This window comes from Monodelphis domestica, chromosome 7 (genome assembly GCF_027887165.1).
Source record: "Monodelphis domestica isolate mMonDom1 chromosome 7, mMonDom1.pri, whole genome shotgun sequence".
Taxonomy (NCBI): Eukaryota; Metazoa; Chordata; class Mammalia; order Didelphimorphia; family Didelphidae; genus Monodelphis; species Monodelphis domestica.
This window is the reverse complement of record NC_077233.1, coordinates 146,622,551-146,744,446: the sequence shown is the minus strand read 5'-3', so window position 1 is coordinate 146,744,446 and position 121,896 is coordinate 146,622,551. Positions and strand designations below refer to the sequence as shown.

The 121,896-nt window shown below is 38.7% G+C and overlaps 1 protein-coding gene across 1 annotated transcript; it reads right to left on the bottom strand.

Moving 5' to 3' along the window:
- Window positions 1–2,642: 2,642 nt before the first annotated feature.
- LOC100618936 (serine protease 27-like) lies at window positions 2,643–51,848 on the bottom strand. Its single transcript, XM_056806285.1, has 6 exons — window positions 51,697–51,848; window positions 50,175–50,338; window positions 14,523–14,685; window positions 10,787–11,064; window positions 3,180–3,346; window positions 2,643–2,912 (listed from the first exon to the last, which is right to left on the bottom strand). Exons 1-6 carry the CDS (start codon window positions 51,846–51,848, stop codon window positions 2,643–2,645), a joined length of 1,194 nt encoding a protein of 397 aa, XP_056662263.1.
- Between the last annotated feature and the right edge of the window lie 70,048 nt (window positions 51,849–121,896).

The following is a 121,896-nucleotide window of genomic DNA, read 5'->3' as shown; positions in this document are numbered from 1 at the left end:
CCTGTCTCTAATTTTGATTCTCTATCCACCAAGCTGACCTACCTACCCCCTCCCCTGGATTATTTTCACATGAACAGCTAGGTCTAGGTACATTTCCCTCATTTGTAATTATAAAAATTATTATTTTTTTTAACTCAAGTGTACTTTTAACTCAAGTTACATTTATCCCTATTTTAATATAATTCTTATCAATTTTGGACAATCATTCTAACTAATTGCTATCACTTTAAATCTTGACTTTGCTCTCTTTCCCAGCTTTAAACCACGTACAAGTTTAATGAGATAAAAATATTGGGTAGGACAAGGTGAAGGTGGTCCTTGAGATACTCTGTTAGAAATGTTCATCAGAATATATATCACACCATTAGGGATTATTCTTATTACCTTGTATTGTCATTTAGCCTAGATTTCTCCATTGAGGTCACAGAACTTCCAGGCAGCTAGGTGGGACAGTGGATAAAGTGCTAGATCTGGAGTCAGGAAGACCTGAGTTCAAATCTGGTATCAGACTAGCTCTGTGACTTTGCACAAGTCACTTAACCTTTGGGCCTCTGTTGCCTCATCTGTAAAATGAACTAGAGAAAGAAATGGCAAACTGTTCCAGTATCCTTGTCAAGACAATCCCAAATGGGATCGTGAAGAGTTGAATACTACTGTAAAAGAACAAAGGCCACAGGACGAGTAGAGCTAAACTTTGACTCTGACTCTCAAGATTTTTAACAGCAAAGATTGTGTGACAGGGAGGCAGATGGAGACCCTGCCACCAACTAGGGCTCAGCAGCATTCCCACTTTATGCTAGAAAGGTCTCAATCCTGACCTATGGCAGTGATAGTTTGGCTTTTCAGCTCCCAACTGCTCCTAAGCAGTGATTGGTTGGGTAGGATGGTGAGTGATGGACCAGAATGCTTTTGGGATGCCGAAGTTTGTTACCTATGGCCTCAGGAACCAGGGTGTTATAAAATTAAAAGAAAACAAACAAACACCAGAAAGGACTTTACTTCAGGTCTAGAGAAGGATCATTTTAATTTCTGGAAACAGGGAAAGATCTCAGAAGTAAAGCAAACTATCGCGGGCAATAAACTGCCTATGTAAACAGAATGAAAAAAAAAATCAGTAGGAAATGAATGCCTTAATGTCTTATACCTAAATGGCTTCAATCATTGCCAAGGGAAATGACCTTTAGGCATATTTTTTGGAAAGATAGCAGGGCCTTTGTTTTTAAAGAGTTCCAGCCTTCCTCAAATACAGTTTAAGCAAGTCCAGCCAATTCATTTACTAGGAATGCGCTGCAGTTTAAAAAGTCCTTAATACAGAAAAGAGATATAAAGACTGCCAAGATGCCTATATGCTGTGCATTAAGGCAAAATTGAATTGAGTAGAGAATCAGAAAGTACATACTACATGGTCAGACTTTTATGGATCATTTTATGATGCAGAAATATGATCCTGGACTTTGAAGACTTAGAAGATATTTAATTTTAATTAAAAAAAAACCTTACCTTCCATCTTAGAATCAATACTGTGTAATGGTTCCAATGCAGAAGAGTAGTAAGGGCTAGGCAATGGGGGTCAAATGACTTGTCCAGGGTCACACAGCTAGAAAGCATCTGAGTCCAGATTTGAACCCATGATCCTCCATTCTTGGTCTGGGTCTTAATCAACTGAAGATGTTTTAAATTGGGGAGATCCTGGGCTGGGCGTCAGTGGCACTGAACACAAATGGTATAGGATGCCAGAGAAAGGGGAAATCATGTAATCTGGAATCATCAGGGCTGTCTGGCTTCACAGAGAAGGTTTTTGAAGGTTAGGTAAGATTGGGATTGAAGGATGGTAGGAGACATATGTCTGTGTGTGTGTGTGGGGGGGGGCACAAGGCACAACAGGAGAAAAAAAGTCAAGGCAAGGCAAGAATGAGCTTGGTATTGTAAGGAAAACAAGAAAGAGACCAACCTAGGCGATTTAGAAGTCACTTAAGACAACAGCCCACCCAGTGGAGTCTCTATAAGGTAGCTCATTTCATCGCTGGACAGCTCTGAACATCAGGAAGTTCTACCCTGTTCTGAGGCAATGTCTGTTGCCTTGTATCTTCCATTGGTTGATCCCAGTTCTTCATGAGGGGCCAAGTATAGTAAATGTAATTCATCTTCCAAATGATATTCCTTTGGATATTTGATAATAGGGGTCATGTCTCCCAACTCCACCTCAAACTTGATAAGGCTAAGCATTCCATTTGGTTCTGTTCCCTCACCATCTCAGTCACCATCCTCTGGACCCTCTCCAGTTTATTAGTAATTCTAAAGTACAGTGCTCACAATTGAACACATTCCTCCAGATGTCATCTGATAAGGGCAAAAGACATTGGGATGAGCATTTCTCATTTTGTGGACACTGTGTTTCTACCAATGCAGTGCAAGATCATATAGCTTTCTTGGCCACCACATCATCCTTGTTAATGCAGCCATCTCTCCTCACCTTAATTAAGTCTTTTTTCCACATTAAAAACAACCACAACAACTGTATTTTAGGTTTATTTTCTCAACCTGTCTGGAAGAGAGAATATATGATGGTAAATCTTGGGAGAGAAGGTTGAGAAATAGGTCTAGGAGCAGGTAAGGAGACAGATGGAAGGCTGACCACACTTTTAGCACATCTCCAAGTCAAAGGAGGCTCTCCCCAATAAAAGTAGAATTGGTAGCAGCAATATAGGGAGGAACAGCCTGGTGGGTCCAGGAGCAGCCGCATCAATGATCCCAGCTTCTGGAACTATGTTTAGGATCCAATTTTTGTGGGCAATGACGTTGGTGTAGACTCCAGGCCTATAGCGTCGGGCACAACCTTCTCCCCAGCTTACAAGTCCAGCTTGGAACCAGACGTCATTGATATTGCAAACCAGTGGTCCTCCAGAGTCACCCTGGAAAGGTTAAAGGAATGGTTAATAGGGATCATGGGAAAGCCTGGAAAGGGAAGTGTTCAGCAGAGGAGCTGGGGCTTTTCAGGGCTGGCTTGGGATCCCAGGGAGGGAGAGTGAAATGCTGAATGGGTGTGGGAGAGATGCTGGGTTAGACAGGCTATTTGCAGTAGAGTAGAAGGTGTGGATAACAGACAACAGAGAGGGGACATCCTGGAATATCGGGGATGGGAGAGGATGCCTGGAAGCAGTCTGGGTGAACCATCTTACCAGGCAGGAGTCCTTTTGGCCCTCAGGGAAGCCAGCACAAATCATAGAAGATGAGATGATGGTCTTAGAGGGAGAGATATTTGATTCCTTGTGGTAGTAGTAATCACAGGTCTGGGGGCTAATGAGAGGCACCTCTAATTCTTGCAGGGTGAAAGGTGGAGGGAGCGCTGTGCAGATGAGAGGAAGACAAGGTTATAGATGGCTCAAGAGATGGTTGAATCTGAGATGGGGGAGAAAATAACTAAGTAAAAATAATCTTGTGCTCGCACTTTGATAGAATGGCTTCGAATTCTGACTGCTATTTAATGCTTCTGTGATCCTGACAGATTATTTGTCTTGCTAAGACTCAGTTTCCTCATCTGTAAAATAAGAGGGTTGGACCAGATGACGTAGGGGTTTCTTTTAGCTCTAAATCCAGATCCCATGATCTAGGACTCTTCTCATAATAATCTTTTTTTTTTTTAATTGGGTAGTATAACTTTTCCCCTTATTTTTAAAATGAGAAAACTGAGACTCATAAAGGAGAAATTACTTACCCCAGATCATACAGGGGAATAGTTGGAAGTTGTGATTTTTAGCCCTGAATCCAGAGCTCTTGCTATTATACTACACTTATTAGTTAATTACCCTCTTATTTTTCTATATGAGAAGCTTGCAGTCATCCATAAACTTTCTGCTTGGCTTTGCAGTGTGTTTTTCTCTAGGCAGCTAAGATGATAAAGTGGATAGAGAGCTGCTGGGCTTGAAAATTCTGCCTCAGACATTTACTTAGCTGTATGACCCTAGGCAAGGCACTTAACCTCTTAACCAGAGTTTCCTTATCTGTGAAATGGAGATGATAATATTTGTAAGGCACCTAGCACAGTGGTGGCACATAGTAGGTGCTTAATAAATACTTATATGTCCCCTCCCCACCTTCCTATTTTTCAAGTATTTTTGAGAATGGCAGGAGATGATATCTGTAATATGATTTGTGTACCTTAAAGTGCTATGTAAATGCTAGTTATGATTGTTTTTGCCCTAATCCTTTATTAGAAATATATTTAAAATTTCAGGAATCATAATAACCTATTTCCATTTTCATCACACTTGTAATATAAAACTCAATAATAACTGAGGAACAGTTTGGCTAAAAGTGATTTGTCTAGTTAGCAAAAAAGTAATGGTTGATAGGCTTCTCAGTTAGTCCAAAGACCCCATGTACAAAGTCAAGCAAATTATTATACTAAAAAAAACTAATCAAATATCCAAAATTAATTAATTATAACAAAATGATTAACCAGGATACAATTTAGGGTACAAAATTAAGTCTAAGAGGGGCTTTCCAAGGTAGAAGGAGGAAGGATTAGGTTTCAGTTTAGTTGATAGGAGGATGAATAAGTTTTGGGGTCTTCTATTTTTAAAATGAAAAGATGCTTAATTGTAAGGACCTGTACAAATGGAACAATCAATGATTTATATAGCCTGGTTTCTCATGACTGAATAACAGAAAAATAACAAAATGGTGGAGAGTATATGTGGCAGCAGAGTTTGTGCTCTGAAATTAAAATCTGATTGGTTCTTTTGATTTTTGCACTAGATTATCTGCATTTTATACATGATCTTTATTTTCTCTTAACATCTTCCTCTATCTACAGTCTCAATTATCCAGGGGCAAGGGATTAGTGGTGTGTAGTATATTATTCCCATTCTCCCCCAACATCTTCTTCCTAATTTTCCTATTTTTTTGATGGTGCTACCATCTTTCCAGTCACCCAGATTCCCAATTTATCATTTTTGATTCCTCAATTACTTTTTCTCCCTTTATTTACCCAATTAGTTGCCAAATCTTTTCCATTTTATATCCTCAATATCTCTCATATCCACCCCCTTGTTTCCACTCAAAGGACCCAGGCTTTATCACCCATTGCCTGAATTATTGCAAAAGTCTTCTAATTGGTTTCCCTATTTCAGGTCTAGCTCTTGGCCAGGAATTCAGTCCATTTATATAGGACTGGGCAAAATCTTTCTAGAGATTTAACAAGTCTATCAAAGGGTAATCTGAAAAAGAAGGGAGAGTATAAAAACCTACATATCCATCAAGCTAGACACCATGGGAGTAGCTACAACATAGAACAGGAAGTGAAATGCCCAGAGGCTCACAGGAGTTTGCAAAGTCCAAAAAAAGAAGAAGAAATTCCATGATCTCAGAGGTCTGTGTTCACGTGCAGAAAATATGGGTAACAACTAGGGTGAACCAATGATCCTAATTAAAGGACACAAAAAATATTAAAGTCTTTAAATGAGTACAGTTCATATAGTGAGGGTGAGTCTGGGTGGTGATATAAGGGGCAATAAATGGAATCTTTTGGTGCCTAGTAGTCATGATGAATGCCAAGAGGAACATCAGGACCACAACCTCAAAGATGATATCAGCAACATCCCCATACAGCTGCTAAAGTGACATTCCTAAAGCATAGATCTGACTCTTTAATTTCTTTATTTGAGAAATGTCTGTGATTTCCTAGAAAATACAATTCCTCCTTCTCCCTCTCTGATTTTGTCTTTCACTCATGCCTAGAACCCTTTTCCTGCTTATCTTCTTACCTTGATTTGACATTTAAAGGCTTTCATAATTTGGCTCCAACCTATCATTTTAAAATTGGACTTTTTTTTTTTTTAGATCACACTCATTTCCTTCTATAGCCCTTTCCCTTCCTGGACACTGAACTTACCTTGTAACAAAGATTAAAAAGGAAATGAAGAAAAGCAGTTTAGCAAAACCAACAAATGTATCTAACACATCTGACTTTGGGGGTGAAGTATACTATTTTTATAGCCAGTCTCCCACCTTTTCAATAAAGGGAGATGCATTTTCTTAGTTATTCTCAAAGTTCAAGCTTATTCATTAAGGTTTGTTTTTTGCCTTTTTGTTTACATTTCTGTAGTCATGAAACATATTGTTTTCCTGTTTCCATTTCACTGCAACAGTTCACACAAATCTTCCTAGGTTTCTTCGCTTTCTTCATGAACATTAGTAATTTTTTTACAGCTTGATTACAGTCATGTACAATAAAAAGAAGGGAGTGGATATGAGAGAGATTGAAGAGGTAAAATGGAAAGACCTGGCAACTGATTGAGTAATCAGAGTGGGGAAGGGAAAGTGAAGAATCAAAGATGATATATTGTGAACCTGGATCTCTGGGAAGATGGTGGTGCCATCAACAGAAATAGGAAAGTAAGGAAAAGGAGAGTGTTGAGGAAGATGGGAATAATAATCTACCTACCACCTATTCCTTATCCCACCCTAATTAACACTATAAAGAAGAAGATAAAAGTATGTTTTATGGTACATAAATGGTCCACAGAACACATAAATGATACCATTCCTCAGTCTTTGGACCCCTACTTTATTTTTATTTTTCATATCTTATTACCACAGAAAGAGATGTTATGAATGTTTCAGTATATTTGGGATCCTTCTCTCTTTGGGCTCCTTAATATATGGCTATTAGTGGAACCCTTGGTTCAAAAGCTATGGATGTTTTGGCCAATTTTTTCATATTGATTTCAAATTACTTTCCAGAATAGACCAACCTATCTTTTTACCAGTTACATATGATAACCAATTTCCATACAAGTTTTCCTAAATTATAGGATTGAAATCATCTTCCTCCCTCTCTTATCCTTCCCCTCCCTGTGTGAGTAGGCAATTTGATCTGTCAACTTATCTTTTAGACTGATTTCATTTTTATGTGTGGTAGATATTCTTGAATGAGGGATATATTCCAGTTATAGTGGCCTACTTACTGTCACTCTGTGCATGACAGTCCTCCTTCTACCTCTATGATTTTGTCTTTCACTCATGCCTAGAACCCTTTCCCTACTTATCCTCTTACCTTGAGCTCCATTCAAGGCTCAGCTCAAGTGACACATTCTCCAGAAAGCTCCCTAATCCTGATTTTTCTAGTTAATACTTTCATTGACTCCACCTCCCACCCTCCAGCCCCCAGTCCATTTAGTTTACACATTTACTTATCAGTGTACACCCTGAAGGCACCAACTATTTCACATGTTTGTTTTGGCATCTCCAGTGTCTACTATAGTATCTGATGCTAGGAAATATCTAATACTTTATTTAAATGAATGGAACCCCAATTACACTGGAAAGGGGGATAATGTGAGCCATCTTAAAAAGTAGGCCAGATGGGGATGCAGATTCTGAATGAACATCCTAGTGCAAATACCAACAATATGGAAATGGATTCTGGTCAAGGACACATGAAATTGCACGTCAGCTATGGGACGGGTGGGGGGAGGGGAGGGAGGAATAGAAAATGATTTTTGTAACCAGGGAATAATGTTCGAAATTGACCAAATTAAAAAAATTAAAAAAAAAAAGTAGGCCAGAGCCTGATTGTGAATGCCATGTAGGGGCACTCATATTTTATCCTAGGGATGACCTGAAGTTCCTTGAGCAGGGGAGTGGAATGGTCAGAACTGCACTTTAGGAATATCAAATTGGCAGCTGTGTAGAGAGTAGATTAGAGATGGGAGAGACTGGAGTTGGAAGACATTTAGGAAACTACTGTAGTGGTCCAGGCAAGACATGATGGGAGCCAGAACTAAGATGATTGTAAAGAAAAGGGGAAGGATACAGGAGATATCATGGAGACAGAATCTATAAGATTTAGCAATTCATTTTATATGAAGGTTAGGGAGAGCGAAAAGTCAAGAAGGAGTTCAAAACTTAGTGTACTGGAGGACCTGGGGTGTCCTTAATGGAAATAGGGGTGTTGGGAGGCTGTGAGGTGTGAGGAGTATTGGAAAAGAGAAGGGAAAGGCTAGAAAGAATGAATTCCATCATGGGACATCCAGGTGATGTCCATCAGATAGCTGGAAATGTTGGACTGGAACTCAGGAAAGAGATAAGGGTTGCATGTGGAGATTTGAAAGTTATCTAGTTGATAGTTAAACTCACTGCATCTAATGAGTTTACCAAGAAAGAGAATATAGAGAGTAGTTAGCCAGTTAATAAACATTTACTAAGTGCCTGCTATGTGCCAGGCACTATTCTAAGCCCTGGGGATACAAAGAAAAACAAAAATCAGTCCCTGACCTTACAGAAGGGAGACCTTCCCAATAGTCTAACAGGAAAAGTAGAGAATTGGACCTAGGATAGAAAATTGGGTGGTACCCATGGATAGGGATCACTATATGGAGTATTCTGCAAAGCAGACTGGGAAGGATTAGCAGATAAAAAGAGAACCAAGAGAAAGCAATGTCACATAAACTCATGGGGGAGAGAATATCCTGAAAGAGAAAGTGGCAAATGATGTCAAACATTGCAGAGAGATCAAGAAGAATGAAGTCTGAGAAGAGGCCATTGGATTTAACAGTGAAGAAGGAGATCACTGGAGAAAATAATTTCAATCAAGCAGTTTCCTATTGGGCTCCAAAGCCAGATTGAAAAGGGTCATGAAGTGAGTAAGAGGTAAGAATGTGAAGATCAGGAACATTGATAGTTTATTTTAGGACTTAAAGGGAGAATATAGCCAAGGGGATAGTAGGGTCAAATGAAGGTCAATTATTTTTTATTAATAGAGGAGGATCTAGGTATGTTTGAAGGCAACAAAGAAGGAAGCGGTAGATAAGGAGAGGTCATTAATTTAGGGAAAGAGAGAGCGACTGATTAAGGGCAGAAAGCTCCCAGAGATGGGTGGGATCAAGTACTCAGAAGAGATGACAAAGAGAGGGTCTTCATCCTTCAACTCTGCAGCATGGTGCCCTATATGGGCTGTCACTGCTCTCTGGTTTTAGTCCTAGCTCTGCCACTAGCCAACATTTGATTTTGGATGATCTTCCCCCTACCCACCCCCCTTTTTGCCTTTGTTTTCTCACCTGTAAAATGAGGAAGTTGGACCATATAATCTCTAAAATATCTTTCACCTTCGACATGCTAAGATTTAAAGTTCTTTGACTTTAAAAAACTTCCTTTTAAGTTCCTGTTGAACTCTAGAACACACTTGAGTAAATAAAAATAACTTTAACATAACTTTGTAGAATGACAGGACTTATGACCTTAGAGACCAGAGATGTCAAAATCACAAGCAGCCAGCAAAACTCCCTAAATATTACCTGAACCAGATTAAAATGTACTTAGAAAATGTTTCACAAAACAAATATACAATACAACATAGATAATGTTAATTTGTAGTGTTCCAAGTTGATATTTTATAGGGATCTGTTAAACTCTGAGTTTCATACCACTGAGGTAATCTAATTTGAGTTAGCAAGTAAGAAAGATTTCCCACAGATTGTCCTAAATGTGAATGGTCCTTTTTTTGTAGCCATTTACTTAGCAGAAGCAGCTTTAGCTGGCTTCTTATGACTTTTTGTACTTTCAGTGTGGGAACATCTCTTTTTGAGATGATAGGAATACTATGTTCCTATTTTCTTATTTTTTCTTTGGAAAGGCAATGCAGTACAGTGAGAAGAACCTTGGATCTCAGAGTTAGCAGTTTGGGGCTCTAATCTTGACTCTGGTATTTATTAGTTATGTGATTCTGGGTGAGTCACTTCTTTTCTCTGACCTTTGATTTTCTCCTGTAGGTATAGTAACTCTTATATGACTTACCTCATGGAGTTGCTCAGAGGAAAGTCCTCTGTAATCCTACATGACTATAAGGTGAAACTTTAGTGGTGTATTATTTTAAAATTTGTATATTCTCCTCTCCCCCATAAATAAACTCTTCAAAATGAACTTGAAATCTGAAGGACGTGGGGACTGGAATAAGAAACAAAAGAGGAAACTTTGATGTTCAACTGCTCTGACTCTTTTGTATCACCTTTTGAGGTTTTCTTGGCAGACATCCTGGAGTAGTGTGCCATTTCCTTCTCTGGCTCATTTTACAGATGAGGGCAATGAGGCCAACAAGATTAAGTGACTTGCCCAGGGTCATCCAACTAGTAAGTTCTTGAGACTAGATTGAACTTAGAAAGGGGAATCTCCTGACTCCTGGCCCAGAGTTCTATCCTCTTTGCCACTTAGCTTAAAAGAAGAAACTATGGAGTAGAATTAGGCAGCAGAAATAGTATCAGTTGCAGTAGGGAACAATGAATTAGGGATTGGACATAGCAGAACCAAGCAGATTTAGGCTCAAGGAAATTAAGGAGGCTATGTACTTCAAGTTCAACAATGATTTAAGACTTTAAAAGCAGTGAAAGTGACTTTTTTTTTTTAAACCCTTACCTTTTGTCTTGGAAAGGCAGAAGAGTGGTAAGGGCTAGGCAATGGGGATCAAGTGACTTGCCCAGGGTCACACAGCTAAGAAATGTCTGAGGCCAGATTTGAATCTAGGACCTCTTGTCTCTAGGCCTGAATCTCAATCCACTGAGCTATCCAGTTGCCCCTGAAAAGTGACTTCTTGAGGTTGACAAAGATCTCCTGGAACAGTTTTAAGAAGGACCTGGATTTCCCTGGAAGTTGCCTTTGGGCCCGAGGTTTAAGGTCCAGGGCTCTATCTTTTACCTGGGAAAAAAACTGCAGTGTTGCCTGAAAGACTGTATGCTAGGGAAAATAGAAAAATTATTTTTATACAGACCCATCTCCCATGGCCCATGCTTACGTTGATATTCCCCAATCTGTCCCCAGCCAGTCACCCAGCATAGATTCCCTTCGACTATTTGGTCTTCAATTGCTGGAAGGCAGATGGGGATCACGAAGTTATTGAAGTTGACTGGTGACTTCATTCGAACCAAAGCAATGTCCCCAGGACCAAATCTTTCTTGATAGCTGGGGTGTGGGATTAACTGGAGCACTGTTTGAATCTGCACATCATCATTGAAGTTCGGGTTGGATGAGAGTGAGCCCACTACTACCGTGTAATCTGAGGGAACCATGGAGCTAGGGGAAGAAAAAAGGGAAAGAAGGAATAGTTTTGGAGACTAGAGAGAGATAGAGAGAGAAAATGTGTGTGTGTGCATGCGTGCGTGTGTGTGTGTGTGTGTGTGTGTGTGTGTGTGTGTGTGTGTGTGGTGGAGTCAGTGTGGGGAAGCATCACAGGGAAACAATTCTGGAAAAACATTGAAGGCTTAGATCTTAAGTGAATTTCTCAGGACTGGACTGAAGACATAGTCAATGTAGGCTAGTTCTAAGATAGGAAATGGAAGAGTAGAACCTTGGATCAACCTGGAAGCTTTTTCATGTGGATAAGAATTTCTCAAGAGAACAAAACTAGAAAGCATCTTAGCCATATTTGAACCCAGGTCCTCCCAACTCTTGGCTTGTGCTCTTTAGCTGCCTATATGTAAGTATTATTTTTTGTCATCATTTTCCAAATGAGTAAACTGGAAAGTTGAATGATTTGTTCATTGTCATAAAACTAATCAGTGCTTGACTTATGATTTTAATATATATAGGTCCTGCTGACATCATCAGTCACTAAACATTTATGAAACACCCCACTATGTGCCAGTCACTGGGCCAAGAGCTGGAAATACAAAGAATGGTAAAAGACAGCCCCTCCTCTCAAGGAACTCCCAACCTACTGAGAGAGACAACACGGGAACTACTATATAAAAGCAAAGTCTTATACAAGGTAATTTGGAGATAACTGACAAAAGGAAGACAGTAGCATTAAGGGAGACCCTTAAAGCAAGCTACCTCAGAAATATTGATGAGAGCTAGGAATAAGGAGTCTGAAAAGCAGCAATAATATAGACATGCTTAATTTTTTAAAGCTAGATAACTATAGGAGAAAAAAAATGTACACACAGTTAGAAGGGTACCACTCTACCTCCCCCCCCAAACAACATGGAAACGAGGAATGAATCTGCCATGTGAGAGGGCTGATGGGATAATTGCATAGCTTAGTTTAAAAAAAAGGTCCAGAAATTGTGGCCACTGGCCTTTCTTTTAGCCAGGTGAGTATACATCTGGATTAGTCAGAGGAGGGAACCAGTTGCTAGAATTACTTTCCTCTAGGAATTTTCTTTAGGCTGATCTCTGTTTCTGCAAGTACTCTCTCTATCCTCATCTCTGCTTTTCAGAGTCTTTCTTTTCTTTAAGATGTAAGCCAAGGTTGGGAATTTTCTGGAGCCAGCTCTGACCAGCTCATGAGAATCAGCAACTGTTACCAATTGGGCTTATTTTATTTTAAAAAACTCATACCTGCTGTCTTAGAATTGATACTAAGTATTGGTTCTAAGGCAGAAGAATGGCAAGGGTCAGGCAATGGGGGTTAAGTGACTTGCCCAGGATCACATAGCTAGGAAGTATCTGAAATCTGATTTGTAAATATATTTTATTTTATCAATTACATACAATAATACATTTCCACATTAGTTTTCCAAAGTTATGTGATCCAAATTGTTTCCCTTCCTCCTATCCTTTCCTCCTTCTTGGCGCTGGCAAGGAATTTGATCTGGGTTATACATATATTATCATGAAAATGTATTTCCATATTGCTCATTTTAGTAAGAAAATAATCTTATAAAACCAAAACACCAAAATAAAAACCCAAATAAACTAACGTGAAAAATCATATGTTTGATCTGCATCTGACTCCAATAGTTCTTTCTCTGGAGGTGGATTGCATTCTTTATCATAAGTCTGAGGTCAGATTTGCACAAAGGACCTCTCATCTGCAGGCCTGACTCTATCTGAACTACCCCTGAACATTGATTATTATTATTATTATTTTTTAAACCCTTACCTTCCATCTTGGAGTCAATACTGTGTATTGGCTCCAAGGCAGAAGAGTGGTAAGGGCTAGGCAATGGGTGTCAAGTGACTTGCCCAGGGTCACACAGCTAGGAAGTGGCTGAGGCCAGATTTGAACCTAGGGCCTCCCGTCTCTAGGCCTGGCTCTCAATCCACTGAGCCACCCAGCTGCCCCCCATTGATTAATTTTTAAGCTGATTATCTAAACTTAAGAAACTATTGATATGCAGAATAAAATTCTGTAAAAAAAAAAAAGTGCCTATACAGCCTTCCTCTCCCTCCCTACCCCCAGCCCAGTTAACTGTTTACCACCAACCCTGGTATTGCTCTATAGAAACTGTTGAGTTCAGCAGAAGTTCAGTAAATGACTCTCAGGGAATGAAGTCATCACTAGATTGGAGGTGTGGTGAGAATTTTCAGGCCAGTCAGTCAATAAACATTTATTTAGGTCCTGCTATGTTCCATGCACTTTGCGAAGCACTGAGGATATAGAGAATTAGATCAAAGCTAGTCTCTGCATCCAAGGAGCTCATGATGTAATAGGGGAGACAACACACAAACAGGTATGGACTGATAAGATTTAGGCAGAACAAACTAAGATAATCAACAGAAGGCACTAATAATAAGGGAGACTGGAAAGGGCCTCCTGAAGCCTTTTCCAATAGGGTTTTAGCCGGGACTTGAAAGAAGCCAGGGAAGCCAGCAGGGGAGGAGAGAAAAGAAAGCGTTGTAGCATGGGAGACAGCCAGTGAAAATATCCTGGGTCAAAGAGATGGAGTGCCTTGTCCAAGGAACAGCAAGGAAGCCTATGTCATTAGACTTTAGGGTAAATGGGGTGTGGATGGAGGTGGTATGAGATGCAAGAGGCTTGGAAAAGTGGGAGGCGGAAGGTTATGAAGGATCTTGAACACCAAACAAAGGATTTTATATCTGATCTTGGAGGTGCCAGGGAGCCACTATAGGCTCCCTCGTATAGGAATGACAGAGTATAGGTATATATAGGAGTATAGGAATAACAGAATCCGACTGATGCTTTGGAAAAATTAATTTGACAACTGAGTGAAAGATAGATTGGAGTAGGGAGAGACTGGAGACTTGTGACAGAGAAGGAAGCTTGCTAGGATTGGGAAGGAGGAGAAAGGGGAGCTGTTGAGGAAGTCCTGCTTAAAAGTTGGGAAAGAGGATCATAGAGGGATAAGAGAGAGGTAACCAAGTTACCGGATCAGATTGGTATCCTTCTTTCTTCCAAACTAGAGCCTTTCTGAAGCAGTAGAGGGGGAGAAAATGGGAAGAAGGAAGCAAGAGTAGCATTTGTGGTAGCTATAGCAACCAGGGGTCCCCAGAGACTGGGAAAGCTTCCTTACAGCCTCACACTTAAAGGGCTCTAGATCATGGAGAGCCCCATTATAAAGAGTGCTGCTGACCTGTTAGGATATATTTCAGTATTTTTGGCGCATCCATACATAAGCCTGCGTGGATATTAAACCTATCTTGCTTACAAAGCAGTGCATCGTAACGTCCTAAGCCTAGGATTGCTCTCATTTTGTAGATGGGAAGAAGTAGCTAAGACCCTCTTTATCTTAGTTCTCAAGACCATTCTTAGGGCAGCCCTCCTTCTTCAGTCCAGGACGGATACTCACTAGTCCAAACAGTGGGCAGCTGTTAGCACCCAACTTGGAGAAATGAGTGAGCCACCACATACGTGCATTCCATTTTCGCGAAGACTGATTTGCCATGGCCACTGCCCTGCCTGGGCATCCTGCCCGGAGACAATTCGGCTGCTGCTCTGGGGGCGCCCACACACTGTAGAGAGAGAATAAACAGGACTGTCAAATCTCACTGGCTTCAGCTCTTCCTCTTTGAGCACTTAGGTAGCCTCCCATCAGTCCTGGATTCTGACATCTCACCCCCTGTTCCACTTTCAGAATCTGGGTATTCAGCATTTTCTTTCCTCCCTCCCCATCCCCTTCATTTCATCTCCTCCTCTCCCCGGACTTCCCATCAGGTAAGTATCCCACCTGATGTCATGTTTATCTCTTTGGCATTTCTTAAAGAGAAAGTAGAGGTGAAGTTGAAGTAGCTGCTCTCTGTGGCCTGGTCACTCAGTACCCCCAGCAAGGGGAGCAGCAGAAGGAAAGCTTGATTGAATGCATCCATTTTCCTTTCTTTGGTGTTACTACTTGATGTTAAGGTCAGAATCCCTTTTCTATTGTGCTCCCAGGGAAAGAAATTAGAAAATGACATCCATTATTTACTTTACTTTTTATTGGGTCCTCAGGGTAGAGATAAATAGAGGGTGGATACTTTCCCTGTCTTGACTCCCATAAAACTTAGGTCAGGGCTATATGGGTGCTCAATGCTTGTTGAGGAAAGAAATAATAGATATTTTTAACTTAAGTTTCTTCCAGTTATTTAAAAAAGTCTTCTTTTTGGTAACTACCACCAAAAACATTGAAATACGTAAAGGTAACAGGGTTTTGAGTCAACACTTCCTCTCTCCCAATATCATCAACCTTCTCTCTATTTACTATTGGCTTATTTTTCCTCACTTATTCTTATTCCAGGTTCTAAGGCTATCGAGGTGTTGTGCTTTGATATTCCTCATTAATTCTAATGTTGCAGCATTTCTTTTTTTTATTAAAATTTTTTTTTAATCCCTTACCTTCCATCTTGGAATCAATACTGTATATTGGTTCCAAGGCAGAAGAGTGGTAAGGGCTAGGCAATGGGGGTCAAGTGACTTGCCCAGGGTCACACAGCTAGGAAGCATCTGAGGTCAGATTTGAACCTAGGACCTCCTGTCTCTAGGCCTGGTTCTCAATCCACTGAGCTATCCAGCTGCCCCCAGCATTTCTTATTAAATAGTTAGTTCACTTTGAACCCCCATTCCAGTTTATTACATATTTACTAAACTGAAGAAACTTCCTTTTCTCTTCCTTTTCCCAGTTGCTCATTTCTCTGACTCTGTCTCTGTCTCTCAGTTTTTCTCTTACATTTCCCCCGACATTTCAAAATCTCCTAAACATGAAGGTTACTGGTTATATGCTTTTTTAAAAAAACCCTTAGCTTCCGTCATAGAATCAATATTATGTTGGTTCCAAGGCAGAAGAGTGGTAAGGGCTAGGCAATGGGGGTTAAGTGACTTGCCCAGGGTCATACAGCTGGGAAGTGTCTGAGGCCACATTTGAACCCAGGACCTCCGTCTCTAGGCCTGGATCTCAATCCACTGAGCCACCCAGCTGTCTCCTGGTTATATGCTTTAAAAAAATAGTATAACAATTAGTAAAATAAAGGCATAAGAAATTATTATAATGGATAAGCTATGAGAAAGATCACAGCCAGAGACACCCCTAACATTTATTATTATTGCTGACTTCATTCCATTCCGCATCTAACATCTCTCAAGAATACTTTTCATGAAGTTTCTTTACAAGATAGTATTTAAAATGGTTCTTAGTTTTTTCTCATAGCCTCATTGAAGACATCAGTGGTAACTCTACAGAATAACATTCAACTGTTATTTCTCAAGATTCCTTTGCCTCCTAAAGAAAGGTACATCCATAGACTGTGGGAGAGGTTAGTAAGCTGGAGTTTAATAAAGACAAACTGAGAGTGTTTAATAGCAGACACTGTTGGTTCAGAGGGCCAGAACTGCAGGATCCACTTTGGGCTGTGATCCTGTCCTGATTATTCCTTTGTGGGCTTTACATCAGGTTAGAAACTGGAACGGAAACTTGCTGCACTCCTGGGATGTAAGCCATAACACTGCTCCTTGCTTCTGAACCTACCCCCTTGGGTATACTGCCTAGGACCTGAGACTGCTAGGGGATGGCAGTGGGGAAGTGGGTACAGGTTCCCTTGTCTGTGTACCCTGGATCTATGACCTAGAACTGGGGAGTGATCAACAAACCTTCAAGTTAACACTTGCCCCTTCACAATGCCATCCTGGTATAGGTCTGGAACACAGCTTCTCCTTGAGTGCTCCCTATGCCTGTAATGATAAATGATATTAAATGATATTTGTCTCACCATCTCTTCCTGAAATGCTTTACTGATATTTATTGTTTAATTATTTTTCTGTTGTGTCTGGCTCTTTATGACCCCTTTTGTGATTTTCTTGGCAAAGATACTGGAGTGGTTTGCCAGATTTGAGGCCAGATTTGAATTCAGGTCCAAGATTGACACTCAATCCACTCTACCACCTAGCTGGAGTAAGGACATCCTTACTTCATCCCTATTCAACTTGCAAAATTATTGTATTGCTTTCTCTTTCCCCCATATACACCTTTGTATGCCTTGAAATTGTAACAAGCCAATGTGAACCAACATGTTCAAATGGGGCATCATATAGTGCATAGAATACTGGACCTGAAGTCAGGAAGACTCATCTTTGTGAATTGAAATCTGGCCTCAGACACTTACTAGCTATGTGACCAAGGGAAAGTCACTTAACTCTGTTTGCTTCAATTCTTCATCTGAAAATATGAGCTGGAGAAGAAAATGGTTAACTACTCTAGCATCTATGCCAAGAAAACCCCAAATAGAGTCATGAAGAGCTAGACATGACTGAAAAATGACTGAATGACAATAGAAAACAGATGCTCATCTCCCAAATGTAGTAAATGTCTACATCATATTTGTTTGGAATATTGACTCCCATGTGTGATCATACAGGTAAAAATCCAGTTTTAAATGAACACAGAATGCAACATTTGGGTCAACCGTCAGTTGATATTCTTTTCAGGGATACTTCCACGGGCTAGCTAATCTTTTACAGAGTATAATATTCCTTCTGGTCACTAGAGGGAACTCAAGACCTTAAGAAACTACAAGTGAAGCTCCAGGGACATTGGCACAGGGCCTTTGCCCTCTGCCTCAGAGGTGTTTTAAACCCTTTGCCATGGCCTAGGAGATAGAATATAAAATCATTCATATATAATATTTCATACATTTGTTAATAATGGTTTGTATTTTCCCTTATTTCCCAGTAAGATTCATAGATTCTTCCCAACTTTATGAGATCCAAAGGGAAACACACTCTTATAGATTCAAACACATTTACTGCATAAAATTGGAATTTATAAGGTATAGTATTATGAGTCAGAGTGGAGAGAAACTTGTTCCTCCTAGGGGGCCTTGAACTTCAAACTCCGTTCTCAACTCACTTTTCCCAAAGGCACAGCTGGCTCTTGAGGATATTTGTCTAGGAGAGTTACTGGATATATTTTACCTTTCAACTCTTAAACACTGCAGTTATAAAGTAGGAATTTAATAGAATCTTGACATGGGGTATAGACAATGCTTCTAGTTCTGACTCCAGAAAAGGCAACATTTCCTTCCTGGTCAATTGTTAGGCAACCTGGAGGATCCCAGCAGGTGACTTCAAAGGTCTTAGACATAATAGTAAACTATTTCCTCTCTTGCCCCCCCTCTTCTCTGTGACTTGTACTTCCATGAATTTTATCCCCCAATTCTGCTATTTATCTTGTGTTTCAGATAAGTTTTCCTCTCTCTCTCTCTCTCTCTCTCTCTCTCTCTCTCTCTCTCTCTCTCTCTCTCTCTCTCTCTCTCCTTTTCTCCTTTTCTCTCTCTCCTTTCTCTTTCTTTCTTTCTTTCTTTCTCTTTCTTTCTTTCTTTCTTTCTTTCTTTCTTTCTTTCTTTCTTTCTTTCTTTCTTTCTTTCTTTCTTTCTTTTCTTTCTTTCTTTCTTTCTTTCTTTCTTTCTTTCTTTCTTTCTTTCTTTCTTTCTTTCTTTCTTTCCTTCCTTCCTTCCTTCCTTCCTTCCTTCCTTCCTTCCTTCCTTCCTTCCTTCCTTCCTTCCTTCTGTCTTTCTTTCTTTCTTTCTTTCTTTCTTTCTTTCTTTCTTTCTTTCTTTCTTTCTTTCTTTCTTTCTTTCTTTCTTTCTTTCTTTCTTTCTTTCTTTCTTTCTTTCTTTCTTTCTTTCTTTCTTTCTTTCTTTCTTTCTTTCTTTCTTTCTTTCTTTCTTTCTTTCCTTCCTTCCTTCCTTCCTTCCTTCCTTCCTTCCTTCCTTCCTTCCTTCCTTCCTTCCTTCCTTCCTTCCTTCCTTCCTTCCTTCTTTCTGGCTGTCTTTCTTTCTGGCTGTCTTTCTTTCTTTCTTTCTTTCTTTCTTTCTTTCTTTCTTTCTTTCTTTCTTTCTTTCTTTCTTTCTTTCTTTCTTTCTTTCTTTCTTCTTTCTTTCTCTTTCTTTCTTTCTTTCTTTCTTTCTTTCTTTCTTTCTTTCTTTCTTTCTTTCTTTCTTTCTTTCTTTCTTTCTTTCTTTCTTTCTGTCTCTTTCTCTCCCTCTCTCTCATAGAGGTTATATTAAGTGCTTTCATGGAATACATATTTCCTTATTCCCCATGTCATGACAACAGACACATATCATACATATAATAAAAAAAAAACCTCATGAAGGAAATAAAATGAAAGATGGAGTACTTTGATCTTCAATTAGCTTTCAATAATTCCTTCTTTGACTGTATAGCATTTAAAAAAAATCCTTACCTTCCATCTTGGAAAACACAATACTGTGTATTGGCTCCAAGGCAGAAGAGTGGTAAGGGCTAGGCAATGGGGCTTAAGTGACTTGCCCAGGGTCACACAGCTAAGAAATGTCTGAGGCTAGATTTGAACCTAGGACCTCCTGTCTCTAGGCCAGAATCTCAATCCACTGAGCTATCCAGTTGCCGCCCCCCCCCCCCCCCCCCCGTGGGTAGCATTTTTTTATTCCCTTGAAGTTATCTCGAAACTTTCTTTTACTGATAATAGTTTAGTCCTTTACAGTTGATTATTGTACAATATTTCTATAACTGTACATACTGTTCTCCTGATTCTGTTCACTGCATCAGTATAAGTTTTTCCAGGTTTTTCTTAACTTATTCTGTTCATTCTTTCTTATGGTGCAATGGAATTTCATTACAACAATATACTACAGCTTGTTCAGCTATTCCCCAATTGATGGATACCCCCTCAGTTTCCAATTTTTTGCTATTACAAAAAGAGTTGTTAAGTTATCCTTTTCCTCTTTATTTCTGATCCTTTGGGATACAGACCAAGTAGTGGTATTGCTGGGTCAAAGGATCAGATAGGTCTTTCTTACATTTACCCAGGGCTTCTGACTAGTTCTAGGTTGCCACAACCTCTCTAGCAGTTCAGAGATTCTGATTCACTGTTACTTGAGAGAGAGGAGAGGCAAAGATTCTCTTATCCTCTTAGATAGGGACAACGTGACCTCTTCCTAGTTCATTGTTTCTGTAATCTGTTTCTCTCCTGAATGCCACTCTTCTGGGGTTACCTGGCATGGTGTTCTGACATGAAACAAGTATAATTCTTTGGTTTTAAATATTCAGATCAGTGGGATAACAAACAACCTTTTATTCATTCCCTTTACATGATCAGTTTGGAGAAATTCACTCTGATCCCCTGCATTTTTGGTTCCCATCTGCTGTCATTTGAGTGGAAACCACAGGAGGATGGGAAGGAAAATGGAAGCTTGCCAATGCAGGGATTACACTAAAAATCTCCCCTTAGATACCTGAGAGCTTGATGTGCTGATATTAGAGAGCAAGGAAAAAAGAAGAAGCACCTTTGGTTTACCTCCACTATCTAAAAGGTTGCAGAAGTTAGGAGAAATTGTGGAAGTGAGATTGCTTGGATCAGTCACAGTCGGACACAAACACTTATTCAGCACCTGTCATGTGCTAGGCGTTGTACTATGCATTAGGGATAAAAAGAAGAGCAAAACTAGTCCCTAATCTTGAGGTTGTCGCAGTCTGATGGGAAACACAACAGGCAAACAAGATGATATATATAATAAGTTGGAGATCATTAATGGAGGGGAGTTACTAGTATTGGAAAAGGTTTCTTGAAGAAGGTGAGATTTTACCTGGCACTTGAAGGAAGCCAGGGAAGCCAGGCAGCACAGAAGAGGAATAAGAATAATCAGGGAATGAGGAGTACTGCCAGTGAAAACACTTAGAGTCAGAAAATGGAATATCTTGTATAAGGAACAGCAAGGAGGCTGGAGTCACTGGTCTGTAGAATGAACAGGGTTGGAATTGAGAGATTAAGGTATACCAGAAAAAGGGGCAGCAAGGTGGCTCAGTGGATAGAGAGCCAGACCTAGAGACAGGAGGCCCTGAGTTCAAATCCAGCTGTAGACCCTTCCTAGCTATGTGACCTGGACAAGTCATTTAACCCCCATTGCCTATTCCTTACTGCTCTTCTGCCTTGGAACCAAAACACTGTATCGATTCTAAGACAGAAGGTAAGGGTTAAAAAAACAGAAAGCTAGAAAAGTAAGAGGAGTATAGATTATGAGGGGCTTTGAATGCCAAGCAGGATTTTATATTTGATTCTGAAAGCAGTAGGAGCCCTGGAGTTACTGAGTGTGTGTGTGTGTGTGTGTGTGTGTGTGTGTGTGTGTGTGTGTGCGCGTGAGACATTGTCAAGTCTCTGCTTTTGCTGAGTCGAAGATGGATTGGAGAGTGAGAAGGCAGACTTGAGGCAGGGAGACTGTACAGTACTAGTCCAAGTGTGAGGTGATGAGTATATGCCCTAGGGTGGTAGAAATGTCAGAAGAGAGAAGGGGACATATATGAATGACATTATGAAGGAAAAATTGTCAGTATGTGGCACCATATTGGATATAGAGGATGAGAGAAATTGAAGAGTCAAGAATGCCATCTAGATTGCTAATTTGGGTGACTGGGAGAATAGTGGGACAACTGACAATAATGGGAAATTCAGAAATGTACTGTTTAATAGCAGTGCCATGAAGCTGGAGGACCATCTCCATCTGGTAATTGTTAAATTTGTTCACAGGATCATAGTTTTATGGGAAAGGACTACAGAGGCCATCCCAGTCCAGTATCTTCATTTTACATATGAAGAAACTGAGGCCTCAATAGGTTAAGTGACTTAATTTGCTTAAGGTCACACAGGGGGCAGAGCCAGGATTAGAACCTGGACCCTTTAACCTCAAAGCCAAGATGCTTTCCATTGTACCAGTGGAAAAAACCTCTAGATTTAGAGTTAGAAAATTTGGATTAGAATCCTTCTTCTGATTGATACTCAGAATTTGTATGACTTTGGCCAAGCCATTTGAATCCTATGGTTTTCTGTTCCCTAATCTATAAAATGAAGAGGCTAAATTAGATAATTTCTGGGATTCTTGCCACCTCTAAAGTTTTATAATTCTAAGGTCCCTTTTAGCAATATATCTAGGATCCTATGATCCCTATGTCCTGTGGGTCCAGGATCTGTGGTACCACAGTCCTCACCTGTGAAGTTCCCCCCTTTGTCTTCCTTAACTGTTTTTTTTTTCTGATTCCCAGGATCAGTTTTAAGAGGGACAGAGAGCTAGGGGGATGGGATGTTGGGACTCTATGGACTGGAGCCAGTGGGCATGGGAAAGGAGGAGGAAGGGATCTCTCCAGAAACACATCCATAGCAATGAGCTCCGCTTCTTCATCCAGTCAGAAAGACTTATAATAAGTCTGACTTATTCTTCTAGGCACAGCCTCTTCCTAGGTAGCTCCATTGTCCAGTTCCTTTATTTATTTATGTAAGCCACAACTGCTACTGCCACTCTGTGGTAAGATGGAAAAATGACTAAAGGTGTGCTAGAGTTAACCACTGAAAATTAAAATTTTCAGTGTAAAAAAAAAAAACCTGAGCAAACAATAAATCACAAATACTACAAATCAAGATGTGACTGTTTTTTATTGACTATTTAAGGAAGGGAAGCTAGGTGGTAAAGTGCAGGCCTTGGAGTCAGGAAAATTCATATTCCTGAGTTTAAATCTGACCTCAGACATATTTAGCTGTGTGACCCTGAGCAAGTCACTTAACTCTATTTGCTTTAATTTCCCCATCAGTAAAATGAGCTGGAGGAGAAAAATGGCAAACCACTCTAGTATTTTTGCCAAGAAAATTCCAAATGGGGTCATGAAGAGTTGAACACAACTGAAACAAATGATCAACAACAATAATACTTAAGGAGGTGATGGAAAAAGTATTAATAATGCAGATTAAACTTAAAAGTGTGTCATGCATACTGATTTTTTCCTCCCAGAGAGATGGTTGTTAGATATTTATTATCACATCAATAAGGATGACCATCTCAACTCTTTCCCCTCTAAGAAATTTGGAGCTGCCCATTTGGTCTCCTAACCACAGGAAATCTTAATATGGGGACCATGACAGCCAGGTTAGAAACCCCAGTGGGGCAAAGGGAACCAAGACTATTTGAAGGAACTTCCACATCATACTAAACACTGAATTGGTTATATAGTCTCAGGTTATAGGGTTAAATTTATAACTTGAAATTCCTAGCCTGATACCCATAGAACAAGAGACCTCAAAGCTGGAAGGAGCCCCAGGGGTAATCTAGCCCAACTTCAATTTCCCAGTCTCCCCATGACTCTTGTCTCCAATATCTTTAATAGATATATTCTTCCTGAATATGTTCAATGACAGAGAAGTCACTGCTTTGTTGAGGTGACTGATTCTGTTGTTGGGAAATTCTAATGATTAAAACATATGTTCTTGTATTGAACTGAAATCTGCCTCCTTGAAACTTTTACCAGTTAGTTCAAGTTCTCCCCTTAGGAGAGAATTCAATTTAGAGTCAGAGGAGCTCAGTTTATACACTAGACCAATAGCATACTGGTTACATGACCTTGGGCAAATCATTTACCTTCTCTGATTTACATTTTCATCTGTAAAATGAGAAGGTTGATCTCAGGAATATGCTGGTAAATATTTCTCTGAGAAGAAATGTATGCATGACATAAAACAAGAAACTAATTCCTGATTTGTAGCATTTACCAATTTCTGAGATGTAAATGCTGATACTAAAAATTTAATAATTGATTCCTTTGTGTAGTTTGAGCTAGCTCCAGAACCCCCCTGTTTGTACTAGGGTAATCTCTCAAGTCCCTTCCATTTCCAAATCCTTTGATGTCTTTCATTTGAAGGAATTTAAAGACAGGACTCATGTCTTTTGTCAAGTCTTCCCTTAACCAGGCTAAATTCCGTAACTGTTCTTTATATCACGTGCTTTTAAGACTTATTTCTCTCTTGGTTGTGTTCCTTTGACCTCATTGACCCAACTCTATTCTGTTTTCTTTATTTCTATTTCACACCTGGCTAAACTCTTCTGGACTTTGCCATTGATCACTTGAATTCTGGAACTCACAGCTCATCTATACCCTCTATCCCTGGGACCACTACCTCAGATTGGAAAGGGTAGAAGTGGAGAGCTCCCTCTATTATTTATTTCTTCATGTTACTTACTAATTACTTACTACTTTCTCTTCATTTCTACCTCTTCTCTTTCCCCTCTTCATCTTCCTTTTGTGTGTTGTCTTCCCCCATTAGATTGCAAGTTCCTTTAGAACAGGGTTTGTCTTTATTTTTCATTTTCCTTAAAACTTTTTTATTTTCCCAATTACATGTAGTAACAATTTTACAACATACCTTCTCTGAAATTATAAGATCCAAAAAGTCTCCCTCCTTTCCTTTTCTCCCCTCTCCCAGAGATAGTAAACAATTTAATCTGCGTTATCCATGTATTATCATGCAGAACATATTTTCATATTGGTCATTGTTGTAAGAGGATACTCATATAAAACCAAAACCCCCGAATAAAAACACAAATATACTAAAGTGAAAAACATTATGCTTTGACCTGCTTTCTGACTCCAACAATTCTTTCTGTGGAGCTGGATGGCATTCTTTGTCACAAGTCCTTCATGTAAGAATATAAATTTTAGAGTTACGACTAAATATGAGAATTCTAAAGTAATATTGTGGTCACCAATTTAAAGATATTATAACAAGTAAAAAATAACTTTTAGTAGCTTTATTTACAAAGAAGTGGACAGAGTGAAAATGGAAAAAGGTAGCTAAAGAGAGAGGTTTTAACAAGCATACTAGCCCTTCGCTGTTGAAGTGAGAAGGCTCCACCCAACACAGCCTCCTCCAAAAGCCAAAGCAGGGATCTCTGGAACAAATCTTTCCAGAATCCAGGAAAGGAAGGTCAGCTATTTACCCACCCAAGACGAACTCCAAAGGAGAAAACCAAAGGCCAAGTCCCAAGGTGAAGCCCTCCAACACCAAAGTCAAAAGAAGATCCAGGAGCAGTCCTCCAAGAAGCAACAAAGAGCCAAAGTCCCAGGTAGAAGGTCCCCTCAACAGGAAGTTCAGGACTTTTAATAGTCCTTTTTCCACATCACTTCCTGTCCCTTTCTCTACTTTACGGAAACCAATTGCAGTCCTTCAATTTGCCTAGCACTGCCCAGGGTCAGGGAAGTGGCCTCTGGAGTTGTCACACACTTTAGTAAGTAACTTGTGAACTCTTTTACTTAGTATTAAGTAGGGGTGTTTAAGTTTTTGACTGATTAATTTAAAAATTGCTGATTGATAGACAAAAAAAGTTTGATTCGCTCTTCATATTCAGAATTGTCTTGCATCACTGTATTGCTGAGAAAATTTAAGTCTTTCACAGTTGATCATTCCACAATATTATTGTTACTGTGTATAATGTTAGAATAGGCTCTGCTTATTTCACTCTGTATCAGTTAATGTAGGTCTTTCCAGCTTTTTCTGAAATCATCCTACTGTGACAAGGAAATCACTTTAAAAGACTGATATATATTAATTTAAGGTCGCCAAGGAATTCAGCTATGTAATTCCTAAATGAAAACTCAAGTCAGCCGTCAACCTTTTATAGAGTTTAATTACAAACAGGATGAAGAAAGGTATTAGAGATAGAGAGAGAGAGAGGGAGAGAGAAAGGGGAGAGAAGGGAATAGGGCTTAAATACCCCTTCTGTTTAGGCTGGGCCAAAAGGCCCAAGCCCTTAGATAGCTAGGGCAAAGAAAGGAGATCAGTCCCTATCACTCACGTGACCAAAATGGAGAAACAGTCTCAGGGGCCTCCACCTCCAGCTTCCTTCAGAGCCGACTCTCAAAGCACCACCTCTCCAACCAACCCCCCAGTCCTCAGACCCCTCTATCTTTAAGGAAACCATCCAAGTTCCCTCCCCTCAGTTCTCACATCTACCAATTACTGTCCATGTCTTCCCTGTGCCAATGGTGGCTCTAGCTTAACCCAGGACCGCCCAGAGGTCTGTGGCTTTGCACATGTCTGTTGAAGGTCATATTCTCAATAATTAAATCTTGATCCTTTGTTGCAGCCCTTCCTAAATCCTGTTAGGACTGAGTGGGGGTGGAAATTGTATTTTCCCAGACCTGGTTCTGTCATTCCAAGTATCTCTATTGTATCAATTCTAAAATCAATCATGACTCAAAGAAATTCCTGTTCTATGCTTAAGCATAGGTCAAAGCCCTTTCCATTGTTCAGCAAAAGGTTTCTGTCCTAAAGTAATCTTAAGAAGGGAGGAGGAGGAACCTCCCATGCCAAGGGGTTCACATTCCAATAGAGTTCCCACTATCAATAGGAAATTTTTCAAGTATGAAATTTCCCAATGGTGAAATTTCCAACATTTATAAGTCTAAGAAATTTTAAGGTTTACACTACTCAGTATTTCTTATAGCATAATAGTATTCCATCACCATCATATACCACAATTTGTTTAGCCATTCTCTAATTGATAGGTATTCTCTCAATTTCCAATTCTTTGCCACCACAAAAAAGAGCTTCTATAAATATTTTTGGTACAAGTAGGTCCTTCCCCCCTTCTTGCCTTTAAAAAAAATCTCTTTGGGATACAGACCTAGTAGTAGTATTACTGTATCAAAGGGTATGCACAGTTTTATAGTTCTTTGGGCATAGTTCCAAATTGCCCTCCAGAATGGTTGATCAGTTCACAACTCTACCAGCAGTGCATTAGTATCACAATTTTTCCACATTCCTCCAACATTTATCACCTTTCCTTTACTGCCATATTGACTAATCTGATAGGTGTGAGGTGGTACCTTGGAGTTGTTTTAATTCACGTTTCTCTCATTAAGAGTGATTTAGCACATTTTTTCATATGATTATTGCTAGCTTAGATTTCTTCATCTGAAAACTGTTTATTCATATCCTTTGACCATTTGTCTATTGGGGAATAACTTGTGTTCTTATAAATTTGACTCAATTCTCAAGATATTTGAGAAATAAAGCCTTTATCAGAGAAATTTGCTGTAAAATCCTCTCTCCCCTATTTGTTTTATCCCTCCTAATCTTGGTTACATTGGTTTATTTTTGTTTGTTTAAAAAATCCCAACTTAACTTTAAAACAAAAACTTTGGTTTAAAACAAAAACTTTTTTTTTTAAAACCTTACCTTCCATCTTAGAGTCAATACTGTGTATTGGCTCCAAGGCAGAAGAGTGGTAAGGGCTAGGCAATGGGGATCAAGTGACTTGCCCAGGGTCACACAGCTGGGAAGTGTCTGAGGCCGGATTTGAACCTAGGACCTCCTGTCTCTAGGCCTGACTCTCAATCCACTGAGCTACCCAGCTACCCCCTAAAACAAAAACTTTTAAATTTAATATTATCAAAATTATTCATTTTATATCTTGTAATGTTCTCCATCTCTTGTTTGATCATAAATTCTTCCCTCATCCATAGATCTGTCAGGTAAATTATTTCATGCTCCCCTAATTTATTTATGGTATTACCCTTTGTGTCTAAATCATATACTCACTTTGACTTTATCTTGATATAGGATGTAAGATATTATTTTATACCTAGTTTCTGTCATAGTTTCCTCGTTTTCCCAGCAGTTTTTTTCAGATAGTGAGTTCTTATCCCCCAAAGCTAGAATGTCTGGATTTATCAAACACTAGATTGCTGAGGTCATTTATCCCAATCTATTTTGTAACATACCAGGCATGGAAGTATGGTTGATGTATTAAATACTTGGTCAGATCAGTTAATGATCAATGTATAGACAGTTCTAAGGGCAGAAGAATCCCTGGGCCTAAGCCACAAAGGCTTAGCCCTCACCTTGTCAAGCCTCATTCCTCTGAAAAGCACATGTCAGGTGAATCCCCACCTCCTCTGATCTTGTCATTGCCTATGCAACCAATGTGAATCAACTGTGCTTTGCTACCTATTCATTGATCACCTCTCTATCCACAATAAAGTCTGGGGTGAGGCACGCAGTTCTCTCTCTTGTTTCTGGCAACCTTGAAGCTCTCCCTGCTATCTCTCTCTTTATCTTTCCTAGCACCACTCTTGGCCACGTGCTTGTGCATTCTATCTCGGAATTCTTACTTCCACGTGTTCTATTATTTCTCACATTTTCCTTTAATTATTTTTCTAAGGAAAATGTTATCAGGGACCAGTGCTGCTCCCCATTTGTCTGTGTCTTGTGTCTCTTTATTTATCACCCATTTTCTCAGACTCCTTGCTCCTTCTCGAGCCCAAACCCACTAAGCAAAACTTTTATGTAACAGCCGCTGGTTGGACTGTTATATATTTCATTGATCCACCATTCTATTTCTTAGCCAGTACCATATTGTTTCGATGATTACTGTTTTATAGTACAGTTTGGATCTAGTACTGCTAGGCCCCCATCATTCACATTTTTTTTCATGAATTTCCTTGATATTTTTGATCTTTTGTCCTTCCAGATGATTTTTTCCCCCTAGTTCTATAAAATAGTTGTTTGTTTGTTTGATTGGCATGGCCTGGAATAAATAAATTATTTTATGTAGAATAATCATTTTTATTATATTAGCTCAGCCTACCATGAGCAATTAATGTTTTTCCAATTGTTTAGCTCTAACTTTATTTGTGTGAAAAGTGTTTTGTAAAGGTGTTCATAACATTCCTGTGTTTGTCTTGGCAAATAGATTCCCAAGTATTTTATATTGTCTAGAGTGATTTTAAATGGAATTTTTCTATCTTTTGCTACTGGACTTTGTGAGTAATATCCTCATCCTTTTTTGCATCTGTCTTGTGCAAAGTCAGCTATGGAGGATTTCAGCTTGGAACAGTGATAATTCCTCAAGTCTCAGATTATGGGATCTGTCATTTTCTTCTATTCTATGGGAATGATCCTTAGTGAGGGAAAAAATAAACAAACAAGTCTAAAACCATCTCTCTCAACATTTTCTTACTTAATCCTTTGAGGATAAAAAAAAACAAACCTATCTGGAAAGTAACTTTGAGTCACTTAGTGCTTAAGGTAGTGGTGTCATTAGTCCCTGGTAATTTTCTAGTTGACTTTATTAATGGATCCATTATTTTTCTTGTGTGATTCTGATATCCAGAGTAAAGTCATTTGAGTGACCAATGTAGACCCTACAGTGAACTGCATTCATTGTTTATGGGCATGGAAGAAATGATCTTCAACTGTAGATTTTTCTTTTAATTCTTTAAGACATTTTTATTGCTATAAAAATAAGATCAGAACAGTTGTTGGTTGACTTACAGAATTACCTCTCTCAGGCAAATAGGCTTTGATTACAAGCAATTTCTTACTGATACTTGCTGGGGGCCATCAGTCTACGACACCTTGACAGAGTCACGCACGGTAGCCGGGGAGACCACAGAGTGGTCCTTGGCAAGATGTGACTGCCCACTCTATCCCCCTTGCATGACCTCTTTCATCAATGCCCCTTACCTATGAATTGACATGATTATTATTCCCCCTAGTCTCAAAAGAAATAATGCAAGAGCAAAACACCCAATCCCAAAAACCCAATCCCAAAAAGACTATCATGGGTTAACTTTTACTTAGGTACATAATTCCCAGCAAAACTGCAGCTACAGGCCAAGCCAAATACTTTCCCACATACAGAAGTCTATTCTCATGAAGTCAGCACACAAATCAATCATAGAGGCCCAAGCGATAAGTACAAGTACATCAAGCTTCAGTATGCCTCAGTGACTTGATCTCACAAATCAGTAACTCCCTAAAAGCCACCAGTCTAAATTTGAATTGTGTTCCCAGACCCCCACAGCCTCCATGATATGATTGTTGAATTGCCTTCTAAGAACTGCTGATTAATTATTCCATTTTATTAAAAGCAATATGTAATTTTCCTTGATTATTTGTAAGCTCAAAACTTCTCACAGGGTAATGAGAAAATTAAGCCACCTGTGACAAAAATCATTTATCTTGTGTGCAACCTTTATTCTGTCTGTAATCACAATACAAGAATATAGAATGTTAATCAAGTGATTTGGGAATCCCAGACATTGGGAAAGTGGAGCAGCTGTCAGATGCAAAGCAATCCCATGGCTGTTATGATTAAGCTGTCTTCCATTTGTTATTTTTGTTGACTGATTGTTCGCCACCAGTCAGGATACCCTAGAGTCTTGGGCAAGGGTGGACTTTGCCCGTGACAGATACTGATATAAAAAAGTAAAATAAAGGCACTGAAGATGGATCATAAGCTGTTCCAAAGAGCAAGAAAAAAAATTCTATCCAAAGAGATAGAGACAGAGAATGCAGTTCTCAGATATGTTTTTTTATTTAAATTTATTTATTTATTTGGAATATTTTTCCATTTTCCACATGATTTATATTCTTTCCCTCCCTATTTCCTTCCCCCCTCCTAGAGCTGACAAGCAATTACACTGGGTTTATATATGTATCATTGTTCAAAACCTATTTCTATGTTATTCATATTTGCAATAGAATGATCTTTTAACATTGAAACCCCAATCATATGCCCATCAAACCACGTGATCAATCCTATGCTTTTCTTCTGTGTTTCTACTCCCACAGTTCTTTCTCTAGATGTGCATAACGTTCAAATATAGTTTTGAAGCATCTTATAATGTTACATTTCACAGCGATGAGAATGCCCTTAAGTGATGATAAAAATGTTTTATGAAAGGCTTGGTAAGAAGTTTGACTTTATGGGAGGCTCAGTATATACTTCTTCGAATGATATTGTGTTGATATTGATGGTCCATGCCTGTAACCTCTGCTACTCAGACTGGTGGATCTCTTGAGCTTTGTATGGAGTTCTGAGATGCAATGGGTCAAGCCAATAGTTAGGCCCTATCCCAAACCCCTACCACATATAGACTACGCCAGTTTTTCCTTTCAAGGTCTTGAAATAGTTCTTAATTCCCTTAGAAAACTCTAGAATGGTGTGTCAGTGGAATTTTCTGGGACTATGTATAAAAAGACCCAAGCATGAAGAATCAGACATTATTTGACCATCATGGCAGTTAAGTGACAGAATAATGAAAAGAGACTAATATATAGAATAATAATTGGAGAACTAGGCCTCAAATCAGAAATACTTGAATTTAAACTTAGATTGATCATCAGATGAAAAGCAGAGAATCCATCACTTTATCTAAATTTGCTAGGAAGGAAGGAGAGAATAAATAAACTTTTTTTTTAAACATAATTTTATTTTGTCATTTCCAAACATTATTAATTGGAAACAAAGATCATTTTCTTTTCCTCCCCCCTTCCCCCCCCCACCTCTCCCATAGCCGACACACAATTCCACTGGGTATCACATGTGTCCTTGATTCGAACACATTTCCATGTTGTTGGTATTTGCATTAGAGTGTTCATTTAGAGTCTCTCCTCAGTCATATCCCCTCCACCCCTGTAGTCAAGCAGTTGCTTTTCATCGGTGTTTTTACTCCCACAGTTTGTCCTCTGCTTGTGGATAGTGTTTTTTAGATTCCTGCAGATTGTTCAGGGACATTGCATTGACACTAATGGAGAAGTCCATGACCTTCGATTGTACCACAGTGTATAAGTTTCTGTGTACAATGATTTCCTGGTTCTGCTCCTTTCGCTCTGCATCACTTCCTGGAGGTTGTTCCAGTCCCCATGGAATTCTTCCTTTGAGCACAATAGTATTCCATCACTAACATATGCCACAATTTGTTCAGCCATTTCCCAATTGAAGGGCATCCCCTCATTTTCCAATTTTTGGCCACCACAAAGAGTGCAGCTATGAATATTCTTGTACAAGTCTTTTTCCTTATTATCTCTTTGGCGTACAAACCCAGCAGTGCTATGGCTGGGTAAAAAGGCAGACAGTCTTTTATCGCCCTTTGGGCATAGTTCCAAATTGCCCTCCAGAATGGTTGGATCAATTCACAACTCCACCAACAATGAATTAATGTCCCTACTTTGCCGCATCCCCTCCAGCATTCATTACTTTCCATAGCTGTCATGTTAGCCAATCTGCTTGGTGTGAGGTGATACCTCAGAGTTGTTTTGATTTGCATCTCTCTGATTATAAGAGATGTAGAGCACTTTTTCTAAACAAACTTTTATTAGCTGTTTGACTCTGGGCAAGTCACTAACCTCTGTTTACCTCCAGGGTTGTTATAAGTAAAGAGCTTAGCATAGTGCTTAAGCAATAATTATCTCTCGCTCACATTTATTATTATTATTTTTATCATTAATATATCACAAGTAACATAGAGAGCAAGAAGCTATATCTAACTGAATCAATACTGCACTCCTGTGAATGTCTTTTCCCTGCTTTAAATACTTTCCCCTTGCTAAGGCTAAATTATGCCTTTAAAAAAAAAAAAAAACTATTCCATTAAGCTCCCTTCTGTAAGGTCAAGGACTGACTTTTGTTTTTCTTTGTATCCCCAGGGCTTAGAATAGTGCCTGGCACATAGTAGGCACTTAGTAAATGTTTATTAACTGGCTGACTACTCTCTATGCTCTTTCTTGGTAAACTCATTAGATGCAGTGAGTTTAACTATCATTGCCACCTAGATAACTTTCAAATTTCCACATGCAACCCATATCTCTTTCCTGAGTTCCAGTTCAGCATTTCTAGCTACTTGGATGTCCCATGGAATTCATTCTTTCTCTCTAGCCTTTCCCTTCTCTTTTCCAATACTCCTCACACCTCACAGCCTCCCAACACCCCTATTTCCATTAAGGACACCCCAGGTCCTCCAGTACACTAAGTTTTCAATTTTGCACTCCTTCTTGACTTTTCGCTCTCCCTAACCTCCATATAAAATGAATTGCTAAATCTTGTAGATTCTGTCTCCATGATATCTCCTGTATCCTTCCCTTTTTCTTTACAATCATCTTAGTTCTGGCTCCCATCATGTCTTGCCCGGACCACTACAGTAGCTTCCTAAATGTCTTCCAACTCCAGTCTCTCCCATCTCTAATCTACTCTCTACACAGCTGCCAATTTGATATTCCTAAAGTGCAGTTCTGACCATTCCACTCCCCTGCTCAAGGAACTTCAGGTCATCCCTAGGATAAAATATGAGTGCCCCTACATGGCATTCACAATCAGGCTCTGGCCTACTTTTTAAGATGGCTCACATTATTCCCCTTTCCAGTGTAATTGGGATTCCATTCATTTAAATAAAATATTAAATGTTTCCTAGCATCAGATTCTATATTAGACACTGGAGATGCCAAAACAAACATGTGTAATAGTTGGTGCCTTCAGGGTGTACACTGATAAGTAAATGTGTAAACTAAATGGACTGGGGGCTGGAGGGTGGGAGGTGGAGTCAATGAAAGTATTAACTAGAAAAATCAGGATTAGGGAGCTTTCTGGAGAATGTGTCACTTGAGCTGAGCCTTGAATGGAGCTCAAGGTAAGAAGATAAGCAGGGAAAGGGTTCTAGGCATGAGTGAAAGACAAAATCATAGAGGTAGAAGGAGGACTATCATGCACAGAGGATAGTAAATAGGCCACTATAACTGGAGTATATCCCTCATTCAAGAATATCTACCACACATAAAAATAAAATCAGTCTAAAAGATAGGTTGACAGATCAAATTGTCTACTCACACAGGGAGGGGAAGGATAAGAGAGAGAAGAAGATGATTTCAATCCTATAATTTAGGAAAACTTGTATGGAAATTGGTTATCATATGTAACTGGTAAAAAGATAGGTTGGACTATTCTGGAAAGTAAATTGAAATCAAGATGAAAAAATTGGCCAAAATATCCATAGCTTTTGAACTAAGGGTTCCACTAATAGCTATATATTAACAATCACAACTTCCAACTCTTCCCCTGTATGATCTTGGGTAAGTAAATTCTCCTTTATGAGTCTCAGTTTCCTCATTTTAAAAATAAGGACAAAAACTTATATTACCCAACTCAAAAAATACACAGTATTGATTCAAAGATAGAAGGTAAGGGTGTTGGAAAGGAAAGGGAAGGGAAGGAATTCAGGGGACCAGGGGATCCCAAAAAAGCAGAGATTACAATAAGGTTATCAGATAAAATAAAAATCAAACCTTTGAAGCATAAAAAAATAAACAAGGAATCTACATTATGTTGAAAGGAACCATAGACAACAAGCCAACATCAATATTAAATTTATATGTTCCAAATGCCTTAGCATCTAAATTCATAAAATAAACATGAACTGAACTACAAGAAGACAGATAGTAACACGATAATAGCAGTGTCTCAACCTAACAAAGATAAACAGAAGAGAAAATATGGAACTGAACAAATTGCTGGAGATCCTAGAGCTAAAAAAAGCTTCTGGCATCTTCTAAATGAGCCTACTAAAGAATATACATGTTTCTCAGCACCATGTGCAACTTCTATAAAAATTGACCATGTATTAAGGCCCAGAAATACACCAAACAAATGTAAAAAGGCAAAAATTTTGAATATATCCATTGCATCATTATCAGTTCAGAGACCACAAACAAAAGGCACATACCCAAATGGAGACAATTAAATTCTAAATAATAAGTAGGACAATGAACAAATCACAGAAGCAGTTAATAATTATGTGAAAGAAAATGATGATGATGAAATAACATATTAAAATTTCTGGCATGTAGCTAAAGCAATCCTTGGGGAAATTTTTTCCTAGAAACATGTTAATGAAGTAGAAAAAAAGAGATTTATGAACTGAATGTGAATTTTTTTAAATTATCAAGTCAGCAAAAATCAAACCTAAAAGTAGCATAAAAGAGAAGATATAAATTGAAGGAGAAATAAACTGAAACCAAAAAGATTATAGAAATGAGTAAAATTAAAAGCTAGATCTCTGACAAGATCAATAAGATTGATAAACATTTAGCCAATCTGATTATAAAGAAGAAAGTAAAATCAATGAAATAGCAAAAAAAATTTGCTGAGGCTTTTGGTGGTTTTTTAGCTCAAAATGCATCCATGCTATTCATTTTTATTACCTGCTAGCAATAGGCTAGGTACCAGAGATGTTAAAAAAAAAATCAAAACAGCCTCTAAGTAGCTTATAGACTAGTAGAGTAATATAACATGTACATATCAATGTACATGATGATGTGAGACAGAGAGTAAGTTCCAGACCTGAACTTTAAAAGGATTCTACAAGGTAAAAATGAAGGGAGAATTCATTCCAGATCTGGGAATCAGCCTATGCAAAAGGATAGACATGGCAGAATGGCTATGAACTCCAATTGCCTAGACCTTGCCACTCTTCTGTAATAGAATTGATGCTAAAATAGAAGTTAAGGATTAAAAAAAAATAAAAACAAAACATTGTCTTTCTGTGCTAATGCACATCAAGAAGGGGAGAAAAATAAACATTTAGACAATTTCTACTATGTTCTAGGCACTGTGCTAAGCTCTTTACAAATTTTCATTTAATCTCACAATAACTCTTCAAAGTAAGTGCTAATAAATATTATCTCCATTTTACAGTTGAGGAAATCAAGGCAAACAGAGGAATGAATGACTTGCCCAGGGCCACATAGCTAATAAGCATTTGAGGCAGGATTTAAACTGGGGTCTTACCTAGCTACCCAAAAGAGGGAGGACAGAAAAGTGGGAGCATCACACTATTTGAGGATCAGCCAAAGTAGCTAAGGGCAGCTAGGTGACCTAAAGAGTGATGTCAGCCTGAAGTCATGAAGATTTCTATTCTTGACTTCAAATCTTGCCTTAGACACTTACTAGCTGCAAGACCCTGGATGAATCGCTTAATCCTGTTTGCCTCAATTTCCACATGTGAAAAATGAGCTGGAGAAGATAGCAAACTGTATAGTTGAAAATCTGTTACCCTAAAAAAGAACTAAATTTCCCGGGAGCCCACTGACTTCCTGTCATGTACTTCCTTTAGACAGGGGATAAATATTGAGTGGGTGGTCCTACTTGCTCTCTTGGGCATGCAGCAAGTGTAGGGATGGTGGTGAGTGGGGATTTTGAAATGGCTAATCAGCCATGGACACATGGTCTTTATTTTGTATCCTCTTTATTCTTTGATTTCTTTTTTTTTATTTAAACATTATTTTATTTGTTCGTTTTCTTACATTATTCATTGGAAACAAAGATCGTTTCCCCCCCCCCCCCCCCCCCCCCCCCCCCCCCCGCCTTTCCCTCTCCCATAGCCTACGCATGATTCCACTGGTTATCACATGTGTTCTTGACTAGAACCCATTTCCCTGTTGTTGGAATTTGCATTATAGTGTTCATTTAGAGTCTCTCCTCAGTCTTATCTCCTCCAACCCTGTAGTCAAGCAGTTGTTTTTCATCGGTGTTTTTACTCCCACAGTTTATCCTCTGCTTGTGGGTAGTATTTTTTTTTAGATCCCTGCAGATTGTTCAGGGAAATTGCATTGATACTAATGGAGAAGTCCATCACCTTTGATTGTACCACAATGTATCAGTCTCTGTGTATAATGTTTTCCTGGTTCTGCTCCTTTCGCTCTGCATCACTTCGTGGAGGTTGTTCCTATTCTTTGATTTCTAATGATCATTAATAAATCTCCTTAAAATATATAATTTTCATTATTGGGGTTTAATTTTAATTTTTACAAAACCACTCTAGTGTCTTTGCCAAAAAATCCCCCCTAAACAAACAAACAAAACCCCAATGGTATTAGGAAGAATTGGACAAGACTGAAAAATGACTAAAAAAGTAGCTGAAGATATTTAGCCTGGAAGAAAGAAGAATCAGTCAAGGATATGACAACAGTCTTAGAATAGCTGAAAGTCTGTTACATGGAAGAGACCTCAAGCAAACCTCTAGAGCTGTCTAGAAGTGGAATTGGGTGCCTTGGGAAACTATACCTTCCCTGTCCCTGGGGAACTTCATGCTGATGCTTTGTGATCACTGGTTGGGGAAATTAAGGGGAGTCATTCAATGAAGCACCTAACATTTATGAAGTATCTAACTATTATCAGGCACTATTTTGGAGAGATGAATACAAAAATGGGACAACCACTGCCCTGACCTCAACAAGTTACCATTATCTACTAAGGGGATACAACATGTTCCTAGATAGCATAAGGGAGAGAAAGACAGACAGATAGACAGACAGACAGAGGGAAAGAGAGAGAGAGACAGGAACAAAAGGGACAGAGAAAGATTAAAGAAATACATAGTGATAAGAATGGGACCTGAAAACTTTAGATAAGGAATCTGAGGCAGAGAGCAATTAAGTGACTTCTCCAGCATCACATAGTTAATAAATGATAAGGCAGGAGATGAACTCAGGCACTTGATTCCAAATAAGACTTGGATTAAATGTCTTTTGAGATCTCTTCCAATTCTGATCTGTAATCAGGCAGGAATCTGCATTCCTACCTGGCAATCTTCCTGTCTCTGTCTCTTGTCTGTCTCTGTCTCTTTCTCTCTGTCTGTCTGTCTCTTCCTCTCTGTCTCTGTCTCTCTCTTTCTCTGCCCTGTCTCTGTCTCTCTCCTCTATCTTACTCTGCTCTGTCTCTGTCTCTCTCTTTCTTTGTCTCTCTCTCTTTCTCTATCTGTCTCTGTCTCTCCCGCTCCCTTTCTCTCTCATTCTCTCTCCCTCTCTCTCTGTCTTTCTTTCTCTCCCTTTCCCTTTCTTTCTTCCTCCCTCTCCTTCTCTTTCTCTGTCTCCTCTGTCTCTCTCTGTCTCTGTCTATCTCTGTCTCTCTCTATGTCTCTGTCTCTCTGTCTCTCTCTCTCTCTCTCTCTCTGTCTCTCTCTGTCTCCCTCTCTCCCGATCTTTCCCTCTCTCTCAAAAGGGGGAAAGGAGTCCCAGTCAACTGTGGATGCTATCCTTGGTTAAAAAAAGAGTTCTCCTTGGAATGAAAAATGCTTCTGTTGGCTTATTCCTCAGGACATAGGTTAGGAAAATGTTCTCACTTCCTTCTTCCACATCCTTAGCTTGGAGTGAGAGTGGAACTTGAAGCAAACTTGGAATAGGGTTGAGAATTGTGTCTGAGAAGTTGGGCTCCGATATCTCTGGTCCTTGAAGGTCTTTCCCCCATAATAGGTGGGTCTGATTCAGGCCCTACTCCTGTGATGGTGAACCTATGACACGTGTGTCAGCACTGACACTCGTAGCCATTTTTGATGACATGTGGCTGCATGTGGCTGCTTACAGAGAAATATGGAACCACATGCAGAGAAGGATGTTTCATTCTTGGCTCTGGCCGGGTGCAGTAACTGGGGATAAAACATTTGCTATAGTGTAGTATAGACCCTCTGTGCCTGAGGTCTGTAAGCCAAAACAACAGAACTCCGGCACAAAGTGTCTAGTTCTGGGACTTCCAGTTAGGCCTTTAGGGCATCTTTGATTTTACTTCCGGTTGGCGTTGCAGGGAGCAGTAGAATGCCACGGAGGGCACATCTCTGGGGGCCTTGTGATCACCATTACCAGCAACCACATAACCATAGCAACCCTCATTCAATCTACTGTTCTGGGGTGTTGTGGATTTCTAATTGACCATCATTACTGAGATAAGTGAAGGGGAGGCTGGGAGAGGCACGGGGCCTGTGCTATGGGTGCCATTTCTCACCATTAGAAATAGAGGCAGCCATCTTAATTTACATAAGGAATGCCATTTTGCAGCATAGTGCAGACTCCATTTCACCACTATTACTGTCATGCATCCTTATTAACCCCTATTTCAGCTTATTAACCCTGCCCTTTCCTAAAAGACAGTTACATGTGCTATCTTGTGATCAGTTAGGCTAGTTAACCCCTAATTGCCTGCAGGGCTAACAGGCTATTTATAATTCTATCTTCTGTCACTGCCCCCTGGTGGAGAACCCCCCAAATAAAAAAAAACCCAATGTTAAGTAAAGGAAGTGGTACTAGCAGTAGCCAATCCTTTCAAGAGACATGGGCCAAGATGTATGACATTATAGAAAAAAAATGGCAGATCATTTTGCATTCCATGTATTGAAATTGTAGTAAGCAGAACGTGGGATATAAATAGATATTTTGAAAATAATCATTCCCAACTCTTGAAAAAAGTTAGGATGAAAGAATGGAATACATTTCCAGGCAGCTACACCTTTATAAGAGCCAATCTAATTCCATCCTTAAATTTGTAAAAAGCTCTACAAACATCTGCAAGTTTGAGCATTGCTCACTCCATAACTCAGCATGGAAATGCCCTCAGTAAGAGAGAATTTATTAAAGAAACTCTCCTAAGATGTGCACCAGTTCTATTTCATGATATGCAGAATAAAGATGCAATTATTAAGAGAATATCTGAGTTACCACTCAGTAGAAATACCATAAAAGACCAAATAATGAGAATGAACACAAATGTACAACATCAATTAAAGAGAGACATAAGTAATTATAAATATTTTTCAATCTCTCTTGATGAAACTATTGATGTCACATCACATGCTCAGTTAACCATTATTGGTTGGTATTCTGATAGTCTCACAATGAAAGTAACAAAGTATTTTGAGAAGTCCAGTGTAGCTATACAAAATGAAATGGAACCCTTGCATATAAAGTACCAGCATGTTTTAGACTTGTTACTTGACTAGGTTAGTGATAGATTTAATCAATTTAAAAGCCTAGAACAGATCATGAAAATAATTGAGTAACTTGATGTAGTAGTCTACAGTAGTTTAGAATAAATGGTTTCCAATGGATGCAAATTGATAATTTGGAGATGCAATTTGCAGAATATCAAGACAGCATCTGGGCTCAGGTGTTTGCCCTCTACGTACTTTTGTGAGACCTTATTCTCAGTCTTAATCAAAACCAACAAAAGAAACACTTTGACAGATAAAGTTAGTAGCACTTGCTTGGACTTGAATTGTACAAAATACCAACCTTCAATTGAAGATTTAGCCAATGAAATTCAGCAACAAAAAAGTCACTAATAGGCAGGTTAATTAAAGAATTCCCCTCCCCGCCACTTATCTTAGTTCACAGCATCCCACACAAGTTAAATAATATTAAGACTAACAAAAGAAACCAACTGACAGACAAACAAATTCACTAAGCAGGTAAGTTAAAGAATTAGTTTTTGGGGGGCAGCTGGGTAGCTCAGTGGATTGAGAGCCAGGCCTAGAGATGGGAGGACCTAAATTAAAATCTGGCCTCAGACACTTCCCAGCTGTGTGACCCTGGGCAAGTCACTTGACCCCATTGCCTAGACCTTACCAATCTTCTGCCTTGGAGCCAATACACAGTATTGACTCCAAGACGGAAGGTAAGGGTTTAAAAAAATAATTTTTGGTTTATTAAGTATGGTTATATATTACAATTATACATTTTTGTTATTTAAACTATAAATATTGGAAATTATGTTGTTTTTTTTTTCTCGAAGTGACACAAACACCTGAGTTATGCTTGTTTTTTTGGCGAATTTTGACACACCAAGCTCAAAAGGTTTGCCCATCACTGCCCTACTCATTAGTTTGGGCTGAGATATTCATAGAATATTCTTTAGCCAGGTTTACTTAGCCATAGCAGGAAAAGGCTATATTGTATGTATACAAGAGCATTTAGCATAGCTCTTCTCAGCTTCATACAAAAACATATCTAGGTTCTAACTCCATAGATGACCAGGATGCAACACAAGGGCAAAAAGGGCACTGAGAAGCTGTCATTAAGGGAGGCACAGCTTGTGCCTTAGCTTCCTGGGACAAATAAGACCCAGAAACAGCTTTGTCACCTTTCAAGAGAAAAACTAGTCTAACCTGTGTGGGAAACCTGATACAACAGACTCATAATCTTACATTATAATTGTGTAACTCAAGAACAGGCAGTTATTTCACAGAAATGGAATATAAAGGAAGATGTACTGATCATGTGAACAATATCAGCAATCCATAGCCTCAAGGATTAAGGCTGCAGCTCACAGAGATCTGAATAATTGCAATAGATTAGAACAGGAGAACAGGAGGAGTATCAGGAGCCCTTTTATCAGTTGAGACTCCCTCTGCCCCACCAGTTTAACAGATGAGATTCCAGAACATAAATGGGCAGGGGGAGTTGCAGACAGAATGAGTTATTAAAGCTTTGTCTCATTCAGACTTGGAATGGCAGCATTCGCACTTCCTAAAGGATGGGAGACCTTGACAGACTCATTTTCTGAGCGCCCTAGCTGCAGATTATAAAGGATGCAAAACTGGAAGTGGGCCATTCAGGGGCTACACAGGAAATATAAAGAACTATTTACAATGTTTGTTGCTCCTTTAGAAGATATGAAGTTCGGACCTCTCATCACCTGGGCAAAAGTCTCCCTTATTGTGGGATTAGGGGTAGGGGGGGAATGTTGGCAAACTTCCCCAACTATCAACCGTGATGGTCATGTAGCAATAAGCTTTAGGTAGTACTAGATGTCTTTTTCTACTGTATGGTGGCTCAGTTATGGTTGTAAAATGCTCTTTTGCATAGCTTCAACTATTTTTAATCTCATAACAAAAGGAGCCCTTGGGGGAGGAAAGGTTGAGTCCTTAAGGATCACACCTTCTTTTCTTGGTCTCTGTCACTTCTCTGACTCTCTGTCTCTTTGTCTCTGTCTCTTTCTCTGTCTCTGTCTCTCTCACTTTCACAGAGAAATATTAACTGTCAAGATATACCAAAAATAAAGGTTAAAGGCAACTAGGTGACTCAGTGGATTGAGAGCCAAGTCTAGAGATGGGAAGTCCTGGGTTCAAATTTGACCTCAGACACTTCCTAGCTGTGTGACCCTGGACAAGTCACTTGAATTCCATTGCCTTGCTGTTACCATTCTTTTGTCTTGGAACCAATTCACAGCACTGATTCTAAGATGGAAAGTAAGGGCTTAAAAAAATAAAAGTTATAATTATTTACATTTACAATTGCCCCTAACACTTGGAGATAGTCTCCCCATATCATTTCAGTCCTAGAGAAAATGGGCCCAGACTTAACATAATCTGCCTAGCATCTACTCTGCCCAGTTCACTTCCAAATAAGGTATAGCTGATGAATAAATGGATGGATGGATGAATGGATGAATGATTCTCAATGTCTGCTACCTACTGGACTGGATCAACTGGCAACTTTATTACTCATTATCTGGCTTCCAGTTGTCAACTAGAAATCTAGAAACCCCAAATTTGAAGCAACCTGAGATCTGAAGACCCCCAAGTTTGACCTTATAACATGAGAAGTTTCTCCCACAGGGAGATCCCAGACTCACAAGTTTCAGACTAACAATAGACCTTAAAGTACTTGGTGGTCTCCTTATGTGGAGCTAGCAGACTCAATCAGATGTTAAGTGCCCTTTTGTCCTGGCAGTTTCTCCCACTGACATTAAGTAGACAGACTTCACTGGGGAAGGAAATATGTCCATATTGGAACACAAGGATGGAAAGTTGGAAGGAGAACTTACTGGGGAGGGTCATGAATGCTGGGCTGGGGCATTTAGACTTTTATTCTATTATTTCACTGTTGTACTCTGATTCCCAGAACCTCAGACAAAACCATGTGAAAGATAGAAAAGCACTTCAGAGCTACAAAAGAAGACACCTGACTTTTTCTTGGATTTGGAGGAAGTCTACAGAGGAAGGTAACAAACATGGAAAAGTTACAGCTAAGTAAGGAATCCTAGAATAAAAAGATGAAGATGTGGCCAAGTAGGCACCACACAAGCAAAGGTGAGAAGGCCAAGAGTCATGGCTATCTGGGCCATTCCGTACTCCTTAGATATGACCATTTGAAATTTCTTTACAATTTTTTTCTGATACTCTTATTGGTGTTTCACAAATCACACAGTTATTAATTTAAAAAAATTTTCAAATTCTATGGATATGTCACTGGAGAAGATAGTAATAAGATTGGATGTTTCCAATAATAGGAAACTGGGGTTAGAATATATTTATGTTACATTTGATTGTGCCAGAGTGTATCCCTCTCTGTGTATAAGGTTCTCCTGGTTCTGCTCTTTTTATTCTGCATCAATTCCTGGAGGTAATTCCAGTTCACATGGAATTCCTCCAGTTCATTATTTCTTTTAGCACAATAATATTCCATTACCAACATGTACCACAATTTGTTCAGACATTCCCCAATTGGAGGGCATCCCCTCATTTTCCAATTTTTGCCATCACAAACAGCACAGCTATAAATATTTTTGTATAAGTCTTTTCCCTTATTATCTCTTTGAGGTACAAACCCAGCAGTGGTACGACTAGATCAAAGGGCAGGCAGTCTTTTAAAACCCTTTGGGCATAATTCAAAATTGTTTTCCAGAATTGTGGGATCAATTCATAGCTCCACCAGCAATGCATTAATATCCCAATTTTACCACATCCCCTCCAACATTTATTATTTTCTCTTACTGTCATATTGGCCAGTCTACTAGGTATGAGGTGATACCTCAGAGTTGTTTTAATTTGCATTTCTTAAAAACTTTCTTCTGATAAAGAGCTATAAACTTTGTCAAATTGTCTAAGAATTCCACATTACAAAAAAAGGGTTAAGAATTCTTGTTCTTGATCATATATCTAAATATTTGTTGAACTTGAGGGGCAGTTGAGATAGGGGTAGGTGCTAGCCCAAGAATTTTAGAAGTGGGGAAGGAGAGTAGGCTTCTCATAGGTTGTCAAAATGACATATGGTGTCCCAATCATATACTTCACCCCCAGAACTGGTTAATTATTCAATCATAATCCAATCTGATATTCATTATAAATAGAAGAAAACAGGAAAATGAGCCAGATATGGGGGCATCAAACTCCTCCAAAACTATTACAAGTATCCCTACACACTCTTTACCCACACCAACTATCACAGAATCTTGCCCATAGGAGAGAAGGCAGCTGGTGGCACAGTGGATAGAATGCTGGTGCTGGAGTTTGGAAGATCTGAATTAAAATCCAACCTCAGATTTTAATTTGCTATGTGACCTTGGGCAAGTTACTTAGTCTTTGTTTGAGGATAATAATAGCACCTACTTTCCAGGGTTGTTGTGAAGATCAAATAAGGTAGTATTTGTAAAGTGCTTACTGTGGAGGAGAGAGAGATACAATATATTGCAAAGACTGGAATTTACAAGGAAATCTCATACAAGAAGGAAATAGAACTTTGGCTGCCAATGGGGGAATGGGACTGGAATCTCAAGCGAAGAAAAGCAGGTGGACAGTTGGAAAAATATTCTTCTTGTCCTTCTGAACTGAGAGGGGAAGGAGCAATCTTGCTGATCTTATCCTGTTACAATCCCTCGTTGATCTGAAGACACCCAGATTAACCATCTTTCTTTATAAGTGGTGGATATAGACTTTTTCCCTTTGGGGAAGGCAAGAGACTATCCATCCTGAAGAATTTCCTTAAAAGCAGTATCTCTAACTCAGGAAATTACACCAAATAGACTCCACAGAGATCCTAAGGTCTTCTGGAACTTAGCTCCCTAGACCTGAGCCTCAAACCCTGAAGAAGCTTTAGATAGAAAATAGAATAGGGACTTCCTGTTTCCCTTTTCCCTAACCTACCATTCCAGACTTGTCAACTAATAAACAGTTCTTATAACTTAAAGAAGAACTAGACATCTTTTCTTCAATGTACTAAGGGGATCATAGATAACAATCATCCAAAGAAGAGAACAGAAACCAGAGATTGAAAGGAATTTCTCTTACCCTTCTCTTACCTCTGTCTCTGGACAGAGATCCAAATACACTTTCTCTGAGACAGCTCTGTCTGGGGGAGGAAGTGGTGCTTCTCTTTATCTGTTCCCTCCCTCTCAGAGACCTGTCAACCTTTGGTTCCTGATCCCCTGCTAGTACAGTTTGGCACCCCAGTTTAAAAAAGAATCCATCTTAGTCAACTGCAAGGGGGTGACAGTTGGAACCCCTGAACAAGGGTAGCCATTTTTTGGGTTCAATTGAAAAGATCAATAGAAGAAAAAGACAATATGTGACAGTTACAATTTTGGGCTTCTGTTATCATGATTTTGGGTATATATATTGGACTTACTGTCCAATATATATGTTTTGATGAAGCTCAAAGTGTGTAACGCAGTGGTTCTCAGCTCGCTCCTGTATGGTTGTGAGACATGGACACTGTACCGGAAGCACATGAAACAGCTGGAGCAATTCCACCAACGTTCTCTCCGGTCAATCATGAGGATCCGATGGCAGGACCAAATCACCAACCAGGAAGTCTTCGGCAGAGCCAACTCCACCAGCATCGAAGTCATGGTCCTCCAAACCCAGCTACGATGGTCTGGACACGTCATCTGCATGGGCCCACAGCGAATACCAAGACAGGTATTCTACGGTGAACTGTCAGCTGGACTCAGGAAACAAGGCCGACCAAAGAAAAGATTCAAGGATCAGCTAAAGTCAAACTTGAAGTGGGCTGGCATTACACCAAAGCAACTAGAACTCGCTGCCTCTGACAGAAGCAGCTGGCGAACCCCCATTAACCGTGCCGCCACCACCTTTGAAGATGAACGACGCCAACGTCTTGCCGCTGCGCATGAACGCCGACACCAGGCCAGAACCGCACCTCCCGTAACAACTGGCGTCCCAGGCCCCATGTGCCACCAACTCTGCGCCTCAGCCTTTGGACTCCAAAGCCACATGAGGGTACACCATAGAAGAACTGCACAAAGACAATAGTCATTCTCGGTCACCGAGAGACTACTACTACACCACTGTCTAATATATAACACTGTAACATCTGTAGTAATGGATATTATTGAGCTGATTTCAAACACTACCTCATTCATGACTATTCTACCTTTCAACAACTCAGTTATGTGGCAGACAGTAACCCAAATATATGTTATCCTCATGGCAGTTATTCAGACCTTGACTTATGCAAAGACTGTAATGAGAACGATCTTGCCAAAGAAGCCGGTTCAAGTCTTCCTAATTGATAACAAGCTGGAAGATTTAAACAGATTCCTATCCTAACAGATCTGCAATGTATATATATAAGAAGAATAAAGATAAGGATAGTGATGTGGGGACTTAGAACAGGAGCTAGCACATGGTAGGCATTATATAATTGGTAGCTATTATTATTATTATTGAATGTTTTAATAGAAATTGAATATTATTATTATAGAAGAGGACTCATAATGAGTTTCTTAAAAAAGCCACGAAGTTGCTATCATTGTTCCCATTTGCATTGGGTTTCATACTTTAAAAAGCATTTTTCTTGTAACTCTATGAAATAATTCAGTGTAAAGTTATTGTCCCCACTTAACAGATGAGGAAACTGAGGTGGGGTGAGGTGGTTAGAAAAACTTCATCATGGCCCAGTGAAAAGTTTATATATATCTATATCTATATTTACATTTATAACCTTTATTTTCTGCCTTAGAATCAATACTGTATATTGGTTCCAAGGCATAAGAGTGGTAAGGGCTAGGCAAGGGAGGTTAAGTGACTTGTCCAAGATCACATGGCTTGGAAGTGTCTGGGGTCAGATTTGTACCCAGTATTTCCATCTCTAGGCCTGACTTTCAATCCACTGATCCACCTAGTTGCTCCTTAGAAAGTTAATATCAAGCTGTACCCCTTTTTGGTTCCCAAAATAACCTTTTAATTTATTTTTTAATTTTTTAATAAACCCTTACTTTCTGTCTTAGAATCAATACTGTGTATTGGTTCCAAGGTAGAAGAGCAGTAATGACTAGGCAATGGGGGTTAAGTGACTTGCTCAGGGTCACACAGCTAGGAAGTGTCTGAGACCAGATTTGAATTAAGGAACTCCAGTTGGTAGCCTGGCTCTCAATCCACTGAGCTATCCAGTTGCCCCCCAAACTTTTAATTCTAAAGCAAGAAAATCTTAGGTCAGAATCTCTGAATTGTATTTCTGTGAGGTCATGCATGGAATCCTCTTGTCCTGATTGAGGTCTGAGTCCTTCAATCAGAGGAGTTTGGGAAAGGGACCCCATGAAGACCATAAACTGACAGAGTGGACAGGGTGTCACTCTCTTTTCCTGGAATTTAGTCTTGGTCTATTTCTGGGCTGGCTCAGCCTCCTCACAGAAGAGGTGACTGAAAGAACTGTCCAGGCACATGTGGCTTATACTTCTCTTTCTTTTTCTGGTTCACATTTTGTTATTGAATAAATAATTATGAAATTAAGAGAGACTCCAGAGAATTTTAATCACCGCAGTTTCACAGCTCTAGTAAGGGTCAGATTCAGGTTTCCTTACTCTATCCCCAGTGCTCTAATACCCAAAGTTTGGAAAGTGGATATTCGGAAAGTATCTAAGTGTTCCCTAGATTTGATCACAGACCTTCCTTGGCTTTGTGGTCCCATAGGAAGCAAACAAAGGAGTATCATTTCTTGATCTTCCTCAATTCCCTTTTCCTTAGTCAACATCCCCTCTTTCCCCTGTTTGGGGGAAAAAACTTCCATTGGAGTGAGAATCTCTATTGTTTCCACATCTGACCCCATGGGCCACCCCCTTCCCTCCTTAATTTCCAAGCAAGGAACTCAGTTCAACAAGGACAGCTTTTGCAGAAATTTTATTGGTTGATTAAATTACTAAATTCTCCTCTATCACAGACTTGACTCTTCTTTCCTCCCTTCGCTCTATGGCCAGCAGCTTCTCAAGGAGTCATCATCTGGGTCATAGGTACCCTCTCCCCACCCAAATTCCAGGTTTCCTGGTCCTGGCATAGGTAGCCTTAAAAACAAATGATGACTAAGACTTTAGATCTTTTCTTAGAAGGGGCAGATGGTTTGGTATACAGAGCTGTAGTTACAGGATGCTAAGCAAGGGAATTGTTAAATGTAAGGGCAGGCCCTGCTTACATAGTAGTATACAGAGTTGAGGTTTCTTCAGTAAAGAACTCTGATGAGTCACATTTGGAAGCCTCGGTTATGCTTGGAGGTTTGGTAGGCGAGGGTTGCCATTTAAGTCCTATGCCGGTTAGACATATGCCGGAATACTGACCATATATGCCACTGAGTATCATCCCTTCCTTAGGTGGGTAGGCATATCTCTCAGTGCCGATAGACTTCCCAAATATAAACTTCCTTTTCTTGTCGGTTTTAATCTCGAGACCCAGGAGGCACAACCGGTAACTAACTTTTATGCTTATTATGTTTTCATCTTCCCAGAGTTCCATTTCTTCACGATGGCCCACTTTGATTCCATGTCTGATGCTCCATTGATTATTTGTTTTTATCTCCATCCTGGAAGAGAAGGAAAATTTAAAAACTCTTTTGAAATCTAGAGTTATCTCCTCAAATTTTTGTCTCTAGATACCGTAACTAGAAAATTGATAATTAATAGCTTAATACATGGAGTGTGATTCTTAGAATTAAAAAAATGGAACAATGTGATTTATAATAAGAATTTAGTCCCAGACAAAAGTCAGTGTATATAACTGGACTAAGAATGTAGTTGCAGGAAAATATCTGAGTAATAGCTTAAAGTGTATGTATCATTAATCATAAGTAAGTTAATCATATATGTATCAATCTATTTGACAATAAATTCTGGGCAGGCTAGCTCAAAAAAGGGAGCAGAAAGTCACTCAGAAGTCTCAGGGCTACATTGGAGCCCTGAAGGAAGTCCTAGGGCTCCCCAGGGGCTCTGAATGAGCTCCAGAAATAGTTTTGGGGACCTCTTGGAGACTTCTTTCGGTTGGGGACAGGGGGAGGGTTGGGGACAGACAGGAAACTATAAAAAAACTATATAACTATTAAAAACTATAAAAAACCATAAAAGCTATAAAAATGTGTGTGTTTTGCAAAAGAGAACTCAGGTTTTGAACTGAGAGGAAATCTGCAGATCTCTGGCCCTCTGATTTTCTGTCACAATTAAGCCAGATCCTTACCCAGAAAGGTCTCCCAGTAATATATTTTTACAATGTGGAGTCACTTCCCCAAACTGGATGATAAATTAAGGGAGAGAAGTTAAGAGTGGCCTGTAGTTTCTGTTCTGGGTAATCTTCAGGAAAGGTGATTCTACTGCCTCCATTGCAGGTTGCATAGCCAGAAATTCTTTCATGATGTCCTATTTCTGTAGGGACATTTGTAAGATACTATAGTGGAAAGAATTTTTAATTTGGAGTGAGAAGAGACCATGGTTCAAACCCTAATTCTCACCCTCTGGGTCTCAGTTTATTTATCTGAAAAATAAGGGAAGCTACCTCAATGGACTTACTGTGAGAAGAACACTTTGCAAACTTAAAAGGACTAAATAAATGTGAAGTATAATTTTCCTGTCACCAGCTCAGATTCAAGACAAGTTTCTATATTTCCTCCCTCCCTCCTTCCCTCCCTTCCTTCCTCCTTTCCTTCCATTCCTCCTTTCTCCCCCCCCCCCCCCCCACTTACCTTCTGTCTCACAGAATCAGTACAAATATCTGTTCCAAGACAGAAGAACAATAAGGGACAAGCAAATGGGGTTAAGTGCCCTTGCACACAGCCAGGAAATGCCTGAGGCCACATTTGAACTCAAATCTTCCTGACTCCTTGCCTGTTGCTCCATCCACTGTGCTAACTAGCTACACACTCCAATAGATTCTCAATAAAGATTTACAGAAGGAAGGCAAAAGCAGAAAACTGCCAGAGAATGTCAGATTCTGAAGCTATGCTGTGGTTCTGTAATTGCTGCTAACCTATGAGTTTGTAGCCTGATGAGTCTCACTCTTGGAGTTTCTTTTGTTCTTTTTGAGACAGTTAAGCTGAGAAATGTGTCATTAGTGACTGATTATAAGGAGGAGAATAGGAGATGGGAGGTCTTGTGTTCCCAGCACAAATGAGTTGAGGGGAGAGGATAGACTATGTTGTGATGGAGGCTCGTGTTTGATTAAACTCTCTTTAAAAAAAAAAAAACAAAACCTTACCTTTTGTCTTAAAATCAATTGGTTCTAAAGCAGAATGAGCTAGGCAATGGGGGCTAAGTGACTTGCCCAGGGTCACACAGCTAGGAAGTGTCTGAGGCCAAATTTGAACCCAGGACCTCCCATATCTAGGCCTGAGAGTCACCTCACTAAACTCTTTCTGATTGTACTGTTGCCATTCTTGCTTCCCTTTGGACCCTCTCCCTGTTTTTCTTGGAGTTACCTGACCTGCTGATCATTTGCCCTTCTCTTATCTGCTGTTCTCCCTGCTAGGTATACAGGCTGTAGGACTTGTTCCCTTGCCTGTTCAGTGATTTTCTTGGTGGCCCTCTAATATCTACCCTGAATTTAGTCAGTCAGCTGTTCTGGGTATCCATCTTATCACCAGTTTCAAAAGCAGAACTTCCACATTCTCGGCACTCAACATCCTCGGGGAGTATAAAGAACATTAGATTTGGAGTCCAAAGATGCAGATGTAAGCCCTGGCTGGGATGTTTATCTGAGTAAGGAGTGACTCTTGAATACTTTCCCTGGATTCTCTTCTCATCTCTGAAATGGGGATGATAATCCATGCATTACTCTTCATAAACGGTAGATTATTACTCTATAAACCATAGATAATCATAGAAATGATTTTCTGGAGGACATCCTGTTATTCTTGTGAACATCTCTGACCTTCATGCCATATAAGCTGTTGCCAAGTCCTTCTGAGGCAACGAGACCAAATGGCGTAGAAGAAAGAGAAACTGATCTAAAGTCAGACCATTTGGGTTTAACGCTTGGTCCTTCAATTTACTAACTATATTTGGGCCAGTAACAACTTTTCTGAGATTATAGAAACTTCTTAGACTCCTCATCTATAAAATGATGGGAGGCAAAGTTGAATTAGTCTTTAATGTCCCTCCAATCTCTAAATCCTATGGTTTGCAAAATGAGAGGGCTGGACTGGATGATCTCAAAGGGCCTATCTCATTCATTCATTCATTCATTCATTCATTCATTCATTCCTTCCTTCCTTCTTGGCTTGGGGAAGAAGGGCAGGAAACAGAAAAGGAGAAGAGGGAAGATATGATTCTTGTAAATAAGGCAAAGAATAAGTGGCTATCTGTGTATGAATAGGGAGTCTGCCTAACCAGTTTAGCCAACTCCAGAAAGAGGAAGCGTGATTTCAGACACCCTAAGGGTATGGTCCCTAAGCTTGAGGCTCTCTAAAGCTTAGGCTACTGAGGGCCCTAGAAAATGGGGAGGGTGGTGTGCCTTCAAGTCTGCTACTCTCCATGCATGCACTCTTCCACCCAGGCAACCCTAATGTTAAAAACTTTCTCACATGTCACCTATGAGCAACCCCAAGTTTAGTTCTAGAGTTTGTGTCTTATGTCAGTATGTCCGTGTTGATTGGCAGAGGTTCTGTCTATGTGCAAAATCCAGCATAGAATTTTATTCAGTTAGGACCTTGGAATCATAGAATCTCAGAGTTCAAAGAGACCATAGAACATTGAATGTTTGAGCTGAGAGGGATCTTGGAACATAACATATTAGAACAGACTCCTAGAATATCAGAGTTAGAAGAAACCTTGGAAATTATCTAATACAATTCCGTCATTAGTCTGATGAGGAGACCAAAGTTTCGAGAGGTTGTGACTTCTTCAAGGTTTCATAAAACGTTAGTGGGACCTCTGAGGCTCCTATGACAGAGTTCTGGCCTCCTGACTCTCTGGGAAGTACTCATGGTCCTCACAAAGTTTGTTTACAGAAGTTGCTATTGTTGAGGGAAAGCTAAGGTGGACTAGGGACAAAGAGTGGAGGCTGGAGCAGAAGGTCTTTGTGGTGAAGAAACAAATTTTCAGCTGCTGGGCAAGCTTGATTGAGTGGAAGAGACCTGTGAATTCCATTGGTTCCACACTTACGATTTTAGAAGGCCAAGAGGTCCAACGTATACTGCCAAGCCTTCCACACGATCTTCAGGTTCCTTCCCTTGGAGTTCGAAAAACACGCCGCCACCATTGCCAACGATACCGTTAGAAATTGCTTCTAGAAAGGGCAGAAAGAAGAGACGCATTGCTGACATGTATGGAGTTTGGAGGATTAGGAGTTTGGAGATCAGAGAAAGCTCCAAATGATTGTTGCTATAACTCATCTGGGTGGGCCTGGGTGGGTCTTCTCTGACATCCAATTTCCTGATTCAAAAAATAAGGATGGGGGCAGCTGGGTAGCCCAGTGGCTTGAGAGTCAGACCTAGAGACAGGAGGTCCTAGGTTCAAATTTGGCTTCAGAGACTTCCCAGCTGGGTGACCCTGGGCAAGTCACTTAACCTCCATTATCTAGCCCTTACTGCTCTTCTGCCTTGGAGCCAATACACAGAATTGACTCCAAGACAGAAGGTAAGGGCTTAAAAAAATAAGGATAACTCTCTAGGCTTAAAGATCAAATTCTATTCAGTTAAATTTGTGAAATGCCTACTATGTGTGTGGTGCTTTTTTTAGGCAATGGAGATACAGGCAATAAAATAGTTCATGCCTTCAGTGAACTTAAATTCTCCTATTGGTAGGAGTAAGGCTGAAATGTAGAAATATACACTAAGCAGTAAATAGGAGAGAAAGAGTGGGAGAGAACTCTAACAATTAGGGTGATGGAGGTAACACCTGAGAGAGCCTTGAAGGAAGATAAAGATTCTAAGGGGCAGTGATGAGGAGGTACAGAATTCCAGGCAGAAGGAATGGTTTGCTTTGAAGGCACAAAGATAACAAAATAATGGTGATATAGAATCCCTTCTGGACTTCCTCTGTAGAAAACTCTTAAAGACTCAGTTCATTAGCAAAGGCTAACAATATTTCCCCTGCATCTGCTAAATCAGGAACTCACTCTCCCACAGATACACACAGAATCCATGAAGGAAGAGCAAGCATGAATAAAGATGAAGGATTTCTATAGGGAGCACAAGTGGCCAAGACAATTTCTAGCTCAGCAACTGAAGCAGGCTCTCTGATGAAAATTTTTAAAAATTTTTTTCAAACCCTCACCTTCCATCTTGGAGTCAATACTGTGTATTGGTTCCAAGGCAGAAGAGTGGTAAGGGCTAGGCAATGGGGGTCAAATGACTTGCCCAGGGTCACACAGCTAGGAAGTGTCTGAGGCCAGATTTGAACCTAGGACCTCCCATCTCTGGGTCTGATTCTCTGATGAAATTCTAAAGGAGTCAAGATGCTCACATTCTACACCTAACATATCACAAGATCTTAGATTTAGAGCTAGAAGAGAGATTAGACAATAATGATGACAACAAGAGTAATATTAATAGCTGGGGACACATGAGCGATAAGGTGGAGAACTAGACATTTTTGTTGCTCCTTGGAACCTCTCAAACCTCTTCAGAACAGAAATTATGCAACAGAAATGAAGCAACTTTAACTGTCTCTGTGGTCTAGGACCCCCCCAGAGTCCAAAAGAAAGTTAAAAAAGCCCATGTCTATAAATTGATGCTCACTTAGTGTGAGGTCACCCAGTATTCCTTCCTTACTCTCCATGCTACTAGCAGTGAGGCTACAACTAGTACATCCAAGGACTTGAAGGCTTACAACAAAGCCTGGTCCCACACTCCATATCCCCTCTGTCTTCCTAGTGCTGTGGAGTTCCTGGCTCCAGACTGCAGAAGTTTGTTGGGGCTCTCGTGGGCAGCTAGTCCTCCAGGAGCAAAACCCTGCTAGAGGGCACCACCTTGTAGGACCAGCACTGAAAAGCTCTGAACTACTGGTTCCACAGGTGCCAGTGCCAAGATGAAAGAACTGCCTGTGCCAGCCTGGAAAACTGAGAAACAGAGGGAGTAAGACAGTTAGGCGGCTATGCATTATCAATCCACCCCAGAGCTGGGGGGAAAACCCCATAACATCTACCTGGGGCAAGTTCTGATGATCTAAAAATCAACTGTGACTCACTCAGCATGGGGGGAAACTTTGAGATCCAGAACCCAAGGGAAACACCATCAAAGGAGACAGAGTTAGAAAGTGAATTGGGGAAAATGGGGGGGGGGATTACTGAAGATCTCAAGAAGAAAATTTAAAGTTTTTGAACACAAGCAAGTTAATCAACAGGGAAAAAGTTAAAAACAAAAGGAAATATGATCACCACCTCTAGTAACTGAGCCTGATGATGTAGAGGACCCTGTGGAATGTGAGGAAAATATGGATCATCAACATGTTCCTCTATTGTTCAAAAGAGAAATAAGAATTCTGAGAGCAGAATTTATGACCTGCATTGCAAAAATAATGAGAAGAATGGAAAATCTGGAAACTGCAATGTCAAGACTCATCAAAGAAGTTAAGAGAATACAATAGATTGACAATAAAAATATACAGAGGTGAAGGACAATGTAGAAGAGAAGCAAAAACTGATAACATTTGTTGGCTTCATTTTAGCTATTCCATTCCTGATTTTTCCAGAAGTTGAAACAAAAAACTCAGTTGAGTAAATTGACTCTGAGTCAGTCTTGCCTAGTTCTCTAGTTCTCAGAAATTGGAGGACTGAATTGGAAAGAGGACACTCAAATCTGAAGAACCAGAGATCCACTCCAGCCACCTTAGCCACTCTTCAAGACAGACGAAGATAATGAAATCAGATTTACTTCTCTCTCAAGGACTGAGTTAAAAAAATTTTTTTTAACCCTGAATCACTTGCAATCACTTCTCAATCACCCAAACACCTGGGATTAGGCTAATAAATCTTTCCCAAGCATCAGTGACTATTGCTATCCTGTCTTTTTCAATCTTAAATGAACTCACATAATCAGACTGTTGCTTTTCTCTGTTCACCCTAAAAAGTGTATATAGGACCTCAAGTTCTGCAGTTCAGTGTACATTCCCAGTAATTATATTAATGTTTGTCTTTATTGAGATGTGGTCATCACAGGATGGTCTCCCTGAATAGTGTCTTGGATCATTTGTCTCCCTTGCATAATGCCCTGATTAAGAGATCTGTTCTTATTCCAATAATAAATTTACACTTAAGTTTTCTAAAGTTATATGATTTGTGTTATCTCTCTCCCCTCTTCCCTCCCTGCTCCCAGAGTTGACAGACAATTTTACTGGGTTATACATGTATTATCACTCAAAACATTTCTATATTAATCATTTTTGTAAGCAAACAATCTTATACAACCAAAACCCCAAATCACATACCCAAATAAACAAGTGATAAATCATATATTATAATGATTTGCATTTCTACTCCAACAATTCTTTCTCTAGAGGTAGATAGCATTTTCCCCCCTAAGCCCCTCAGAATTGTCCTGGATCATTGTATTGCTGTTAGCAATACAACATTTCAGTTACTGTATATAATGTTCTCCTGGTTCTGCCTTTTTCACTCTGCATCTGTTCATGTAGGTCTTCCCAGCTCTTTCTGACATCATCCTGTCATCATTCCTCATAGCACAATAGTATTCCATCACCATCTTATACCACAATTTGTTCAGCCATTCCCCAACTGAGGGATACCCTTTTAGTCTCCAATTCTTTGCCACCACAAAAAGCATGGCTATAAATATTTTTGTACAAACAGGTTCTTTCCCAATTTTTTTATCTCTTTGGGATCCAGACCTAGTAGTGGTATCCAGTAGTGGATCAAAAGGTATACATTCCAAAAGATCTGTTCTAAAGCCTACTCTTATAGTTATGATTATTTTCCAAGGTGAAAGATTTTTAAAAATGCTTATTATGCAAGCAAAATATGGTGATTTCAAAGACAAGAAGCATAAAAACAACCTAAGGATCATAGGTTTCCCAGAAAACACAATAGGGCCCAAAAGCTCTCAATTCCATAATATCGGAAATAATACAAGGAAACCTCCCAGAGTGTTTGAACATAGAAAATGAAATACCAGTGGAAAGAATTCACAGATCATCTCCAGAAACTTCTAGGCTGCAGACTTTTCCTCACGGAGTGGTTAAATTTAACAATACAATTAAGAAATTGTATTGAAATTAAGAAATTAAGAAAGAGGCAAATTTCTATGAGTAATCTGGAAAAAGACTTTCTAAAAAAGGGAAGGGAATCTAAATCTATTCTACATCTGCCAGAAATGGGTGTAGGGTGGGAATGACATACTGTGTTCCAAAGAATAATGGAGCTCAGGAGGAAGCACAAGGTGACCTACCCTGGAAGCCTCAATTTATCCATGAATTAAAAATAATGAATGTTCAATAATAAAGGAGCATTTGAAACTTTTTTAAAGAAAGAAAACCAGAACTTCAAAGATTATTTGTCTTTTGAACTCCCCATATAACAGAAATGCAAGAGTGAATAAATGCTAGTAGGCAAGAACAGAGGCAGCAATGGAAGAATAGCAAAAAAACAAGCAAGAAACTTCTTTCTAAATGTATATAAAGAGACAAAAAGGTGTTAGAATTGAAGGTTGCAGAAGGTGTGAAGGCTTAAATTAGTGGAGGTAAGAGGGAAGAGGGGGATCTGGGCTATTCAGGATAGAACCAGGTAACAACATGACTGCAGGTGAATCAATGTTTTTTTGAGGGTCTATGTTACAACATGAGAGGCACATGAAAAGAGAGGAAGGAGAGCAAGAGGATAGAGATGAATTGTGATATGCCAGAGTCAAATCAAAGGCTAATAATGAGGGAAAGATGACCCCTGTGGTCTTAGAAAGAGAAGAGTCTACAGTGGAGTAGGTGAAAAGGAAAGAAGGATTGTTGAGGTGGGGGAGGAAGGAGACCTGATTTTGGTAATGGAAAGGGGTTCTATTGGTGGGTGCTTTCTATTGGTGAAGTGAGATGGTCTGTGAAGGGAAATGGGGGTTCTTGTGATGGCTATAGCCTGGGGGATGTTGTGCATGAAAAATGTACTCATCCTATCTTGAGAGAGAGGAAATTGGGACTCCTGGGAGCAACTGGCACCTGGAGGAGTGGAAGTGCATGGACTCAGGGAGGAGATTTTGGGGCAAATGGGGAAAAAAATTGACCAGGGAAGGCTTTAAATCAGAGGTGGGCTTCACAGTCAGAAATGTGATGGGTGAGGTGCCTTATCTGACATCTTTGATAATTGGTATTGCTCTGGAAGTGAGACAATGGAAAAGGGAATCTGTGGGACAAGTCCTACAAGATAGAGGCAAATTACCTAGAGAGGAGACCCTATGATGGATACTGTGGCATTTTTTTGTTGCATGAAGAACAGAGAGAAAGACCAGATAAGGAGCATGAACCAAAGAATGAGGGTTTGGGCTAGACAGAAATGAGCAGGAGAAGGAAATAGCTTACCACTTCAGTATCTTTGTCAAGAAACCCCAAAATGGGGTCACAAAGACTCAGACATGACGGAAAATGATTGAATAACAACAAAAATTTTAGAACATTGGTTTATGTAGTCAGAAATCATCTTAGATATTATTAAATTCCATTTCTTTATTTTCTAGATCAACAAAATAAAGCTTAGGGAGGGCAGCTACTTGCACATGGTAGAAATAAGAAGCGTTTGAATTGAACGGACTTTCTGAAAACCTAAGTCTTCCTGATTCATGGTCTAACAACATTTTCTCTATATTGTCCCAGGACTTTTAAAAAAAATTCATATCATCTCTTGATCTATCCTGTTCTTGGAATAGCTTTGATAAACTGTGATGTCCTATTCATGGCTTTCAGACTTATAGTAACAGCCAGTATTCATATAGTGCTTGAAGATGTGCAAATAATTTTTACAGATATTTTCTCAACTCATCCTCACAATAACCCAGGGAAGCAGGTGTTATTATTATCTCCATTTTACATATGAGGAAACTGAGGCCATTGGTGGTTAAGTGATCTGCCTAGGGTAACAGAGCAGTTAGTGTCAGAGGAAGGCTTTAGGTCTTACTGAATCCAAGTCCAATGTTCTACCCCCTACATCATAACACAGGCTTGCTTATGTTCGAGCAATGGTTCTCAAATTATGAGCCAAGGACAACTCTGTGAGGTGTGTGTGTGTGTGTGTGTGTGTGTGTGTGTGTGTGCCTGAAGAGTTATAGAAAAGGGTCAGAGTCTCACCAAGATTAATTGATCATTATGTGTGTCTCAAGTACAACTACTGTCATGAAGCATCTGAGATATTTTTTGATGTACAAAAAGTGTTTTTATACTAAAAAATATTCAATAAACTCTCTGAGCTCAGTTGCAACCCATTCCATTCAATGCCCTGGAATGAAATAGTTCCTCATACTCAAGGAGATCACAATCTAGCAGAAAGGTAAGAGACATGCCCACAAATAACTATAATACAAGTTGGAAAAGGATCCAAGGGCTCCAGATAAGCTCAACAAAGAGGAGAGGCTGGAGAGATTCAAGGAAGAAGAAACCAATACCATAGAATGTAAGCTCCTTGAGGGCTGGGATTGTTTCATTTTGGGGCCTAAAAGAGAGCTTTAGAATGTTTGCATTTTATTAGTGCACTTATTAAATGTTTGTTGAATTGAGCTGAAGTCTTGCTGGGGTATCAGTGAAGACAGTTGAGCTCGGTTTAGAGGGAAAGATTTTCAGCAGGTGGAAAGATGAGCATGGGACAAGTCTGTTTCAGGTATGGAATGTATCCTTAGTAAATGCATGGAGTCAAGAGTAGGCAGGATAAGATCAGCAATGGCTAGTAACTCAGGGTGGATAAGCCAAAATTTATAGAGGGGAGACTTTTCAAGGGTGGGAAAATCAACTGAAGCCAGACCATAATGCCTTGAACCCCAAACCCTGAATAGAGAGTTGATATGTTTTTCTGGTTAGCAATGGGTTGAACATTTTTGATTAGTTCAGGGACATGGTTCAAGCTGTGTATTAGCAGAGTTATTGTCCAAGGATATGTAGGATGGATTGGAAATGGTGAGAGAATAGTGTTAGGGAGATTAGTCTGGTAGCTATTGCCAACCAAAAGAGAAGTGATAAAGGGAGTAGTGGGGTGTGAAAGAAAGGGATGGATGTGAGAAACATTCCAGAACTCTAATAGATTGGTCTTGATAGCTGATCTGTTATTGAGAATGAAAGAGATGTGATGAATGAAAGAGAAAGTGATGACCTAGCTTTCTAGTGCATCTCCACTTCCAGACAGTCCTTCAAAGGATAGACCTGTTATGTTGCATGCATACAGAGAGATAGATTCCTGATTGGGTGAGAGATTTCTGAGGAAGAGGAAGAGAAAGAAGAGACTGATGGAGATAGAAGGGAAGATGGAAACTTTGAGAAGTGAACAGGTGACCCAAGAGCTATAGGCCTATGGGTAGGAGCTGGCACCTCAAGGGGTCCCTTAATTCCCCATGCCTGCTAAGAGTGAAATTTTGGGGTGAGATTTTTCTCTCCCCATTTGAACTGAGATTTCATCTCATTCTTGGGTCTCAGAGCCCTGTTTACTCTCATTTATTCTATCACTTAAACTAATCTGAATGGCTTTCCAGATTTCCATTTTACTTGTGTGTTTTGGAGAATGGTTGTTTGCTATCTATGATCACGTAAGAGGTGTTTGGTGTGAGGGGAGTGAAGCTGGCTGAGATGAAGCTATTACCTTCTTGGTCTGAGGTGAAACTACTTCCCACTATCCCCACCTTTCCTGATCAGGGAAAGCAGCTTTAATCTTGAAACCCAGCAAAAGAATTGTACCCCTAGAATACAAACATCCTATGTGTCATCAATAGAATTCTGATGCAATGCCCTTCTGGAAGATAGGAAAGCAAAGGAATGATTGCCCAGTATGACTGCTGTCTTACTTTCCTCAAAGATAGGATTCTAAGTTTCCCTGAGGTCTAGGAAGAGTAGAGCATTTTAGATTTATCTGGAAATACCTCTTATGGTCAGGTCAAGTCTTATGTTACATAATCCACATAATCATACCACCATCTTAGGTGATTAGGACTTTAAAGCTTGGGATTTCTTCTTTTGAAGTTCAGAGGAAATTCTCTATGACTTGCCCCTTTCCCCCACCAAATCCCATAAAAATCCCCAGTCCTCTAATGTTCAGAGGAAGTTTATAAGGCCTGTGTAATGGGTGAGTCAAAAATGATCAGGGTACAGTTATTTGACCTGGACATCTGGGGCTCAAGTTTTCCTCAGTCCCTGTGTTGCATTGTTTACGGGTAGCAGTGAGAAGGGGGACAGAATAAGATGGCTTGACCAGAATCCAAGAGGAAAGGATTAAGACTTACCACAAAAACTGCAGGCTATTCCTCCCAAGAGGACAAGAACCAGGAAGAGTGACATGGTCTGGAAGAAGATACAAGAGCATGAAAAAAAATAGGGTTATATGATTTACTTATTTTCTAAATTTCTTTTTTTACATTGAATTTAACTATCAACAAATACAACTATTTTCATATACAAAGAAAAAATGTATTGCCTGTCAGATCTTGGATTCAAATGTATCCTTTTCATATAGCTATTCTTAGAAGGGCTAGAAAATTGAACAAGGTAGTAGCAAAATTATCCTGTTTCTTATACTATGGGAAGTCTTTTTCTTTGTATTTAAGAATATTTTACTGAAGCTTTTTTTTCTTTTCTGTTACTACTCATTGTTCTCTCTATTCCCTCATCCCTGTCATGACCCACTCCTTAGCACTGATGCTCAAGTCTTCCTGTGTAACAAATAGAATCAAGCAAAACAGTTCAATAGGTTGGCCCAGTCTGAAAATGTAGATTTCATTCTGTGCCTGTATTTCAGCACCTCCCCATCAAGAGATAGGAGGCATGTCAGAGGATAGTGCTGAAAAGGACCTTAGAAAACTAGAATTAAGCCCCAAAAGGGGAAGTGATTCATCTAATGTCACACAGGGAGTAAGCAGCAGAGACCTAAGATTCCAACTGTGGTCCTTCAGGAATGAGGAGTCTAGTGGACTCAATCTGGAGAGATAGCCAAGGAAGAAGGAAAAATATAGAGCAAAGATTACATAATGATCAAAGGTTTATAGATTTAGAACTGGAAAGGGAACTTAGAGGCCATAAAGTCTAACCTGCCTTTTTTTTTTTTTTACAGATGAAGAAATTGAGGTTGAGAAATTACATGATTTGGCCAGAGTAATGGCTACTAAGGGATTAAGGCAGGATTTGAACTCAGTTATTTTTTTATTCTGAGCCCAGAATTCTACCTACTGCCCTGCTGAGCACTATTCTGTCCCCTGCTTCTTAGTTCTGAGATCACAACTTCTTATCTCTCTCTCTCTCTTCTGATCTGTGAAAACTCTGATGTTTCTAGGCCTGAGTTTGGATGTCCCATTCCCAACCCCATTCCCATTCCCATCTCCTGCCCCATAGATCCTGGGCTCAGATCCTGGGGCCCATTTGCTTCCCCATCTCTTCCTTACCTGCTCTAGGCTGAGAGTGCTTTGCTTACCTCCATTCACCCAGATTATTTATACTCATCTATTGTTTACTTAGATGCTCAATGATTTCTTTGTGCTAGCCCAGCCCAGTCTTGCTTCCTGATTAGTTCCCTAAAGCTTCCCCTTAGCCATGGTGTGACCTTTACACAAGGCTTACTGAAGTCAGCTAAGAAATATTCCTGGATGTGTAGTAATATTGATACCCACATCCTCTCTGGATAGGAGAGAGGGTATGGGAGCAACAAAGAATTGAGACCCCTCCTTCTCCCCCTACCAAGAGGGATCCCTATCCTGAGCCTCGACGGATGGTTTCTAGGCATTTGGAGGTGGTCTCAAGGCCCTGGAGTGAAGGTAGATGTAGTTTGTTATAGTTGAAAGGACCCCCAATTAGGAATCAGGAGTCAGGGCTCCAGTTCCTTAGGTGTTTGACCACATCATTTCCCACTTGGGGGGGGGGGTCTTAGTTTCTCATCAATATAATGAGTAAGTTAGAATACATGATCTTTGAGGACTTTTCTACCTCTAACATCTTCATTCAATGAATCTGTGACCCATTGAACAATGCTGGATTGCAAGGGAAGGGGTGGTGAGACCCTTTAGGTCTACCCAGGCAATCCTGAGTCCCCTGCATTCAATTGTCCCCAATTCTGTCACCCTCTCTAAGCAATTCATTGTCCCCAGTTCTCTTCTCTTCTCTTCCTTATCCTGACCCCTGGTAAACAATGCTACTGTCTGTTGTCCAAAGTCTTGACTCTTAACTTGAGGAAATGAAACAAATGCAGCCAAGTCACAACTGCTTCCCCAAGAAAATTGTTTTTGGCCCTTCTGATAGATTTCTATCAAGCTCCTGGGGTGGAGCAGGATAGTAGGAGGACTAAGGGAAAATGTCTTGGAAAATCTTGATACAATGAACTTCTTTCTTTCCATTCCCATTCTCCCATCAAATTGAGGCAAAAGATGTCACACGCAAATTTACTAATGGACTAAATGTATCCTTGTGAAAATATCAGTGGGCAGGAACTGTTTTTCATAAGCCTATCTCAGTAGTGGGTGAGGATTGTGGTGATGGTGGGGGCGGGAAGGGATTTGGGGAAAACATAAAATCCCTACTACACCCCCTTCTTGTCTAACCATTCTCTCTGTTCTTCCTTCTCCCAATTATTAAGAAATACCCCTTGTTCTTTGTTAACTTTTCTATGTATTTGAACCCTAAAGCTAATCTTATCCATGGTACCACATTCCCTGAATTGACTTCTGGCATTGTGGTCTAGCTGAACGAACGTTGGTCAGGAAGTAAGCAAAACTAGGTTCTGGTCTGCAGCTTGGACAATGACACTGTTTCTTCTCTGTCTCTCTGTCTGTCTGTCTGTCTCTCTTTGTTTCTCATTGTCTTTCTCTCTTCTCTCTCTCTCACTTTCTTTCTCCTACTTTAGAAATTCATGCTTTTGCTGTGAGAGAAACACACCCAAGTTTGTAGCAGAATCTCACCCCAAGAATGGAAGACTCAAACTCTGTTCAATCCAAAAGTAAGAAAATAATTTTATTTGAAGAAGAAGTGGTTTTTGGTGATATAATAATTAGTGGAATAGTCTGGAGGCTAATCAGGTAGTCTTAGGATTGATGGACAAGCCTCTTTGGAGCTGAAAGTATTGAGTAGCAGCTCAACTGTAGCATGGCAACTTCCATCTAGAAGTGAAACTTCCACATCCTGTGGATCAAGGTTGGCATATGTATTGGGGTCCAGTAGCTTAGCATCCCGCTTTCCAAACTCAGGTGTAGGTATGTTTTGGGGTTTGTCACCATAGGGAATAAGGAGCATGCACAGGTTCCATGTTCCTCCATTCTCTACCTTGTCATCATTTGTCAATGCTGGAGAGGTCTTGCTGCCCTTCTAGAATGAGAACATGAGTGTGTGTGTGTGTGTGTGTGTGTGTGTATGTGTGTGTAGGATGCAGTACATTGGAGGACCTCTATAGGTAATTAATTACTTGTAAGAACAAGATAAGTAATTAATAAAACAGAGTAGGCACAAAGCTGATGCCCAGTGTAGCATGCTACAGATCCAGTACACACAGCAGGTAATTGAACAATCTACAATTCATTCTTGACTAATATGGAAACTACAGATTTTGTAGTTGATATTTAAGCAGTGCTAACTGAGAAATGCAAGATTTCAGAGTATGAGGATCCCATTCCTGTTACTACTCCTTACTGCCTAGTGAGAATCATTTTTGGGGGATCATTGAAAGCCATTTAACCTCTGAAGACTTTAGTTCATTATCACTATTTGGTTCACAAGGAAGGGATTGATTTCTAAAGGCTTTCTAAACTTAGTCCATATCTTGCTCAACCTCTGCAACATTTGTGACTCAGTAGAAATAGAGCTGGTTTCTGAGTCAGCAGAGAGCTGGGTTCAAATCTCCTCCCAACTTTTAAGCTATATTGCTTTTGGCAAGTTATTTACCTTTTTTTTTTTTTGAGTCTCAGGTTCTCTTCTGTGAAATGGAGACAATATGATCTCATGGGAATGTTGTGAAGTGTAAAAAGGGCTTTGCAAATTTTAAAGGACTATAAACATGGCATATATGATTATTGTCTACTCCTTTCTCCTGCCTACTCTGTCTTTACTTGAATTCTAAGACATTGTTCTCCCCTGGTTCTTATTAGGGAGCTGACATGGTATAGTAGAAAGAATCTTGCTTCTGAAGTAAGAAGATCTATGTTCAAATCCTGCCTTTGATGCTTGTTATGTGTATAACCTTAGGCAAATCACTTAACCTTCATGGCCTCATCTGTAAAATATACTAGATGCCCTCTGAGATCCCTACAAACCATAAGTGTATGATTTCTTAATTTCTTGTTACCTTTACCTTTTTTTTAAACATTACATTTGATCTCAGAATCCATACTAAATGTCATTTCTAAGGCAGAAGATCAGTAAGGACTAGACAATTGGGATTAAATGACTTGCCCAGGATCACACAGCTAAGAAGTGTCTGAGGCTAGATTTGAACCCTGGTCTTCCAGGGATCATTTCTAGACCTGGCACTCTTTCCATCAAGCCATGTGACTGCCAATCCTTCTTACTTTTCTATCCCCTAATCTTAGTCATTTTCCAAGGTTATATCCTTGGTGTGTCCTATGCCTTCAATTTTTGTCTCCAGTCCTAATTTCTCCCCCAAACTCCAAGCTCATATTACCCTCTCTTCTTGAATGCACCACTCCCATTTACCTGATACTCAACATATTCAAAGCAGTTTTGACTTCTTCTCTGATAACATTATTTTTTCAGTCTTCTAGTTTGACATTTTTGATGATTTAGGGGCATATTCTACATCAGGGGTTCTTAACCTGGAGTCTATGAATTTGCTTTTAAAAATATTCTGGTAACTATCTTACCATAACTGGTTTTGTTTATAATCCTGTGTATTTTATTTTAATGCCTTTAAAAACTTTATTCTGATATGGCCTTCATCAGATTGCCATAGGGCTCTATTATAGCCCTCTCCACAAAAAGTTAAGAACTTCTGCTGTAGACCATATTTCTAATTATCTGTTGAAGCTGAGGTTCAGTTTAGGCGGGGAGGAGACTAGGTTTTTCATGGGTTGTCAAAATGATACATGGTGGCTAAATTGTATATTTTACTCCCAGAACTGGTTAATTATTCAATAATTTGACAGCCTGATATTCACTATAAATAGAATGAAACAGGTAAATGAGCCAAGTGTGGGGTACATAAAGCTCTCAGAAAACTACTATAAGCATCTCCACACACTCTTTACCTGCACCAACTGTCATAGAATCTTGCCCAGAGGAGGAGGCAGCTAGTGGCACAGTGGATAGAGTTGGCGCTGGAACTGGAGAGATCTGAGTTCAAATCCATTCTTAGAAATGGATTAGCTATGTGCCTTTAGGCAAGTTACTTAAACTCTCTTTCAGTTTCCTCATCTATAAAATGATGATAATAATAGCACTTATTTTCCAAGGTTGTTGTGAAGATCAAGTTAGACATTATTTTTAAAGTGCTTAGAACAGTGTCTGGTGTGGAATAGCCACTATATAAATGCTAGATAGTATTATGGGAGGGAGTTCATAATGTGTTGGGATATCAAATTTACCACTTAGTTGTTATATAATTGAAAATCTGTTACCCTAAAAAAGAACTACATTTCCTGGGAGTCCACTGACTTCCTGTCATTACATACTTCCTGTAGACAGAGGATATTAGTGAGTGGGTGGGCCTCTTGGGCCTCTTTGGCTTGATGACAGTGAGCTTGGTGGTGGTAAGGCAGGTGTTTGAACAGGCTAATCAGCCATGGGCATGTGGTCTTTTTATTTGTTACCCTTTTATTCCTTTATTTCTAAGGAACCCTAATAAATCTCCTAAAATATATTTTTATTATTGCAATTTAAATTTAATTTTTACATTTATGGCAACCAGAAGTTGGAAAAAAATTCTCAATCTTTTTAAGATAGGCTAGATAAATTTTTAAGCCATGTTTCTCCTGCCATGGCTTTTTGCCCCCCATCCCCACCCCTCTTGCGAACTTCGAACTCTACTGGAGTTGCTGCCTTGCTCCTGCTGGTTTTTTTCTTCTTCTTTCCCTACTTTTTTTCCCCAGTTGCCCTCCCTATGGACCCAGATGTTTTTAGTTTGAGATTCTTTTCAGAAAAGAGATAAGCCAATTCTCTCCCCCATTTGCTTGAGCCTGTGTTTCTCAGTTCCTTGCTGCTGCCTCTGGCATTGCTGATACTGCTTACTCCTGCTCCTGCTTCTGCCCTAGCCCCAGCTCTGGCCCTGGCCCTGATTGCTATTGATTCTGCTGAGCTGCTGATTGCGGCCACCAAGAAGCTAGGAGTCCTCGGAACTGCTCTCAGGGCAGCTGGTAAAAATCAGGGTGTATTTTCCTTAGGTAACAATTAGCCTGCTAACTCCCTGTTCATGTGGCAGGGGAAATAAACTGCTCCCTAGTGTTTTACCTCAGGGGGGAAGGGGAAGGAAGGAAGTTACTCTTCCAAACAGGAAGCAAAAAGTTCTAGCATGGCACACTTTATGACAGAGCAGTACCTTGCTTAATTCAAACAGCTTCCAGCTTTAGAATGTTTTCTATCATTCATGAGTGTACTGATCCTTTCAATTTTCTTGCCTGAGATTCAGGGGAGAAATTCATCTTCCTACAACCCTTTGCCATTTGGGCCTGCCCAGTCTCTAAGATTCATCCAGTTAGAGATTTCCCCAAACCCATGTTCTCCCTCGCTATGGGAAACTCCAGAGCCTTGATAAAAGGAATCTAAACAGATATAGAAAAGGAACTTTAAAGAGATTGGAGGTGAACATTTTAAACCTTTTCAGACTCCATTGTTTTATGAAAGTCTCTGTATTTTATTGTATTTTGCTGATTGTTTTGTTTATGATTTAATTTTGTTGGTTTTAAGTTCATATATTAATCTGATCAATACTATTCTGTTACACTGAATCATTTTAATCTACTGTGTTTTAACTACTGTTATATTCTGTTACCTTTCCCCTTATAACTATACTGAACAAATATTACTGAATAAACTAATTTAAAAAACCCAGCTTTTTCTTCCATTTTGGCTTTGTAATTTGTAAATTGTCACATAGATGATTGATGGACTTCATTAAAACTGTTTACAATACAATATAATAACAACTTTTGGAAAATTTAATGAGCTAAATATCTCAAATTGATTTTAAGGGGTCTTTAGACATGATTTTTAGATTTTTTTCTTTCAACAACTTTGACCATTTTACCTGCCTCTGAGTTATTTGTAACAAGAGGTAAAGAGTCCATTTTAGTAGCTGAAGTGAAGCACTATTATAATCTCTACCTCCGCATTTGTAAAAAAGTGAATGGATGGGACATAACAGTCTCATACCAAAGGAGCTGGGAAGTTGATCCCAGGGCATAGTAGCCCTGGATGGTTCTCAAGAGGGAGCATCTCCCATTTGTAACTCTTCAGCTTACTATATCCTTTAACCAGAATGATCTAGATTCTTGGTGACATTTTTAGTCCCAACATCAACAGTATAGAGGTTTGTTTTGTTCTAGACTCTTCTGCCACAATTTTGTAATGATGGCAGTAATCAATTAAAAAAAAATCTCGGCCAAGGTTGTAAGATTGCTACACCTGAAAAACTTGTGACAGGTATCCATTAGCTTTAAATGTCATACAGAAGACTCGTGTGAATCTTAATGATAATAGGTTTGTTTGCTTTGTAATTAACAGGGCTATTGTGAATTTTGGGGACTTTTGTACTTCTTTGAATGTGCATTATCTACTGTATATTGTACTGTATACTCTTTTATTCTGAAAATCATTTGTACTCACACATGGCTGACCCAGTGTGTCACTGATTATAAACTATATATTTTTGATTTTAAAAACTTTTTTTATTATTGTTTTTCCTTACATGTGCAATATAGTATTTCAGTTTTATTTCTCTCTCCTTTTTGTATTTGAAGCACATGTCACCAGTATTGAGATTTTCTTTAATTTTTTTGATGTTGCAGTAATATAATAGGGCAAATGTATTTTTGCCCTAATGTCAATGCATATCCAAAAATCTTTAGACTACAAAAATGATGCCATTAATTGTTTAAAAAATTATGGAACTTTGCTTAATGATTTTGTCTGACTCCAAGAGAAGGGAAAAAAAGAGCCATTATACAATGTCAAGGAGACCAACCAATCCCAATGGGGTTGATGAAAATCTGCACAGTGCCAAGGAGCACAAGGTCAAAAAGGACCAAAACAATCCAGGAAGGATTGATGAACTTCTAGGCCAATACAAAAGGACTTGTACCTAGTGTGAGACTCGAGGTTGTGCCGCTTGACATATGTTAAGACACAGGACACCTTGTATCCACACTCTTTGTGAAATACTCACAGACAAGTATCGAAGTTTGGCTATCATCCTGGCTCCCCCTATTCCTGAAAGTGAAGGTAAAATCAGACCATGGAATGATACTTCCCTATCACACAAAAATCTAGTCCTTTTTTCTCTCTTATAGTATGGCAACTTCTTTCAGTCTTGGCTGCAAATGGGTAAATGAAATATTACTGCATTTTGTCCTACAGACTTATGGGATAGAAACCATTTTAATTGAGCCCTAAATTCATGGTTCAAGGACCTGTTCAAGGACCTTATAGGTTTATTTTCCTTTACTTAGAATTTTTTCACATAAGACTTTGATAGTCTATATTTTATCCAGAAGTTATCTTTTATCTTTTATTTGGATTTTTTGATGTTTTTGATTTCTCTTGACAATTGATTCATATACCTCATAACTCAGCCATGCATCCCTAAGTGATCTCTGTGTTTTTCAACACTCTCTTCAGGGGGGAATGCATAATTATTCTAAAATGCAAAGTTTAAATTCTTTTGAGAGTAATTTTAGGTTAAGAAACATGATACCTCTCCAACTCCAGAAAGTGAACTTGTTTTGCCGCAGTCAGGGTCCAGCCTCACTCGTGACTCCAGGGTTCCCAACAGGTGGTGAACAATCAGTCAAAATAAATAAAATAAAATAAATAACAAGCGGAAGACAGCTTAATCATAATGGCCATGGGATTGCTTTGCATCTTAGCTGCTCCGACATTCCCAGGCCTGGGATTTATTTTTATACCCAAATTTTCTTGGCATGCAGGTATACAAAATCAAAGAAAGATAATTGGAAAAGTGATATATTAACTTTTAACAAATCACTTGATTAACATTTTATATTTTTGTATTGTGATTACTGACAGAATACAAGATAAATGATTTCATCATAGGTGGATTACTAGGGAGTTTGAGTTACTGATTTGTGTAATTGAGTCACTGAGGCATATTGAAACTTAGTGTACCTGTATTGTACCTGTACATTTTGTATGGGCCTCTATGACTGATTTGTATGCTGGCTTCATGAGAAAGTTTTGGGCTTGGCCTGTAGCTGTGGAATTATGTACCTAAGTAAAAGTTAACCAATGATAGTCTTTTGGGATTGGGTTTGAGGGTCTGATCTTTTGGTAATGTTTTGGGGAATAAGGGTACATGTGTTTTGCTCTTGCATTATTTCTTTTGAGACTAGGGGGAATAATAATCATGTCAATTCATAGGTAAGGAGCATTGATGAAAGAAGTCACGCAAGGGGGACAGAGTGAGCATTCACATCTCGCCAAGGACAACTCTGTGGTCTCCCCAGCTGCCATGTATGACTCTGTCAAGGCTTTGTGGTCTGATGGCCCCCAGCATTGTTTGGAGAATGCACCATGAAGATGCCTCCACAGACTACATACTGCATCAGAAGATCCAGAGTGAACTTTGGGATGTTGTGATTTGAACTGTTTGGGGTTCAATGCATTTGTTTTGTATGTATACTCTTATGCTGAAGGCGACTGCCCCCTAACTGGCTTTTTGTCAATGTGCCTAGCAATCATTAGTTTTGTTCTTTTCTTTTTTATCCCCAAATTATTGTAATTTCAGTTAGTTATGTTTATAAGATCCATTGGAGAGATTAATCTTTCATTGATCTCAGGAGAGAATGTATAATTGAAAATCTGTTACCCTAAAAAAGAACTACATTTTCTGGGAGTCCACTGCCCATTTCCTGTCATAATGTACTTCCTGTAGACAGAGGATATTAGTGAGTGGGTGGTCCTCTTGGGCTTGATGACTGCAAGCTTAGTGGTGGTAAGGTGGGTGTTTGAACTGGCTGATTAGCCATGGGCACATGTTTTTTTTATTTGTTACCCTTTTATTCCTTTATTTATAATGACCCCTAATAAATCTCCTAAAATATAATATTTTTATCATTGAGATCTAATTTTAAATTTTACATTCTTGCCCTTTCTTTATAAATACTTGGAAATCTCCTATTTTGTTGAATGCCCATACTTTCCCCTGGAAGTATATAGTCAGTTTTGAAGGGTAGGTGATTCTTGGTTGAAGACCCAATTCTCTTGCCTTTCTGAATTTCATATTCCAAGCCTTTTGGTCCTTTAGTGTAGCAGCTGCCAGATCTTGTGTACCCCTGATTGGTGCTTCTTGATATCTGAATTATCTCTTTATAACTTTTTGTAAAAATTTCTCCTTAGCTTGGAAGTTCTTGAATTTGGCAATTACATTCCTGGGAGTTGTCTTTTGAGGATTTAGTGTAGAGGGTGATCTATGGACTCTTTCACTGTTTATTTTGCCCTCTTGTTCAAGAATATCAGGGAATTTTTCTTGTATAATTTCTTGTAGTATGCTGCCAAAGTTTCTGTTTATTTCTGGGTTTTCAGGTAGACCAATGATTCTCAAATAGTCTCTTATAGACCTGTTTTCTTGTTCAGTCATCTTCTCAGTGAGATATTTCATGTTTCCTTCTATTTCATCAGTCTTTTGACTATGCTTTATTAATTCTTACTGTTTTATGAGACCATTGGCTTCTAATTGCCTAATTCTGGTCTTAAAGATTGGTTTTCTGCTATAATCTTTTGATTTTCCTTTTCAGTTTCGTCTATTCTGCTCTTCATGGCTTCCAGCTGTTTAATTTTGGTCTCTGATTTTTTTTTTTATCATTTAATTTGATTTCTGGGCTTCTTTCTCCAGTTGGGAGTTCCTGTCTTTTAAAACATTCTTCTCTCTCTCTCTCTCTCTCTCTCTCTCTCTCTCTCTCTCTCTCTCTCTCTCTCTCTCTCTCTCTCTTAACTATTTCCCACTTTTCTTGCCAAAACACTTGCATCTTTCTCATAATCTCAGATTTAAATTCTTCAAGAGGTTGTGGCCAATTTCCATTTTTTTGGAAGGTTTGGATGTGTTTACTTGTTTGTCGTCTTCTGCTATTTCCTCTGTAGTGTGGATTTTTTGTCCATAAAAATTTATCCAGGGTAAATACCTTTCTCTTGTTTTTCTTGGTGGCTGGAGGGCATTTCCTGGGCATTGCTGACCATCACAATGCTGATTTTTCCTTCCCTTTCCAGTCAGAAGTCTGAGTGAGGAGGGCAGGCTTTCTGCATATGGAACTAAAGAGCATGGCTTTTGCCTGAGGTCTTCTTTTGAGTCACCCCAGCTTCTACTGTGTGCCACCCCCTCTTTACTCTTATCTCCTTGCCCAAGGTCTATACTCTTCAGTCTCCTGGGGTTTCAAGTCTAACTGCTCTCAGGGGGTAAATCCCTGGTGATCTTATTCAGCTCCCAAGGACCTAGAGTTTCCCCTTCCTCACTCACTCTGACTCTGGCTCTATAGGTGGGGTGGGGGAAGGTTGATCAACTCACATTTTGGTGGGAGCTATTTTACCCACACTATAGCATGGAAATGCTCAAATCCCATGTACCTTCAATGCTGTGCCCTACTGTGGAGTCCCTTCGTTTTTTTTGGCCTTTTGCAGTACTCTATGTTGGTCAGTGGTGAGCAGAGGAAGAGTCCTGCTTCTACACAGCAGTCATCTTTACCTGGAAGTCCCATAAAGTGTTTACAAGAAAAGATCACAAATTACCATCATTGCTCCCATATGCATTGGGTTTTATGGTTTAGAAAGCATTTTTCTTGTAATACTATGAGGTAGTGTAGAATTATTGTCCCTATTTGACAGATGAGAAAACTGAGGTAGGGGTGGGGTGGGGGTAATTAGAGTCATTCCAACATGATTCCATAGCTCTAATAAGTGTCAGAATCAGATCTTTAACCCAGGTTTCCTTACTCTATCTCCATTGTTCTCATATCCACAAGTTTGAAAAATGAATATATGGTACATGGGCTTTGCAGGAAGGATTAGCACCACTGGTTTGAAGTCTTGCTCATTCCTTTTCAGGGCTACTTTCCTTCTTTAGTGTTCACTTGTTACCCAATTCTCACCTCTAGTTCCAAGAAATGGTAGCATGCACAGTAGCTACAACCTTCTAAAGCCATCTTAGCAGGTGGGCTGAACTAGGTTGAGGATAACCAATATATTTCAAATCTGTTGATGAGTTACAGAGAATGTTTAAGCAGGTTAAGACTTCCTCAGCAGAATGAGATGAGAACAAATTGTTCCAACAATCATGAAGGTGGTTGAAGCAAGTATTATGGAACACTTAGAACTTGTTCAGACATACTGAGAGCCCAAAGGTCATCTACTTCATCCTAGGTAATCATCAGTCATCTTGACTTTTGTTTTACCATTAAACTTCAAAGATTCTGGAAGAGAGAGTGAAACTGACAAATCTGTCTCACTTAAATCGAATTCATGTGCAAATCAAGACAACTACTCATGTCATTGGTCATCTTTGATTTATTTTATTTTTTACATATTTTCCCATGTTTCCATGGTTCATTTTCTTTCTCTATCCCCTTCCCTTCCCACTCCCAGAGCCAACAAGCATTCCACTGGGTTGTACAAATGTTATCATTTGATACCTATTTCCACATTATTCATTTTTACCATAGAGCAATCTTTTAAAGCAGAAAGCCTAAATCATATATCCAAATAAAAAGTGATAAGTGTTAAGTTTTTCTTTTGCGTTTCTACTCCCCTAATTCTTTCTCTCAATGTGGATAGCATTCTTTCTCATAAGTCCCTCAGTAATGTCCTGGATTATTGTATTATTACTGGTAGCAAAGTTCATTACAATAGATTGTTCCACAATATTTCACTTTGAGTGTACGATGTTCTTGTGGTTCTGCTCATTTCACTCTGTATCAGTTCTTGGAGCTCTTTCTAGTTCATATATAAATCCTCCAGTTCATCACTCCTTATAGCATAATAGTATTCCATCACCATCAGATACCACAATTTGTTCAGTCATTTTCCAAGTGAGGGACACTCCCTCATTTTCCAATTTTTAGCCACCACAAAGAGTATGGCTATGAATATTTTTGTACAAACATTTTTCCTTATTATCTCTTTGGGGTACAAACCCAATAGTGGTATTGCTGGATCAAAGGGTATGAATTCTTTTAAAGCACTTTGGGCACAATTCCAAATTGCTTTCTAGAATGGTTAGATCAGTTCATAACTCCACCAGCAATATATTAGTGCCCCAATTTTGCCACAATCCCTCCAATATTTATTATTTACCTTTACTGTCATATAGGTCAATCTGCTAGGTGTGAGGTATCACCCTCAGCTTTGTTCTAATTTGCATTTCTCTACTTAGGAAGAATTTAGGACAATTTTTTCATGTGCTTCTTGACAGTTTTAATTTCTTTATCTGAAAACTGCCTATTCATTTCTCTTGACCATTTGTCAATTGGGGAATGGCTTGATTTTTTTTTTGTACAATCTACTTAGCTCCTTATACATTTGAGAAATGAGACCTTTGTCAGAGATTTTTGTCATAAAAATTTCCCCCCAATTTGTTGCTTCCCTTCAAATTTTGGTTGCATTGGTTTTGTTTGCACAGAAACTTTTTAATTTAATATAATCAAAATTATTTATTTTACATTTTGTAATGTTCTCTGTCTCTTGCTTGGTCTTGAATTCCTTTCTTTCCCATAGATATGACAGATTTACTATTCTATGTTCACCTAATTTATTTATGATTTCCCTCTTTATATTTAAATCATTTATCCATTTTGAATTTATCTTAGTACAGGGTGTGAGATGTTGATCCAAACCTAATTTCTCCCATACTGTTTTCCAATTCTCCCAGAAGTTTTTGTCAAATAGTGTGTTCTTGTCCCCAAAACTGGGATCTTTGGGTTTATCAAACACTATCTTGCTGCTGTCATTTACCCCAAGTCTATTTCATTGATCCAACCTTCTATCGTTTAGCCAATATCATATTGTTTTGATGATCATTGCTTTAGAGTATAGTTTGAGATCCAGGCCTCCATCCTTCACATTTTTTCATTAGTTCCTTTTATATTCTTGATCTTTTGTTCTTCCAGATGAACTTTGTAATACTTTTTTTAAATTTTATACTTTTTTTTTGTAATTTGATAGGTATAGCACTGAATAACTAAATTAATTTGGGTAGGATTGTCATTTTTATGATATTATCTCATCTTACCCATGAGCAATTAATGTTTTTACAATTGTTTAGATCTAGTTTTATTTGTGTGAAAAATGTTTTGAAGTTATGTTCATATAATTCCTGAGTTTGTCTTGGCAAATAGATTCCCAGGTATTTTATATTGTCTAGAGTGGTTTTAAATGGAGTTTCTCTTTCTAACTCTTGCTGCTAGGTTTTTTTGGAAATATATAGAAATGCTGATGATTTGTGTGGATTTATTTTTGTACTCTGCTATTTTGCTAAAATGATTCTTTCCACTAGCTTTTTAGTTAATTTTTTTAGATTCTTTAAGTATATCATCATGTTATCTGCAAAGAGTGATAGTTTAGTTTCCTCATTGCCTACTTTGATCCCTTCGGTTTCTTTTTCTTCTCTAATTGCTACTGTCAGCATCTCTAGTCCAATATTAAATAGTAGTGGTGATAATGGCATCCCTGCTTCACTCTTGATCTTATTGGGAAGGTTTCAAAATCTCTATTGCAGATGACACTTGCTGCTAGTTTTAAATAAATACTACTTATTGTTTTGAGGAAGGGCCTTTTATTCCTATATTTTTTACTGTTCTCAATAGAAATGGGTGTTGTATTTTGTCAAAGGTTTTTTCTTTATCTACTGAAATAACCATGTGATTTCTATTAGTTTATTGTTGTAAAGATTAAAATTTAGGGGAGAAACTGAGGCAGGTAGAAATTTGTTTCTCTCTGCAAGGAGTATTATATTTTTAGAGGTTTATTGAAGATTAAAATATAAATAAAATACAAGTAAGAGAGGCACATGTCTAGGCCCAAAGAGCCTATTCATGACCACTCACATCTTGCCTGCTAGGTGGAGAGCCGCGTCTGCTCCCAAGAGGAAGTAGGAAAGAGGGCAGAGCCTTTTTACAACCAGGTTAAATACCCCATTTCGCTCTCTGCCCAGGTGAGGTTACAAGGCATTCTGGGGAAGTGGAGCAAAGACTTCTGGGGATTGAAGTCCTGGATTCAAGTCTCCATTTTTATATCCCCTGTTTGATCCTCTGGGAAGAAGGACTTTCCCAAAGGATCATAAAAACATAATCAATTTAAAGATTACAATAATTTGAGGATAAGAGAAAAAAAAGAACAAAACCAATAACTGCTGGACGCATTGACAAAAAGCCAGTTAGGGGGCAGTTCCCTTTGGCATGAAAGTATACATACAAATAAATGTTCGGTAAACTACACCCAAAGTTCATTTTTGTGCAGCTTGTGATCTGGAGGCTTCTTCATGGTGTCTTCTCCAACAGTTCAGTTTCTGGATTCAGAGAAGTATCATCTTTCTTTACCTCAAATTCTTCTAAAAGGAATTTAAACTTTGCAATTTAAAATAATGATATTTTTTACATTCCCCCGTTAAGAGGGTGATTGAAAAATACAGGATTACTTAGGGATGCATGGCTGAGGTATGAGGTATATGAATCAATTGGTAAGAGAAATTAAAAAGACATCAGAAAATCCAAATAAAAAAGAAAATACTGGATGAAAATATAGACTATCAGTCTTATGTGTAAAAATTTTAAGTAAAAGAAAAATAAATCTATAACAGGTCCTTGAATCAGGGCCCAATTAAAATGATCTAAGCAATGATGTATTTACCCAGTCAGTAGCCAGGACTACAGAAAGGTACCACACTATGAAAGGCAGAAAAGGGACCAGATTATAGGAGCCATGGTTGAGATACTTGGTAGAATGTGGAACAAGGAAGACTTGCCTTTAACACATGTTAAACAGCCGCAACCTCGAACCCTAAACACGTTCAAGTCCTCTTTGTCTAGGCTTAAAATTACATCAATCCCACCAGGATTGGTTGGTCTCTTTGACCTTGTGCTTGATTGGCACTATGCAGTTTAGCTTTGTGCTTCTTTGTCACTCTACAAAGTCTCTTTTGTGTATATCTTGTCCTGGAATCAGACAGAATCGTTAAGCAAAGTCCCATAATTTTTAAAATAATTAGTGGCATAATTTTTATAGTCTCTAGCTTTTTGGGCATGCATTAACAAATGTATTTTAAACTTATATTACTGAAAAAATAAAAAAGTTAAAGAAAACCTTAATGCTGATGACATGTGCTTCAAATATAAAAAAGAGAGAAAAATAAAAAACTTAAATAGTATATTGCACATGCAAGAAAAATATAATAAAAGAATTTTAAAAATTAAAAATATAGCTTATAATCATTGACACTCTGTGTCAGGTAAGAAAATATAGAATGCAAGGCTTTCTCACCAAAAATGAGATCCATTTCCTCTTCATATCTGGCCATGATCCACTGTAAGTATGAGCAAATGAATTGAACAAGGTAACATTTTTCATTTTTAAAGAGCAGTAGTATAAATATGCTGGATATCAATATCCCCAAAATTCTCAATAGCCCAATTAATTACAATAGCAAACAAACACACAATCATATTTTACATAAGTTGTTGTATGACATTTAAAAGCCTATGAATTGATGGATATTTGTCACAATTTTTACAAACATAGCAATCTTTCAACCTTGGTAATAAACATTTTTAAACAAAGTAATACTCATTTTGGGTTTAGAACATCATCAAGAAATCTCATTCTGGTGGAAGTAAAGTAATGAGCTGAAGAGTATAAATGAGGGATGCTCATTTTTTGGAGGCTTTTTAGGGGTACAAATGCCCTGAGATTAACTGCCCCAACTTCCATTTATATTTAGAAATGTGGGAAGGTTGGAGGTTATAAAATGTGATTTCACTTCAGTTACTAGAATGGGCCTTACCTCGTGGTAGGGGCAGGCAAAAATAACCAGAGATTGTTAAAAAAAATTCCAAAAATCATGTTGAAAAAATCCTTAAGATCAATTGAGATATTTAGCACATTAAATTTTCCAAAGGTTGTTATAGCAATTGTAACCAGTTCTGAAGTCCATCTATCCTCTATGTGACAATTTACAAAGGCAAAAATAGAAAGGCTGTTTTTTCATATATGGGATTAATTACAATGATCTCAATATGGTTATAGGGGAAAACAACAGAATTTAATAGTATTTAACCCAGTACATTAAAATGATTCAGTATAACAGAATAATATTGAATGCAGTAATATATGAACTTAAAATCACAAAGTTAAACCTTAAACAAAGCAATCAGTAAAATGCAATAGAATACAGAGATTTTTTATAAACCACTAGAGTCTGAAATGCCTTAAAATATATAACCTTCAGTCTTTTTAAAGTTCCTTGGGTTATTATCCATTTAGTTATTATCCATCTATTGTCAGAAGGCAAATTGATAAGGGGTTAGCAATGAGGTTCAAGCGATCTGCTCAGGGCCACATGGCCATGAAGTGTCTCAGGCCAGATTTCAACCAAAGACCTCCTGTCTCTGGGCCTGGCTCTCAGTCCACTGAGACACCCAGCCACCTCCCCAAAGTTAGCTAAAAGGTTGTACAGAGCTTAATATCCTCCCTGACATGCAGGTGAAGTCAATAAAAGGATCAATGCAATTAAAAGATATCCTTGTAAAATAGCCATGTTTTTAAGTTCCTGCTCGTAAGTCTCTTTCTTCTCCTCTCCCTTTTCTCTCTCTCCTCCTATGATCCGCCCATGTGGTCAATACCCCTGTCCACGTGGAGGCTTAACCTAAGGGAAAATTACCCCGTTTGTTACCAGCTGGTTTTTGATCCTGAAGAAACTGGGTCTGCTACCAGCAGCCTGGGTGATGAGCCGGCTGGGGTCGAATGTGTGGGTCTGGGGCACAGAAATAGACAGGCAGCGGCCAGCAGATGGTTGCAGGCAGGAACACAGGCAGGCAGGGCAGGGAGAGTGGGTACCAGGTGAGAACGGAGAGAACAGCGGGCAGCCGGGGTGGGCAGGTGAGCTGCAATCTGGGTCAAACAGCAAACCAGTCTGGAGCAGATGGCTGTAGGCAGGCAGGGAGAAGTGGCCGAGCCAGGTGGGGTGAGCTATCTAATGGCTGGAACGAGCAGCAGCTTTGTGAGGGTAAAAAGCCTTGACCAGAGAAACGTGGCTTAAAAAAAAATTCTAGGCTAAAAATTTTGAGAAGTTCTCATCCAATCTAGTGGTCACCATAACTGTAAAGAGTTAAAATTTAGGGGATACTGAGGCAGGCAGAAATTTGTTTCTCTCTGCAAGGAGTATTATATTTTTAGAGGTTTATTGAAGATTAAAATATAAAGAAAATACAAGTAAGAGAGGCATGTGTCTAGGCCCAAAGAGCCTATTCACGACCACTCACATCTTGCCTGCTAGGTGGAGAGCCACGTCTGCCCCCAAGAGGAAGTAGGAAAGAGGGCAGAGCCTTTTTACAACCAGGTTAAATACCCCATCTCGCTCTTTGCCCAGGTGAGGTTATAAGGCATTCTGGGGAAGTGGAGCAAGGACTTCTGGGGATTGAAGTCCTGGATTCAAGTCTCCATTTTTACATCGTTGATATGGTCAATTATACAGATGGTTTTCCTAATATTGAATCAGCTTTGTATTCCTGGTATAAATTCAACCTGGTCATAATGAATAATCCTTGTGATAACTTGTTGTAGTCTTTTAGCTAGTATTTTATTTAATATTTTTGCATCTATGTTCATCAAGGATATTGGGCTATAGTTTTCTTTCTCTGTTTTTGATCTTCCTGGCTTGGGAATCAGTACCATATTTGTGTCATAAAAAGAATTTGGTAAGATTCCTTCTTTGCTTATTTTGTCAAATAGTTTGTAGAGTATTGGCATTAGTTGTTCTTTAAAAGTGATAAACACTTTAAAAATGCTTGCTGGGGGACAGCTGGGTAGCTCAGTATATTGAGAGCCAGGCCTAGAGATGGGGGGGTCCTAGGTTCAAATCTGGCCTCAAACACTTCCCAGCTGTGTGACCCTGGGCAAGTCACTTGACCCCCATAGCCTAGGCATTACCAGTCTTCTGCCTTGGAACCAATATGCAGTATTGATTCCAAGACAGAAGGTGAGGGTTAATTTTAAAAAAATGCTTACTGAATGAATGATGAAAAGGGCAGGACACCTGAGACCTTCCAAGATTTATTGAGATTGAAAGTGGGATCTTTGGACCTTGGAACAATGTAATTCAGCAAAAGAATCTATCAACAATGCTTCTACAGAGCATCTGACCTTCCTTGTACTCACATCAGGAGAGGGTGGTGGGTGATTCAGATTGATACCAACAGAACTTCTCACTCCTATGTAGGTAACCTCTAGAGTTGGTACAAAAAGCCTCTCTCACTAATGGAAGAGGTGTATTTGGCCCTTTGTAGTAGACAACCTTACTTTATTGAAGAGATTCAGGCCATTTGGACATCACAAAGTATCAGTGCTACAAGGTACATTAGGGATCCTCTAGTCCCATTCATCACTTTAAAGAGGAGCAATATCAGGCCCAGTAAAGGGTTTTCCCCAGATCAAACAGCTAGTAATTAACAGCATTGGGATTTAAAAGGAGAACTTCTGGTTCCAAATTCAGCATTCTATTTAATGCCATACTTCCTTTGTTAGGAGTACCCTTAAAATCCATCCCTCTATCTCCCTCATCACCATCGTAATTAAACTTCTTTGGATCTTTACGCATCCTCTCCTTCTTCTCTTCTCTTAGATTCTGTAGGGAGAGATAACCATTCTTCTGAACCATGCTAGTCCCTCTACCCAAACCTTTAATTTCAATCCCTCTCTCTCTCTTTTTTCTTGACCTTGCTTTCTCAGTTATGTTATCATCTCCTTTCTCTTGAATCTTCAGCTTTTCCTGGCTATCACTGTTGGAAGGATATGAGAAGTTAGACCTCCACAAGGGTACAAGCTGATGATATTTTAAGATACAGATGGGATTTAAGTACAGGCTGAATATATGGAGTGAAAGAGTAGGAAGAATCAAAGAAGCTTCCAAGGTCTCTACTATTTATTCTGATTTTATTTTCTGTGGAATTCCACCCTTAGTTCATCATCACCCAGTTTTATCATTTACCATGTTCCTGCCTTCTTGGTAACATTCTGTACAGATAGTAAATATCTTAGCATGTTGATTCACTACCTTTTTCAGTTTTATTTTCTATAGAGTATCTCTAACAGTCCAATGTAAAGCTCTTTTCCCAGCACCTACCTTGACCTGAGCTGGGCAGGAAATAACAATCCTTTTATTGATTCTCTGTGGGACTAAAAGGTCAAGAAAGGTCTGTGCTCAAATCTGGGAAATACTTGAGTATTTTCCATATATCCATTTTCCAAACTTTGGGGTTGTTTGTCCTTTGTTTCAAAGAGAATCAATAAACAAATCATAGAAAGAATTACTGATTTCACTGAAGACAATGACAATGAGGAAACTACATCTCAAAATGTATGAAATATAGCAAAAACAGTACTCAGGGGAAAATTTATATCCTTGAGTGCCTATATTAACAAAAAAAAAAGAGAAAGAAGAGATTAACGAATTGAGCATGCAATTAAAAAAACTAGAAAAAGAATAAATTAAAAACCCTCAGATAAAAACCAAATTGGAAATTTTAAAGATCAAAGGAGAAATTAATAAAATTGAAAGTAAAGGAACTATTGAACTAATAAATAAGACTAGGAACTGGTATTTTAAAAAATATTGTTTAATCTAATTAAAAAAAAGAAAAAAGAGAACCAAATTAGCAGTATCATGAATGAAAAGGGTGATCTCACCTCTAGTATAGAGGCAATCATTAAGAGATATTTTGCCCAATTACATGACAATAAATATGGCAATCTAGGTGAAATGGATAAATATTTACAAAAATATAAATTGCCTAGATTAACAGAAGAGAAAATAGAATACTTAAATAATCCCATGTCAGAAAAAGGAATGGAACAAGCCATCAAGGAACTCCCTAAGAAAAAATCACCAAGGCTAGATTGATTCACAAGTGAATTCTAGCAAACATTTAATCTTCACAATTAACATTTTCTTCATCATTTTATTCAGTCTAAACATCTAATAAAGCAATAAATCAATAATTAACTCAATAATAAATTAATGTGGCTTTTGCTGATTTTGTAGGTGTAAATGGTCACACTAAAAAGTTAAACAACAGTCAAGAACATCCATGGGCTAGATTATCTCTTAGACCCCTTCCCAATATGTCATTCTATGTTCTATGTTCTAAGATGTCTTTCCATTCCCATATGCTATGTTCTAAGCTTCCTTTTTGCTCTGAAATTCTTTGTGAATTCTACTTGGTGTGGCTTGTATTTAATAGAACTCTTTGTTCCCTATCATGAATTTAAAAAGCATTTGAGGGTCTCTCTCTCTTCTTTATCAAGGTGGGGAAGTGTGGTTGCAGAACATTGTCATAATCAGTGGGTTTGATGTTTTGTGGAAATGTTTCTATTTTCAATTTCTTATTTATTGTTTACAATAAGAAGTGATTGGGTGTGTGAGGGAGGTCTATGTTTTAAAATATATTAGAAGTAAAAAGAAAAGATTGCAATAATTTTTTAAAAAGTTGGTGAGGAAGTAAATTGTCTCAAAAAATCTGAGAACAAAATAAACTCAAAACAAAAAAAAATGTTTTTGTCTGATTAAATTGTCTTATATGTTTGTGATCCTTGATTGATCTCCAGAGGGTCTAAGTGTTCTTCTATAGTGTAAGGAATCAGAATGCGATAGGGACAGTAATTTAAATTAAAGATTAGGAGAGAAATTGTAGGGATCCTTTTAACTGGGATGGAGTAGATTTCTCTTCTAAGTGCTTCTAATAGCTTTACCCTGGTGTAGACTTTCTCAAGTTTTATATCCTTGTTTCTTTTTTAAATGCTAGAAAATGCATGTAGATGATCTGACCTATGTGGAAAGAAGGGACAGATGGGTAAGGAGAGAGCAGGTCAGGATCAGCTATCCAGTTATAATGGCATAAGCAGAAGAAAGGGATAAGATACTTAGGGAGATGGGGGCAGCTCAGTGGATTGAGAGTCAGGCCTAGAGACAGGAGGTCCTGGTTCAAATCTGACTTCAGACACTTCCAGACTATGTGATCCTGGGCAAGTCACTTATCCCCATTGCCTACCCTATACTGCTTTTCTGCCTTGGAACCAATACACAGTCTTGATTCTTAGACTGAACATTAAGGGTTTTTAACAAACAAAAGATAATTAGGGAGATGGAAGAAGGTCTTAACCTTATAGTGAATAGTAAAAGGAAGATGTCCTAGAGTCAGATGGTAATGTCTTTGGACATTTCTCTTAAGAGAAGGTACTGCTGCCCAGGTGAGCAAGCTCAATTTAGTGAGATCTAAGACCCCAAACTGGGTCCTTTATAGATACCAGGTCATTTGGCCCCACAGATGAAGGCCTTAGAGGCTGGCATATAGTGTAAGAGGGAGCTGGCTAGTAGATAAGATTTGGCAATTGGTGAATTGTTTTATCTTGATTTTGAATCAACAATTCACCCCAGAGCTCTTATCAACATTGCCCAGGGCAGGAAGTGATCTCTGTCCATCTATTTCCATTCACATAAAATTCCTAGGCAGGAAGTTCTTCTTGCTGACTGCCCTTAGTTCTTAACAAATGGTATTTCTGTAATAGAATTCCTGGGAGCAATTAAGCTTCCACTTCACCTTGCTTTCTACTTTCATTTCCCTAAAATATATATATATGTATATATATATATATACATATATATATATACATACATATATGTGTGTGTGTGTATGTGTATATATATATGCTTATATATATTGTCCTTCTTTTTACTCTACTTATGGGTCTTATTCTCCATCCTGTCCATGGAGAAAGGGGAGAGGATCAGGTGAGAGTTGGCAACATGTTTGGAGCCAACTGGCTTGTTTATTTGACCTGAAAGGAGTTCAGAAGATTCCTTTATTCTATGTAAATGTGAGAAACTGCATCAGCTCTGAGGGTCTGAAGAGGTCATCTGGCATTGTAGTCAGGAGATATGTACCTTGTGCCTCTCAATGTCACCAAGTCACCTCTGAGGCTGTGGACCTAGGAGAATCTCCAGGGCTCAGTGAGACCCTGTATCCTAGACCAATCTTGCCTCCTTCATACCCCAGTGGCCCATTGCCTGGTATGGGGAGCCTGAGGCTCCTGAGCTCATGGATCTTATGGAATGCCACAAGATTCTTAGATCAAGAAATAGTTCATCCTCTCTTTCTGATCCAAATGGGATAGGGCAAAAGAAGAGGGGAAACTTGCTTTCATTATATCAGAACTGAAGAATCACGGAATCTTATCAGTGAAATATGGGGAAGATTCCACATCAATGTCTCATCTCATGTGGGAATCAATTCTACAATGTTCTTAAAATTTTTTTTTTCTTTTAAAAGCCTTACCTTTCGTCTTGGAGTCAATACTGTGTATTGGCTCCAAGGCAGAAGAGTGGTAAGGGCTAGGCAATGGGGGTTAAGTGACTTGCCCAGGGTCACATAGCTAGGAAGTGTCTGAGGCCACATTTGAACCTAGGACCTCCCATCTCTAGGCCTGCTCTCAATCCACTGAGCCACTCAGCTGCCTCCTACAATGTTCTTGACAGATGATCCAGACTCTTTTTGAACTTCTATTGATGGAGAACTCACTACCTCAAGCTTTGACAACTCTGATTATGAGGAAGTTTCCTTCCTATGCTCATCCCAAATCTGTCTTCCTGCATCTTTTCCCCTTGGTTCAAACTTTGTTCCCCTTAGAATTCCATAAAACAAATCTGCTTGCTCTCACCAATGATGGCCCTTCAAGTACTTGAAAATAGTTGTTCTGCCACCTCTTTTACATTTGAAATATCCTCAGTGCTTCTAACCAAAAGTTCTGAGCACTTTTTCATCCTCCCATCTTTCCCTCTTAGCGTAACAAAAGTCTCCTTTGAGGGGCCTGGATCCTGGGATTAAAGGAAAGACCTGGCCTGCAGCCAGATCTGCTCTGTGATGAGTCTCCAACCTGAACCTCATGTTGGGAGTCCAAGCAGGCAGCAGTGTTTAAGGTAAAAATGACAGGACTTACCCTGATATCCATTGGCTGAACTTTCAAGGATGGCAACGGTCAGGAAAAGCAGCAGCATCTAGAGAGAAGAGCTGGTTTAAAAAATGGTGTGTGTGTGTGTGTGTGTGTGTGTGTGTGTGTGTGTGTGTGTGTGTGTGTTTATGTTGTGGGGTTAGTATTGTCCAAAGAAGAACAGTAGACCTTAAGCCCTTGGAGAAAGTTATAGTCACCATCTCCTTCACCCCTACCCTCCTTTAGCAAGAGCCTCAGTGGATTCCGGGGAGCCCTGGAAGGGGAAGGAACAGGAGAAGAATCCTTTTGTGGGAAGAGTCCCTGATCTTGCTGAGGTCACCTCCCTCCTCTTCATATCTGGACCTTAGAGCTCAGAGGTACCATAAACACTGCTACCTTTGGTTTTGATCTCTGGCACTGGGATGGACTTTTCAATCTTGCCCTCTCTTTCTTGCCTGGTCAAGTGATGTCTGGGTTAGGAATCCTTTCTGTGTTTATATCTTTTTTTTTAATATATATCTTTTTTATATTTTATATAATTTTTTATATAATCCTTTCTGCTTCCTCAGGATTGTATTTCATAGTTTTCCAGAGTTGACTCAGGTGCTACTTTAACCTTTATCCTAGCTCACCTGACCATGCCTCTTTGAGGTCTATCTTGATCTTAAAGTCCAGGCCAATGTTGGCTACCCAGAAGGGATTATCTTGTCCTGGGATCCTGGATATAGAATGTTTGCTGTCCTTGCAACCTAAACAAAGAGAGTTGACATGGGGTGTCCTGATCTCTTCTGACCTGGAACATCCCCTAGACCTGTTCTGCATGACTTCTTTGCCTCTCTTTGGGCCTTAGGGGACAGTTGACCTAAATGGAAGAAGCCTGGAGCTTAAGGACTGGTCATTTTCATTTTACAACCTGGAGACTTACTGTCTACTGAATGCCTTCTCCAAAGCAGTCTAGGCAAAACCCCAGAAGGTCAGGTTCCTGGGAGACATGTTCTAATAGTCTTCTGGTTTCTTCTTCCATAAACATGCCACCTCCATATCCCAAAGCCCATTTAATCACTGTTCTCCAGGGACAAAACCCATCATGATCCAGAGTTAGGAGGAACCAAGATTTATTGAATAGCTGGAGAGTGACTCCTCTCTAGCTCTCCCTGTCCCTCCTCTCCCTGTCCATTCATTAGCTCAATCCCAGCCCTAACAATAACCCTGGTGTTTTGGGGGGACTTGGAGACATTTTCTTTGTACTGAGCAGAAAGAAGGCAAGGCTCAGTTTTGGTGAAGAGTTCTGCTTCTCTCTCCTGATTTCACCAATGATTATGTCTTTTGTAAACATTTGAGTAGGACAAATTAGGTCTTATCATTGTAGTTAAAAAACAACAACAACAAAACTCTTACCTTCTGTCTAAGAATCAATACTGTGTATTGGTTCCAAGGCAGAAGAGCAGTAAGGGCAAGGCAATGGGGGTCAAGTGACTTGTCCAGGGTCACACAGGAAGTAACTGAGGCCAGATTTGAACCAAGGACCTCCAATCTTTAGGCCTGGCTCTTCAATCCACTGAGTCACCTAGCTACCCTCATCATTGTAGTTCAATAAACTATCTTAAATAATAAGTAACTCCTAATGTATGAACTAAATGCTTTCTTTTTTCTTGCTTCTAATCATTTCCATTTTGTAAGTTATTTAAGAATTTGTATTTTTCTTTTTTTTCTTCTAGAAACCGATTCTAGAAAATGAACTATTTTTGGTTTCAGGCATATGATTACACACAGATAAGAAGGAGAAGATGAGAGGTGTTGGAATTGGACATTTATTTAGTATAGTAGGTGCCATATAAATACTTATTCCCTTATTCCCTACTGAGACACAGTTTAATAATACTGTTAGATTCACCATTGGTTTTATTCTATGCATTATGTTTGTTGCATATATGAGCTCCAGATACAGGTAATTCTAATGAAATTGCCATATAGTAGATGGCCACAAATAAATTATAAGATAGAATTGAAATGCTTACCTGTAACTATGTTACATGCTAAACTATGATGCTTATAATGTATGTTCTCAGATGTTCGAGTGTAAGGCCATAGGTACAGTTACAGGGATTGCACATTTTCACTTTGTAAACCGACCACCTACATGAAATTGTGGGGACTGGGAGTGAACTCATAGAAATGGCCATCCACTTACTAGAGCTGGAACTTCCCTCTCTCATGCTGCCTTGACAGGACTGTGATGCCCAGCCAGATCTGTGGAGGGGGCAACCTACCTATTAGTTCAGGGATGGAGACACAAATTAAACTTCTGTGCTTGATAATTCAGGGGGATTAAGAAGCAGAGATGAGCTTCTAGAAATGAAACTATACCTGCAGCTGTCCTACCTATATAGCTTTTGTCTTTGCTGGAAGAAGCCATAAAGAACCCTAGATTCCACTCCAGTCCTTGGTTGGCCATGGAGACTTTGTGGTGAATAATAAATCTTAACGGATTAAAGTTGCTGACTCCAAACTGGGAACAATGGAAAAAGGAGAGGGAATTAAACTTTGTCTTCTAGACAATCTTCCATGTGTTTAGGGTTGTTACTGGACAACCATAATCTTGGGGACAGGAGAAGCCTGGCATAGCCAGTGCTGCAATTGGTGATTACTGCAAGTAAAAGAAAAAGAAAAACCAGATAGTATCATGACAATCTCCCCCTTCTTCAAAGGAATGATTGGATATGAAGAATGAAGACCTCAAATCCCCAGCTTCATCTCTTCCCAATGCTTGCACTGATAGATGGAGAACAGGTGGTAGGCACTCCCAATCTCTGCAGTTCACAGTGAATCTCCCTAGGTAAGGCAGAAGCACATGGACCATTTGAACCATACCAGGTGGATGATGACACTTCCAAAACAGTCACAGTTCAGAGAATCATAGAGTATGAGAACTAGACCTCAGCAGCCACTTAGTCTAACCTATACACAAAAGAAATCCCATTGAAGTAACATCCCAACAAGTCAATTATCTAGCCTACTTTAATATCTCCCCGATGAGGAGGAACCTGCTGCCTTCTGAGGTAGCCCTTTCTGCTTTTGGATGGCTCTAATCCCTAGGAAGTTTTTCCTGACAAGCTTAAATTTGTCTCTTGTCTGTCTCTATCCATTACTCTTCATTTGAGCTTTGGAGCTAAAGAGAGTAAGGGGAATCCCTCTTTCACATGATTGGCCTTCCTATGTTTCAAGATAGCCGTCACATCCTTCCTTTACTCCAGACTAACCATGCTGAGTTATTTCAGTTAACACTTATTTGTTATTATAAGACAGGATACTGGTGGAACTGAGGAGGCTTGAATCAACCCTCCAGATTTCCACAATAGTATTAGGATTAAATAGGATTTAGATTTAGTAAGCTTTGGACAGATCATGTTGCCTTAAGCCCAGCTTGGAATCTTGGAGAAAAGTTCTTGGCAGAGAATCTTGAGGAGGAGAAGTCTGTTGGTTTTCCAACTGACACTCACTCCTGGCTGTGTATTTGTCTTGGAGAAAGCTAAAACTTGGCTCTCTGGGAAACCTGGAAAACCTGAGTGGCAGTTTGGAGAAAGGAAGAGTTGGGGAGTTGGCAATAGCTGGTGAAGAAGACCAACAGAAAAGAAGAAAGAAAAAGTCTGTTTTTTCCCTGTGTCTGCAGAGTGAACAGGCCTGGGTAGACCTGCCAGGCCCAGAAGCCTGACTAGGCCAAAGTCTGACTAGGCCCAAAGGCTACTGGGCCCAGAAGAATCAACAATTGGAGGAGTGAGCTGAAATTACCAGGAGACAGTAACTTTAAGACTTATATAAGAATATTAACAAATTAGCATAGATTTATTTAGTATAGATTTGGGGGTTTTAGTGATAGATTTAAGGAGTTCAGAGAAGGCCTAGGCCTCCAGGCAGAAGTAACCTTGTGAGAAGTCTTAGTTTGGGAGTGGGACAAGTTAGGACCCTCTTAGAATTAGGAATCCTAGCCTCAATCTTTTTACCTATCCTTACATATCCTTAAACCTTTTAAACTTTATTAAATAGGGTTTTATTTTTGTTAGCTATTTTTACTAGGCCAATCCTATTACCTCAACTGCAGCTGGTAACCAATTGATTTAACAGCAACAAGAACCAAACCATAAAGAAAATATATCACTAAATTACCTACCAAAATACTCACTATCTAGGACTAATGTGAAAAAATAAACTTTGATTTAAGCTTATCTAAACTCAGGGGGATAAATCTAGGAATTTTGTTGTTGTTCAATCATGTCCAACTCTTTGTGACATCATTTGGGGCCTAACAATTTTATAATTGTTGTTGTTCATTTGTTTCAGTTGAGTCTGCCTCTTTATGACCTCATTTGGGACTTTCTTTGCAAAGTTCCTAGAGTGGTTTTTGCCATTTCCTTCTCCTGCTCATTTTACAGAGGAAATTAAATCCAACTTGCCCATGCTCTCACAGCTAAGAAGTGTCTGATTCCAGATTTGAATTTAGTCTTCCTGTCTCCAGGTCCTGTGCTCTGTCCATTGTGTCACCTAGTTACCCTAATATAGGGCCTAGTTATTAGTAATAAGTTTTGATAGTGCCGTCAGTCAAAAGTAGGTCGAACAGAGTGAGAGAATTAAAATGTAATTGGGAAATATTTAACAAAATAAATAATAATATAATAAAACATGGATAACATTTCATTTTAAAAATAAGTCAGTATGTCAAATGTAGGGATCCTCATGTAGAGTAGTGGCCCTGTTTTCTATTTTTTTGACTCAAAATAGGAGTAGCAAAAAAAAAAATAGTAGAAAAGTAGTAGTAGTATCCAAAGACAGAGGGCCTACCCAGGTCCTCCCTTTGGGGAGGGCAGCATGAGTGTGTTGCAAGAAACACTTGTTTTGGAGTCAGAGGACCTGGGTTTTATTCCCTGACTCCCACCCTAGAATGAATTCCATCTGCTCATGCCTGTAAACCTCAAAATTTCTCAGACTTATGAATGTTAGGGGTTTCCCCCATTGGGGAATCTTCTACTTAAAAAAATTCCCTAGCAGATAGTGAGAATTCTACTTGAATGTGAGGGCTCCTTTGCCTTGGGAATATCCCTACTCCACCCTACTTAGGACAGAGAGCTCCTTGAGAACAATGAAAAGTACTTTGATCCATGCTTATGGAAGGGGCAGGAAGTTCTTTGAGTCATGACAGTTTTAGAATTGATACAATGGGATACTAAGTATCTATAAAGGTGGGGCAACTTGTAAACTACTTAAACCTAAAAGGATGATAACTTATTCAGAGGTTTTTTCTAATGAAATTTGTCGACACAGCAGCATTTTTTCCTGACTTACTAAAGAGATTAAAACTACTCAGCTGTGAATTCAAAATAGGTGGTCCTTTAGAAACATCTACAGTGATTGGTAGATGTAAGGACTTAGGGGAGGTGACAGAGAAGATTTTGCCCTTAAAAATAAGAGCTCAGGGAAGAGCTGGGAAGTCATTCTGAAACATTCAGATTGGAGAGACTCATTCTGAGGAGACTGATTCTGAAACATTCAGATGGAGGAGGGAGCTGGTGAAAGCAGCTGAGATGCTGCTGGCCTGGTGTCATTAGAAATCCTTGTTTAGTTAGACCTTGTGGTGAGTGTTAAAAAACTGATTCTTTTATTACTCTCTCTCTCCTTCTTTGATTACTCATTGTATTGTTAATTAAAATCTCTATAAAACCCAATTGACTTGGGTATTTGAATAATTGGGAATATTTCCCTGGCGACCACCTTATATTTGATTTTAAAACCCAAGACACTGTAGTGAAACATATTTCTGCGGTCAAATTTACTCACCCTCTCTTATATCTATCACAATGTATATCTTCCACTATTTTTATCACTATAGTTTAAGACCTCAACCATTTTAAATCTCACATGCCAAAGGATACACCAGACTGCTGCCTGGTCACTGATTGGGGCCATCCCTCACCACTAATGGATGAAAATCCCCATATCCTTTGTCACGATTTAGAAGAAAGCATTCTAGATGTACCATGATAACTGCCTGTAAGCCAATGTAAAAGAGGGCTTGTTTTGCTTATCTTTGAGGACAAAACTAGGAGCAATGCTTATTAGCCACAGGGATATCAGCAAGAATTTCCTAAGAAGCAATCAGTAAACATTTATTAAGTTTTTAGGATAAACCAGTCCCTGTGTTGAGTGCTGGGGATATAAAAAGAGATAAGAGACAACCTTACCCTCAAGAAGCTTACAGTCTAATCAAGGAGACAATTAGAACAGTCCAAAAATGTATACATGAGACAAGTCTGGAATGGTAGGCAGGAGCCAAATTATGGAGGTCCTTAAATAGCCAGACTTAAATATCTTGAATGTAGTAGATTCCTCATTATGAGAGGTCTCTAAGCCAAAGTTGGTTGACTCATTGGAAGATATGTCATAGAGAAGATTCTTCTTCATGTAAAGGTTAGATTATATGGCTCCTGAGGTTCTTCTCAACTCCATTATGAAAGTTTGATCATTTTCAGGTGTGGGTTTTAAAGTGCCCCAGTGTGCCCCAGAGATCCCTCCCCCTTACTTCCTGGTGTGAGATTGGTCTCCAGATACAACAGGAAGACCCCTCTCTACTTCTTCCTCAGATGGAAAATTCCTCTCTACCTATACCTCAAAGGGAAGATCCTTCCTCACCTGTACCTCAGGTGGAATTTCTCCTCTCATGGCTTGTATAGCTCATGGCCACCCTTTCCTCCCCTGTCCTCCCCTGCCCCTTCTCCCAATACCCCACCATTTCTTGCCCCTTTTCCCAGCCAACAGCCCTGCACATCCTCAGGCCCAGGTCCTTCCCCTCCTCCACCCCTCCCCTTACTTTCTCGGTATCAACATAAACATTCACAAAGAAGACCAGGACCACTAAAAATGGCATGCTAATGATTGATGTGTGGATTCCTGCAAAGGGGCAATGGTCACTGCTTGACCTCCTTTCTATTATTTATCAAGTCTTTCTGTTAAGGTTTTTAGTTCGTTCCTTAATTTGACTACCAAATCAAACATGCCACTAATATGTACCTTGAGGAATTGTGCATGGCACTTCTGTGCAAAAAGGAGTCACATAATGATGAATTGTAGGAATTGGAAACAAGCAATTTGGAATAATAACTTCAGAAATAATAATTTTAGAAATAATAATTTCAGGAATAATAATACCCTTAGAAATCCTAACAATTATAGAAATCCTAACAATTATGGCAATAATCCTCCACATCCAAATCCAAATCAGGCAAACGATATCTCACACCACCACCAATAATATATCCAAAGTGTAGTTTGTCCTCAAAATATCTAGGGTGAGACTGCCCCTCAGCCTAGGGGAGCCCAAGGTACCACCCAAAGGTTATTATGAAGGTGTGAGGGGGGGATAGGGCACTGAAATCAGAGGGTACAACCTTTGATTTCTTAGACACTTATGTCTTAATACCTGTTATCCCTATCTACTCTCCCCTTCTCTCACCCCAACCCCCCATAGTGATGAACCTCATATAACTTTGAAGGTTGGAAACATTTATTATGATTGCCTCCTGAACACCAGGGACTCTAGATCAGTATTGATGACAACATTTGCTTAAGATTGTAGTTCCATTGGCTCAATAAATGTATAGGGGGCATCAGGACCACCTCTAAAAGCCCCTAAGCTTTCCCCTCGGATAGTGTCTGTAGGACCCATAGTAGTGGAACATTCTTTTCTTTTGATGTGTGGCTCCACTATAAATCTCCTGGGGAGAGATCTTTTGTGGAAAATTAGAGCTACAATAATTTGCTTTTCAGATGGCTCCATATCATTAGAATTGCTTGAGAAATCTTTAAATTTGCTCCCTATACTTCTGTCAAACAGTCAGAGAATGAAGGAACCCATTTTCAAAATCCCAGCTGATATTCCTGAATCTCTCTGGGCAACATCATCTTCTGATGTTGACCTTTTGAAATCAGTGTGTTCCTGTTCAAATTCAGGCAAAATCTGACCCACCTCCTTCTATTCCTCAGTACGTTCTTTCAAAGGAAGAAATTGAGGGAATTATCCTAGTGATAAATTCGTTAATTGAATAAGGCATAATAGTTCCCTATAAATCAGCATATAATACACCCATCCTACCCATGAAACACCACAATTAGGCCCCAATGGAAAACTTGTCTATAGATGCACCCAGGACTTAAGAGCCTTAAACAATCACATTAATAAAAGACACCCTGTGGTATCCAACCTTAATTCAATTATTTCTAATATTCCTAGCAAGCTACATACTTTACTGTAGTAGACTTATGCTCAGCATTCTTTTCTATTCCAGTACATGAGGATTCCAGGCATATATTTACCTTTACCTGGACAGTTTCTGAGTGAAACTGGGCTTATTTTCCCCAAGGGTTCGTGGATAGCCCTATATTGTTTTCCCAATTTCCAAGTGAAGACAGACTTTATTAAATTTGAGCACAGCAGTTTGGTTCAATATGTGGATGATTTTCTCTTGGCCTCACCTAATTCTGAAGTGTGCCAAGAAAATAGCAAACATCTCCTTTTAGAACTACATAAGAGAGGTCACAAGGTCTCAAAGGAAAAAGTACAATGGTGTCTCCCTGAAGTAAAAAAACAAACAAACAAAAAACAACTGCTGGTTCTTGTTCTATTTCACCAAAGCACATCTCCTCCACTAAGAAGCAATTGAGGGCAATTCTTAGAGCAACAGGCTTTTGTAGGCAGTGGATCCCTTGCTATGGGAAAATCACTAAGACCTTAATAGCATTAACAAAATATTTAGTCCCTGAACTGCTAAACTTATAAGTGGAACACCTGACAGATCTTTTGCAATTAAAACAAGCTATTATATCTGTTCCTGCTCTAGGTATCCCAAATTACAATAAACCATTCACTTTATATGTACACAAATGGAGAAGGGTAGCTTCAGGTGGTTTAACTCAATCTTTGGGACCTGCTCAGTGCCCAGTTGCTTATTATTTGGCTCAACTCAACCGAGTAGCTTCAGGAGCACCATCATGTCTTAGAGGCATAGCTGCCACAGCCTTGCTAGTGACTAAATCTACTGATTTAGTATTGGGATGCCCTTTAACCATAATGTGCCCACATGAGGTCGAGGCATTGTTGCTCCAACATAGAACATAGGCATTTCTGATCATGGGATTACAAGGTATGAGGTAACCTTGTTAAATAATGAAAAATATCACATCACAATGTTGTGCAGTTCTAAATTCTTCAACCTTGCTTCCTTATTTACCAGTTTCAGGAGAACCTTGGCACAATTGTGAATTCCTAGTATCCATGGCTGAAAAACCTTGAAATGATTTACTGGATACTCCTTTAACCAATCCAGACCTTATATTATTTACAGATGGGCCTTCTTTTATGAAGGATGGCATATGCTATACAGGAGCTGCTTTAGTCATGGAATTTGCCACTCTGTGATCAGCATCACTGCCCTCAAATATAAATGCTCAAAGTGCAGAACTCATGACTCTAAAATATGCCTGTATAATTGCCACAGATAAGAAGGCAACAATTTAAATGGATTCTAGATATGCATTTGGCATATGTCATGCAGCAGGTACGCTTTGGCTTTATAGGGGATTTTTAATATCAACTGGAAAATGTAAAGCTAATGCAGATGTTATTAATGAAGTTCCTTCTGTTCACCAGCTCCCTGAAGCCCTAACTGTAGTTCATTGCTCTGCCCATACATGTGGTACTGACCCTGTCTTCAGGGGAAATGATTGGGCAGAAAATGCTGCAAAATTAGTGTCCTTAGAAGGTACTGAATTGATTTTGCCATTGACAACTACTGACAATTTGCATCTATCCCTTTCTTTTAATGACAAGGAAGTGGACAAATGGAAACAGAAATTTAAAGCTAAATTGATAAATGGAGTATGGGTATCACCTGATAGTAAACCCATATTCCCTAGAAATTATCACCAAATTTGCCAATCTATACATAAAAATGGACATTTTTGGAACCCAGGGCATTGTGGACTCTGTTAAAAGAGTATGGATAGCTGCTGGCATAACTACAATAGCCTCTACCTGCCAAGCATTTAATCAGCACACCTTTTGCGGCAAAGCTTTTGGTGGGTGTCCTCTGGCTTACACACCTTTTGAACATCTCCAAATTGATTTTATTACCATGCCAAAAGCTGGACATTATAAATGTTGTCTGGTCATAGTAGATTATCTGACCAGGTGGCCTGAAGCATTCCTTACTGCTTGAGCCACAGTGGCTTTTGTTTCCAAAGTGCTTTTAAAAGAAATTATTCCTTGCTTTGGCCTGCCTGCACATATTGATTCAGACAGGGTAACTCATTTTACAGATTCGACCCTATCTCAAATTTATTCATGTTTGGAGATGACTCCTAAATTTCATGTCCCACACCATTCCCAGAGCTCAAGCAAAGTTGAAAGAATGAATAAAGATCTAAAAACTATTACTGGAAAATTGTGCACTGGGTCTCATCTAAAATGGCCCCAAATTCTCCCTCTGGCCCTATTTTATCTTAGAACCAGGCCCAGAGGTGATCTATACTTCTCACCATTTGAGATGCTATTCAGACATCCTCTAATACAGGCTAAGCCTTCCTCCCCTGCATGTTCATCATTACTAGGGGGAGATGCTTCGATTGCCTCATACATCTGAAATCTATAGATTAAATTGCGAGATCTCCAGGACGCTGGAGCTGCTGTACAAGCAGGCCGTATAGACTTCTCTCTTCACAACATGCACCCAAGTTTTAAGGTATATGTGAAGAACTCCAAGTATACTGGGGCAATGCAACCTGTTTATGACAGTCCATTCGAAGTCCTCTTAACTACTCTGCATGGCCATTAAGATTGGAAAAAAGGGCTCATGGCTCCATTGTTCCTATGTCAAGAGAGCACCTTCTACCGATGATGAGTAATTGTATTGATCCTATTGTATTGGAGTCATTGTTTGTTTTGAGAATTATTGCTATATAGTTATTGTATATTCTGTCCCACTGTTTATATTTTTACCATCCTATAATTGACCCTAAACATATACCTTTGTAAAAGTCCATAAACTAATTGGACAAAAAATTTGCATTGATAACTTGATGTACTTATATTTTGTGTATTTTGAGAATTTAGTACTTTCTTTGAACATGTCTTACCCATTGCCTATTATGTTATAAACCTGTTAATTTACTTCAAGAAAAATCATTTCCACTCATCCTGTGGATTGTAAAAGTTAAAATTAAATCTAACAATAAAATATTATATTTTAGGAGATTTATTAATGATCATTAGAAATAAAGGAATAAAAGATATACAAAATAAAGACCACATGCCTATGGCTGATCAGCCAGTTCAGATGCTTGCCTTACCACCACCAAGCTTTCTGTCATCAAGCCAAAGAGGGAGGGATACTCCATGTCCCCGCCTAATATCCTCTGTCTACAGAAGTATGTAATGACAAAAAGTCAGTGGGCTCCCGGGAAATGTAGTTCTTTTTTAAGGTAACAGATTTTCAATTATACAGAATAATGGCTAAGTTAAGAACAAAATGGATCTGAATTCTTAGGTAAGAAACCTTTATATTCTACCTTTCCTTGAGTGACACTGAATGTAATATATATATATATATATATATATATATATATATGATTGTAACTGATTGTAAGATATATAATTTTGGTTTTTAGAACATTTTTAATAATTCTATGTACAATTTGAGTTTTTCAAAGCACATGTCATCAATATTACAAGAGAATTTTTTGATTTTACACTAGTGTAGGTTTAGAATATTCATTAGTCTAACTGTAACTATCTGCCCAATAGCCTTAGACTGTTGAAACTGCCACTGGTATTTAACTATAATGGGACTTTGCTTCATGGCTGTGTCTGATTCCAGGAATGGGATCAAAGAAGGAGCACAGACTTCACCTGTTCAGTATCAAGGAAGCATGGACTTAACCTGGATAGTGCCAAAAGAGCACACAGGTCAAAAAAGAAACCAATCCATGTAGGACTGATGAAATTCTGTGCCAATACAAGAGGACTAGAATTTTGTGTGAGACTCGAGGTTGTGTCACTTGATATATATTAAGATACAGGACTCCTTGTACCACACTCCTTGTAAAATAATTTCTATCAAATACCTACCAATGGAATGTTCAGCTCCCCTATCCCTGAGAAATGATGAAAGATCAGAACAAGAAAAAAAAATCTAGTCTCTTTTTCCATCTTTCATGCTGTGGTGATTGACTGTGGTCCTGGCTGCTAAGTGGATAAGTACATGATTGGTGCTACAGACTTATAGGACATAAATTACTTTAACTGGGCCATTGTTCAAGGACCTGTTGTGATTTTATTTTTCCTTATTTAGGATTCTTTTCATATAATATGTGACATTTTGTGACGTTTTTTGATGATTTTATCTGGCAATGATTCATATGCCTCATACCTCAGCCATGTATCACTGTGTGATTTCAATGTTTCTTTATATCCTCCTCAGGGGAGAATGTGTTTTTATTTTATTTTATATGAAAAGGTTTAATAGTTTTGAGGGTAAGAAATTTGCTGCCTCCTGGAATCCAGAGACTGAACTCCTTGTGGAAGATGCCCTGGAGATGCCTGCAGGGACCATATGCTGCTCCAGGAGATCCTGAGCAAATCAGATGTGCAGAATCGAACTTTGGGGATTAAATTCATTTGTTTTGTTAAATTCATCTGTTTTCTTAAAACACATTTGTTTTATATGTAATTTGTTGTGCAAAAGGGGATTGTCCCCTAATTGATTTTGTTCTTGTTTCCCTTTTGTTTCATTATCTCCAGATTGTTGTATTTTCCCCTTGCAACAATTGTGAAGATTGGATTTAGCTATCTCCTGATTGTAACAATGAAGGTACTTAGCTCTTCCTTTATAGTGAAGCTAGAATTGTAATCCACAAAAAGGTGATAACTTAGTAGATCTGCCCATTTTAACCACAAAAAGGTGTTAAGAACTACAAAAGATGAACTTAACAAAAGAGGTGTTAAGTAACCTAAAAAGATATAAATCTAACCAGAGAAGGTGAGAACTAAAGAATGGACAGTCCCAGAGAAAATCTAAACAAAGAAGGTGAGAACTAAAGAATGGGCATTCCTGGAGAAAAGTGTCTGCTGTGATTGGTAGACATGAAAATTTAGGGGAGGTGACACAAGAGAAAATAGAGGAAATAAAGACTTAAGAGGACAGTCAGTCACCTGGGCTTGGAGTGAAAGATCAGTCACTCAGAGCTGAAGGACATTTGGAGAATTGGAGATTCGAGAATTCAGACATTTGGGCACTGATTCAGAGGAACGACCAGAAGGCAGACATCCAGACTTCTTTTTAGACTGTCACCATTAGTGAGTGAAAGGCTGACTTAGTAGACTTGCTTTTCTCTTCCCCTGTCTGGGACTTAGAAATTCTAACTGACTTAGTGACCCTGCCTTTCTGGAGGCGTGAAGCCTCTAGGTAAGGCCCATCTTCTTGAGACTCTCTTCCCTGGCTGGGGCTTAGAGATTCTAACTGGCATCAGAAGAAGCCAGAGTTTTCTCTCTCTTTTTCTTATTCCTTAATATCTTCTTTCTATTGTAAATATTGTAAATAAACTACCATAAATTCTATTTACTTTAGTAATTCATTTTTGGGATTTAGAAATTAAATCCCTGGTGACCATATAATAATATATTTAGAGTCCAACCAAAATTAATTTTAATACAATGTATGTATCTTTAGTCTGTTATGTTTGTTATGATCCACTGGGGAGATTGGTCTCCCAAAGGATAACAGGGGGAATGTATGTTTTGAAGTGTTGTGGCTGGGGGAACTGCATCCCCCAGAGTGCCCCAGGGGTCTCTCCCCCTTACTTCCTGGTATGGGATTGATCTTGAATGGACCAATCCTATGCTTGGGGAGGAGCCACGCCTCCATCTTCTGGGCATGGGATTGATCTATATAAGGATCAGTCCCCTGCCTTAGAGGGGGTACTTTGAATCTAACTGGATTCAAAGTTTAGTGGAGTTAGTTAATTTCAGCCAGGGGATATTGTGGTTTTTCTTCTTTCATTAAAATTAATCATATAAAAGAAAAAAGCTTTTATTTTATTCATTTCACAGGATAATATTTTTGATGCAGTAGAGATTCTTGGAGAATAACAGAAATAATGAGAATAATGGCTGCCACGAATATAGTGATTGCATGTATTTTTCATTTGGTCTTTCCAACAATGCTATGACCCCAATTTTACATGCATATCTTATTCATTTTTAGGTATTACAAGCTCCAAATCAACTTGGGAGTAAATTTTTGTAAACTAATCAGAAGAGTAAGCCATACTACTTCCTTGCACCCCATTGCTATGCATTATGCTCTAAGGAACTAGAAAGTTCCAATGTCCTATAATTCTTTTTTTTTAACCCTTACCTTCCATCTTAGAATCAATATTCTGTACTGGTTCCAAGGCAAAAAACTGGTAAGGTATATGCAATGTAGGTTAAGTGACTTGCCAAGGGGTAACTCTACTAGGATGTACTATCTCTACTACTCTACTACTAATTCTCATAGGCAATTCTTCATTATGGTGCTTACCCAGGGTATTATATTTTACTTTTTAAATGTGAAGATTTATTGAATACAGTCATCAAGTATGTTATTTTTGTTCATCGCACTAAAGAAACTAAAACTTAATTAAATGATTTAAAAAAATTATTAAAACTTTCTTCAAAAATCTAAATTTTACAAAATGTTCAATTTAGTTAAATCTTTCCTTACCTGTTTCCAGCCGTATCTCCTTGGCACAAAAGCATTTTTTCCACCTAGATCCCTGAACTTTGTCATCAAGGTCTGAAGGTGGGGTCAAGCTCTGGTGAACAGATACTTATATTTTACAACTGTAATAGTTAACAAATGTTGGGGGTGGGAAGGGGAAGGCAACTTGAAGAATGAATGGATGCTCTCAACACAAGTCACTGTGGAGGACAAAGTTTAGCTGAGAAGTACTCTTTTAACTTCCCATCAAAGGGAACAAAACTGATTCTCCTAGACTGTGCCCATTTCCATCCATGGAACTTGGCTTTGGGAAGAACCTTTCTTTAACTACACTGACTCTTGCCCTCCTTTATTTCTCTTGAGTTTGGGTTGGTGAATAGAAGTGCAGCTTCTTCTCTTAGGCATCCACTTAATGACTTCCTAGTCCAGGGGTGAGACCTTTAGGGGATAAGATGGAAGGAATTTAGATATCACCCTGATCCTGAGGGAAATTAGAAACAGAAGCACCACTGGGGCAAGGGAGGCAACAAATGTCATTGGATTTGAGCTTTGTTTCTGCTTCCTCAAAACTTCTTGGATCCAGGAACCCTCAAAACTTGTCCTACAGTGGCAAGAGAACTGTTATCACATTAGGGTGTACTTGGGGACACCCAGAAAATCTCACAGTGCAGGTCTATGATGCCTTTTAAATATAGGTAAAAATTGCTCTTAAGGTAGCAAGAAGATACTCCAGGACCAGGACCTCTAAAGGAACAGATATGGGACAATACACTTTGATGGATTAACCTAAGTATTGTTAAATTTATCATTGGACTGAATATTTAATTGGTCGCCAGGGATTTAGTTTCTAAATCCCAAAAATAAATTACTAAAGTAAAATGGAATTTATGGTAGTTTATTTTTACAATAGAGGGAAGATATTAAGGGGGAGAGAGAGAGAGAGAGAGAGAGAGAGAGAGAGAGAGAGAGAGAGAGAGAGAGAGAGAGAGAGAGAGAGAGAGAGAGAGAGAGAGAGAGAGAGAGAGAGAGAGAGAGAGAGAGAGAGAGAGAGAGAGAGAGAGAGAGAGAGAGAGCTTCCTCTGAGCCAGGTAGAAATTCTAAGGCCCCAGCCAAGGGAAAGGAGTCTCAAGGCAATGGGCCTTTCCTGGAGGCTCAGGCTTCCAGAAAGGTCAAGGAAGGAAGTCAGCCTGTACACTCACCACGTTGTCAGTTTAATCAGCAGATTCTTTTATCAGCCCCAACTCTAGCAGGCTTCACTCCAAGTGACTCCCTTCCAGTCTGACTTCATCCCAAGTCCAAGTGTCTGTCCTCTGTGTGTCTCTGTTTCCACTTTTAAAGACCTGTTTCTATTGTGTCACTTTCCCTATATTTTCACAGCTGATGCTCCACTCCAGGACTGTCCACTCTTTCACACATGGGTCACAGACCTCTGGCTCAATGTATGAAATGGGTGTTCACACCTTTTTTTGTGATTAAAATTCAAAATGGGCATATCTCCACACTCAACTTTAAGTACTGTGCTTTACACTTTGGGGATTAAAATCTAAAAATAGACAGAGGATTACAATTTAATCTTCACAATCAAGGAAGAACTAAGTACTTTCATTGTTACAATTGGGAGAGACAAATCCAATCTTCACAGTATATCATGGAGGGACTGTTGAGAAAAAGCTCCTTTCTTGTGGGGCTCTGAAAATAAAATTGAAACTAGTTTTATAATTTTGGCCTTCCAATTTTCCTTCCAGTCAAATCAGTAATTGTTTCTTTGATTTGTTCTTTGACCCACCAGTTTTGAAGAATTATAATTAATAAAGGATCATGGAGAGGCAAATTTAAAATTAAGTAGAAACTAAATATTCTAATATTATTGCATTATGATCTGAAAAGTTGCATTTATTATTTTTCTTTTCTGCATTTGTTTGCAATGATTTTATGCCCTAGTACTCGGTCAGTCTTTGTATATGTACCATGTGCTGTTGAAAAGAAGGTATATTTCTTTTTATCTCTATTCAGTTTTCTCCAGATATTTAGTAACTCTGATTTATCTAACATTTCATTCATTTCCCTTCTTTCTTATTTATTTTTTGGTTCAATTTGTCTAGTTCTGATAGCAGAAGGTTGAAGTCCCCCACTAGTATAGTTTTACTATCTATTTTCTCCTTAAGCTCCTTTAAAAATCTAGATGCTATGCCATTTGGTGCATATATGTTGAGTACTGATATTTCTTCATTATTTATACTGCTTTTTATCAAGATGTAATTATCTTTCTTTCTTTTAATCAAATTTAATTTTAGTTTTGTCTGTGATCATGATTACTACTCCTACCTTCTTTGTCTCAGTTGGAGCCCAATAGATTCCACTCCAGCCTCTTATGTTTATCCTGTGTGTGTTTACCTGTCTCAAGTATATTTCATGTAAACAAATATTGTAGGATTCTGGTTTTTAATTCATTCTGCTATCTGTTTCCCTTTTATGGGTACATTCATTCCATTTATATTCACAGTTATGACTACTTTCTGTGTATTCGCCTCCATTTTGACTTCCTTCTTTAATCTTGACCTTTCTCCTTTCATTCTTTTCCTTCCCTCCAGTGTTTTTCTTTTAGTCAGGCTCCCCTTTACACCTCTCTTGTATTACTCCCCTTACCACTACCTCCCATCTTATTCCCCTCTTACTATGGGGCCTTTTGATCACCTCCTAATCTCTCCCTCTCTTGTATTACTCTCCTCCCCACCACACCATTTCTTCTTCTTCCTCTACTTCTCTATAGGGTAAGATACAATTCTGTACCCCAATGAATCTGATGGTTCCCTCTCTGAGGCAATTCCAATGAGAGTAAGGATTAAGTATTACCTGTCATGAACCTCTTCCTCCTTTCCATTGTATTGGTCTTCCCCTCCACCCCATCCACCTCTTTATGTGATATATTTTACCCCATTTTACTTCTCTTTTCCCATTTCTCTTAGTATTATATTCTTTTGCACCCCTAGTCATATTTTTTGACATATCATCTTAAGCAGCTTACTATATATCCCTTCTATATATACTTCTTCTAATTACTGTGATAATGATAACAATTTTTAAGAGTTACAGATATTATCTTTTTATATAGGAATATAAGCCATCTGATTTTATTGAAGCCCTTAATTTTTTTCTCTTTCCTATTTTCTTTTTTTATGCTTCTCTTGGATTTTATATTTGGGCCTTAAATGTTCTGTTTAAGTCTAGTTTTTTTCTTTGGGGATGCTTGGAAATCTTTTATTTTATTAAATTACCATACTTTCTCCTGAAAAAATATAATCAGTTTTTCTGAGTAGTTGATTATTGGTTCTAAACCCAGTTTCCTTGCCTTCTGGAATATCATATTGCAAGACTTCCAGTCCTTCAGTGTGGAGGCTGCCAGGTCCTGTGTGATCCTGACTGGGGCTCCATAATATCTGAATTGTTTCTCTCTAGATGTTTGCAGTATTTTCTTCTTGGTCTAGGAGCTCTTTAACTTGTCTATTACATTCCTTGGAGTTGTCATTTGGGGATTTGATGCAGGAAGTGATCTGTGGATTCTTTCTATCACTATTATTTTACCCTCTTGTTCAAGGATACCAGGGTAGTTTTCTTGGATAATTTTCCAAAGTATGATGCCTAGGATTTTTTCTTTTTTGGTCATTACTTTTGGGTACTCCAATAAGTCTTAAATTGTTTTCATGGATCCATTTTCTAGGTCATTTGTTTTGTCAATAAAGTATTTCATATTTTCTATTTTTTCATTCTTTTGTTTTTATTTTATTGTTTCTTAATGTTTTGTGAAGACATTAGCTTCTAATTGTTCAATTCTCATTTTTAAAGGCAGAATTTCTTCCATGACCTTTTGATCCTCCTTTTCCAATTGGTCTATTCTTTTCAAGTCATTCTTTTCATCCTTTGACTTTTTGCCTCATTTTCCAGTTGGTCAATTCTGGCTTTTAAGACATTATTTTCTTGTTTTAATTCATATGTCTCTATTTTCAGATGACATGTTCTGCTTTATAAGCTGCTGTTTTCCTTTTCACATTTTTCCTTCAATGTGTTATTTGATTTTTGAACTCCTTTTTGAACTCTTCTAGAGCCTGAGTCCAATTCCCTGGAATTTTTGAGGTTTTTCTTTAAGTTCTTTAGATGCCATCATCCTCTATTGGTTCTGCTCTCTGGTCTTTAAACCTATAGAAGTTTTCAATCATTACCTCCTATTTTCAAGCTCATTTTCCTCTTTTCTGGACTCCTCTGTTGGTTTACTGGACCAGAGCTTTTGAGCTACTGTGTCCTACAGGGAATATTCAGTCTTCTCTCTCTTCTGCTGGTATACTGGATTAGGCCAGTAGAACTGACCTACCATGCTAATCTGTCCTGAGGTCAACTCTTCACTGTAGCCTGTGTGATAGGGAAAGGATGTTGTGCAACAAACTGAGTAATGCATACATCAGAGTGATTGACAGGAGCATGTGACTGAGAGTCACATGGGAGCCTAAGGCTGGAGATCTAGGGAAAGGTTCTAAAGTCCCAACTGTCTGGGCACTTCTCTCTGGAAGGACCTTGGTTGGAGGTTTGAAAAAAAATAGGTTTCTGGCTTCTAATACCATCTGAAGAGAGGAATCTATCCTGGCCCATTTGATTGGACTCCACTTGTGAGACTTGGTTATTGGGGAAAATTACTGTTTAGCTTAGAATAAGATAGATTTAGATAGATTTATAGAAATTAGAGTTTTAGATAACTTGTAGTAATTCTCCTAACCCCTTTTTCTTTCACCCCATCGCAACCAATAAATCTGAATTTTTTAATATGTTTCCCTCTTGTTTATTCCCCACCAAATTCCTATTATAAAACCTCCTGCCAGGGAGGGGGAGGATGCCCAACCAGATGCCTCCTTCCAAAATTCTTCCCTGTCATCCACTGTTACAGTCTTGGACCTTGCACGGTGGATCTGAGGTGCTCTGTTGTGGTTTCAGCCCCTGCCCAGGAATCCCACAGTTTAGCGCCAGCCTGAAGGCAGGTCTCAATGAAGTAGGTGGTAGATGGGTATTTAGGCAGCAGGTGGTAGATGGGTATTTAGGCAGCCCAGGCTTATTTCTCGTCTCTACCTTATACCAAGGAAACCAACTCTCTCTGTCTACTTTTCAAGTTGTGTTCAACAGGAGTATCCTGTGACTCCATCTTGGTTTTGGGTTTGGATTTCTGTCTTTTTTCAAGCCCTTTTAAAGGATTGGTATGGAAGGTAGTCAGAGAGTTTTCAGTTTTTGCTGCTTCTAAGCCCTCTTAATTCTGTCCCCTGCACTTTTCTTGAGGCTTCATTTGTAGTTGTTTTTGCCCATTTTTATAGTCTGTTTCTTGACTTTGAACTTTATATTAAATTAGGACTTTGCTTCCCTTGGAGGTTGGGGAAGCACAGTCATAGCCTCAGACTTTTTGCACTGATTTTTTCACAACTTCTAAGGTGTTGTAGTCTGGGAGAGAGCTGTGGTCACTCTCTCTTAGTGTGCACTCTTGTTTTTACTCAAAAAGTATATCTATTCTCTTGCAAGCATGAGTGCACCTCTCTGCCAAGAAACTGTGACCTGCTACTAGGTAAGAGACAATGGAGTTGCCAAATGGCACCCATTCTCAAACATAGTTCCAATATAGGAGGTATCTGTAATCTCTTTCTGGCCATTTGTCCAATAGTCTTATTGTCTCTGGGACAAGATCTCCAGAATTTGCTGTTGTAGCTGTCACAGCTGCTTCTATGACCCACTGATGATGTTCTTGCTATGTACACTCTAGACCAGTTCCTATCCCAGTGTCACAGATCTTTCTTTCCAAGTTCTTAAGTGTGTTGGACTAGAAAAATGTCTCATCCTGTCCTTTTGTTGGCTATGCTATTTTAGAATTAGATTTGGGGCATTATTTTAAAATTATCTGGAAGAGGATGTTGGGAGAACTTGGTTGTACATCTTTTTCTAGTCTGCCATCTTGGTTCTGCTCTATATTTGTGTAAATATATTTATAATATCATCTAAAATACTTTTAAAACTCTTCTTTCATTTCTTCCAGGCATCCTAGACAAACTTGCACTCAAACTGTTTTTCTATGAGGCTTTCCTTGTAGATGTTTTGGCACAGTTCTTCTGGCTTTGTGTATTGTGTATTGTGTATCATCAAATAGCTCTTTGTGGTTTGATTTCTTTTTTGTTTCATCATTTTTCCATCCTTGAATCCTGATTTTGTTTTGTATTATAATCAAACTCTGAATCATGGAATCTCAGAGCTGGAAAGGACCTGAAAGAAACGTAACCTCCCAACCCACGTGGGAGTTACCTCTATAGAATTCCTAAGAAGTTTTCTAGCCTCTTTGTAAGAAGGGAAATAGGTAACCCTTAATGATATTATTTGCTAGCAAGGCTGGATGATGTTTGAAGGCTAGCTGGATTATCTTCCCCCTTAACCAAAGGGCCTCAAGGGGTTTGTCCTTGTGATGAAATCTGAGCACAGGGAGAGACAGGATCCTGTATTCAGATAAGAGACATCTATGGGGTAAAGTATTGATGGTTTGCCAGGGCTTAGCGAAATGCTTGGCAACCCCAGATGTCCTTTCTGATGTAGATCCTGTCAGAGAGGCAGTAGTGGCAGTTGACTTTGCATTTGACTTAACTGAAGCCTCTTAGAACTGCCTCCCTAATTGAACCCTTTCACCCTCAACCTCCTCTGATGTCTTCCAAAGCTTTATCTGACTGCATTAGAATATTATTTAAGGATGGTTTATTAATATAACTATCAAGGGAAAGGTTTAGGAAAGTGGGATTCAGGAGCTGGGACCATTCTAGAAAGTAATTCTTCCTTTCTCCTAAGCTATACTAACTTAAACTAAACGTCTAAGTATCAGCTTGAGTCTTGAGGTTAAGAGGTTACAGAGACAGATGTTTCTTCAGGCCAGACACACAGACTGCTCTCTTGGGAATAATCCTTCTTGGGCTAATCTGAAAAGTCTTCTCTGACCACCAAGTTTGTGACAAGGTGAGATTCAAGATGCTTAATGGACACCAGAGATGTAGCAGTCAATTTGAGACACTCCTGGGAATCAGATGGGATTCACCATCCAGAGCTCAGGACAAGCTGCTTCAACCCCAAGGCTCAGAACCAAGTCCCCTCTTTCATCAGCTGAAAATCCTTCTCAGCGTCCCTCTGCAACATTCTGCCTTCCAGTCTGTCAATCATGTCCCCTGTCATGTTCCATCTCCACTCTGTCTTAACTTCTACTTTTACATCTTTTAAAATCTATTGTGATGGTGACCTCATTACCAGATGAGGTAGTCTGTTCTTTTGTTGTATAATCCTGATTTTAACATGCTCCTTCTTATGTTCATCCCAAATCTGCCTCTGTGCATTTCCCCCCCTTGGTTTTGGTTCTACTTCCCTGAGGTTCCATAGAACTAGTCTCTTTCCTCTTGCTAATGACAGTCTTTCAAGTATTTGGCAACATTGATCCTGTTCCATCTAAACCTCAGATAAAACATCTCCAGTGTCTTTAACTAGTTATGGTTCTGAATATTCTCATAAGAGTAATGTCTCACTCCCCAAAATGTCCCATGGTTGGACTAGAGCCTAGGATAAATGGAGAGGCCTGGATGACAGTTGAGTCTTCTATCTACCCTGGAGCTCTGTGCTCTGACCCAGATTTTAGCCTGAGAGTCCAAACAGGGTAGGTGACCAAAGATAGAGATGGCAGAATACTTTCCCTGGACTCCATTGGTTGAGTCTCTAGAAGGGAAAAGGTCAGGAAGTGAAGCAGCATCTGCTCAAGGAAGCAGTGTATGTTTTTGATGAGATGAGTTGTGGGGGAGAGAGTAGTCCTTGAGCCCTTGGGGAAGGTGTAGCTTCATTCTCTTCCAGAGACAGAGAATGAATGAATTCCAGGGAGTCCTGAGAAGGGAAGAAACAAGAAAGGCATTCTTGTGAGGCAGAGCCAGTGTCTTGTCTTTCTGACAGTACCTCTCTCCTCCTTATCTCTTGATACTGGAGCCAAGAGGAAAATTTGCTTTTTGTTGACCTCAAACTCCGGGCCAGGTCCACAACTCTTCTATCTCTGACTTATTTGGTCAGGTAGTGTTTTAATTGGAAGAACCCATTCGGTGCTCATGTCCCCCGCCTCAGTCTGGCATTTTATACTTAATTTCAGTGTTGACTCAGGTGCTGCTTAAAGCCTTGGTCAAAGCTGGCCAGGCCTTGCTTATCTATATCTGAGGTTCTTGTTGCTCCCCAATCCCAAACTTAGGACAAAGTTGGCCATCAGGAAGGGATTATCCTGACCCTTCCCTCCCTAGTGATTCTAGATATACCGTGTTTGGTTTTTTTTGCTTCATAGATTACACAAATAAGAGTAGCCTGATCCCTTCTGTTTCGAAACTTCCCCAAGGCCTTCTCTCTCCCTCCCCATTTTTTTTTAAACACTTACCTTCTGTCTTGGAATCAAAACTATGTATTGGTTCCAAGGCAGGAGAGTGGTAAGGGCTAGGCAATGGGAGTTAAGTGACTCATCCAGGTCACACAGCTGGGAAGTGTCTGAGGCTCTCTAGGCCTGGCTCTCAGAGAACTGAGCTACCCAGCTGCCCTCTCCAACATTTTTCAAGGTATACTGAGTCTCAAATTCTCTCCTTCCCTTCTCCCAGTCCCATTAAGAGGGTAAGAAATCTCATATAGATTTCACATTTTCAATCATGTGAAACATTTTCCCAAATTAATCCTTTTGTGGAAGGAAACTCAAATAGAAAAATTAAGAAAGTGAAAAAATTTTGCTTTGATTTGGATTCAATGCTATTAGTTCTTTTTCTCTGGAAGCAAGTGGCATTTTTTAAAAATCATGAGTCCTTTGGGATAATTTTGGATCATTGTATTGCTGAGAATAGCTGTTAATCACAGTTGTTCATTGTACAATATTCCTGTCACTGTGTGCAGTGTTCTCCTGATTCTGCTTGGTCACTTTGCCTCAGTTCATATAAATCTTTCCAGATTTTTCTGAGGTCCTCCTGTTTGTCATTTCTTATATCACATTAATATTCCATTACAATCATATGCTATAACTCCCTCAGTCATTCACCAATCGATGGATCTCCCCTCACTTTCCAAATCTTCGCCCCCCCCCCAAAAGCAGCTGCTTTAAATATTTTTGTTTTTACCCAGTTATGGTACTGATAGGTCAAAGGGTCATACTGTTTTATAGCCTTTTGGATATAGGCCCAAATTGCTCTCCTGAATGGTTGAATCTGAACTTTTCCATTCTGGAAGGCAATTTAAAATCATGCCCAAAGAGCTTTAAAAGAATGCATATTTTTTGATCCACCACTACTAGGTCTGTATCTCAAAGAGATAAAAAAAGGGAAAGGACCTGTTTGTCCAGAAATATTTATGTGTGTGTGTGTGTGTGTGTGTGTGTGTGTGTGTGTGTGTGTGTGTGTGTGTTTTGGTAGTGGCAAAGAATTGAAAACTAAAGGGATGCCCCTCAATTGTGGAATGGCTGAACAAATTGTGGTATATGATGGTGATGGAAAACAATTGTGCCATAAGGAATGGTGAACAGGATGATTTTGGAAAGAGCTGGAAAGTCTTCTGTGAACTGATGCAGAGTGAAATAAGCAGAACCAGGAGATCATTATACACAATAACTGAAATATTGTGGGTTGATCAAATGTGATACTTTGCTACTAACAGCAATACAGTGATCTGGAACAATTCTGAGGGATTTATGAAAAAGAATGCTACCCACCTCCAGAGAAAGAACTATTGGAGTAGAAATGCAGATAAAAACATACAATTTATCACTTGTTTATTTGGGTATTGAAATAGAGAGAGTAAGCTGAAGGGAAACTACTACTGATTGAAATAGAGAAATAAACTGAGGGAAACTGCTTCTTGTTGAATTAGAGAAAAGGTAAACTGAGGGGAACTGTTACTTCAGCAATGACTGCTCTATTCTCTGGCCTGTGACTAGAGAGGGCTGCTACAGGAACGTAAACCTGCTTATTTGTAATGGAGGCAGAAATGAGAATGCTATGGGATGCCACCACACAGGGATACTGGTACCCAGGAGAACTACTTATAAAGGAATGCCCTGTGGTTTACTCTGGGGTTTGCCTATTGATCCCTATTGATGGCTAGTGGATCAATCTATTTCCTAACCTCCTTCCCCCTTCACTCCCTCCCTTTTCCAACCCTCTCCACCCAGTTCTTCTTGAAGCCTTTGGCTCCTTCCCTCCCCACTTGAGTAAACTATAAAGATACTCTTTCCTTTTAAGTCAGGGGGTTTATTGGGATAACAGGATGGGAAACTGAGGTAAGAGGGATGAGGACTTCCCTAAACTACAAGGATAATTTTAAGGGGATTTGAGGAAGTATTCCAGTCACAAACTGTGACTCTGAGACAGTTAGGGAGATAGAGGACAACAGCCTTTTAAGATCTTGTTTCTTTTTCTTCACAAATCAGCCAGGTCTCTCAGCTTAACCCCAGAAAGAAACAAAGTTCAAAATCTCTCCTTTTCTCCTGGCCAGCTCAATTCTCATATAGACCACCAACTCAAAAGCCAAGTTTCTTTTTCTTATCAGCTTCAACTACCCAGAGTCAGAGAAACAGAGACCAAGTCCCAAAAGCCAAGTTTCTCTTCTCAATGTCAACTTCAACTGCTCAGAGCCAGAAAACCTCCCAAAACCAAGTTAGCCTCACAAAGGTCTTTCAGCCAGCTTCAAACCTCCAGGGAGAGAGAGTGACTTCCAGTCAGAGACAAAGTCACCTCTCCCTGTCAGCTCAAACTGCCAGCAACTGGGAACATTCCGTTGGAACTCTGGTTCTTGCATCTTGGTCCACAAGTCCTGCAAAACCTCTCTCTCTTCATGTCTCTACCACAGTGTATGATTTGGGGTTTTAATTTTATAAGATTATTCTCTTATAAAAATGAATAATATGAAAATATGTTTTCAGTGATAATACTTTTATAACCCAGTGGAATTGCTTGTCAACTCCAGGAGTGGTGAGAGGGAATGGAAACAATATGAATCATGTAACTTTGGAAAACTTAAATGTAAATGTTATTGAAATAAAATAAAGATAAAAAATTTAAAACTCCAGTGTATTAGTGTCTCAGTTTTTCTATATCCCCTTCAAGTTTGGTCATTTTCTTTTTCTGTCATAATAGTCGATCTGATAGGCGTGGGGTGGTACCTCAGAATTGTTTTAATGTGCATTTCTTTAATTAATAGTAATTTAGAGCACTTTTTTGGATGACTAGAGAGAGCTGTAATTACTTTGTGAGAGAGCTGCCTGTTCATATCCTTTGATCATTTGTCAATTGGAGAATGACTTACTTATATTCTTATATATTCAACTTTATATATTTAATATATTCAATTCAATAATATATTAATTTAATATATTCAATTTCCCTATGTATTTGAGAAATGAGGCCCAAGGCCCTGTCTTACTGACTCCCCTGCCTTCATTTGGGTCTTAGGGTACAGATAGTGTCATGGAAAGAAGTCTGGTATGAAGCACCTGAATCTCCTCAATCTATATAGTTTAGGAGTAGTAGGCAGGCTTGGATGCCTTCCCTAAAGCAGCTAAGGTACACCCCTGCTGGTCAGGTCCTGGGGAAGAATGTACAGTGGCTGATGTCCCTTTGGCTCTTACCTCCACAATCATGCCAGTCCCACATTTTCATGGTAGTTTTCCCTGCTGACTTCTAGGCATGAGGTCTATTGTTTTCTGTGATGGTGATGCACAATGTGGGCCTGAGTCAATAGTTGTTCAATACATAGAGAAAGGGTCCCCTTCTTCATATTTATACTTTAGCCAACCACGGCCCCAGTAATAATCTTCAAGATTTTATTGGGTCCTGGAAACATCTTCTCTATGCTGAGTGGATTAACTGAAAGGCACAAAAGTTAAGAGAATTCCAGGGTGGCATGGTGCAGGCTTCCCCTTGCCAAGACTGAGTCCATTTCTTTTTCTGCACAAGGTGTCGATCTTATCAAACAAGCAACATTTACATTACTTTGAAAAACCAATCAGGCATACAGCTCTATAGCAAATATATTTATTTCCATTGAGAGAATTAAAAAACACACATGTGTGTACGGCTCTGGATAGACCCAATCCCAGGGAGGGGAATGAGTGGGTAACATGGGAAACTTCTGTCAGGCATGAGAAATATATTGTCATTCTTTTGAAATGTACTAAGATGCTACTTTGATAAGATAGAGGAAATATGAACTCTGTTCAGGGCATGTTGACCTTTTGGGCCTGAAACATTGCAAATTCCCTTTCAGGAATAAGTCAACATTTCATAATCTTGATGTTCTAAAGAAATTTTAAACATCACAAAAGCTTTTAGAAACCCATTAACATCTCCCTCATCCCCCCACTCCATTTTTGGCCATTGGGCCCCAATGGCTAAAGAAGAAAAAACTTGGTGGGAATTTTTGGTCACAATCCACAGTTGAGTACAAAATAGTCATAAAACATAAAAAAACAGAAGAAGAATTTAGTATATAGATACAATGAAACAAAAGGTCAAAGTAACACAATAATGAATATCAATATTGACTAACATCGTCTTTTTTTTGCATTTTTGTGGCCCATCCCCAATGTCCACAGATTTCATTTCAGATCTCACATGGCCTGTGTGGTTGTTTTATCTTCAAAAACATCTTGGACATCCTGGGATAGATCTCCTCTCTAGCAGATTTGCTTCTTTGGTTCTAAATTATTTGTAAAAATTCCTTAGGTTTCCGGCTAAAATCTTTTTACAAGGGATATCTCAATACAAATTGGTACAACTTTAAAATGTTTACTTCTTCAACAACTAATTGAAATGGTAAAAACAAAACTAAACCATTTAAGACCTGTTGTTTCTGATCCTATTAACAATAGAACAAATCACTTAAAATTCAGAAATTTTAGGTTTTTACATGCCCATTTGAATCATTTACATTTAACATTCAAGATTATCTAACCTGTAGCTTTCCCAATACTTTCCATTACAATTCCTCTAGGAGGTTCAATGGGGATATGATTGGGGATGTAGACTCTAAATGATCACCCTGCTGCAATTTTTAATAATAGGGAAATAGGTCTTGATCAATGATATAATTCCTTTAGGAGGATCAAATGCTATTAGGGATCCAATCTTATAGATAAAAACATAAGCAATAATACTTTTGGCAAATACATTTCTTCACCTTTATGATCAATGATTATACAAATTAATTAATGTATAAGAAGCTGATTGTATTCCAAATGAAACAAAAACTTGGGATGGGGTGCAGATATACTTAAGTAATTCCCAATTTGATACAGGGAACAGTATATGTTCAGTTGTTAACCACATTCAGATGGACTTTATTTTATTCATGACCATGTAAGTATTCATAGGTAGATGACAAGTGCAAGTATTAATTTACTTTAGTTGTTTGGAATATGGAATGACCACATATCCAGATTGAAAACAGCTTATATATTTGCATTGTGCTCCCATTTTCTATTAACCACTTGCACTGATTATAGAAATTTGCTCTAAAAGGAAAAAGCAAGGACAGGATTATAATATCATCAAAACTAGTCCCTTTAGGCATGTCTTTTTTTTTTTAAACCCTGGTTCCAAGGCAAAAGAGAGGTAAGGACTAGGCAATGGGGGTTAAGTAACTTGCTCAGGATCATACAGACTAGGAAGTGTCTGAGGTCAGATTTGAACCTAGGACCTCCTGTCTCTAGGTCTGGCTCTCAATCTACTGAGCCATCCAGCTGCCCCAGGTATAAGTCATAAAGGCACAGAGTGATTTATCACATGTATACCAGCATCCTTAACTTTGAGTTCTGTTAAAAGTCACAAATGATAATCAGTCATGTAGTAACAATCCCACCTCACAGCTAGACTCAAGAATAACCATGTGGGAACATCCCTATTCAAAAGGAAATGATAAAATTGGAAACTTAAGTCAGAAGGGATCTCATCTCTGCTGTGCTGAGGCTGTCCCAGAGAAGGATCTCTACCTGTAACAGTTCAGGATCACACTTCTGAATAACTGCTGGCTTTTTCTCTTGTGGTAGATTACTGTCACAATGATCTCTCAGACAATATACCTGAATTTGAAACTCAAAAAAATATTATTAGTTTCAATCCCAAGAGCTTTTTATCTCCAAAAGCAAATTTTACTAACCACCACTTAGGGCTAAATATAATTAAGTTTACTCTCCTGGAGTAAACAACAAAATAAAGGACAGTAACAAACAAACAAACAATAAAAGTTTACCAAGGTTCACACACATATAAGAGATTTCACTTAGTTCACTTCTCTTCTTCTAAATCATAAACTTGCCCTGGCATAAAAATCAATCACTAAAAATAATTTTAATATAAATAGAGATACATTTTTCAATAATCCAATTTTATTGTTTAGAAATTCCATAATCCAAGTAAGCTTTTTTAAAAGGGTTCACACAGATGGAAATTTTACAGATAAAGGAATTCTGCAAGGTTTTTCCTTTGAACTTGTCCACATGATTACCAATTTTTTTCTTTTCTCTTTTCCCAATATTTTTCTAGTCTTTGCTGAATCTTATCCCTCAATAATGGGCCTGATAGTATTTTCCTCATATTATTAAAATTTATCTATCTGTGAGTTCTTAGAAGGGCTCTAACTTTGCCCCTCTCTTACCCTTAAAAAGTTTTTCTTTTTGTAGTAGAGAAACAAGACAGTTCTTAAAACTCAAATCACAAAATAGGTAGGATTTTACAAATTAGCCTTAGTTCAATACTAATTTTAGCCTTTATAAAATATTTAAACTTTTTATTCTGAAACCTCCTGCTCAAAGCCAATTGCAAGTTTCCATCTGCCTTAAACTCTTCACATTCCTACTTGCTTAGAACTTAAACATTATATTTCTCTGAGTGGATTTTAATTAAAATCCCCTTCAAATGGATTTTGATTAAAATCCCTTAACAACCTGTTTCCTTCATATTCTAATCTACCTTCTTCTCTCACCTTCTTCTCCTGGCTTTCACCATGATAATCCAAATAAACTTCACTTTACTATTATATTTGCTTTTGAATTATGCTCAGCTTAACATTTCCAGGATTTCTTGGGATAGAGATCTCTAAGAATTCAAGTCATTTTGCAGTGAAAACAGTATCATCCTTTCTATTTCCAAACTGACAGTTTCAATAATTTACATATTTCCTTTAGCATTTAAAGATATAATAGTGTAATCCATAATTTAGAGGAATCCAGATTTTAAAAGAATTTACTATTTAAACACTAGATCCAACAGAGAGCCTTATCAAATTCATGTCAGGCATTAATTTTATCCTAAACAATTTGATAATATGAAATACCTTTTCATGCTGAGAGCCATCATACCCACGCTATCTGATATGGTCACGTGTGAGTGAAAGAGTTGCAAGATGACCTTCTGGAAAGATGAGGCATCTGTTGAACCCCCTCTATGTGACTTATCTAACTAACTTCCCTTAATACTGACTAGGATTGTTGTTCTCTCCCCAGTTACAGAAGAAGTAATATGAGAGCAAATAGTCACAGGATTTATACATATGCCCTTTTTTATCTCCCTAGAATAATACCCCAAAGATCATATTCACAGAATTAAAACCTAAAGATCATTACCCACTACCCCCTCCTTTTTCTCTCAGCAGAGGTACACTTAGTTGCCTCCCACCCATTGCTAACCAAAACACAAGCACCACATCAATCATTCCTCTAAAACACAAGCTGCTGACACATTTCACTGAATCCGCTTGTGTACGATAACCAGAGCAACACCACTAAGTGCCTGAGTGAAACATAAAGAAAAAATGCAACTTAGAAATTAGAAAGATACCTGATTCTCATATGCCTTAAGTTACCCTTTAACTCTGTACCTAGCTGCAAAATGTTTTTTACCCATCTCCTAAGTAATGCTAATTTATTGTGAAAGCTGATAAAAAACCAGCAATGATTCTCAGATCTGGTCATCCCACAGATCAGGGGGAACTAACCTCTCGATTGCTCTGTCTAAGTCATTTATCACTATCATGAATTTCTCTGTTGTAGCAACATGGTAAATGATCACAGAATGTTGTTGATTAAGCAATTTGTTAATGTGTGACATATCCAATTACCTGCTAGAAATCATATATTTTGAAAAATGATTGTGTGCCAGAAAAGCATATACTCACTGAAGCTATATAATAAACACGAGCTCTGTGCCTGGCAGAACAGGTGGTGACACCTGAGCACAAAGGTCAGAGCATTGAGTTGTCTCCCATGTCATCATTATGAAGTAGTCCGAATAAGGGAAGATAATAAAATTGAAGTAGATAAAGCAGATCAATCCCTCCCTGCATTTTTTAGGAAACAGCCCCAGCCCCCCCAGGAGGTCAAGCAGCTTATGCAGGCAGCAGACTAGAATCTAATTAGCCCAAGGATGAGAATTAGGAAGGTCAGGAAACAAAGGAACTTCAGGAATATGAAAGAGGTCAGGATGGAATGCAAGGTAACATATAACTAACTAGGGATAAGAGATTTAAGTACTTGTGAAAGTAAACAACCCCTGAATAACCTGAGTATTGTCCACTCATCATTGACCACACATACCTGTGATAAGTTTTTTTTGATTGTCAAATAAGAATGTGTATGTGAAAGGAAATAACTTTGTATCTTGTAACCTATATAAGCTATCCTGTAATGTCAGTCTGATGCAGCTTCCACTAGGGAAGTCGGTCCCAGTTGGTAGATTCTTTATTCTTTATCAATCAATCAATAATGTTCCAATAATTGAATTTTTGGGTGTCTGGACTCTTTTTATGAAGTGCTCCACTTCAATTATTTGTCTAAGCTGTCACATCTAGACAGAAAAGGACCCTTTTGAGAGACTGCTGGACGGGCTTTCAATATTTTCATAGGTCACATAATTAACCAAATTCCTGATATATACATTTTATACCAATTACATTGGAAACTTCAAACAGAAATATCCGGTATGAGACTTTTATATACATTCAATAAAATAACAAGGCAAATACAAATGCTTATCATACTCCATGTTCTGTGTTAAACATTTCACAATCACCAGTGGTAGTCACATTTTAAGTTTTAATCTATGCTAATTTGCCTACTTTTTTAGAGCACAAAATTTAAATTTAATTTAAATCTGATTTTCACAAAGAACAATGTTTCAGGGCAGTCATAACACACTATACTTTCTATTTTATATTATCTTCAAATCAATGCCTTCAATTCATTGAGCCATCAAGCTGCCTTCAAAATGTCTTTTTTCCCCCTAGGCAAATATAAAAGTCCGTGAAAGGACAATTAAGTTCTGTACATTTATCAATAGGAGTAACAGACAGAATTTTGCTAAGTAAACATCACATGCAGTTCCTGTTCTCCTTTTAAGAGAGAAGACAAAAACAATTCTTAAGAATTTAAATACAAAAAAATATATATTTTTTTAAATAGAGAGAAGCTAGATTTCTCAGCAGATTGAGAATGAGGTCTGGAGTCAGGAGGTCTTGGGTTCAAATGTGACTTCAGAGACTTCCTATCTTTGTGATCCTGGGCAAGTCATTTAACCCCTGTTGCCTAACCTTTACCACTTTTTTGCCTTGGAATTAATATACAGTATTGATTCCAAGATGGAAAGTAAGGGTTAAAAATAATTTTAATATATAACATATATAATGTACTGGAAAATTTCTGAAAAATACAGGAGTAATTTTTACTTTACATCAAAGTTTGGGAAAAATCCAATTAAGTATCTTAATAACTTATTTGTCTTTAATTTTAATTCCCCATTTACAGAAGCTTTTCTTGAGTATTTTTGCCAAGTTTACTCTGCTTAATCAGAGGAATGATTTTCCTTTCTTGGCTGTTAAACAATAAATCTTTATTTCTCCTGTTAAAATAATTTTTCTTAATTAAAAATTTAAGGCATATCAACTCAAAACTCATTATATAATACCACTAAGTAGTAAAATCATTTAAAGAACAATTTAGGGATTTATAAATTCCATGTTAAGTTATTTTAAAATCTTTACCCCTCTCTCTCTCTTTCTCTCTTTCCTCCAAACACCTGTAATATTCAGGAATTCAAGGAGGGAGAGACACACAAAATTCTAACACATAAATCAAATAAATATGTTTTTTCTACAATCCTAGCTTATGTGCACAGATAGATCAAAACACAGACCTATAAAGACAGACATGAAATAGTTAACATATTCCCAAGTCTTGCTTTCTTGATTTTTATTGTCTCTTAGAAAAAGTTTCACTGGCTCTTTCCACAGATGAAAATAAACTTTCACACAAAATGTACACAGAGACACAGACAGACACAAATCAATTAAAAATATTCAATTCAGAAACTTAATTTAGAGCTAGCTATGTCATAGTTAAAGTTTCCATCTTTTGTGGCCAACAGTTATTTTTTTTTATTACTCATCATTAAAACTAAAAAAGAATCCTTTTAGAGGAAAAAAAAACAGAAAATGTTCTTACCTATTGATATTTCCCAAATGACTATTTTTCTGGAGGTCTTATCCCCTGCCACAATGTTCCTTTGGTGGATTCTTGTTTTTAACCCAATTTCCCATAATCCAATGAAATGACCAAAGCAATCAAACTAGGAACTCTCCCTAAGAAGAGATGGACAAACTCCTCTCTTAAGTTGCAACACCAAGAATTCTCTTTTAAAAGGAAAACAAATAACAATAAAAAAGGAGCTTTTGGAAATCAAAATGGGAGAAGTGACAGATCATTCATTGCTATCTGCAGGAGTCCCAACTGAGTTGAGAAGTACAAGGACCTCTTTAGGTACCATATTTCAGCTAGATTCTGAAAGGCAGGAGAGGCATACTCTTTCTTATCCCACCAGCTTCTGCAAATACTGTCAATCTTAAAACCAAATAAGCAACATTTCCATTACTCTAATAAACCAATCAGGCATACAGTTCTATAGCAAAGATGTTTATTTCCATTGAAAGAGTTAAAAAAAAATGCACCTGTGCATGTGAGGGTGAATACACCCAAGGTCCCCTCGAAGAGACTGGAAAAGGGTACATGCTTATATGGTGTTTCAAGGAAAGGGGAAAGGGATCATTAGACAATGGGGGAAACTTTTGCTCTGTACAAGAAATATGCTGTCAATCTTTTAGAATATACTAGGATGCAACTTCAATAAGATAGAGGAAAGTGTGGATACTGTTCAGGGCATTCTGATCTTTTGGAGCTAAAACACTGCAAACTTCCTTTCAGGCATATGCCATTATTCCATAATCCTGATGTTCTAGAGCAATTTTAAACACAACAAAAGCCATTAGAAACCTATTAACCCTTAACAAAGGGATTAGCTAACTTTTGTGAGAAGCAGGTAGTAACTCTTACCAGTCACAGGACAATGAACATAAAGTCACTGACCAGAAGGGCCTTTAGTCTCAGTTGCTGTTGGAGAAACATCCTAACCACATTTTCCTGCCTCTTTGCAAGTTGGGTTAATTTTTCCTTTAAAGGTATTGAAACCATTTTTGAGACTTTATCAGCTCATCGGAGTAAAGACTTAGACTACAGACAACAATTTTGGTGGCCTGAATACTCAATAGCCATGAGGAGCTTCCAACTTCACTAGACCTGACACATTAGGGTCTGGCTTGACCTGTTTTAGGAAGGGTATGGATAGACTTTGCTTATTGTACACAGCCTGTAGAATACAAAAGGTCTGACTCAAAGTCCCAGACTTCTTTTCTTAAGACTGATTGTACCCTAAGGGTCCAAAAAAAGTAGGGGATGGGGGATCATACAGAGTGGACCTTGTAAAGATGAACTTAGAGTTGTGACTTAAAATATAGATTTAGTTGGCCGCCAGGGGAAATCTCAAATAAAATACCAAGTCAGTCTGGTATTTTATGGTAATTTAATTAATATAGAGGGAAGGAATTAAGGAGAGGGAAGGAAGGGGATATAGGATTTCTCCCGCCTGGCCTGTGCCAGGGGGAAATTTAAAATCCCTACCTCTAGGTCTCTGAAGAAGATTAGAGGCTTCTAAGAGGATAAAGTTGGAAAGTAAAAGAGGAAAACTCAGCCAGAAACTCACCACTAAACCGGACAATAGATTGTATCCACACTAAGATGCTGAAAGGCTCAGCTCGCTCCGCTCAGCTAACTCTCCATCGCCAATAAGGGAAATAGAGTATTTTTTTTTCAAGATCCTCTCGGAGATAGCAAGGGATCCAAAGATATAGACCTTTCACCCTTGTGTCTCCTCCTCTAAATGCCCATTCTGAGTTCTCATCTTCTTTTGATTAGATTATATCTTTAGAGTTACTTCACACTTCTTTGTTAAGTTCACCTTTTGTTAGTTACTTGGCCTTTTTTGTGATTACTTTAACCTTTATAGTTACTTAATACCATTTTGTATTAGGATACTAAAGATAGACTTAGCTTAACATTCTAGCTTCACTATAAGGTGAGAACTAAGTACCTTCATTGTTCAATCAGGAGATTACAACTTTATCTTCCCTTAAAGTAAGGTTTAAGTAGGGAGGAGTAATTTAAAGTTTATAATTCCCCTGATGATCATTGGGAGACTAGCCTCCCCAGTGATCATTTAACATAATCATCTTGTAGTCCTAAAGCACTTCTAACTACAGATGTATACAATATTCAATTTCTAAGAGGAAATTACAATAGTTACGGAGAAATAGAAAAGAGAAACACCAAAACCAATGTTTTGCTAGGAGCATTGACAAAAAGCCAAATTAGGGGCAGTCCCCTTTGGCCTAAAAGTATACATTTACAATACATGTTCAATCAAACTTCAGTTCAATCAACCACATCCAAAGTTCATTCTTGATCTTCTTGATGTAATACAGATTTTTTGGCATCTTTCTGAAACAGTTCATTCTCTGGATTTAGGAGTAAGCCAGCTTCTTCCTTGAAGATCTTTCTTGAACAAAATTTCAATATCTTGGATTTTTATTAAAATATAATTCTTCCTGAAGGGGGTGTTAAAAAACATCCAGTTCAGCTCAGGATGCAATGTCGAGTTATGGGGGTGTATGAGTTAATGAGTTATGAGAAAAACAACCAAAAACATAAGGAAAGGGGAAAAAATGGAAAGAAAAAAGAAAAAAAATCAAAATAGGCACTTATTTGGATTTAATAAATGTTTAAAAGGCCCTTGTATATGTCTAATATAAAATAATTTCTATCCCACAAGTCTGTAGGACAGAATGCAGTAATATTTCACTTACCCATTTGCAGCCAAGACTACAGGAAGTAGCCATAACATAAGAAAGAAAAAAAAAACCTAGAATTTGGGAAGTGTCATTCCCTGGTCTGATTTTTTGTAATTCTCAGGGATATGGGGAGCCAGGATGATAGTCAAACTTTGGTACTTGTCTGAGTACTTCACAAAGAGTGTAGATACAAGGAAGTCCTACAACTTAACATATGTCAAGCTTTGCAACCTCAAGTCTCACACTAGTTTTTCCTATGTGCTCTTTTTTGGCACTATTCAGGTTAAGTCTGTGCTCCTTGTTTTTATCCCATTTCCTAGAATCATACACAAACATTAATCACAGTCCCATAACATTTATCAATAAATGGCAGATTCCCACAGTTTAAAGCTTTATGGGTATGGATTGATATTATAGCAAGTATATATATATTAAACTTATATTACTGCAGCAAAAATATTGATTGTATGAACCTTTAATATAAGAAATGAGAAAAAAAGAAAACAATCAAATTAAAAGAAAAGGCAATAATAAAAACAAGGGAGAAAATCATGAATTCAATGTGTTCTCGAAAAACAGCATCCACTTGTCAATGCATTATCTCCAATGCATGTGATAGGGTACAGTCAATCAGTCTCAACAGAAGATGCTCTCTTCACATGTGAGCAATGAATCCAAGAGTCCTTCTCTCCAACCTTTATAGATATTGGAGTAGTTAACAATATTTGGTATATTTGGCCCTTCCCAGGAAGGCTGAATTGCTCCAGTATGCTGGAAATTCTTATTATACACTTTGTCTCCTGGGTTCAAGTCATGAAGAGAGAAGTCTAGTGGTTCTGCTTGTACAGCAGCTCCAGATTCATGAAGTTCATGCAGTTTGCGCTGTAATTCCTGTATATAGGAAGCAATAGTAGTATCTCCCCCTCATAGTGATGTATATGCAAGGGAGAAAGGTTTAGCCTGTATAGGTGGATGTCCAAAAAGAATCTCAAATGGTGAGATGTGTAGGTCTCCTCTAGACCTGCTTTTAAGATAAAATAGGGCCAGAGGGAGAATTTCAGGCCATTTTAAATGTGTCTCAGTGCATACTTTGCCAATCATAGGTTTAAGTTCTCTGTTCATTCTTTCAACTTGGCCTGAGCTCTGGGGATGATATGGAACATGGAATTTGGAAGTTATTCCCAAGCAAGAATATATCTGAATTAGGACAGAATCAGTCAAATGACTCCCTCTATCTGAATCAATATGTTCTGGCAGGCCAAAGCGAGAAATAATTTCTTTTATTATTTATTTTTTTTTAAAAAAAACCTTACCTTCTGTCTTTGAATCAATACTGTGTATTGGTTCCAAGGCAGAAGAGTAGTAAGGGCTAGGCAATGGGGGTCAAGTGACTTGCCCAGGGTCACACAGCTAGGAAGTGTCTGAGGCCAGATTTGAATAATTTCTTTTAAGAGCATCTTAGAAATAATAGCTGCTGTGGCTCAGGTCACAGGAAATGTTTCCAGCCATCTGGTCAGTTAATTTACTATGACTAGACAAAATTTATAATGTTCAGCCTTTGGTATTGTTATGAAATCTATCTGTAGATGCTCAAAAGGTGTGTAAGCCAGAGGACACCCACCAAAAGCTTTGCCATGAAAGGCATGTTGGTTATATGCTTGGCAGGTGGAGCAGGCTGCACACACTTTAGAGGCTATACTAGTTATACCAGGGGCTATCCATATTCTCTTAGCATAGTCTACAATGCCCTGAGTACCAA

Coding starts and splice junctions, on each gene's coding strand:
- LOC100618936 (XM_056806285.1), bottom strand. CDS start 51,848: ATGCGTCTCTTCTTTCTGCCCTTTCTAGAAGCAATTTCTAACGGTATC. Junction 50,339..51,696: donor CCTCTTGGCCTTCTAAAATC/GTAAGTGTGGAA, acceptor TCCCCATTTCAG/AGATGAGAAGAGAATCCAGG. Junction 3,347..10,786: donor ACAGATTGGGGAATATCAAC/GTAAGCATGGGC, acceptor TCATCTGCACAG/CGCTCCCTCCACCTTTCACC.